Source organism: Rattus norvegicus, chromosome 18 (genome assembly GCF_036323735.1).
Source record: "Rattus norvegicus strain BN/NHsdMcwi chromosome 18, GRCr8, whole genome shotgun sequence".
In the NCBI taxonomy this organism is placed as follows: domain Eukaryota; kingdom Metazoa; phylum Chordata; class Mammalia; order Rodentia; family Muridae; genus Rattus; species Rattus norvegicus.
In genome coordinates this window covers 21,453,428-21,589,063 of record NC_086036.1, presented here as the reverse complement: position 1 = coordinate 21,589,063, position 135,636 = coordinate 21,453,428, and the positions used below count along the sequence as shown (strand labels likewise).

The window sequence follows — 135,636 nt, the reverse complement described above, 5'->3', positions numbered from 1 at the left end:
TGGGTCCTGAGAAAGGTGAGCAAGGGTTCAAAGAAGCAGGTGAGGAGAGGTGATTTCCACTGACCACATGGAGCCTACTCTCATGACAATAGAAGAACTCTCTCACATTAGTGCCCACAGCTCACAAGATAGTTTTGCTTCTTGATCATTCACTCAACTGCTATTACATGTACTCATTTGCCAAGTTCTTATGACTGTGCAGATGTAATTCATTTTAAACTGGGTTATTATTTTAAACATCTGATGGCTTAGTTTCATCTACATTCTAAACAACTTTAGGGCCCAGACTGTACTGATAGCTTCCCTTTTGGTGGCAAATACATATTAAAGAGGCAGAATAACAGGACATCTACTATGAGACATTCTTTCTTAGAGTCGCAAAACCAGAGCAGTGACAGAATTCATGGACATATTAATGTGAAAAGGGAAATTTTCATGGGGTCCCATCCCTAGGCAGAACTACAGCTTACTAATCCTGCTTATGGAAGATTAGACTCTTCCATGGATGAAAACCTTAATTCGATGTTGATACACACACACACACACACACACACACACACACACACACAAACACACACACAGGAAAAGCTGATTCAGCATGTTATTAATAGCTATATCTGTGCGTAAACATATATACATATGTGTAACAGTGATAATCAAAAAGAAAAAAGCTATTAACTTTAGAGTTGGGGGAAACATAAAGACTGGATAGAGAGAGGATAGAGAGACATATGGAGAAGAAAGTATGGGAGTGGAATAGTTCTCTTTCAATTCAAAGCATATGAAAAATCAAAGAGAAGTATTGTTATGGACTGCATCCTGGGATTGGGATAAAGGTTCATGTATTTAGCAAGGCTGTGATGTTTGAAAATAGTGTCAGAGGTGGCCAGTGCTTAGATGCCAGCCGGGATTGTGAGGGATAAGAGATCATATATACACATCACTATACACATCACAGGCAGGGTAAATTAGAGTCTTCCAATAGTCTACTTTTATACCTGGCTTTGTAAAGTAGAAACTAAAAATGTTAACGACTACCAATAGCTGTCCTTGGACCATGACCTAAGCCCTCTGAACTACTCCAGACATCTCCTTCCTCTAACGACAAGGCATAAATAGCTGGCAATCTGACGGTCAATATGACCTTAGAGAAGCAGCCATTCTTCTGCCACATTCATAGTTAAGTGTTCATTACTTTGAATTACACCAGTATTCCACTTGAACGGTGTGGCACTTCAGATGGAGTTAATGCATTTTCGAATCATTCATACTCCGTTTTTAAGCTGGGTAAAAAGGTGCTAGGAACTGTGGGAATAATTAAGGAACCCTAATGGAGCAATTCCTAGGTCATTAGAAAATCTTCTGAGGATGGGCAACTGTGTGTTCATAATGAGAATGTGTTGCCTCTCCATTGCTCCCATTTTAGTTAGGGAGTGCGTGTTCTCTCTTGCTCACTGAACTTGTGATTTCCCTAATTTCTGAGTATTTCTCTGTGAATATATTTCAATCTATGTTCCCGATTAAATAAATCTCAGTAAAGACTGTCTGGCTGGAAAATCGAGGGACCACCTCTTTTCCTCCAGAGGCTGTGAGGTATATTATCTAGATGGAAGACGAAACAAGATCTTGAGACTTTATGTCTGGAGACGTAAGATTCATTAGATCAGAGCTCATGTTCCTCTTGAGAAACTGGTAGTATTAAAAATTAGGTGAGAGAAGTTGGCATATGGGAGACTCTTAGTGGACTAAACACAATCATGTGTTTTATTAGTCCTAAGTGCCCAATGAGATCTTTGCATTAACTTAGGCCTTTTCCGTGGGTGCATAAGGCTCATGAGTGGACACTGATTCCATGAGAGTGAAAAGTACTCATTGCTGTTTTCTGTTACTCCAGGGGAGGAGCTCGACTGGTATCTCCTCACCATTTTGGCTATCAGCTTCTCTGACATAGAACCATCTATGACAACCATGACTCTCAGCAAACAATCACGGACACTATCCACTAGTGATGGAAGTTGACTTTGTTACTATATACAATGTATATTATTTGATTTATTACATAACCTTTATGTATTATTTAGTTATTAATAAGTTCATTCGGTTAGTATGCAGCCCCATACTTCTAGGAGTATTTCTAACAAATGAAATATAACAAGATGGACTAATCGGCCATACGCGGAAGGCAAGCTAAAGTTGAATATGTAATTTCTTAAGATGGACTTATGGTGATAGATAAGTAGAGATTTAAACTGGAGACATGTTGTCTAATTATCTGCTTTCCCAGCAGGCATCTCAGGTGGAGGACGTAGGTCAGTGGCAACTGAACATGCTAAGCACATGTGAAGCTCAGGATTCAATCCCCAGCACCACATTAAATCAAGGCACTCTCTTTGGAAGTCAGCATTCATGTGGTGTTCTGTTGAATAAGTCAACCAACAATTTCACATGTTCTATGCTCCATAAACCACTAAGTACTGGCTTTTAAAATTATTGTCAAGATTTCTTAATGTTGAGCACTAAAACTACACAGAAAAGTAGAACATAGAAAGTCCTCTTTGAGAATTTTAAATCTTGTGAAATATAAGACCATGTAAGACCGACTGCAGTAGAGTTAAGTTGCTCCTCTATCTTGATAGCCTTGTGACCTATTCCAAAAATAAAATCTATGGACAACTGGTGCTACTTTCCTGTCAGTTCGAAAGGACATTTAACTGACTAATTTCTTTATAATTGCTAGTTGCTAATTACAGACGACTATGTTACCCTGTAGGGTTTTCTGCCTGGAATAAAGTAATAACAAGAGGTGAGGCCACCAAGCCAATGCTCTCTTGAGTCTGGTAAGGTCAGTGTTTCCTGATAGCAGTTCAGGAAACAGTGCCTACAAGAACAAAGGTAGGATGATTCCATATTTATTTAAATGTGTGTGCTTGCATGCGTGTATATATGTTATGTATATATGTATATATGTATGTTATGTCTGAATGTGTGTTTTTATGTATGTGTTTGTGTGTCTGTGTGAGTGCAAATGTTTGTATGTTTCTTGCGAGAGAGGCTGTGTATGTATGTGCACGCATGCATGCGTGTGCCTATGCCTGCATGTCTGTCTATGTACATGGTGTAGTAGGAAGTAATATTGGACTTTCAGAGTTCGAAGGTTACCTCAGAGACTGCCATGCTGCACACCACCATGTCAGAGGAAAAGAAAATACCACTAGGATGTCGGGTTACTGAAATATTTGCTCAAAATCATGAAAGTTATTGCCACTCTTGGTACAACACAACTCAGCACCTCTGTGAAGGGCTGTGTGTAGTTCTGCTTCCAATTCCTTTTCCAGTGTCTCCATAATCTGCCATTGTGCTGTGATGCCTCAGGAAGAAGCAGAGGACTCCTAAAATCCATTCAACTCTCCAGATTCAATCGGCAGGTTAATCGAAAACAATTTTTATGGCACAATAAAGGGCTTAAGAACAGGGAACATTAATATTTGTTTCTCAAAGAGTGGACCCTGAGTGAATAAAGCTGCTTGCAGTTGAACTGTGGTACCCAGGTGTGGGGGATGCACTTTGCTTTGCGCCATCTTATTACCATTAATCAGGCAGTGACGAGCACAGGCTGCCAGACACATCTCTGCCAGGGTACCCCAAGAGGCATGTCACCCCATCCTGGGCAAAGGGAGCAGCTTGCCCAAGTACCTTATGTGACGACAATATAGTTTTCATGATGCATTCTTAATAAAACAAAAGGTGGCCCTTTGACAAAAATATCATCTGGTTTTTATAATGTAAAATGCGGCAATTTTATCAGCATTTGCCCTGATTGGCTGTCATTAGCCCCTTGCCTTCTAATAAAATTTATGATAGTGTTCAGGAGTCCAATTTGACAGAAAGCGAGGTGATTGCGCCCTGCTTAGATATCTCTCTGGCATCTATTCCAACAATAATGCGGTAATTTTATGCATGAAATAGCACAATTGGCATAAATAGTTATAATACCGAGTGCTGTCTAAGGAAGCTGGCTGCTGGAAAATTAGAAAGCGCTTCACACTTTTGAAACAGGTAATTAGGATTTTTCTTCGTGCTCATACAAGGCAGACTGGAGTTTCATTTTATGTTTCATGTTTCATTAAAATATAGGTGTTAAAAATAAATGTTGAATTTAAAGCTGCATATATTATGAAATTAAAAGCATAGTGCACAGTAGGAGTGCACATATAAAATGGGTCCTTGGGGATTTTATATGTAGTAGTGACAGGACTATTCTGTGAAATGGTTTGAACAGGGAGTGTGCCCTTATTTGAAGCACTGTACTTTGAGAAGGATTGGTTTATGACTAAGTGGCATTCAGTCATCAGGTCTTTGGCCTAAGAACCTGTACACCACTTTCACATAAACTAACTGAATACATGTCTTTATTTTAATTGGTAAGCACAGGCAGGCTGAGGGTCACGTGGGATTCACAGACTATTTGAACTTTATGTTGGGCTCAAAATTTCCATTTTGAACTTGGCTGCCTGCTCAGACCTAAGCCAACCATTGATAGAACCTTTCTGATGCTCTTGAAGCTCACTGTGGTTTGGGGGAAGTGGCAAAAAGGCTGTAATGACACTGTAGTACTAACCTCTGCTTGTGACCCAGCTGATAGCAGGCTTTTAAGTTTTTCTCAGCGGTGTCATTAAATGTGTGGCTCTGACTCACCTGACATGACACGATCAGAGGTTCAGCTGCAGACGCTGATGCTGACCACTTCGGTGAAGGAAGCTCGTGTAGAACCGAGTACACCAGCTTGGATTCAGAGTCAAGGGTGAAGGCACCAGAAAAACAGGCTCCAGCTTAAGTTTTTTGTGCCTCAGTTTTCTCATCTGTGAGAACTACATCCTCACTTTCTCGGATGTGTATTATAAAGTACAGTTTCTAGGAGATTGTTTGTGACCCTAACCAAGACACATGGGAGTGGAGGGGTGGCCGGGCAGTTAGAAGGCACAGAATTAACAACACAAACTCTGGGAGTCAGGCAAGTGGCAAAAGCAGACTTGTTTATTGCTGGAACTGGGTGAATTATTTATACCTCCTCCCAGCACCTCATTGGCTTTCACGGAGCCAGACATGGTGCTGTCTCTTTCTCATTGGTTCACTCCATTGCCTGATGTAGTGTTAGTGGACGCTAGTCATGCTAGCAGGTCCTAGGTTGGCAGGCCGAGGAAGTATCAGTGGTGCATACACTAGCATTGTGACTAGGCTACTTCCGTAAGTTCCTTCTACACTAGAGAAAGCGGAGAAGGGAAAATGAAGAGGCATGGCATTCCACACATGCAGTAAAACGTCGTGCTTCCATGAGACGATAGCTTGACCAAAGACTTGCTGGCTTTTTGCTGCAAATGTGTTCCACAATAATATAGGCTCCTGGGCATCATTCAGGACTAAACCTATATGTTGGTTTCACAGTTTTCCTTGAAGATATTCTGCCAGTCGTAAAGAAATCTTAGCATTAAGTTTTAGTTTCAGGTCCAAGATACCTCATCTCTTTTTCTTCCAGGCTGATCTCCTGTCCTGAGAGATCAGCGGTTCTGTGCTTCAAGAAAGCAGTCCTGCTAGCTTTCATATCAATGAATGAAATAAATTTCTCTCACTTATCCCTTCTATTTATGTAGAAATGATAATTGAGCTATGGTGAGGTAAAAGGAAAGCAGCAGATGAAAGAGGAGTAAACTTGACTGTTGATTATATCTCAAAATTGCTTTCTAGGTAAGAAGTAAAGGAGAAGGGTACCGAAGAAGGTAGAATGGATAAAAAATTAGAAAAAAATGTGTGTGTGTGTGTGTGTGTGTGTGTGTGTGTGTGTGTATGTATGTATGTAAAAGAACATTCATATATGACATAGACCTTGAAGTACATCAATCTTTGACATAAGAAGAATTAATGGGCACAGTAGAGATCAGCATCACATAGCACAACCATGAGACAGAAAGAACACTGCCACATGTAAGGCAGAGTACACACAGACATGTTCAATAAGTACACATAACAAGCATGAGAGAAAGAAACTTTATAAAAATTAACCTTCTCATTGGTTGGTGATTTAGTCCCTGGGAGCGCTGATGGAGTCTATCTGGTTGACATTGTTGCTCTTCCTGTGGTGTTGCAAACCCCTTCAGCTCTTTCAGTCTTTTCTCTAACTCCGCCATTAGAGTCCCCTTGCTCAGTCCAACGGTTAGCTGCAACCATTCTCATCTGGGGTGCTGGCAGAGTCTCTCAGGAGACAACTAGATCAGGCTCCTGTCAGTAAGCACTTCTTGGCATCAGCAAGAGTGACTGGATTTGGTGGCTGCATATGGGTACACATGGACTGATCCATGCCTCCAGACACATATGTAGCAGAGGATGGCATTGTCCAGCATCAATAGGAGGAAAATCCTGTGGTGCTGTGAAGGCTCATTTCCCCAATGTAGGGTAATGTCGGGACATTGAGGCTGGAGTGGGTGGGTGCATCCTCATAGAACCAGGAGAAAGGGGAGAGGGTGTGGGAGAGAGGGGAAAGGGTATAACATTCGAAATGTACATAAATAATCCAAGAAAAATAAAATGAAACAGAATAACCTTCTTTTGTTGAGCCTAAGAAAGACATGAAGTGATTGAAATTAGTGGACATATCTAGGGTATGGAGGCAGATAACACAAAAGAAACATAAATGTAATGAATCTTCCCACCACACACGCTGAGATATCTAAATCTTGGGAATAATCAAAATGGAAAAACAAACTGAAGTTATTAGATAGTGAAATGCTATTCAAAATGAAAAGAACAGTCCAATCATATCACAAAAAGCCATTGAAACTGATAAGAAAAAGATACATAGTATACAATCCAACCCGGGGATACTCAAGGAAAGGTAAAATTACAGAGACTAAAAAATTACTGGCTATTAGGGTTTGGGAGAAAATGAAGACCTACAAACAAGTAGACCAAACTCGAATATTTGGAAGGAAAAAGATTATTTATCCTATACTTTTGGAGAGTATATTCCAATATTATCATATTGAACTATGTCAGAACCCACAGAATGTGCAGTGTAAAGAGGAAGCCTATGTTAACTGCATGTTGATGTTAATACCAATATAAATGAGGCACATTGATGTGTGTTCTTAATTGGAGGAAGAAGACAAAGTAGAGACTGGCAGAACTTTTTGTTGTCTGTTCAATTTTCTTTAAAGCCTAAAGAGCTAAAAAAAATGGGTATTATTCTATAAAAAATGCAAAATAGTTGGAATGAATAGTAAGCAATAAAATGTTTCTTAGAATTTGTGCTGATGAAGACAAAGCATGGAATGAGGTAGAAAAATAATACTAATATTATGTCTCAAATTTCAAGTTGCTCTAGAAAAAGCCAATTCTCTTGTGGGTCCCCAGGTGGTGAAATGTACCCTGATTCCTGGTCGAGATAGTCGAATTCCTGGGAGACCCTAAAAGGGATGGGAGATGCATTCCCATTCTCCCAGAATATCAGGGCCTCACAGAGCTGCACCCTGCAACGACCCCTGTAGAGAGGTTTAAGATGGACCAGTAACATAGGGCAATGCCTCAAACCCCTCCTCTACAGGTGAGGATGTGACCACAAGTCACAAAGTAAAGGCTCAAGACAGTTCAGTCACAGAAACAGGACCACAGTCCTGAATATGTAGATGAGGTCTTCTAAGTTCTCAGGTCAAACCAATAGGAAGTGCCTTCTGTCAGACACTGACCCATCCAAAAAACTGTATTTAAGGGTTATGTTCAGAATTAAAGGTGTATAGGAATTATTCCATCATCTGAGAGCTTCTGTCTTAAGAGCTGTAACTTCTCAGCTTGGGGAAGAGATGTGCTTTCCCTGAAATCACGACCAGAATCTCCCCTGTACCACTCGTCAACCCATGTACCTTGCCGGCAAGAGATCTCCTTGAGCACTCTGGCGTCAGAGCCCTACATTCCCTCATTATGAATCGACACAGTGATTCTATGTTTTGATATACAAGTATAAAGCAGGAAAGTCACCATTACACTAACCACACTGGAGAGGAACACTGTCTCTAATGATATTGCCTGCCATTGGATCTCCTTCCCCTGCTTGGACTGCCTGATTGGGCCTCACTGGGAGAGGTTGTGCTTATTCCTCACTAGATGTCCCAGTGTGAGGTGGTACTCAAGCGGGAGCTTCTCTTTCTCTAAGGAAAAGGGAAGGAGGCAATGAGGTAACAGACTTTTAAAGGACGTACTGGGAGGAGGGAGGCTGCAAACAGTTGTAAAGTGAATAAAAAATAAATTATTGAAACAATGAAATAAAGGTATAGTTTGTTTAAAAAAAGTAGTTTATGAGCCAGTGCTATGGATGAGCATTGGTGCACGGGCTGACATCCTGAGCTTAATACCTTGAACTAGAAGGTGGCATCTCTGATACACATAATGATGATGATGATAATAATAATAATAATAATAATAACAATAAATATTCTAAAATAAACAGACAACAAAAAGTTTGATTTAACTGGAATATCTGGAAGCTCCTTTGCATAGTTTATAAACGCATGAAGAAAAATCATCTTCTCATAATTATAATAAATTATCACAGAAAATAGGTTTTTGAGAGAAGAAAATAATGTCCTTGAGGATTGTTTTAGGTACTTCGAATCTAGGAAGTTACTGCATACTCAGTAAGGTGTGAGTTGCAGGACAGTAATTACAGAAGGAGACTGTTTACAGTATATAGACATCGCCATCACATTGGTTCACTCTGAACATGAGGAATGTGTCTTTTCTTCTGCAGAAAGAGGAAACAGTCAGCAGGTAAAGGTATGAATCAGAAAACATCATTATACAATTTCCCAGAGCAAAAAAAACCCATACAGTTATAACTACCAATGGTTTATTTGATATCTTCTTTACTTTTTTCTTAGCACATAGTTTCTGTGTGTAATAAACTGAATAAAATAATGCCTTCAATGCAGTGGTGCAAACATGAAGTACAGTAAAATACATGGAAATTGTTTGCAAGAAACTATTCCCGCTTATATCTTCCCCTCACTCATTTATCTCCACCTTGGTATTAAGTATTGGAGAAGCAGCTGTGACCTATACATTTGATTGATGTGTGACAGTACACAGGAGAGACGGGGTAAGTCAAGTCAAGAAGCATTTGACAGCATGGCAAGAACTACCTATGTATCCTACCTATGGATTCTACAAACAAACCTTTCTTAACCTTGGGCTTCTAGCAAAGATGTTTCAGGATCAACATAGTGAGTTAAAGAACTGAATTACAGCTGAATTCAATAAAATACTAAAATTTAACTGGAAGAGTTATTCAGAGCTATGAATTATAGAACTGAATTATACTAAAATTTAACTAGTAGAATTATTCAGAACTAGGAAGAAACTGCTCATTCACCATTCACTGGAAAATCAATAAAGGTTGGAATGTCATATTATTCTATATAGTGGAACACATGGTGAGGGAGATAGATTTTTACTAATACATTTTTTAGATGAAAAGGGCTAAGAAATAAGAGAAATATATAATATTTTGTGGAGTTCTGGTGAAAATTAAGGAGGAAATTCAAGAAAGACCCTGAGGTTGTGAACTTGCTAAATCATAGGAACATTTAGGAAAACTAGGAATAACCAAGTTTAAGTTAGTATGTGGAACAGAGTTTGGCATTTAGCTTATGATTCACTAACTATTAATTCTAAAATCGAAGTAGACAGCCTGTTTTGGGAACTTAAGAGTGAATTTATTGGTTAGAAGCTTGAATGATACCATTAAGAGATTCTTTAAGACAGGAAGTGATTATAGGAAACAGAAGAGCAAGAGAGGAAGCAAATGGAGAAGGTATGAGGAAAGAAGGAGATATAACAAGGAGAGGCGGCAAGGAGGGGAGGGGACTGCCATAGTAACTGGGAAGTAGGAAGCAGCATAAAAGAACAGAGAGAAAGGTTCCCAAGAGTCAAATAAATAGAAACTGAGGGACTAGGGAGATGATAGACTCGATGCCGCAATGCGGTAGAGAAAGATCAGCACTGAGAACCAAATAACAGATTTTGAAATACAGAACTTCACCTCTGGGTCAGAAGAACAATGCAATGTCACTGGAAATATAGGTTAAAAGCTAGATTGATATAATTTCAAAAACACCATAGAGGCCTGATATTTTTTCTTTCTCGTGGTTGATTCTTTGTCCTTAGAAAGGTTTCCTATGCATTTTCTAGTACAGATATTTTTTCAGTTCCACTTTTATTTCAACTTCCGTCCTCTTTATTGTTTTTTCTTATTGAATTCTGTTCACCAGACTTGAATGATCTTTGTCATATTCATAATCCTTAAGGATGTTTTGGTTATTTTCTTGGACATTATCTAGGTATTTCTTCTCTGTAGTTGTTCCTTCTTAATGCCAATGAGCAGTTTCTTTGTGTCATCTTGAACGCCTTGAATTCTTTGAAGAAGTTTACAATTATTCCTTTAAATTATGTACTCTGGAGTTTATCTAGGTAATTTTCATTGATGTGACTTTATAAAAAAAACTGATAGGCTTTGAAGATACAATATTGTGTTGATCTTTCATTGTCTTAGTATTCTTGTCTGAGACTGGGAATGTGAACATTCTTCGTAAGTTCAGAGTTTTTGTGGAAGGAGAAGGTTGACAAATAAGAGAAGGTGTAGAGGTCTAGAGGTTCCAAATGACTTAGTTGGAATGAAAGCACCTGGACAGAGGGGACTGGGTTCATATATAGGACCTGCTTCCTATTCCAAGACTGGAGTAAAGGACAGGTAGATCTTTTTGGATGGATATGGTGGATAAGACATGAGAGATGCCTCTATTTTGGGGGACGAGGTAGAGATGATCCTTGCCTAAGCCTAGAACATTTTTGCAGTGAACTCAGGGAAGGCCAGAGTAGGCTGGTACAGTAGTTGTGGGATACAGTCCAAGTTTATGGGTTACAGAAAAAGATTTGGAAAGGAAAAGGAAATCAGAGCCACTCACCTTGTATAAAAATCATAAGAGCAAGAGGATTGGGATTGCCACAAACATGTGTCTCCTTGTAATACCTGAAGTTACAACAATAAAGTCTTGACAACGTGACAGCCCAAACTTAGCTGAACAAGGACAGTACTAGTGGTTACCTCAAACTGGAAGGGAAAAACCAACAAAGTCTCAACTCTCCCCCAAAAACTATAGGCAACTGAGAAGAGCTGGGAACAGAAATGCTGCTCTTCTCCACGAAAGATTGCATCAATGTGTTTTCTACTGACAAACATTCAGCCCTGAGAACATATATGACATTAACAGTAAATGGACCAAACATGATATTTATGAATTAGTAAACAGAGACAGCAATACTTTGAAGAACAGAGAAAGCTGTATGCTAGGGATTAGAGGGAGGAGAGTAAAGAAAGAGATATTATACTTTAATCTAAAAAATAAAGTAAAAATATACCGTTGAACAGGGAAATAGGACGAAAAGGGTATAAGAACTTTTAGTGTTTTCCTTCTGGAATGGGGTTGGGCAGGTGGTATTTGAGGGAAACTGATAAAATGAGAGACACCTGTTCACTATAGACAAATGAGGACAAGCAATACAGAGAGGCAAGCAATGTTAGGACCTCAGATTCAGACCATTCAGATCCACTTTGGAAGGGAATGTTTGGTTATAAATATACAAAAGAAACACTCACAGCAAAGTGTTTTATAATCTTGTTAAATTACAATTTTAATATTTGATTTGTGATTGAAATAATTAGAAATACCGACTGCAATATGACTGAGAAACCCATCCTTTTAACAGGATACAGGACATAAGCACATGGCAGAGAGCTCTTGGGCAGCACCCCGCGAGCAAACTTGAGCCTCAGGACCACAGGTAAGACCAAATTTTCTGCTGCAAGAGACCTGCCTGGTGAACTCTGGGCACACAGAGGCAGAATTCCTCTAGGACCGGGCACTCCCTGTGTTTACCGGGAGTCCCACACCCGCGGATCCCGGCCCGCAGCAGCTCTCTGCTCACAGACCCCGTGGGAGAGAGACCCCACCGCCTGGTCAGGTGGGCACTCCTGAGGCTGCAGAGCGGAAGAGACCACCAACACTGCCCACCCCTGCCCACATCCCTGGCCCAAGAGGAAACTGTATAACGCCTCTGGGTTCCCGTGGGGGAGGGCCCAGGAGCGGCAGGACCGCTGCATCTGAGACACCGCCGGAACCTGAAGAAAACAGACCAGATAAACAGTTCTCTACCCCCAAATACCGTGGGAGGGAGAGCTAAACCCTCAGAGAGGCAGACACACCTGGGAAACCAGAAGGGACTGCACTCTGCACACACATCTCGGACGACAGACGAAAACACCAAACTCCATCTGGAACCCTGGTACACTGAATCTCCCGGAAACAGCGGCGCAGATCTTCCTGGTTGCTGCAGTCACAGAGAGCTCGAGGGCAGCACCCCGCAAGCGAACTTGAGCCTCGGGACCACAGGTGAGACCAACTTTTCAGCTGCAAGTGACCTGTCTGGTGAACTCAAGACACAGGCCCACAGGAACAGCTGAAGACCTGTAGAGAAGAAAAACTACATGCCCGAAAGCAGAACATTCTGTCGCCATAACAGGCTGAAAGAAAACAGGAAAACAGGTCTACAGCACTTCTGACACACAGGCATATAGGGCAGTCTAGCCACTGTCAGAAATAGCAGAACAAAGTAACACTAGAGATAACCTGATGGCAAGAGGCAAGCGCAGGAACCCAAGCAACAGAAACCAAGACTACATGGCACCATCAGAGCCCAATTCTCCCACCAAAACAAACATGGAATATCCAAACACACCAGAAAAGCAAGATCTAGTTTCAAAATCATATTTGATCATGATGCTGGAGGACTTGAAGAAAGACGTGAAGAACTCCCTTAGAGAACAAGTGGAAGCCTACAGAGAAGAATCACAAAAATGCCTGAAAGAATTCCAGGAAAACATAATTAAACAAGTAGAAGCCCATAGAGAGGAGTCACAAAAATCCCTGAAATAATTCCAGGAAAACACAATCAAACAGTTGAAGGAATTAAAAATGGAAATAGAAGCAATCAAGAAAGAACACATGGAAACAACCCTGGATATAGAAAACCAAAAGAAGAGACAAGGAGCTGTAGATACAAGCTTCACCAACAGAATACAGGAGATGGAAGAGAGAATCTCAGGAGCAGAAGATTCCATAGAAATCATTGACTCAATTGTCAAAGATAATGTAAAGCAGAAAAAGCTACTGGTCCAAAACATACGGGAAATCCAGGACTCAATGAGAAGATCAAACCTAAGGATAATAGGTATAGAAGAGAGTGAAGAATCCCAGCTCAAAGGACCAGTAAATATCTTCACCAAAATCATAGAAGAAAACTTCCCTAACCAAAAAAAAGAGATACCCATAGGCATACAAGAAGCCTACAAAACTCCAAATAGATTGGACCAGAAAAGAAACACTTCCCGTCACATAATAGTCAAAACACCAAACGCACAAAATAAAGAAAGAATATTAAAAGCAGTAAAAGAAAAAGGTCAAGTAACATATAAAGGCAGACCTATCAGAATCATACCAGATTTTCGCCAGAAACTATGAAGGCCAGAAGATCCTGGACTGATGTCATACAGACCCTAAGAGAACACAAATGCCAGCCCAGGTTACTGTATCCTGCAAAACTCTCAATTAACATAGATGGAGAAACCAAGATATTCCATGACAAAACCAAATTTACACAATATCTTTCTACAAATCCAGCACTACAAAGGATAATAAATGGTAAAGCCCAACATAAGGAGGCAAGCTATACCCTAGAAGAAGCAAGAAACTAATCGTCTTGGCAACAAAACAAAGAGAAGAAAAGCACACAAACATAACCTCACATCCAAATATGAATACAACAGGAAGCAATAATCACTATTCCTTAATATCTCTCAATATCAATGGCCTCAACTCTCCAATAAAAAGACATAGATTAACAAACTGGATACGCAACGAGGACCCTGCATTCTGCTGCCTACAGGAAACACACCTCAGAGACAAAGACAGACACTACCTCAGAGTGAAAGGCTGGAAAAAAACTTTCCAAGCAAATGGTCGGAAGAAGCAAGCTGGAGTAGCCATTCAAATATCAGATAAAATCAATTTTCAACTAAAAGTCATCAAAAAAGATAAGGAAGGACACTTCATATTCATCAAAGGAAAAATCCACCAAGATGAACTCTCAATCCTAAATATCTATGCCCCAAATACAAGGGCACCTACATATGTAAAAGAAACCTTACTAAAGCTCAAAACACACATTGCACCTCACAAAATAATAGTAGGAGATTTCAACACCCCAATCTCATCAATGGACAGATCATGGAAACAGAAATTAAACAGAGACGTAGACAGACTAAGAGAAGTCATGAGCCAAATGGACTTAACGGATATTTATAAAACATTCTATCCTAAAGCAAAAGGATATACCTTCTTCTCAGCTCCTCATGGTACTTTCTCCAAAATTGACCATATAATTGGTCAAAAAACGGGCCTCAACAGGTACAGAAAGATAAAATAATCCCATGCGTGCTATCGGACCACCACGGCCTAAAACTGGTCTTCAATAACAATAAGGGAAGAATGCCCACATATACGTGGAAATTGAACAATGCTCTACTCAATGATAACCTGGTCAAGGAAGAAATAAAGAAAGAAATTAAAAACTTTTTAGAATTCAATGAAAATGAAGATACAACATACTCAAACTTATGGGACACAATGAAAGCTGTGCTAAGAGGAAAACTCATAGCGCTGAGTGCCTGCAGAAAGAAACAGGAAAGAGCATATGTCAGCAGCTTGACAGCACACCTAAAAGCTCTAGAACAAAAAGAAGCAAATACGCCCAGGAGGAGTAGAAGGCAGGAAATAATCAACTCAGAGCTGAAATTAACCAAGTAGAAACAAAAAGGACCAGAGAAAGAATCAACAGAACCAAAAGTTGGTTCTTTGAGAAAATCAACAAATAGATAAACCCTTAGCCAGACTAACGAGACGACACAGAGAGTGTGTCCAAATTAACAAAATCAGAAATGAAAAGGGAGACATAACTACAGATTCAGAGGAAATTCCAAAAATCATCAGATCTTACTATAAAAGCATATATTCAACAAAACTTGAAAATCTGCAGGAAATGGACAATTTCCTAGACAGATACCAGGTACCGAAGTTAAATCAGGATCAGATAAACCAGTTAAACAACCCCATAACTCCTAAGGAATTAGAAGCAGTCATTAAAGGTCTCCCAACCAAAAAGTGCCCAAGTCCAGACGGGTTTAGTGCAGAATTCTATCAGACCTTCATAGAAGACCTCATACCAATATTATCCAAACTATTCCACAAAATTGAAACAGATGGATCACTACCGAATTCCTTCTATGAAGCCACAATTTCTCTTATACCTAAACCACACAAAGACCCAACAAAGAAAGAGAACTTCAGACCAATTTCCCTTATGAATATCGACGCAAAATACTCAATAAAATTCTGGCAAACCGAATCCAAGAGCACATCAAAACAATCATCCACCATGATCAAGTAGGCTTCATCCCAGACATGCAGGGATGGTTTAATATACGGAAAACCATCAATGTGATCCATTATATAAACAAACTGAAAGAACAAAACCTCATGATCATTTCATTAGATGCTGAGAAAGCATTTGACAAAATTCAACAGCCCTTCATGATAATAGTCCTGGAAAGAATAGGAATTCAAGGCCCATACCTAAACATAGTAAAAGCCATATACAGCAAACCAGTTGCTAACATTAAACTAAATGGAGAGAAACTTGAAGCAATCCCACTACAATCAGGGACTAGACAAGGCTGCCCACTCTCTCCCTACTTATTCAATATAGTTCTTGAAGTTCTAGCCAGAGCAATCAGACAACAAAAGGAGGTCAAGTGGATACAGATCGGAAAAGAAGAACTCAAAATATCACTATTTGCAGATGATATGATAGTATATTTAAGTGATCCCAAAAGTTCCACCAGAGAACTACTAAAGCTGATAAACAACTTCAGCAATGTGGCTGGGTATAAAATTAACTCAAATAAATCAGTAGCCTTCCTCTACACAAAAGAGAAACAAGCCGAGAAAGAAATTAGGGAAACGACACCCTTCATAATAGACCCAAATAATATAAAGTACCTCGGTGTGACTTTAACCAAACAAGTAAAAGATCTGTACAATAAGAACTTCAAGACACTGAAGAAGGAAATTGAAGAAGACCTCAGAAGATGGAAAGATCTCCCATGCTCATGGATTGGCAGGATTAATATAGTAAAAATGGCCATTTTACCAAAAGCGATCTACAGATTCAATTCAATCCCCATCAAAATATCAATCCAATTCTTCAAAGAGTTAGACAGAACAATTTGCAAATTCATCTGGAATAACAAAAAACCCAGGATAGCTAAAGCTATCCTCAACAATAAAAGGACTTCAGGGGGAATCACTATCCCTGAACTCAAGCAGAATTACAGAGCAATAGTGATAAAAACTGCATGGTATTGGTACAGAGACAGACAGATAGACCAATGGAATAGAATTGAAGACCAAGAAATGAACCCACACACCTATGGTCACTTGATTTTTGACAAAGGAGCCAAAACCATCCAATGGAAAAAAGATAGCATTTTCAGCAAATGGTGCTGGTTCAACTGGAGGTCAATATGTAGAAGAATGCAGATCGATCCATGCTTATCACCCTGTACAAAGCTTAAGTCCAAGTGGATCAAGGACCTCCACATCAAACCAGACACACTCAAAGTAATAGAAGAAAAACTAGGGAAGCATCTGGAACACATGGGCACTGGAAAAAATTTCCTGAACAAAACACCAATGGCTTATGCTCTAAGATCAAGAATCAACAAATGGGATCTCATAAAACTGCAAAGCTTCTGTAAGGCAAAGGACACTGTGGTTAGGATAAAACGGCAACCAACAGATTGGGAAAAGATCTTTACCAATCCTACAACAGATAGAGGCCTTATATCCAAAATATACAAAGAACTCAAGAAGTTAGACCGCAGGGAGACAAATAACCCTATTAAAAAATGGGGTTCAGAGCTAAAAAAACAATTCACAGCTGAGGAATGCCGAATGGCTGAGAAACACCTAAAGAAATGGTCAACATCTTTAGTCATAAGGGAAATGCAAATCAAAACAACCCTGAGATTTCACCTCACACCAGTAAGAATGGCTAAGATCAAAAACTCAGGTGACAGCAGATGCTGGCGAGGATGCGGAGAAAGAGGAACACTCCTCCATTGTTGGTGGGGTTGCAGACTGGTACTACCATTCTGGAAATCAGTCTGGAGGTTCCTCAGAAAATTGGACATTGAACTGCCTGAGGATCCAGCTATACCTCTCTTGGGCATATACCCAAAAGATGCCCCAACATATAAAAAAGACACGTGCTCCACTATGTTCATCGCAGCCTTATTTATAGTAGCCAGAAGCTGGAAAGAACCCAGATGCCCTTCAACAGAGGAATGGATACAGCAAATGTGGTACATCTACACAATGGAATATTACTCAGCTATCAAAAACAACGACTTTATGAAATTCATAGGCAAATGGTTGGAACTGGAAAATATCATCCTGAGTGAGCTAACCCAGTCACAGAAAGACGTACATGGTATGCACTCATTGATAAGTGGCTATTAGCCCAAATGCTTGAATTACCCTAGATGCCTAGAGCAAATCAAACTCAAGACAGTTGATCAAAATGTGAATGCTTCACTCCTTCTTTAAATGAGGAAAAAGAATACCCTTGGCTGGGAAGGGAGAGGCAAAGATTAAAACAGACACAGAAGGAACACCCTTTCAGAGCCTGCCCCACATGTGGCCCATACATATACAGCCACCCAATTAGACAAGATGGATGAAGCAAAGAAGTGCAGACCGACAGGAGCCGGATGTAGATCGCTCCTGAGAGACACAGCCAGAATACAGCAAACACAGAGGCGAATGCCAGCAGCAAACCACTGAACTGAGAATAGGACCCCCGTTGAAGGAATCAGAGAAAGAACTGGAAGAGCTTGAAGGGGCTCGAGACCCCATATGTACAACAATGCCAAGCAACCAGAGCTTCCAGGGACTAAGCCACTACCTAAAGACTATACATGGACTGACCCTGGACTCTGACCTCATAGGTAGCAATGAATAGCCTAGTAAGAGCACCAGTGGAAGGGGAAGCCCTGGGTCCTGCTAAGACTGAACCCCCAGTGAACTAGACTGTTGGGGGGAGGGTGGCAATGGGGGGAGGGTTGGGAGGGGAATACCCATAAGGAAGGGGAGGGGGAGGGGGATGTTTGCCCGGAAACCGGGAAAGGGAATAACACTCGAAATGTATATAAGAAATACTCAAGTTAATAACAAACAAAAACAAAAAAAAAACAGAAAAAAAGACATAAGCACACTAACCAGAGAACAGCTTATTGGATGTAGTCAACTAGCAGACTCATCCACAGATGCTAGGTTACATATGCGAGCAGGGTATTTTTCAGAGAAGGACATATGACAGAGTAAGAACTTGTTGGTACTCACATAAGAAGAAATATGAATTTTAGAGGAGATTATTTTGTAAATCAAAATCGTGCTGACTGGATGCTTGGAATAAAGTCAAAACTCGTACCACAGTATGAATGTGGGAAGAAAGAATGCATTTAGACTTCAAGTGTAGGGATAGTTAGTAAGAATATCTACTCTGCTAGCTAGTCTTAGTCATCTTGCAACCGTAAGTTAGAAGTACGTAAAAGGGCACCTTAATTGAGAAAATGCTTCCATAAGATCCAGCTCTAAGGCATTTTCTTACTTAGTTATCAATTGGGGAGGGCTCAGCCCACTGTGAGTGGTGCCATCCCACAACTATGGTCCTCATTGCTATAAAACAGCAGGCTGAGTAAGCAGGAGTAAGTAAACCAGTAAGCAGAACCCATCCGTGGCCTCTGCATCAGCTTCTGACTTCAGGTTTCTGCTCCATGTGAGTTCCTGTCCTGACTTCCTTTGGTGATAAACAGCCATGTTGAAGTGTAAGCTGAATAGACCTTTCCTCTTCAACTTGCATCTTGGTCATAGTGTTTTATTGTAGCAATAGAAACCCTGACTAAAACGTATATCATTTTAGCTCTGTAATCAATAGCAATTAAAATTTGTTCTAGAACAGTCCTCTCAGATTGATTAAGATGGCGGGTCCACTAAAACAAATTCCTAACATGGGGATGATCTTCCACGAGGGGTTTTCATCCTGAGGTTTTGCTTTGCTACAAACAGTTCTAGGAGGGGATCAAGGACACCTACTGTAGAGTAAACTGGTTTCTGAAAATCCATCTTGGAGAAAATAGCTTTAGGTGAGCGTGGGATTATGCTCTGAAAGCGGCAGAAGCAGAGAGCTCAGAGGATGTGGCTGCCTCTGCAGCATAGCTCGTCCACTTTCTAGTTTTGTTTCTCTGAGCAAATCTATGAGCAACTTCCACATTGCTTCCCTGAATCTCTGACACCCTGATAAAAATAAGAAGGAAGAAATCTCATGGTGTCATAAAGAGGATCAAAGTGGAAAATGAAATATATCTTCTGTACTTCATGACCCATTAGTAATAAATAAATGTTTGCTTTTATCATTTTATTGCGAGTCAAAATTGAGTGGGGGAGAAAATATCAGGGATGGCATGAGTACTTAGAAATTAGGAATGTCACAAGAATATGAGAGGAAACATGCAAACAAAAATGAAGGCATCAGCACATGACCATTTTTTCCCACTGTGTTGACATGGAAAGCAATTTGGATTTCCAGCAATTTTCCAAATGGACCCTGATGGATTCATACCAAGATGACCACTGTGCAAGTTAGTAACTGTATTGGTACTTTTTTCTATTTATTCGTTAATTTTTGTTAACTCAACACAGGCTAGTTATTTGAGAAGAGGGAACCTTGACTGAGAAACTGCCCCTATCTGATTGGTCTATGTGCAAGAACAGGGAGGCATTATTCATTTATTTTTATTAATGATTAATTTGAATAGGCCCATTTCATGGTGGAGCAGTGTAACAGTTGGGTTGTCCTGAGTTATTTAAGCCGGCAGGCTTAATAAGCCATGAGAAACAATCCAGTCAACATTATTCCTCCATGGTCTCTGCTTCAGTTCCTGTCTTGGGTTTCTGCCTGACTTCCTTCAGTGATGGATTTTGACCTGTGAGTTGTAATCTAAAATAAACTGTTTCTGCCCTAATTTGATTCTGGCCATAGTATATCTCAGCAACAGAAACCATGGTAAAATAGTGAACGATAAGGTAGATCTCCATATTCTTCAGGGCCTCTTGTCCTTACTTAGCTCATGACTAGCTGAACAGGAGTTACTCAGTTGTTTCAGCCATCAGTAATTGCTTATCAGATGGCTCCAGCATTGACACAAAAACTCAAGCAGTCTCACTAGTGAATAGAGTGGATGGGAGCAAGGTTGATGGGAGCACCATTTTATTTATACAGCATTTCATGGCATCACGGTTCAGAAGCATAGTCAATGGAGCTTCTCCAGTCCAACTCCCTCCTTTGTCTTCTCAAACCATCTCTCCCTGATTTGATTTTATCTTTTATTGAAATATCAGGATAGTGGACTTGCTTCTTTTCTTTCTAGAGAATGAGGTCACTCTAATAAAGTGGAAATATTTACCTTAAAAACAATGTTATTTATGGAAATATTATCTCACCATGTTGCCATTAATTTATACTAAAATCTTACTTGAAGATTATATTATTAAGAATATCATATGTTTGGGACAAAAACAAGATTAAATTATTAAGAATTATTTGAGAATGCTGGCGAGATGGTATAATGTGTAAGAGTCATAATGTATTTTTTCAAAGAATCCCAGTTTAGTTCCCAACATCCATCTGTGATATCTAACAACTGCCTTTTATTGTAGCCCCAGAGGATTCCATGTTCTTTATGGCCCTTGCAGGGACCTGTAAAGACATGGCATAAACATATATATACAATTTAAAATAAAATAGCAAAATCCTCAAAACAAAAAAGTAATCATTTTGAGAACATAATTGGGATTGTGGGTGAATTTATTAACCTGTTGTTGGCTGAGATTTTTGTTGTTTGTTAAACTTTATTAATTCAGACAATTTTTTATTTACTTTTGAGATTACACTATAGTTATTTCATTTCCACCTTCTCTTACCTCTCTCTAATCCCTTCCATATACCCCTTATAACTCTCTGAAATTCATGGTCTTTGTTTTATATATATATATATATATATATATATATGTATGTATATATATTCTTAAGTATAACTTGATCGTTGTGAATAACATTACTTATATGTATGTTTTCATGGCTGACCATTTGGTATGATCTTCCCTGGATAAGATAATTGTTCCCACTCTCTGCTTAGTTGCTTGTATTGTGCAGTGCTGAGGCCTCATGGACTTTTCTATCCATTTTCGCATGTCTGAAGCTACTGTCCTTGTTCACCTCATATTTAGGCAGTTGTGTCAGTAAGAACTTATGGGTGCACCTTCTAATGTCAGTAGGAGACACAGTCTCACAGTAAACTCCCTGATCTTCCAATGTTTCCACACAGCATTCCCTGTGCCTTAAGTATAACAGTATTTTGTGTAGTGTCCATTGGGAATTCGCTCCACAACTGTGCATTTTGGTTAGTTGTGATTTCCTGTGTTTCCGACTGATGTAGGAAGAATTTTCCTTGTTGTGAGGTGAGGACTACACTATTCTGTAGGTAGAAGGACAAATATTGAGATTTTAGCTGGGAATTATAATGATTTAGTAAAGTGGTGGTTGTAGGTTTTCCTCCTAGATTCATTCCTTCATTACCTCTGGGTACTTGGCTAGGTTTTCAGTACCAGTCATGATTTCTCTCTTCTTGTATGCACCTTAAGTCTAATTATAGAGCTGTTAATGCCTGTCGATGTATGTGTACCACGACTGCACCCTTGGGTTATCATGCCATGCTAGTCAGTGTTGTGGTTCAGAGGCATCTTAACTGAGTATGACTGTTGGTTACTTTTCTCCCTCAGAAGTTTGCATGGTGCCATCTGTTACCATGAAAGCTAGTCCTCAGGGTCATGTCCATTCTGTCTCAGGGGTCTCTGGGTCATGTTTTTGAAGCAATAATGACTTACCTTCCATCTCTGAGGGACAATCCAATGTAATAACCATAGCCTGTAATGTTTTGGGGAATTTCTTGGACAACTCTGACCAATCACTCAAAAGAGAAGTTCTCAAGTCTGCTATTAAGGATTTTTGTTAGGATGTCTCTGGCTCATCATCAGCCAAGATTAGAAATTTTCACTTAAAGTATATATGTATGTTTATAAACAGAATTATGTACAGTATAGATTTTTTGTATATTGTTAATGTTATGAATCTTTATCATGTTTTCAAATATCCACGGTGTTATTTTACCTTTTTCTTTTTTCTGTTTCTGTATCTGTATCTTTATCTACATCTTTATCTACTTATGTATTTATATCTATCTATCTATCTATCTATCTATCTATCTATCTATCTACCTACCTACCTACCTACCTATCTATCTATCTATCTATCTATCTACCTACCTACCTATCTATCTATCTATCTATCTATCTATCTATCTATCTATCTACCTACCTACCTACCTACCTACCTACCTACCTACCTACCTACCTACCTACCTATCTACCTACCTACCTATCTATCTATCTATCTATCTATCTATCTATCTATCTATCTATCTATCTATCTATCTACCTACCTATCTATCTTTCTTTCTATTTTCTCCCCTCCCTAGTTAGAACTCTGCCCATCCTTACTTCCTCTGTCATATTACTTGTAATCTGGCATTTCCCTCTCTACTGCTCCTAATCCCTCTACCCGAACAATGATCCTGTCTTACTTTCCTGGTTTCTGCAGTGACTCCAGGATATGATGTGCTCCCATCTGAACATTTGGGAAGGGGAACAACTGAAGAAGGAGAATGTGCAACATTTATCCTTTTGGGTTCAGGTTACCTCACTCACTATCAGATCCATTTTAAACTAAATTATGCTTAGGAGGTTTTGGCTTTGCATCTTGGTTAGGAGAGATGACAAAGAGAATAATTTAGAGAGCAAAAAAATTATGATCTCGTGCCAGTTTGTGTGCTACAGAGAGGATAATTAGGCTGGGATGCAGGTGTGAGGGGTTACTCTCGATGAAGTATCCAGCTATAGCTTCACAGAGGGCACGAAATTAAATTGAGCTTTTCTAGGTGGCTTGGTATGGAGAACACAGGAGGGCAAGAACCTTAGATATGACAGAATTTCAAAGACGAAACCGTGAAAAAACAGAAAAATATTAATACTGGCACTTGCACACCATGAAGCGATGTGGTTGAGACAACGTTCAGAACCAAGGGATTGCACCAATGCTAACTCTTAATATTGTTCTTGTTTCTGAAGTGTTGGTTTTGAAAGAAAAATTCACTAAGACTAAAGCCCAATAATTGACTTAATAATTAAATCCCACCTCTGCCGCTCATTAACTGAGTAAATTGACAAAGTATATAAAGTACATCAATCCACTCCACCCATTTCTACAATGACAAAAATCTGTGTTGATTTAATGAATAGTGTAAGAGTAAGAGCATCCACGCTAGCAGGCACTTGGTGCCTGCTACACAAAAGAACCCCTGGAGTACTTGTCAGTTTAAACTTGCCATGACTGTCGGTATTGTAACACTTGTCCTAAGATTCTGACATTTAGAATATAATTAGATTGACAAGTGGCATGGGACTATTTATAAAGTCTCAAAGAGTGAGGCGCTCTTATCTCAGGTGACTACACATTCCTTCTTACTTGAGATATTTTCCCATTTACAACTGTGGTCATAACAGGAAATTTTAAAGTGCCTCCTTTTCATTCAGAAATATGTCCATCCCTGAGCTTAATTGTTTATGTCTTTTGAGTGGTGGAGAAAAGTAAAGGGTGCCCATCTTTTTGAGCAGGAGCAAGGCTGAGATGTAAGTGGGATATTTGGGGGATATCTGTGGCTATGACATGCAAGTGTCTCAGAGAAGGAAAGGTAGAAGGAACATCAGTAAAACTGATCTTTTACCATCTCCATCCCTGTTTAGGCCTCAAGACCTCCTTACCTTCCTGACCAGAATCACAATCTCTCATTGATCAGGTAAACCACACAAGAGACGTAAGGCTTCCATTGATGCCCCCTGATCTAAGCCAAATGTGACAACTCAGAACACAGTAGGACATGTTTTCATGGGCATATTATATTTGTCCCCTGTCCATGTCCAAGCACAATGTTTGAAAATTTGCCAATCCTGTTTGATTTTTCAGAGTATGTTCGCCACAAAGGGAACAAACTTTGCTGTAAAAGCAGGGAAATTCAACTCACACCAAGAAATTTACTTACGTGAAAGGAGGCAGGTGGGATATAAAGGGAGTGTTCTCTGATGTAAGGAGGCTAGTTCAGCTTCAGGACTTGATAGAGACACTAGGTAGAGTGCGCCAGGCACAGTTCCCTGCATCACTGAGGTGTGTCCCTGGAACAGACAACTTACTTGTACAACTAGATACTGAGTTATAACACACAGAAAAGGACCTGTAGTCCTAGGATAGAGAAGTTAAGAATGATACAAACAGTGTCTGGGTATTTATGTGTCTATGATGTTTGTAGTGTTAAGAACTTTCTCCAATTCCCTAATGCAATTAATACAACAGAAATTTCTCAAAGCTGTGTGAAGTTTTACTACTTGGACATTTCTTCTGGAACTGTGGAGACGAACCTGACCAGGTCTCTACACAAAAGTCTGAGCATCAGGTGCAGTTGTCCTGGTGTCTACTCTGAACAGGAAAATCTGAAGCAGAACTCCTGGTCTGGAGATGATATATTTCAGACATTTTATGCACAGATTTGCCACTTTCATATCTGAAGGAGGGTGAGTCCATTGTGATGTCTGAGCTGGCTAGTCCTCTTGGGAGGACAGGTTTCACAGAAAGCCCCAAGTCCACTAAGCCTATAAACTTTCACATACCAAAGAGGAACTCTTAATTTCAAGACTGTCTGAGGTGAGCTTTCTGGTAAGTCGAGGGTTCCTTTTGTAATGCAAATAGACCTTCCCCTATGCCATTATCCTTTCTTGAGAGTTGGGAAAATGCATGCCCACCTGTGTTTCAGTCACCAAGTACCAGGAAAGCAGAACATAATAGATGGAGAGCCCTAGGAATATTTCAGCCCGAGCAGCGTGGTTCACTGCTGTCTATGACATGTTGTTAAATTATTGATACCAAGCCAGATTTTGGGACACAGGCTTTGTTGTTCATAGCTAACAAAGCCACTAGAGAGAAGCCTTAATGAGAGAGCCGGGACTTAACAGTGATGGGGTGAGGCTTCTGGGCTACAAGGCTCTCCCAGAACGGGGAGAAGGCTACAAATTACCTGGACTGACCACTCTTGCAAAGAGAAAGAGAAAATAAGTGCATTAATGAAATTCTTAGAACAGATGGCAAACTGTCCTTGGATTCTCTAGTGGGGGAAAAGGGGAAAAAAACTTCCAAAGAATATTTTATATGAGTGTCTCACACAGAACCACTTACTCTGAGGACTCACAGAGAGCTATCTAAGAGACATTCGGTTAAATTATTTAACAGAAGATGACAGAAAAGAATTAGAGAAAGAAAATTTCCTATCTCACTTTAAAACCACAATGTGCTCTCTATCCACGGGTAAATCTCTGGGTCCAGATGGTTGCCCAACAGAATTTCAGCAAACATTTGGAGAGATAATAAGGCCTGTAACAGTAGATAATTACTCACTTATATATGGCTCAGTGCCCCCTCATCTACATAGGTTTCTATAGCAGGGTTTTTTGCCAAAAGAAAGCAGGCAGACCCCTCTCTACCTTCTCATTTGTAGCATTTTCCTGCTTTGCTCTGGATAGGCGCCAGGTACCTCCTCTGCATCCTACTGTTCGTAGGAAGAACTTGGCCCGGAATGGCAAGGTTAGGGAAAAGGAAACATCTTGAAATGTAGAAGCACCCGTGAGGAATCCCTCCAGGAAAATAGGAAAGGGTGCAATTTAATTAAGAGACAAGAAAACAGGAGGGAATCGCTAGAAAGAAGAGGTTCAAGGGCAAAGGGAAGGGAACAAGAGACAGTCCCCAGGGGGAGGGGTATGATTATTATGTCATAGATACTTGGATGCAATTGTCTAGACAACTCCATGTTGTACATGGATCTGAATCTTCAAAGCAAATTACAGAACAGAAGTGATGTAGCAACACTGCCATTGACGCACATGGGGTGTATTTTCAGGGTACAGTGAGAGGCTGTTAAACTCAGGTACTCAATAGATCATCCATGTTTGAAGCCATTCATTAAATTTTCTAAGTGGCCCTGGGGAGAAAAGAAAAGAATAATCAAATCAGAAAAAAAAATCAAATAATAGACCTGGGGAGAGGCCCTGCCCCAACTCTTCGCACTTCCGCTTCTCCCTTTCTCAGGCATAGCCATGAAAGGTGACATTTTGGAAATATGTGGGGTGTAATATCCACCCAGAGCATAAAAAGCAAAGGTCATGAACATTTTCTTCAGGAACTAATTTACAGTCATTTTATCAGGGGTTTAATGGGACCAATAAGCTCTACAACTCTGTGTGCTCCAGGGTTTGGGAGCAGGGATTAAGGCTGGCTCTGCTGCAGCTTTCACCTACCAGACTGGCTGTAAATGTCTCCACTGTTATAGGTGCTTCATGGAGACGGAAGTCGTGAACTCGTCTGGACTTTTACAAGGATGAATAGACCCACCCTCTCACCAGCATGGTAACTTGCCTATTTCATAGATGGAGAAACTGACTGTCAAGAGTCTTGCCTTTTAGCTGTCAGTGCATTGAGGAAACCAAGTACAAGTAAAGTAATTCCTAAGTCATTTTACCCATAGCCAGCTGAAGCTGTCTCCCAGCTCCTGTTAGATAAATTGTATCATCCACGTGTCAGAAGCAAGCTGAGTGATGAACACTGATTAATTTGAAGATAACAGCTACCATTTATTGACTACTTATGCCATTTGAGACTGACTTTGTTTTTTGTTTTGTTTTGTTTTTTGGTTATTGTCCTTGTTTTGTTTATTCTCAATAATTAATTTATTTAATTTGCATCCAGATTGCAGCTTCCCCTCCTTTACTCCTTCCTTCCATTCCCTCCTCTCACATTCCTTCCCCAATTTATCTCCCCTTTTCCATGGATATCAATCAGCCTTAGCATATCACGTTGCAGCAGGACTAGGTACAGCTCTATGGAGGCTAGACATGGCAGTCCAATTAGAGGAAAGTAATCCAAAAGCAGGCTACAGAGTCAGAGACGGTCCCTGTTTCTGCTGTTACCATTCCCACATACGGTGCCTAAGTCGGTCCAATGCATATTCTTTGGTTGATGGTTCAGTCTCATTGAGCCCCTATATGCCTGGATTCACTAGTTCTTTAAGTGTTCCGTGGTATCCGCCACTTCCATAGCTTCTTAAACCTTTCCTTCCCCTTTTCCACAAATTCTCCAAGCTCTGCCTAATGTTTGGCTCTGGGTCTCTGCGTTTGCTTCCAACAGCTGTTGGCAGGAGCCTCTCGGAGAGCAGTTATGCTAGACTCCTGTCTGCAAGTAAAGCAGAACATTATTAGTAGTGTTGGAGGTGGCTAAGTAACAAGGAGGGTTTGAGAGAGGAGGCTTGAATCTCACTGAGGAGAAATAAAATAGATATCAGTGGTAGATGGAAGGAGGGAAATGTGTTGGAGGAGTATGGGGAGGGTAATAGGAGCAATCAAGTGTGGGGAGGACAGAGGAAGAGAGAACTGGGAGAGAGACATGAAATAGGGGAGCTTATTTCTGGGATGAGTTAGAAACCAAGGAGAATGGGAGCTCCTTGGAATCTAAGATGGTGACCCTAGTTACAATCCATAGTAGTAGGGGATATGGGGCCGAAATAGCAACCTCTAGTAACCAGGTAGAGCATCCAATGGAGGGATTGGGACACCAACTCAGCCAATTTTTCCTGCATGGATAAAGATGAAACAGAAATTAGGGAAATGTTCAACCAATGAGAGGCTCACCTTGAGACTCATGTCATGGCATAACAGAAAGCCCATCCCTGAGACTGAATTTGAACTCCTGATCCTCCTGTCTCAAACCTCCTGATTGCTGGAATGATAGGGATGACCAGCATGCTCAATGAGGTCAAGACACTGCCCTACCCCTCTTGAGAAAAGTAGCTTTTCCATGGCTTTATTAGAATCCCTATGAGTCAACTTTTACAAAAAAACAAAAAAGCAAAAAACAAACAAACAAAAAAACCCACTTTATAAAACCGGTTGTATCTGAGGCTTTTTGAAGCTAAAAGCGATCACAAGTATATTTAAAAGTCTCTCAGGTAAATTCAACATGTATCCAAACTTAAGATTATTTTGGTTAAGAAGAGATGTTTGGAAATGGAAGAATATGCAGAATTAACAAAAGGTTCTTCTTTCTTTCTTTTTAAGTTTGTACTTAAAAGAAACTTCAGCTACATGTTTCAGGATGCATAGAAAGGGTCACCAGAGCTGGTGGGGGAAGAAACAGATGGGTCATTTACAATGAACCAGTTTCCAGAGAAAATGAAGGGACTGTGTTTTGGCCTCTCCTTTCTGTCTCTTTCATTCTTACAGTTGTCTGTCTTTCTACCAGACTATAAATTATTTGATGTGTGGGGCACTAGCTGGGCCATTTCTTATGCCCAGTACCTTGGGTTATGTGTAATAGGTCTTTAAATGTTGGGTCCATAAAGGAATACATTTCAGAAATTAAAAAAAGAGAGAGACTTTCTAATTGTCTCTCTCACAGAGCTTGGAATTCAACCATTTTTAGAATAAAATTCTGAGATTCTGACTTAAGAAATGTCCTCTGGATGGCCTTGTTGGGGACCAAAGGAAGGAGAAGCCCTTGGTCCTGCCAAGGTTAGACCCCAGTGTAAGGGAATATGGGGTTGGGAAGAGGGGTGGATGGGGAGGGGAACACCTGTATTGAAGAAGGGGAGTGGGAGGGGATGGGGAGTATGGACAAGAAGCCTGGAATAACATTTGAAATGCAAATAAAGAAATATCCAATTTAAAAAACAAAGAAATGTCTTCTGGGTAGTGCATTGTGTCTTGAAACCTCCAGCTATGTGACTGCTTAAATTGCATTGACTAATTAGTCAATCTGAAAGACCCCCAAAGCAGAGAGACCCTCACTAAAGACTTGGGATGAAGCTACCCCCCAAGAACTCATGTAAGACCGTCCTTGCTGTAAAAACATGAGGTTTATTGATAGGAACCAGTACACTGGGGTCAATACTCGTATCCCACACATGGGCAGAGGAGTTCAACCCCGAGCGGCTGGGAGAAGAGGTATTTAAAGGAAGAAACCACAAATGTCGAGAATACCAGTGAAAAATCACAAGGAGGAGCTTCCTGTTTCTCAAGATTGTTTAACTTTATGGTCAGCTAGTTCCTGGGAGGAGCTTCCTCTTTTTCAAGATTGTTCTTTAAGATTTTAATCTAACTTTATGGTCAGCTAGTTCCTGGTAGAAAGTTGCTGAACCGTCTGGTATAATTATCAGTTCTATGGTCAGTCAAGTTCCTGGAACAGAGTCACTGAACTGGCTAACCTACATTTTTGGCTCTACTCTGTTTGCTAGGGGGTCTGAATTTTTCTGGTTCTTCAAATCAATTACCATTAATACCTGTAGATAAAAGTCTCCTAGGTTGTTTCCATACAGCAAATTCAAGCAGTGAGAGGATGAAGCTTAGAGATTGGAAATCTACTCTTAAGCGTTTGGAAAGCAACAGGAAAAAGGCTGTATTGCCAAGATCGTGTGTGTGTGTGTGTGTGTGTGTGTGTGTGTGTGTGTGTGTGTGTGTGTGTGTGTATAGCTAGAAGGTCAAGAAAAGTCCACTATCAATAAAGTATCATGTTGTCACAGCTAATCCTAGTGCCAAACTTGGGGCCACCAATCACCAGATTATTTTAAGATATCATTTGTGAGTCTGGATTCTCTGAATATAGACTATCCAACATATCAATTGATGAAAGTTGAAGATGAAAGCTTGACAGTTCTCAAGTCATTCTGAGAAAGGCTCACCCATGTCTCAGTTCTGACTGTAGCCAGCAGGAATGCCCCTTGCCTAACATCTATTCCTTTATTTTATGCCCTTGGCCAATATCCATCTTGAGGTCACATTGCCTTTGAACTGAACTACCTTACCCAAAGCCATTGCACTGCCATACTTCCAACCCTAGATGAAACTTCCTTCTCTGGAATATTTATAATTTGCATATTTCTCCCTTATCTTAAATACTTCCCTGTATAATATTTTTCTAGCTCTTCACCTTAATCTTAAAAGTATCTTTACTTTCAAAGTAGCAAGTTTAACATTATCCACAGATCCCAATTTCCCATCTTTCTAGCGTTTTGCTCTAGCGGCTTTATTTCAAATGTTTGAGTGAGTTCCTTCAACCATTTCTTGTTTTTCTATCTGTGGATTATCCTGCTTTCCCTCTTCCGTCTCAGTCAAGGCTTGATGTGTCACTATAATTCAATCTGTGCAAAGACCCATCACTGTGTTCCCTGTTCTTAAATTCACAAACTTTCAGTGAAGTGATTGGTAGGAAATATGCTTTTCTGAGGAATTATCCCTAGAACAGCATGATACCGTAGCTCCACACTTGTGCTAGCAGACTGTGGGGACCCACGTCCTGCAGTGAGTGGTACTGTACTCTCTGGTAGATTCTGCTGTGTTTATCTGGCCGGCAACCCTTCAGCTTGACTGTAACTTGTATAGAACTCCAGTTGCTACCAATCTAGCCACCTTGTCTGCATTGCCAAGTTTCAGCAGGTGATCTCATCCTTCATTTTTAGTGGAAGTAAATGGCATCACACAAGACTCCAATGGCTCAACTTTCTGAGGATGCCATCCCCTTCTCTGACAATAACGTTGCTGGGGGTGATTGATGGGTCTCAGACTGGTGCTACACTCCAAGTCCAGTTGCAGCATAGTCTTCACCAGCATTCTCATTGCAGCAAGTTGCACCAGATCCCTTATGTAATCAGCCCGGTCAGAACTTCACAACTTCTACCCTCCTGTTGATGAAATTTGGTATCTAGGCATAATTACATTTTCCTGTCCCCCCAATACTCTGATGCCGAGGCAGGGAGATAACCAGCTTCAAAGGAGCCTGAGCTGCCTATGAGGCCCAGTCTCTGAAAGCTAACACAGTTTTAAACTCCTCACCCACCTTCATTGCTATACGCCACCCTGTGACTCTTGCCATCTTAAGAGTAGAATTTCAACATGTTGTTTCAGGAGCTCATGCTCTTTTATTCTGGTTAGAATACAGCATGAGATCTGTATGCCTGTTAAGTGTGGATCGCGTTGAGTACAGGGCATACCTAGCACAAGATCTTTGGAGATTATTTATCTGACTTGACAGAAACGTCACACTCATTTCTTCACTCATACATCCATGCCTTGGCAATTGCCATTTTACTTTGATTTGATGGGTTTGACTACCTGGTGTATTTCACAATTGTAGAATTGTACAGTATTTTTGCATGTGTACCTGGTTTCTTTCACAGAACGGAATGTCAAGAATCATTAGCTGGGTATCCTTTTTAAAAAAATAATAATAATAATTTAAGTGTATAAATTGACATAGATACTATTTGTAATTGATATAATTTATATTTTATATTAATATTAAACCTTTAAAAAAATACAAGTATCATTATGTAGCCAAGGGTGACTCTGAAGAAGAGAGATCTGTCTCAGCATTTGAATGCTGAAATTAAAGCTTGGTCCATTATGCCAGACTGGCACCATACCTTGTTCATATACCAACTGCTCTACAGCAATTAAATTGTTTCCAATCATCTGCTTCTGTGAATCCAGAGCATCTGGAAGTCACTTTGCTCAAGGTCATGTCTAAAATCCATCGTTCCACTCACTTTTGCACTAAAGTCCACCACATTATATTTTTTTCTTTTCCATGTTTTCTTGATTTCTAAAAAAAAAGAAAGAAAGAAAACAAACTCTTTTTACCATCTTTTTCCTGGAGACTTCCTGTAGATGACATCAACACCATTATTTTTTTTTAACTAACTTCTAGGTAATGACCATAATGAGCATTGACGATTCAGTACTCAATCCTAAGCCTTCCTTCACCTGTTAAACTTTACTGTCTGTTCTTGGCAACCATAACCAACCACAGATAGTTCTCATGTGTTCAGTAATAACTTGAAATTCCAATCCTAACATGGGCATTCTTCTGGGCTTTATCCCCATGTGGTCAGCTGTGACATTTTCAATTTGGTGCTTGATAGATAATTCCGAATTTTTATCAAGCTCATTTGATTGAGTTGGCAACATTTCTTACTGGTATTTGATCTTGAGTGCACTGCTTCTGAGACCTCAATATTGAGTCATCCAGGAGCAGAGGCAGACAGCTGTCTCTGTAGAAGTCATGATGTTCTTTTCATCTTAACAGGTTTTTTAAATGCAGGCATATGTGCACACTAAAAGGTGAATCTTGCTTTTCAAGCTCCATCATGACTAAAAGCACAACTCTGGATAATGATATGGAATCTTCAGGATTCTAGCAATGATGTTTTTACACAGCACAGATGTGCCTCTTTCCTTGTTCTTTCTCCTTCTTTTCTAAAGTGACAGGATGCCTGTGTGAGGACCATCCTTTACTGCATTCTGGGCAAAAGCGTCAGCTGTACTAAATGGTAACATCCCCAATTTCCCATAATGTCCTGTGATGGGATGTCATACAGCCCTGAACTTATCCTTAGGTATATGTTGTTTCTTTTGTTAAAATGATTCATTTTGCCAGATATGGTAGCACATACTTTTAATACTAGCTCTAGGGAGGCAACGAATTATGGACTCACATCAATTCAAGGCTGTCCTGGTTGATAAAGACTGCCAGGCCAGCCAGAAGTACACTATGAGATCATGTCTTGATTATTTGATTTTAAAAAAAAGTCGGTGTGTATGGGCAGGCATGCACATATTTGTAGGGTGCTAAGGAGAGAAGATTAGAGGATCAGATATGGTGGAGATAGACTTATGGGTGGTTGTGAATTGCGCAATATTTACACTGGGAACTGAACTTGGATCATCTATAAGAGAAGCATGTGTGTGCTCTTGATGCCTGAACCCTTTCTCCAACTCCACATATGCCATTTATAACCAAAAATTTAGCTTATAGTGTTTGAATTAACTTGCATTGCAAATATATTTTCCAACCATAGCTCTTTCCTCTTTTTTATTGTTGTTTTGAATTGTGCTTTCACATTTTATGAACATGATAGCCAAGTTCTTTTCTACTGAGCCGCATTTCTGGCCCTCAAAGAATGTTTTGGGTTTTTTTTTTTTTTTTGCTGTTTTGTTTTTTTTTTTTGTTTTTGTTTTTTGAATATACACAAACCTGAAGCTGGATTTGTATGTATGCTGTAAAGTGAGAAATTCAGGTGCAATTGCTTTATATGTAGAGCTCATTTTATTTATACCTGTTGCCACATTTTCCCCTTAGTGAGCTGAGAACTGTGTCTTATATTCATGAGTGGATTTGGGAGTACCTTGTTTCTCTTTTGAAATCTGTTTCTTTCTACTCTGGTAGACTTCATTTGTGGGTTTGAATGAGAGATGGAATACTGTTCAAAGTGTATACTGCTCTCTCTTAGGTGTATACTAACACCTAATTTAGTTATTTGAACATACAATGAGTGGCTCCCAACTGACTATAAATTTAGCTCTCGGGGATATGATCCTTCCTCTAGACATCTGGGAAGACCAGTGTTCTGTTCTCATTTATCTTTTCCACATTTATCTTTAGTGACTCATGGCTCATATTTTATATATCATATATATTATATATATGCTTAGATTGCATAGATGAATTTACAAATCATTTAAAATAAGAAGAAAAAATTAAAAAGTTCAAGAAGACAGATGATTTACAGGGTAAAAGTACTCACTGTCCAAGACTAAAGACCCAACTTCTACTCCTGGCACCCAAATGATGGAAGGAGAAAATGAACTCCTGCAAGATATATTTTGCCCTCTACATGTATGCCATGGCCTGTGAATACAAGTATACAAACACACACACACACACAAACATACACACACACACACACACACACACACACACACACACACACACAAACACACACACACAGAGTATAAAATGAAATTAAAGAACTGACAACTTGAAATGCTATCCCTTCTTTGAGCACATTGTTTTTCCATCATGGAAAAGTCTGATCTTTTCTGAAGAGGAAACAGTGTGGGAGTGGGTCTAGAGGAGAGGAGGTTGGGGAGAAGCTGGAATGACAGGAGGTAAGGGAAACTTTGACTGGGGTGTATTATATGACAGGAGAATCTGTTTTCAATAAAAGTAAAAAAGTAACTCTAAGTACAATTTCGTATTTTTCAAAGTACAGGCTTTCCTTGTCTTTCATTAGATTTATTCTCAGTTACTTAGTGGTGTTATCACTTGTAATTTCACCTATGGAGTATGACAATTCAAATTGCCTTTATTTATTTTGTCACCCATGAGTCTAAGATTATTTATAGCTGCCTAAAATTTATGTATATGCATCTTCTTATCACCCTCAGCAATGGGGTTCTGATTCTTGCTTTCTAAACTCTCACATTTTTGTTTTGATCACACTGTATTGGAGAACTTATTCAACACAAGGAGTTGAAGGCATGAGAGATGGAATACTGTTCAAAGTGTATACTGCTCTCTCAGAACACCTAATTTAGTTACTTGAACATACAATGAGTGACTCCCCACTGACTATAAATTTAGCTCTCAGGGATATGACCCTCCCTCTAGACTTTGTGGACAACTACAGACGTGTTCATACGTATACACAGAACATACACATACACACACAGCACATAAAAAACTAAGTTTTCTAAAAACAAAAGCAAATCAAAGAGTCAAATTGATGAAAGAAATCACATTTTTTATTACTAAGCTTGGCAGGAGCATAAATGCATGTGACACACACACACACACACACACACACACACACACGTGTGTGTATGTGTGTGTATGTTTACCTCAAACACTTATATGAGATTTTCTTTCTTTCAATTTGCATTCCTGGAATAATTCTTAATTGGTCAGTATATTTTCTATGGGTGGATTCTGATAGATTTGTAGATTTGCCGTATGACTTGCTGCCCTTGCTTTGAATACCTTGGTTGACTTTTTCCTTCTGCCTGGCCTTCCCTTTAGAGATGAATCAGCCTGACTTTTTCCAGTGCTTTGGGCATCATTGTGATCAAGACCTGTTTTGCATTGTAGTGGCAATATAATATTTTATGTGGACAGTAATATTTAGATTATAAAAGATTTCCTACACACAGGAGCTTATTACCATAAACTTCAAACATAAAAATAAAATAACCAAAATTATGCCATCAGTTATATCCTTAACCATCTGAAGTACAATAATTTTTAATTCCTTGACTTTTCTACATTAATTTTACATGAAAGCAGCCATTTCAGAAACTGTCTTTGTATAACATTTTGCCATCATCTCTCTCCCTCCCTCCCTGTTTTCTTATTCTTCCATTTTTTGTCCTTCATTTATGGTTTTATTTCCAGATGTAGTCAAGTTGACAACCAAGAATAGCCATAACAATAGTTCTTAACACAGACAGCATTCTTCTTGTGCATCAGACTGTAACAAATATTATCTTGTTTAATATAGCCAACACGTGCATTTGAACTCTGAAGTGTGATGGTGGATAGGAGGTACTGAATGTACTAGTTTGCATAAAATATTTCTAAATTGCCATATCTGATATGACAGTAAATGTGTATTAACAAGAACTTAGGTTTGTACATTTATCCTGAATCTCAAAGAAGCTCTACATTATCTTTTAATTAAAATTAGCATTTATTTAGTTTTCTTTATTGGACACTTTATGTATTTACATTTTAAATGCTATCCCCTTTCCCACTTAACACTCTTGAAACCCCCCATCCCACTGTCCTTCCCCCTGCTTCGAGGAGGGTGCTCCCCCTCCCATTCACCCACTCCTACCTAACTGCCCTGGCATTTCCCTACCCTGGGGAAATAATCTTTCACAGGACCAAGGGCTTCTCCTCCTATTGATGCCAGCCAATGCCACCCTCTGCTACATATGGGGCTGGAGTCACAGGTCCCTCGATAGGTAGTCTTTGGTTGGTAGTTTAGTCTTTGGGAGTCCATTTTCTTTTTATACTTTTCTCCCTTCTTCCACCTTCCCTCTTTCCTTCCCTCCCTCACTTCTCATTATTTCCCTCACCCCTGTATTTTATCTCACCTGTCATCTTTCTTCCTTCTCCCTCTCCCCACCTTCCTTTTCTGTTTTTCTTCTGATATCTCTGTCTTTTTTATTTCTTCTTTTTTTTTCTCAGTATTTATTATTTGAAATTTAGGATAATGGGCATGTATTCTGTGGGAACTTTCATTTTTCTGATTTTCTTTCTAACTTTCTATCTCTCTGCTCTTCATGACTACTTATTTTGCAATGAGATGTTCTAACCTTTAAGATCCAGTTTTTGGGCTGATATGGTTATTGGGCCATTGAAAATGTTAGAGGCCTTGAGTGTCTCACTAGAGTCAATGAAGGTTTCCAAAAACAATATGCATATCTGTTTTCCAGCATATGATTTTTGAGATTACAGTACTTGCTTAATTCTCTTTATATTTAACTTAACTTATAGTACAGTTCACTATTATTGATGTATAGCCAATACCTAAATAAGTACTTGAAATCCATCAATCTCCACTATAAGACAGAATTGTACTATTAACACTCATCTGGGTGAAAGCTTTCTTCCTAGGTTCTTTTGAATCCATTTTGCATTTGCAGATACACGAATTGCTTCTGTTTTTATTTTGGTATTTATTTTTAAAGATATCCTAAAATTCCTCAATATAAGCATATCAATTTGCATTTATGTGGATAGAAATCATTTTAATAACCAATATCTTATTTTCATAACCTATTTGTAGCAATGGGAATGGATTCTGCTTTACTTTCAAACAGAAGAACATTTAGTCTCTTTTGAGAAGCTTAGTTCTAAGCCACTACCCAAAGACTATACATGGGCTGACCCTGGGCTCCAACCTCATAGATAGCGATGAATAGCCTAGTAAGAGCACCAGTGGAAGGGGAAGCCCTTGGTCCTGCCAAGACTGAACCCCCAGTAAATGAGATTCTTGGGGGGAGGGCGGTATGGGAGGAGGATGGGGAGGGGAACACCTATATAGAAGGGGAGGGGGAGAGGTTAGGGGGATGTTGGCCTGGAAACCAGGAAAGGGAATAACATTTGAAGTGTAAATAAGAAATACCCAGTTTAATAAAGAGGGAAAATAAAAGAAAGAAACTTAGTCCTTGCCAATCCCATCTGCTTCAAAACCGTAGATGATAAGACCTGAAGTTTAGCTCTGTGTTAAGTATCTGTTTGCTTTCTGTTTCATTAATATATTGCTTTTATTTTTCACTACATTACATAATTTGGGCTTGCTCACTACATGTTTTATCCCTATTAGTATATGAGAAGGCCGAAGCGGTAGAGTACAACATACAGAAAATTATCTTGAACAAGAAAGACAGAATTTTCCAGACATGCTTTGGGCAATAGAAACTTCATCTTCCATCAGAGTACCTCAGAGAGTAAAGCTTCATCCTAGTCTTCTTTACCCTTGTCTCCTAGATTCAACCATGTGCAACAGCTTGTGGATTTTTACCAGCAATCCACCAGAAATCCTTCTCCTTTTTTCTAATGTGTTCCACTTTGACCTAAGCTCTCAGTCTTCTGCAGTAGTTTTTCCTGTACAGTTCCTCTGGGTCTGAGCCATTATTCACATGGTGATGCTGGGTTATTATTCTAAGATACAGTAAGATTATATCTTTCCATATGGTATTCAATGTTCTTATGGCAACTAAGAACCACACTGTATTATAAAATTAAACCTGACATTCTCCCTTGGGAATCTGTTGCCAAGACTCTTTTCTTCGCTATGTGTTCTATTCAAACTCATCTCCTCTCTGGCCTTTATATACCTCTTACTCTGGGTTCATGTATATTATCCTATCTTTTAAAAATACTTTTTCTTTCTTTATTTTGTTTAACCTCTTTTTATAAACAACTTCTTAAAGTCTGTTAGGAGGACTTCCTGGACAGTGCAACATCCTTCAGGTTGTGATTACATGCCGTCAACATATCTCCCTTCAGAATGTTGTTGGTGGCCTCTTCCTTGCCTTGCTTATTGAATAGAATTTCTACTTGCACAGTTAGCGCTCATCAAAGACTGTTCTAGCTATAAATAAATAGCTAGAAATCACTGAACCCACACACAAACATACATATATGCACACACACTCACACATCCAAACACCTATATACACATACTTCATTCAGGTCATGTGATTGGATAAATATCGCACAGTACCCTTTTTATAAATACTCCTTGCTCATGGGCTTGCCACATCTCTTCAATTTTGACTAATCTTCTAACTGTCTAGACTCTCCATTTCTTACAGTAACACTTATGTTTGGTGCCTTTAGTGTAACAGTATTATCAGATTGTTTAGTTTCCAAGAGGCAGCCGTGTCAGAGAACATACACAACATGAGAATTTTCCAGGTAAAGATGTCAAAGGAAACTGCACTGCCTAATTCTATTACAAATGGTGTGCACACTAAATTCCCGAAGTAGCTATCATTGTAACTGTGTCATTCATATTCTAACATGGTCAACAGTTTAGGTCAGCTGAAAGGAATAAGTATTGTAAGGTTTAAATCATAGTGAGAGGCTTGTTCAGATTGCATTAACTTCATGCTCAGGTTCTAAGGTCCAGCCTAGAGTTCTTTCCATTGACAAGGTTCTTGGGCAGATATTTATGCTATAAATTAGAGGCAAATTCCATATTGTTAGCTACAGGTCATTAAGTCACTGGTGAGTCCTTGTGCTGTACTAATACCAGATAACCAGATAATAACTCATTTTAAATTTTTAACATATTTTTTGGATATTTTTATTTACATTTCAAATGTTACCCCTTTCCCGGTTTCCCATCCATACCCCCCCCATCTTGTCCCCTCCCCCTTCTTGTATGAGGGTGTTCTCCCACCCAACCACTTACCTGTTCCTGCCTCCACACCCTGACATTCTGACATTCCCCCACAGTCTAGCCTTGGCAGGACCAAGGGCTTCTCCTTCCATTGCTGTCCAACAAGGCCATCCTCTGTTACATATGAGCTGAAGCCATGGGTTGTCCATGTGTACTCTTTGGATGGTGGTTTAGTCCCTGGGAGCTCTGGTTGGTTGGCACTGTTGCTCTTATGGGGTTGCAAACCCCTTCAGCTCCTTCAATCCTTTCTCTAATTCCTCCAATGGAGTTCAATGTTTAGCTGCTAGCACTTGTCTCTGTATTTGTCAGGCTCTGACAGAGCTTCTCAGGAGACAGGTATATCAGGCTCCTGTCAGCATGCACTTTCTTGGCCTCAGAAATATTGTCAATTAATTTGTTTGTTATAAAAAGCAGATATTTGAATAAGGAACTCTTGAAGATATTTATAATGCTCTAAAAGAGAGCAATCTAACCCTATTTATGAGAGGCAAGCAATCTTCTGACAGGGAAGAAAGGTGAATTTTGCATCATATTAGCAAGTAACATTGGGTGAGGAGTTGGATATTTAAAAGGCTGCAAGTGTTATGGGAGAACTCTTCATATCTCATTATTATATTTAATATTCAATGTTATGGGTTCAAGACTATTATTACCTCTAATTTATAAATGAATAAATTGTGACCCAGAAGATTTAAATAATTTACTCAAGGTCAAACTGCCAAACCAGCATGGAAATCTCCAGATCAATTAATCTCCTAGATGAATGGTAGAATTTCTGGGGTTGGCCTCTCACCAACCTCTGATGAGCCTAATAGGACTGGTTGCTAGTGTCAAACTTGCTAGAATACAATAGAAAACAATAGAAACTACTGACACGAATTTCAAAAATACTTGCCACAGCGAAGGATCTAAGTTATGTAAGACTGAGATGTAATGATGAAGCAAACCCAAACTAAGCAAAAACCCTAGGAGTAACCGCTTGTTACACCTCTAGGCCAACCTTTGCATAAGGTCAGCTAGCTGAGGGTCCAGCCTTGGGTACAGGGTAGAGGAAATTAAACTCTATCTTCTGCATTTTGGAAAGCTTTGCTTTCACATTATAACAAAGTTTCAAAAAAAATACCTAAAGTGATAGGAAGTAGTTTAGTTTCTGGTGGTACAACAGAACATATTTAAGAATGTGAGTTCAACCCAAGAAATAAGACCAGTCTTGGTGGTGTTATTACCGATTTGTAATAACAACTCAAATACCCAGAGTTTCATGCCTTGTGCCACCAAAGTTGTGATGGATCTATGTTCCTTTTGTTTATTTCTTCCAATCTCTGTTAAATAATGGTCTTTTATCCATAAACTTCTGGTTTAAAGCAAATGAGTCTCAGAGTTTTTAACTTCGATTATCTAAAGAATCCATCCTCTATCTTGCATTATGTTTTATGCTTGTATTGATCAAAGGTTTCCACTAGGTTTAAGTGCAAAAGATATGCAGATTTTAGGGTATAAATGGTGGGAAGTAGGCGAGGAATACATGTAGGGATTTATGGCTGATTTGCGACTGTTGAGAAGGGTCAGGGAAGAGCTTCCCAAACCATCATAGACCATCTGCCACTAAGGCTGATGTCACAGAGGTGCACAGTTTGTTTGGTAGCTTCTATTGTCTTCTAATTGTCTTTAAGCTATTTGAAATATTGCACAGAATATCTAACATGGAGACCATTATGTAAAGAAGTTGAGAGATTTAAAATCATTCCTGATTTGGAGATGGAAATTTGAGAAATCAAAGTGTCTAGCATTGACTAGCTCACCAATATGAAGCACGTGAGGAAACCTTTCTGAGTTCTTTACCGTAATGTACTACATGTGCATAAGGATATAGACACGGTAATATTTTTTTGGAAAATATATTTAGGGAGACTCCAGAGAGTATTTAGTAGATCTGTTTCTTCCTTCTTCTGTTCTGTTCCTTGTCTCATGCTTCTGTCTCCTCGTTTCGCCACTATGAGGGCGGGTGACTTTTTGAAGCATCTCACGGTGATCTATGCATCTAAAATCACATTGGCTAGGGTTTATAATTGCCTTTATTGACAGAAAGGTCCAAAGTAAAATAGAATTCACACCAACATATTGTTAATTGAAGAAAACCCCTCAGTGTTCCTTAGTAATGAATCGCAGTAATAGTAGAGTTGCCATCTGAACACGGGACCCTAATGGAGGAGTTAGGGAAGAACTGGACAATCTGAAGGGGCCTCATCTGGCATCAGTGGGAGGAGAAACTCTTGGTCGTGTGAAGGCTTGATGCCCCAGTGTTGAGCAGTGCTAGGGTGGTGAGGCAGAAGTGGGAGGGGAGCACCCTCATAGAAGCAGGGTAAGGGGGGGATGGATGGGGTTGCAGAGGGGAAACCTGGAAAGGTGATAACATTTGAAATGTAAATAAATAAAATATCCAACTTTAAGAAAAAGAAAGTGAAAACATGAAACATAGGCTGGTCAATGTAGTCTTTGGGACATTTTGTTTCTAGTATCATGATTTTGGAATGCAGAGCCAACTGTGGCTTGAGCAGTTGGATATGAAGGGAGAAATTCTATACGCTTGAGAGCTGAGGGCTGTTGCATGGTGCTGAAACTCAAGCAGGGCAAGCTAAGAGGAAAGGGGTCTCAGCAAGAAGAGGCAAGAGGGCTAGAAGAAAACCAGATTGCCTTTCTTCATAGCTGTTTCACTTCCGGCTCTCCATGTGCCATGTCGTCAGCTAAGATTTTCCCTCAGGCCTATAAAGATGCCAGGCAGTCACCGTTCTTACACCCTGTTTTCTTCCCAAGCAAACACTGTTTCCCCATTTTTCTGCAAATCATTTTCTTAATGATATTTAGACTAAGGTCAGATGTTTTCAATTTCAATATAGAGATTGCATCTATACTTTTAAAATAATGTCCCTGCTTCACATTGACCTCTTCAGCTTTCTTGAGACTAGTTTAGAATTTGAGAGACAGAGCTTAGAATTTGAGGGTGAAGACATGAAGTTTAGTTCCAGCTTTCCCACTATGGAGCCATAGAGATAGAGCAATGTGAGCATGCTCTTCTTTAGTTACTCTTGAGATTAAAATTGTTTCACATTCTGCAAGTGCAAATATAGCACAGTAGGTAGAGGGCTTGCTTGTCATGCCTGGGTTCAATCTCTAACACTGCGTAACACAGCTGTGTCGCACAGCAGACAAATGTAGCATTTAAGAGGTGGAGGACAAGAATCCAAATTCCAAGGCCATTCTCAATTATTTTGGAGATTTGAGGCCATCCTATGATATAAAAACTTTCAACTCATAAAGAAGAAAAAATAACAGAATTTTATGTTCTAGTGATAATAATTACAAAAGAAAGATATTAATCAAGTCTCCTAATATACAAACCACACTGAACTACACAGTTATTCCTTTGCAAACCCAGTAGATGGATCTGTAAGAAGCACCCAAGGTGGGAGAAATCTAGGTACCGGTGTAGGAGAAGCTACATAAGATGGAGGATGGCATTCTTCCTGGTTCTTAACAATAAAGCAAAAAAAAAAAACGGCTTTAATATTATGATGTGTGTGGGGGGTGGGTGGGTGGGTGTGTATGCCCACTTGCACAAGCATGTGTGTCTACATGTGTGGTGTATATATTTTCATGCTTTTTCTTTGCTTGTTCTATTCTTTCCTGTTCCTTTTCTTTTTATTTGCCTGTTTTCTAAAGAGAGAGACAGAGAGATACAGAGAGAGACACAGAGAGATACAGAGACAGAGAGACAAGAGAAAGGGACAGAGAAGGAGAATGAAAGAGAGGGAGAATGAGACAGAGAGAGATGGGGAGAGAGAAGAAGAGAGGGAGGAAGGGAGAGATGAAGGGAGGGGGAGGGAGAAAGGCATAGAGTTGAAAGGAAGTTGGTAGGCGTTATTTGGGAGGAGTTTTGAGGAGGGGAGACTGTGATCCAGATATACTGTATAAAAATTATGTTCGATCAAAAACTAGAATCTTATAGAAGGGAGCATAATATTTCAAGGAAGCAGGAAGTCAGATCTGACTGTAGTTATGTTTCCTGTAAATGACAACCGGTATGTTTAAAGGTATTAACTGAGAGCCTGAGTACTGAGCCTTAGCCAGTCCTGAGGCCTTTAATTTCTTAGAAGGAAAAGTCATGGGAAGTGGTTTTCCAGGCCCCGAGATGCTATTTTCTGGAGAGGAGGAAAGCCAGTTGCCTTAATAGAAAACAAACAACAAACCAAGAATATAACTAACAACTAACAAAACTCTTCTCTTACATCTTTCTCTGTCTGATGAAGTAGGGATGCAGCATTTTGTTACATGAAGGGACTGAGCTCATGTTTGCATGTCTTCTCCATTGACAGATACATAACTGAGGCCCAGGCTTTAGTGGCCTTCACAGAACCACACAGGAGGACTGTGGGATTGAAAATTTGACTTGATTCCCTGTGGTACTGCTCTCAAGATCACGGAAACTTATTTCCCTTGTTCTACTTTTTGCACTCCTGAGAGAGGCTGAGTGCTTGGAGAGATGAGATTTGAGCCTGCCTTCCTTCATTAAAAGTTTGACTAGAGAGCCTGAAGAGCAGGGAGGGGTAATACTTTTTCATCATAATGATATTAGCTTTATTGGTTCACTTGTAATAAGAACAAAGAATGTAAATAACAGGATATGAATCTCTCACGCATATCACCCCTCAAGTGACTCCTCCACTGTAATGAGAATTCAGCCTTAGCCCCTCTTGTCAGAATCCAGGTAAAGAATAGCTCTGACATTTATGTGACAGAGGAGACTGAGAAAACTGGCAGATGCGGAAAGCAGATTTAGGTCTTGAACATTTCTGTGCTGTGAGGTGGGAGGGAGAGGAGAGAAGGAGGAAGAAGACTGTGTGATGTGGAGATCAGGAAGCATCAGTGACAGGTGGGGCTAGGAGGTAGAAGCAGAAGTGTACACCACCCAGGCCTTTACCAGGACCTCTAGAGAATTAAGAAATCAGGTTCTTATCTTTTCTCTAGTTTCTTAATTTTTATTTGAGTGGCTTTGGGAAAGTTATCCTTCATTTCAGATGATAGCATCATGTTCAGACAACTCAAAAATAAATGTAAAAAATTGAGAATATTTTTTTTGCTAAATATAAAGTGAGAAGTGGGACACTAATGTTCGTAGCAAGGCTAGAAACACATGGATTATCTAATGGTGTACATCGCTATTTTTACAAAACGTTTGCTAGCAGAATGTACTGGCATGGGCAAATACAAAGGACTTAGTCAATGATCAGAACCAAGTAAGGCTCAGCCAAGGTTGGCAATTACCAGATTCCTTTTCCTGGCTTTCCTTCCTTCATGCAAAGGTGGGGCAAGGATCTAAGTACTTGTTTCAATACCTGTGCTTCCCAAAGTGTGACAAGATAGAGTCCTAGGGAATGCTGGATTTGAAAATGGGATAGAAGAACCTTGTCGGTCATCTGACTGTAGTAATTCCTGTTTACAATCCAGCCTTGGGATGCCTTGCTCTCTGTCCTGTACACTGCTTTGTGTGCTATTGGCTGCTCTTAGCAACAAATCATAGCATTTTGAAGAGGAACTGCTAAGTGCCTGCTGAGTCTGTAGCAAGGAGTTATGTCTGCCAAGCTAACAGGGAAACTAGAGTGTCTACCATTGGAGAGATTCCAATCACTGGATTATCAGAGGTCAAGAAAGGAGAAGAACATGGAGTTCTGGTGGAGAAGAAGCTGCTTAAAATCATCCAGTAAAACAGAGTTCCCAACAGGCAGCTTTGCCAAAGAGGTTCCAGGTCTGGTTGTGAGCCATTGCAGGTGCAGGACTGTCTGGAATTTGGTCCATTTCCTCCATGCAAGGGAAACCCTCCTACAGGGCCAGGCAGGACACCACAGTGCCACAGTTCAAAAGCAAGAGTTTAATTAGCCCTGACCTTAATGAGAGTGTCTGGAAGAACTGTTGAGAGAATACTAAAAAATTGATGAGATGGAGGAAGGATGGGGGAAGGTTAAGAGTATGCTCTGAAATAACTGGGGAGACAAGTGGCCCCGGCAAATTATGAGTGACTGAGCAGCCCAGCATCAACATCACTGAAGGTGCTAACATAATGTGAAGTCATGTAGAAATGACAGGGGTGGGGAGGCTTTATATCCAAAGTGTGTACACGTGAGATAGTTAAAAGATGTTGATGACATCATCAAATGATTCAGGGCTGTAGACACCAGGAAAGCTTGTCAGCCTTGGAGCATGCATGTGAAATGGGAGAAAGGCTTTGCTTCCATTGAAGAACTTGGGCGTTCAAACTTCCCAGGCAAAATAGGTATTACCTGCTTTCTCAAAGATTATTTTGATAGATTTGACATTAGGTTTAGCATTTAGTCATCGAGGGTAGATATTTGTAGAAGAAATGATTAGACAGACAACTAAAAGAGATTTGGTTTTTGTGGTTGTTTTTATTTTTGGTGTGAGTGCGGGTGTGCATGTGTGTGCATGCATGAGTGCATGTGTGTATGTATGCATATGTGTGTGCATGTGTGAATACTCGTGTATGTGTGTGTGTGTGTGTGTACATGGGCACACAGATGCAGGTGTCATGTGTATGGAGGACAAGGTTCCACTAATCGTTCATTTCTCATATGGTGTTCGTCTTACTCTCTGAAAGAGAATACATAGGTACTTTATAATCATCAAGGAAGCTAGGCTAGCTGGTCAATGAATTCCAGAGATCTGTTTGTCTCTTTGTTTAAAGTCTGCATTCTGGGAGATGAACTAGGTCCCTGTGCTTCCAAGGCAAACACTTTTTCTCACTGACTTCTCACTCTAGCCCACTAAATGAATTTGTTAAGTCAATTCTAAGGTTTCAAGGCAGTTGCTTTCAAAGTAAAAAATGCTTAAAATTTCTTGGTGATAGATTTGGAAACCTCATAAACTGTTGACAAAATTTTCTTTGATGAGTACTTTTGGAGAAGTACAGTTACCCACACACAGTTAGGAACAAGTTTAAGCTGCAAATAAGGAGTGTCCTGTCATAGACTGCAGTCCCAGAGGGAGCTGGTGGCTGAGACTCTTTCAGGTTCTTTTTTAAAGCTATAAAAAAATCTCAAGACTGAACCAAATAAAATCCAGATATTCATACAGAATTTCTAATGGCTTGAAAATTACTTGGGAAAAATTTGGGAAGGCCAAATAAGAATTTATCCAAGCTCTCGAGAGGATGCAAAGAGAAGTTACCATTGTGATGAGTGTACAGTCAAGAGGTTACTATCTCTGAGAGAATGTGGAGAGAAAGTGCACTTTTGTGAGGATGTGATGAGAAAATACCACCTTCATTTTCATAAAGAAGCTCAAAGAAAGTATCTTTTCTGTGAAAGTGCAGAGAAGATAGCAAATTGCAGAGAGAATAAGACTCACGAGAGGATATCTTCTCGTCCTTGACCTTAGACTTCTTCGGCTCCCAAACATCAGCAGCTCATTGCTGCAAGCTTGGTTTTGGTTCACAGATTTGCTAGTTTCAGTCTTTGTCAGTATTTTGTTATGGCCTCCATGGCTTAAAACCACCAGTTTGCAGATTAGAAAACTAAGCCTTGTATTGGTAAAGCAACTTGACCAAAGTTGCAGTTCTATGATGTGGCAGAGAACATTAAACTCAAAACTTATTGACTACCTGGTACTTGACACCAGTAAAAATAAGAATAAATACAATCTACAGACAACTAATGTGATTCCAAGATAAATGTGTACGATGGTGCGTGGATACTGCCATGACCTCTAATCCAGCATTCAGAATGGAAAGTACAATTAACTGTTCAGTCATTTGTCACTCTGTTTATATCTGCTAGTCTTCATATTTAGTGTTTAGTAGTGTTTTGCTGGTGCACATGATTAGTTCTCTTTCTCTCTCTCCTGCACTCTCTCTCTCTCTCTCTCTCTCTCTCTCTCTCTCTCTGTGTGTGTGTGACATATGTATGTACTGATGTGCACAAGGGTATATAGGTATGTTAACTTCTATGAACATGCAGGAATAACACATCAGAATGTCTTCTCTCAATTGTTTCTCCGTCCTATCTTTTGAGACAGAGTCACCATTTTGGCTCAACAGGCTGGCAAGGAAAGGTTCCATGATCTGAGTGTCTCTACCCCTTATCAGCACTGAGGTCACAAACATATTTTAATATGCCCAGATTTTACATAAGTACTGAGGATCTGAGCTTTGTCCTCATCAACTGAGCTATTCCCCAGTTTCTTAGGAACATATTTTGATGGTATTGTATGGAAACTTCTTGAAGGTAGTTGCTTCTGTATGAACATCAAAACAAAAATAACAATAATAACAACAACAAAACCAAAACGGTTTATACACTCAAATTCTTTGAATTCCTCACCCCAAAACACTCATTTTGCTATTGTACCAACAATTGTGTTTATACCTACTCAGAATCAAATACCAATTTTGAAACATCTGCTTGAATTCATTAACATTTGACTTTGCTTTCTCTTCTAAAGACAGTGCCAAATGTTTGTACTCCAGAGTTCTGCTTTACAATGGGAAGCGATAAATTCAGGTTTGTTTTTTATCAAAATATTGTGTTGGTTATGTTAATTGAGCTTTTGACACAAAGTTCATTTTGGAAAGTATTCAAAATTCAAAAACCACTCATTTTCTTCTCCTTACCAGAGAGGAAGTGAGGACCCAGAGCCAGAGTATCAAAGAACAGAACTTAGGCAGACTCTACAAAGCACAGACTCTAAATTCACAACAGGACAAATGGTATAAGCTTTTACCATTGTTTACCTGAGCACAGTAGTTTCTTCTGTAGAAAAAGTTGAGTATAATGCTGTCTTAAAAAAGCAAGTCAATCTCTCTTCCTATCTTATTAAATGTATTATTTTAAAAAATAAAAAAGAAGGAATTATACTATTTCACCCAGAGAAGCCAGAAAAGGGCACAAGAAAGGTGCCACACAAGACTCCCTGTGCAATAGTTGGGGAAACAGATTAAATGTGCAGTCCATGATCACATGGGTCATCCAAGAACATATGGCTGCTGTGTGGGACCAAACAGGACAGATGGAAAAGGTAAGGAAGAGGATGGCCTTTAGCTAACCCTTACACATTTATGTTCTATCCTAAACTTCTTTAAAGGGGTCAAGTTTCATATTCCTGAGTCTTGGTTTCCTTCCTCTTAGAAAGATTGAAACATAAAGTTTATGAGTTCAAGGATGACCTGGATAATATGGGGGAATGTCCTACAGAGATTTTTAACTCTACCACTCAATAAAATCCTATAACTAATCTGAAGCTCTTTCAAGTAAACTGAGTTATACAGTGTCACATCTTTTGTGTGTGAGTGCATTTTGTACTTGCTCAGGGCTAACCTAGTTCATGTGGCATACAGCTGCTTGTGAATTGGGGGTCAGGGGTCAGTCTCAGATGTTATCTTTCAGGAGCCATGAACTTGTTTTGTGAGAGAGGGTCTCTCACGGGCCTGTAGCTTAGACTAAGCTTTCTGGTTAGCAATTCCCAGGGTTCTATGTATGTGTACTTCCCAGTACAGGCACACATCAAGTGCCTGAATATTTTGCACAGAATCAGAGGACCAAACTCATGTGTTTTAGACGTAATTACTCCAATAATTGCTATACCTCCTAAAGACCTAAGTTTTACACATCATGGGCTTTTTTGAATTATTGATTTTTAATTTTTAAAATGATTTTGTTAATTTTGATACTGTCTGTGTACCTGCTCGCTAATCTGCCTAAGGGTTTATCTATCTTGTTGATTTTCTCAAAGAACCAGCTCCTGATTTTGTTGACTCTTTGTATAGTTCTTTTTGTTTCTACTTGGTTGATTTCAGCTCTGAGATTGATTATTTCCTGCCTTCTACTCCTCTTGGGAGGATTTGCTTCTTTTTGTTCTAGAGCTTTCAGGTGTGCTGTCAAGCCGATAGTGTATGCTTTCTAGTTTCATTTTGGAGGCACTCAGGGCTATGAATTTTCCTCTTAGCACTGCTTTCATTGTATCCTATAAGTTTGGGTATGTTGTGCCTTCATTTTCATTAAATTCTAAAATGTCTTTAATTGCCAAGTTATCACTGAGTAGAGTGTTGGGTGTGGTTCCATATGTATGTGAGCTTTCTGTTGTTTCTCTTGTTATTGAAGACCAGTATTAGTTCATGGTGGCTGAAATTCGATGTTATTCAGTGTTAGAATGGCTACTCCAGCTTGTTTATTGGGACCATTTGCTTGGAAATTTTTCTCCAACCTTTTACTCTGAGATAGTGTCTGTCTTTGTCACTAAGTTGTGTTTCCTGTATGCAGCACAATGCTGGGTCCAGTTTACATATCCAGTCTGTTAATCTATGTCTTTTTATGAGAGAATTGAGTCCATTAATATTAAGAGATATTGAGCAAAAGTGATTGTTGCTTCCTGCTATCTTGTTGTTAGAGGTTTGTGTGGGTATCTTTTTGGGTTTGTTCCAAGAAGGTTACTTTCTTGCTTTTTCTAGGGTGTAGTTTCCCTCCTTGTATTGGAGTTTTTCATCTATTAGCCTTTGTAGCACTGTATAAATTTGGTTTTGTCATGAAGTATCTTGGTTTTTCCATCTATGTTAACTGAGAGTTTTACTGGGTCTAGTAGCTTTGGCCGGCATTTTTGTTCTCTTAGGGTCTGTATGACATCTGCCTAGGATCTTCTGGTTTCAAGAGAGACCTGTAACTTAAAACAAATGATTTTCTAACATTTCCTAACAATCTTTCAATAGGCTAGGCTATTGGGTTTTGAATTATCATTGTATTAACAATATTGTAAATATTTTAAGATTTGCCTTTTACATAATATTCAGGATATGTATCTACCTGTGATTAGTAAACCCTAAGCCAAGCCATAATGGTATCATTTGCCAATGATATATACCTTGTATCACTAACTTGTCAAAGACCACGTTGTTTTCCCTTGGACCAACCATGTATCCACATTATCCACACGAGCTTCTTTAAAGTTCTGTGGGTTCTTTGGATGCTAGAAATTTTCTTTGTGAACTTGTGTAGGACTATGCATTTTACTTATGGCTATGACTTCATGACCAGTACAGAGATCTGTGGTTGTGCTTATCTTGTACTTCCTTATGGTATAAAGATCTCTGAGCAGCATGGACACAGGTCTACATAAGTGTAATGTCAATACATGGCCTGATTAGAGTTTCAAAAATATTCTCAGAGTTCCCATGATGAGGGCTCAGCACCTCATAGGCGATCAGCGTTTGATAAGGGCAAGGATGTGTTTCGAATCTTGGACCACAGCAAAAGAGTAGAAAAGAATTGTTAATCCTATTACTATGCACACCTGGTTCCACATAAACACTGTAATCAAGTGTGTACAGATTGCTTTGATTTTGAGGAAAAAAAAGACCTCTCTGGAGCTAGAAAAGAAACTAATTTCTCACATATAGTATATAGCCTCTTTCTTTAGTTGTAAATCGGGAATGGGATTTACTGAAAATACTAGTTTTATAGGGAGTCACTCTTACAAAGCCAACAGGTAGTTGCCATACGGTAAAGAAGAAGCCTGTCTTCATGACCTTAGTCTCCCTCCTGTATCAGGTAATGCCAGCATTGGGTCTGTTTGGCTGTAAGGTGTACAGTGTTGATCATTCTTCCCTTCTGATTGGTACTGGGGAAGCCCTGTAGATTGTCCGTGGCGCTTGGCGCTCTGATGCTTAGCCTTCTAGAGGCACAGACACAGCGTAGGCTCTGACTGGATGACCTGCTTTCATTCACAACTAAATCAGTACTAAAGAGGCCTGAATGATAGATAGCAGCTTATCAATAATTGAAAGGAGAGGCTCCAAGATATCCCATTATCTGAATAATGAATGCTCACTTGGGTTTTGTAATTCCTTAATAAAACTGACTGATTGATTTGCTTAATTAATTCCTCCTTTGACAGGCTTATTGCTTTCTTTGGAAAGAGGGATAGGCGAAAAAGAAAAAAAATGTAAGATAATTCAAGCCAATAGGAAAGATTTAAAATCTTCATAACTTTAACCCCCGTGTATCATGGAGACAAGTTTTCTATCAACCTTATCCTCAGCCTGCTTTTCTACAGAGACCCCACACCTGTTAGCAGACACCCTGTGTCACCTGTGTTTGCCACTGAAGCAGACGATATACTGCTACACTAGGAAGCCCCATAAACTCAGAACAACATTAACTACCTTTTGAGTAGATTAATCTGGATGAATGAGTAAGGGCAGCTTTCCATCTAGAGCAACCGACTCTGAGTAAGTCCATGGCTGCTCCCTTTGCATGAAGCATCAGCACAAAGATCTGCTGCCAGGAAGCATCCCTCAGACTTTAGGGAAACCCACTGTGACCAGGCAATGCCTGCCACTAGAATTTCATCCAGTCACAGTTAGCTACCACCATTTCAATGCCTGCTAGGTTCTGCCAGGGAATGATCGTGTGCCTAAAAAGCCAAGCAATGACATAATAGGTATAGAAACAGAGAATGAGAAATGAGAGCTGGCCGGACAAATAACAGTAGAGTTAATAGAGTTAAAGTACTGTTTGGTTGATGATGACAAATATAGATATTTAAACTCTAAATCATATTTACAGTTCTCTAAAACACAGGCATCATTACTAGAATGTTTATGAAATAAGTTCCATGATAACAAATCATTCAATTGGAAGGAAGGGAATATAAACCTTAGTAGTAAGCATGCCAAGAACTTGCTAACATTTTTATTTTAGTTCAAAACTAGGATGCAAGAAGTTTCAGGGTTGGGATCGATCTCAGTCATTTATTGACCCATACCAGTGGCATCTACGAGTTTCATATGGGCATAGTTAAGGGTAGTTAAGGGGTACTGGTCCTGGTGATGATCACTGGAATCCATCAGTTCTAAGGGCAATGGCAGGGAAAGCCAGAATTTCAAGGCCAGCTTTAATTCCCACATGAAATCATGTAGACTCTAATTATTTTATAGGTTCTTGACCAATATTGTACAATAGTGATGAATTCATATCCCTCCATCTTTTTAATATCCAAATTGCCACTAACTTACCTCAGACTGTTATAGGATTTTTTTGCTGAGTGGTTGAAGGATTGGATACACTCCCATCTTTAATGGTGACCTAATTAAAACAAGCCAGCAACCATGGCCTTCGCTTTGTGTGAGATCAGACTCAACACTTTTTCTAGGATCATTTCTTTCCTGAAATGTCTTACTAGGCCAAAATAAGAAAGACCTTACCCATTATGTCGGCTCCATACTTCTTTCACCTACATTAGTTCTTAGCTTATAAAGACTGAGGTCACTGAAGTTTCATGAGGCAAAGCATATGCCATGGCCCCATTGCCTGTAGGACAGGGCCCTACTTCAGCTACAGGTACCAGTTCTGAAAGGCTACCATGGCTGTACAGTTTTTCTCAATGAAGATTTACTGATATCTGAGAAGTGTGCTTCTTACTTCTAGGTCTGATTTTCATTATTCTGTGTATTGAGTACTTAAAGACAAAAATTGTTCATGATATGAGTATGCTTAGTCAATAAGCTAGTCAAAATTACTCACTTCACTTTCATATTTGCCCAGGTGTTTCCTAAAGAGCCCAGAAGAGAATTTGCACATGTATTAGAACACCATCTGTTTCTGACTCATACAGCTCACAGAATAATCAGAGGTCTGTCTTGACTAGCTGCTATACCTTGATTTGGGTTGCATAAGGCCAACAATAGAAATAGAATATTCTGTTACCTACTTCAAGCTAGTCATTTTTAAAAATAAGTCACTGTTAATAACATCAGTCAACAACTTAAAGTAAGCCATGCATTAGTATTAAAGATTTAATGTTTACCGAATCAAAAGATGGTTTTCTGCAAAGCTTCTTGTAAGTTCAAGCTGACTGTGCAAATGTTTTGTCTTGAGTCTGCAGATATGTTTCTGCCAGATAGTATCCAAGACATCCTCCCTCCCAGTACATCAAAACAAGGTCTACAAACTTTAATAGTAGTACTTTATCACACACTTCCCCAAACATGTTGGTGTCATCAGAAACAAAGATAAGAAGTTCCTTCTCTGGTGACTTTGCAGGAATAATAGAACATTCTTTTTTTTTCTTTTCCAATATTTAATCTTATTCTCACCACATAATATTCTGTATTCCACATATCTGACTCCTATGTTATCTGGGCTTGATGGGTTTGTGGACTATGTAGCAACCCCCAGAATCTGTCTCTAGAACTATCACCCTGGAAAATAGAAAGCATGCATACTAAACAATAACTCAATTCTGCTTCCTCCTCAGTGGCTAGCCAAAGCTCTTGTTTCTGTCTATATGATTTTATGTTCACCAACAGACTTAGATAAATGATATTTTTACTTAAGTTAATGGGTATAATTTTAAGAATTAATATTAAGTAATTTTAACAACTTCATTTTTTGTTATTGAAAAATATATTTTCATACAGTATATTTTGACCATGGTTTCCCCTTCTCCAGGTTCTTCCAACTCCTGCCCACTTCCCCACTAACTAATTTCAGGCATTTTCTTTTTCTCTGTCTTTGCTACAAACAATCACAAAAAAAGATGTTAAAAAAGAAATCGAAAGGGGGAGAGATCAGGACTCTAAGAAGTGCAGACAGTCCTGAGAGCACAGTGTAGACTACCACTTCTGCTGACATTCCTGGCTCAAGAGGAATCTGCCTGGAGCCCTCTGGACACAGGAACCTAGGAATGGTCAGGGACAGGATCCTGCCAGACTCTGTGCCGAGAATTGAAAGCCAGTCTCCAGGAGCTCTGACAAACCTGAGAGCAGAGGTAGGCCCACCACGTCTGCTCTGATGGACTGGCCTGGACCCCTCAGGGCACAGGAACCTAGAAGCAGACTGGGACAGGATCCTTCCAGTTTCTCCCTGTGCCCTGAGCAGACCCAATGTCACAGCTCTCTGTACCCAGATCACTCTGGGAGAAAGCTTGTCTCCAGCAGTGCTGACATATAGGCTTTCAGGAGGGTCAAGCCACTGTCAGAGAGAGCAAGGCCAGCTAACACCAGAGATAAACAGATGTCAAGAGGCAAGCACAGGAATCTAAGAAACAGAAACCAAGACTACTTGGCATCATCAGAGCCCAGTTCTCCCACTAAAGTAATTACTGGATATCCAAGCACACCAGAATTGGATTTAAAAATCACATCTCAAGATGATGATAGAGGACTTTAGAACGATATAAATAATTCCCTTAAAGAAATACAGGACAACACAGGTAAACAAGTAGAAGCCTATAAAAAGGAAACACTTAAAAAATTCCTTAAAGAATTACAGAAAATACAAACAAACAGGTGAAGGAATTGAACAAAACCATCCAGGAACTAAAAACAGAAATAGAAACAAGAAAGAAATCACAAGGCAGACAACCCTGGAGATAGCAAACCAAGAAAAGAGATTAGGAATCATAGACACAAGCACCATCAAGAGAATACAGGAGATAGAAGAGAGAATCTCAGGGCAGAAGATACCATAGAAAACATTGATATAACCATCAAAGACAATGGAAAATGCAAAAAGTTCCTAATCCAAAATATTCAGGAAATCCAAATAAAATGAGAAGATCAAACCTAAGGATAATAGGTATAGAACAGAGCAAAGATCCCAAACTTAAAGGACCAGTAAATATCTTCAACAAAATTATAGAAGAAAACTTCCCTAACCTAAGGAAAGAGATGCCCATAAACATACAAGAAGCCTATAGATCTCCAAATAGATTGTACCAGAAAAGAAATTCTTCCTGTTACATAATAGTCAAAACACCAAATACACAAAACAAAGAAAGAATATTAAAAGCCATAAGGGAAAATGTCAAGTAACAAATAAAGGCAGACCTACCAGAATTACACCAGATATCTCACCAGAGACTATGAAAGTCAGAAGATCCTAGGAAGATGTAATACGGATACTAAGAGAACACCAATGCCAGCCCAGGCTACTATATCCAGCAATACTCTCAATTAATTAGATGGAGAAACCAAGATATTCCATGACAAAACCAAATTTACACAACACCTTTCTACAAATCCAGCCCTACAAAGGATAATAGATCAAAAACTCCAATACAAGGAGGGAAACTACACCCTTACAAAAGCAAGAAAGTGATCTTCTTGCAACAAACCCAAGAGAAGAGAGACACAAAAACATAATTCCATCTCTAATAACAAAATTAATGGGAAAAACAATTACTATTCCTTAATATCTCTTAACATCAATGGACTTGATTCTCCAATAAAAAACATAGACTACCAGATTGGATATGTAAACTAGACCCAGCATTCTGCTACATACAGAAAATGCACCTCAGTGAAAAAGATAGACACGCCCTAAGAGTAAAAGGCTGGAAAATGATTTTTCAAGCAAATGGTCCCAAGAACAAAGCTGGAGTAGCCATTCTAATAGTGAACAAAAGCAACTTTCAACCAAAAGTCATCAAAAAAGATCAGGAAGGACACTTCATACTCATCAAAGAAAAAAATCCAGCAAGAAAAACTCTCACTCCGGAATATCTATGCCCCAAATGCAAGGAAACCTACATTCATAAAAAGAAACTTACTAAAGTTCAAAGCACACATTGCACCTCACACAATAATAGTAGGAGATTTCAACACTCAACTCTCATTAATGGACAGATCATGGAAAAAGAAACTATATAGAGACAGGGAAATTAACAGAAGTTATGAATCAAATGGATTTAAGAGATATCTATAAAACATTTCATCCTAAAACAAAAAATTATACTTCTTCTCAGAACTCTATGGTACCTTCTCAAAAATTGACCATATAATCAGAAATGAACAAAATCAGAACAAAACAAAGTCAGAAATGAAAAGGGAGACATAACAACAGAGTCTGAGGAAATTACAAAAATCATCAGATCCTACTACAAAAGCCTATACTCAACAAAACTTGAAAATCCGGATAAAATGGACAATTTTCTAGACAGATATCAGGTACTAAAGTTAAATCAGGATTAAATAAATCATCTAAACAATCCCATGAGTCCCGAAGAAATATAAGTAGTTATTAAAGGTCTCCAAACCAAAAAAGACAAGAATCAGATGGGTTTAGTACAGAATTCTATAAGACCTTCATAGAAGATTTAATACTCTCCAAACTATTCCACAAAATAGAAACAGAAGGAACACTACCCAATCCCTTCTATGAAGCCACAATTATGCTTATACATAAACCACACAAAGACACAACAAAGAAAGAGAACTTCAGTCCAATTTCCCTTATAACTATTGATGCAAAAATACTCAGTAAAATTCTAGTAAACCAAATCTGAGAACACATCAAACGGTCATCCATCTTGATCAAGTAGGCTTCATCCCAGGGATACAGAGATGGTTCAATATATGGAAATCCATTAATGCAATCCACTATATAAACAAAGGAAAAAAATCTCTTTCTATTTCTGGAAAAAGTTTTATTGCAATTCTGATGAGACTTTACCAGTAACTTTGAATACTACTGATTTCATAATGAAACTAAACTGTACAATCCAAGAATATAGGCTATGACCCTTGCTTATTTCTATCAGCAACATTTTTTGTATACTTTATTATGTAAGTCATTTCCCTTTAAAAATTTCTAAATATTTTGCCTTATAGGTGCTGCTATAAATTGTTTTTCTTCTTTAATCTCTTCTCAGGTTGTTTGTTTTAAGTACTCAAAAGTGTAACAATATTTTTATTGACTTTCTGTGGAGAGCTCTTGGTGTCACTTCAAGAAAATTGGCAAGATATTGGACATTGGGCTAGAACAAGGAAGTAGACTCAAGATAAACATAGCTGAGGAATATGTTCCATGTTTCTTGATCTCCTTGTTAAGTTCCTGGATACAGTGATCATGGGACTTTTATTTATGCCTTGCTTGTTCCTTGACCAAGAACCGACCCCTATGCTTTGCATGTACTTAGAACAGTATAAATGCAGCTTGGGAAAAAAATAAACTTGCTTGAGTGCTTACTAGAGTCATGCTATAGTGTTGTATAATTGCCCTTTCTTTCCGCCCTACCTCCTCCCTCAAGACTTTGTTGATTGACTGAGCAGACTTGATCACATGGTGCCCAATGTAAGGGTCAAGAATAAAGGGCTGTGTGAAAGACACCGCAGGAATTAGAAACTTGAGAAAAAGAAAATACATTTGAACCAGTAGTGAGTAAACCCTATAAACATGGGACTGTGTAATAGTAGAATGCTTTTTATACCTATGCTTACAGATATGCTAAAATCTAAAGGAGTGATAAGTCAGAAACAGCTTACCCAGTTTCTGCTTCTTATGGAACTTTGTCCCAGGTAAATACTATACAACACATGGTGCTGAAAAAATTCCCACAGATGCCTTTAGTGTTTGGACTTCAGTTAGAAAAACTTAGATATGAAAGTATAAAATGAGGTAAGATACTAAAAGACCTAGATAATGAAAGCAAGAAGAATGACAAAGCTATTCCATCTGCACCTCCTGTTTATGAGGTTTTGGACTAGGCAGGAAACAATGATGAGCCTCTTGATCCAAGGAATGAAACTGACTTGGAAAAAAAAGCTGCTATATATCATAATGAGGATTGGTCCCCTTTTGTGGACCTTCTAAATGTATATTTTCTTAAGGATCTGGCAAAGATGTCCTGGAGACAAAAGGAAGTGAAACAAAAACAATTAGCTCAGCTTATTGAAAGATTTGAAAGGGTACTTGGCAAAGAGAGTTCAGATAGTACGAATTCAAATGATGAAAATGAAGAATAAAAAAGCAAAAGAAAAGGTTACTGTCGTACCTTCTTTAGTTGTGCTCATGAGTAAAAAATCATGAGCAAAAGCCTCTTAGTCTTAGTCCTGGTGCTTCTTTATTATCCATGCAGGCAGGTTTAAAACAGGCAGTAGATAGAGGAGAAAACCTCCAGGGCCATGTGTTACAGAGCCCAGGTTTCAAAGTGCATGATCAGCAGAGTAATCCTCAATGATATCACACTCCCATTCCTTATAAGCAGCTAAGGGAATTAAAAACTGCCTGTCCTCAGAATAGACCTACTGCTCCTTTTAACATGGCTATGTTAGATGGCCTGTCCACTGAGGCTCTTCTGCCTGCAGATTGGAACAGTTCCTGCATGTTTGCTGGGAGGAGATTATTTGTTATGGAAGATGGAATTTTATAAAATATGTCAGCATACTGCTGAGCTCAATGCTAAAGCTAATAATCCTGTTACTTATGATATGTTGGCAGGAGAGGGTCAATATTCAGATGTGTAGGATCAATTATTATATAACCCTGGAGTTTATGCTCAAATTGGTGCTGCTGCTTAAAGGGCATTGAACGCTTTACCCGCTAAAGGAGATTTAATCCAAGATATTTCCAAAATTCATCAGGGTCCCGATAAGCCTTTTCAAGAATTGATTGATACTTTAACTAAGGTTGAAGGAAGAGTTTTTGGAGATGCTAACACAAGTGTGTTATTAGTTAAACAATTGACCTACAAAAATGGTAAGTCTGCCTGCAGGGTTGTAATTAGACCATATAGAAAAGCATATTCTATTATGGATTATTATAGATTATGTTCTGATATTGGCTCTCCTTATGTCCAGGGTATGGCAGTTGCCACCACACTGCTGGGAAAAACTGCACAAGTTTTGTTTTAACAGATGGGAAAAGAAAGAAGGAGGATGGGCCTCCTGGAGGATGTTTCATGTGTGGAAAGATATGGCATCAAGTGAGAAATTGTCCAAATAGAACTATGGAAAATAAATCAGGACTTTGTCCTAAATGGAGGAGAGGAACCTATTGGGAAAATGAATGCAAGTCTAAGAGGAATAACTTAGGAAATTCTCTCCCTCTGGGAAACAGGGTAGGACCCAACCCCAGGCCCTGAAACAATGTTATGGGGCAATGCAGTTCATTCCTCACCAAAACAGTCCTTTCAAATAGACACTGATCTGTCCCTTCACCTACACAGTATTGACCCCTGGGAATGCAGGCTCCTCTTACTTGAATCCATATTCTGTTGCCATCAGGAATCATGGACTGTTATTAGGAAGAAGCAGTACCTGAATGATGGGATTAATGATTGGTCCACAAGTGATAGCTGCAGATTACACTGGGAAAATTAAGATTATGACGTCTTCGCCTACCCTGGAATTCCCCTAATGTGTTTCAAATAGAGCCTCTGAGCTCACTTGGTTTACTCTTTATCTTCGTAATGGGGGATCCTAGCATGCTGAACTCCAGAATAAAACACTTTTTGTGTTCACATAGTATTTGAATCTCGGGTATCATTCTTCAGCAAATCATCAACCTTTATCTTTCAGGGCTCTTGTCTGGGATTCCTTGGAGACCCCTTGGCCCAAATAGTAGAGTGTTTTTCTGATCAGTAAGCCCAGGGTCCTGTTGTCTTTTGTTTTATCCATCTCTTTGTTTCTGTTTTGAGTTTAATCTGGAGGCCAAGAGGGGCAAACTTGACCCATAGTTTTGTCAATTGTTCAGAGGCAATGGAAGACACTCCCAATCCCATACAAAAGCAGGAGAACTTGCTAGTTCTCATCTGGATGTTGAACTGCCTGTGGTCTGAGGGCCTTCTGTACATAGGGATTAGCCATCTGAGACAGGCTTTTGGATTTGTTTTTGTTTTCCTAGGAATGTCCTTCTTGTGTCTGGTTATATTCTCTTTGTGCTTTGTCATCTCACACCTTTTTTTTTTTTATTCCAAGGATGGGACAGGTACAAAGCACCCTACTAGTCCCTGGGCCTGAATCATTTTAAGGACTATTTTTCAACTAGTCACAGAAGACTTGTGTCTGGTTATTTGTTCCCAAAAACTAACCATTTTTTTTTCCAGGAATGAGTGGCCCATCTATGGCCTGAGGAGAGAACTTTCCATTTCCCCATCATTTACAGGGTGAAGGTTTAAGTTATGAAGCCTGGGGCACCCAGACTAAGTGCCATATATCACCATGTGGGAATAACTGGTTGAGAAGTCCCCTGTTTAAATGAGACCCTTTTTTCTTTTAAATTTTTATTAGATATATTTCTTTACTTACAATTCAAATGTTATTCCCCTTCCCGGTTTCCTGTCCATAAGCTCCCCTCCCCTCCCCTCCACCTCTCCCATACAGATATTCCCCCCATATATTCCCCTTACTGCCCCCATATTTCACTGCACTGGTGGTCCACCCTTGGCAGAACCAAGGTCTTCCCTTTCCCCTGGTGCCCCAACAAGGCTATTCTCTGCTACATATGCAGTTGGAGCCATGGGTCAGTCCATGCATAGTCTTTTGGTAATGGTTTAGTCCCTGGAAGCTCTGGTTGGTTGGCATTGTTGTTCTTATGAGGTTGCAAGCTCCTTCAACTCTTTCAATATTTACTCTAATTCCCCCCAAGGGGGTCCTGTTCTCAGTTAAGTGGTTTGCTGCTAGCATTGACCTCTGTATTGGACATGCTCTGGATATATCCCTCAGGAGAGATCTATATCTGGTCCCTTCCAATGAATTTTTAGCTTCATCAATATTATCTAGTTTTTCTGGCTGTATATATATATATGGAACGCATGTGGGACAGGCTCTGAATGGCCACTCCTTGAGTCACTGCTCTAAACTTTGCTTCCATATCCATTCCTATGGATATATTTCCCCTTTTAAGAAGGAGTGGGAGCATCTGCATTTTGGCCATCCTTCTTCTTCAGCTTCCTCTGGTCTGTGGATTGCATCTTGGGTATTTCAAGCTTTTTGGCTAATATCCACTATCAATGAGTACATACCAAGTGTGTTTTTCTGTGATTGGGTTACCTCACTCAGGATGATATTTTCTAGTTCATTCCATTTGCCTATAGACTTCAAGGAGTCATTGTTTTTGATAGCTGAGTAGTACACCATTGTGTAGATGTACCACATTTTTGAATCCATTCCTCTGATGAAGGGCATCTGGGTTCTTTCCAGCTTCTGGCTATTATAAATAAGGCTGCTATGACCATAGTGGAGCATTACACTTTGTTGTATGTTGGAGCATCTTTTGGGTATATGCCCAGGAGAGGTATGACTGGGTCCTCAGGTAGTGGAATGTCCAATTTTCTGAGCAAACTCCAGACTGATTTCCAGAGTGGTTGTACCAGTTTACAATCCCACCAACAATGGAGGAGTGATCCTCTTTCTCCACATCCTCACCAGCATCTGCTGTCACCTGAGTTTTTTATCTTAACCATTCTGACTGGTGTGAGGTGGAATTTCAGGGTTCTTTTGATTTGCATTTCCATGATGACTAAGGATGTCGAACATTTCTTTAGGTGCTTTTTGGCCATTCGATAATCCTCAGATGAAAATGTTTTGTTTAGATTTGATAGCTTGTTGGTAAGGTGAGGTCCAGCTTGTCTCCACTAGGTCATCTTCATGTGAATCCGGTGGTTATACGGTTTTGTTTTAGGGATATTTCATTTTTTAATAACGGTTTTAGCTGACATTCATGGAGAGAATGAATCCTTAGAACTGTGCCACTAGTGAAAGGAAATCCTGTCTAGAGTATGTTTCTTTACAAAGCTGTGTCACACCATCCTTTGGGCCCTCTGCTGGAAAAGTAGAATCAAGTCTCAAATAATGCCTTTTAAATTGTATCCTCTAGTATTATAGATGTAGGACAGTACTGTATCATACCTCTGTGGATGTAAAATAGCTTGTACCTGCTTTATGATACATAGTAGTGACCGTGCTTTATCAGAGCTGTTTTTAATGATGTTGCTCAGAATGTTTTCTTTCCAGATGATGATTGAGAAGCTAATTTAAAAAAAAAAATGGTGCCAGGTACCACAAGAGTAAAAAAAACAAAAAAAAAAAAAGAAAATGTTTTGTTTAGCTCTATACCCCAATTTTAATAGGGTAATTTGGCCCTCTGGAGTCTAACTCCTTGAGTTCTTTGTGTTTTTTCGATATTAGGTTCCTTGAGAAAATCAACAAGATAGATAAGCCCTTAGCCAAACTAACCAGAGGTCAGAGAGAGTGTATCCAAACTAACAAAATCAGAAATGAAAAGGGAGACATAAAAAATCATCAGATCCTACTACAAAAGCCTATGTTCAACAAAACTGGAAAATCTGGAGGAAATGGACAATTTTCAAGACAGATACCAGGTACCAAATTTAAATCAGGAACAAATAAACCATCTAAACAACCCCATAACTCCTAAAGAAATAGAAGCAGTTATTAAAAGTCTCCCAACCAAAAAGAGCCCAGTACTAGATGGGTTTGGTGCAGAATTCTATCAGACTTTCATAGAAGACCTCATATCAATACTATCCAAACTATTCCACAAAACAGAAACAGACGGAGATCTTCCAAATTCCCTCTATGAAGCCACAATTACTCTTATAACAAAACCACACAAAGACCTAACAAAGAAGGAGAACTGCAGACCAATTTCCCTCATGAATATTGACGCAAAAATACTCTACAAAATTCTTGCAAACCAAATCCAAGAGCACATCAAAACGATCATCCATCATGATCAAGTGGGCTTCATCCCAGGGATGCAGGGATGGTTTAATATATGAAAATCCATCAATGTAATCCACTATACAAACATACTCACAGATAAGAACCACAAGATCATTTCATTAGATGCTGAGAAAGCATTTCACAAAAATCAAAACCCCTTCATGATAAAAATCCTGGAAAGAACAGGAATTCAAGTTCCATACCTAAACATAGTAAAAGCCATATACAGCAAACTAGTTGCTAACATTAAACTAAATGGAGAGAAACTTGAAGCAATCCTACTAAAATCAGGAACTAGACAAGGCTCTCCACTCTCTCCCTACTTATTCAATATAGTACTGGAAGTCCTAGCCAGAGCAATCAGACAGCGAAAGGAGGTCAAAGGGATACAAATTGGAAAGGAAGAAATCAAAATATCACTATTTGCAGATGATATGAGAGTGTACTTAAGTTCCACCAGAGAACTACTTAACCTGATAAACAACTTCAGCAAAGTGTTGGGGTATAAAATTAACTCAAACAAATGAGACCCTTTTTATGGGCCTCGTCACTCCCCACCCTTCTTCCTCTAAAGGAGGGTCAGCTTCAGTTTCCTGCCTTTCTCCCACTTTCTGCTCCCAAAGAGAACCTTCTTACCTTTCCTTGTGTTTCTGCTCCTGCCACTGCTGTCCCTGCCTAGCCAGCATAGGTGTATGGTGGAGTATTTCCCTTACTCCTGACTCTACTTGGAGTCTACCTCACCCTTGAGCCTGTATTGCCCAGAGGTCTGACTCTACTCTGACTTTATCCCTCTGGACTATGGGTCCCCCAGATGCTCAGGGGAGACAGTTTATGAAATATGTTACATTTGCCGGCAATGATCTTTACAATTGGAAGTTACAGAACTCCGCATTTTTCAGAAAGACCATTAGCTCTCACAGGTCTTCTAGACTCAATCATTCTGACTCAGCTGATCACCTGGGATGATTGTCATCAATTGCTCCATATCTTCTTCATGACAGAGGAGAGGATCATGGGAACCCCCTGCAAATTGGTTTCCAGAGTAAATGGGCATGCTTATGAGAGATCTGCCCCTGATGCTCATGAGATATGACCTTGCAGACTGATCCTACATAGAAGGTGGAACTGGCATTTAGGAAAACTTTACGATGGACAGAATGTTATAATAAACCCCCAATGTGGTTTACTGTTTCCAGCAATATGCAAGTTATTGATTGGACTGGGAATCAATCAAACATTGGATAAAAGAGATGTGCAGAGGTCTTAGGCAATCTGATTCAGGTCATTTCCAATGGCATATTTGCAACTTAGTTTCAGCTCTCTGTGAAGGTATGTTTGCAGTAGATAAAATTTGGGACCGGATCTAGATTTTGAATAAAGATCAGTGCATGTGTTAAGACTCATAATCTTTTATTAATTGGTCATCTTAAAATTACTTCGGGTTCTTCTACAGAATTTAATGTAAGTTGTGTTGACTGTACACTTTCTAATTTTGTTACCGTATTGAAATCTGGAACTTCTGTTATGGTGGTTTATCAAACAGCTTTTGCTTTATTGCTTGTGAATATGACAGTAACTTGGTATTCTAAAAATGGCTTACAAATATTGGGAGAATTGAGTCAGACTTCAAGTAGAAGCAAGAGGGTAGTGGATTTACTACCCAAAGACTATACATGGACTGACCCTGGGCTCCAACTGCATAGGTAGCAATAATAGTCTAGTAAGGGCACCAGTGGAAGGGGAAGCCCTTGGTCCTGCCAGTGAACCCCCAGTGAACGTGATTGTTGGGGGGAGAGTGGTAATGGGGGAAGGATGGAGAGGGGAACCCCCATATACAAGGGGAGGGGTTAGGGGGATGTTTGCCTGGAAACCGGGAAAGGTAATAACAATTGAAATGTAAATAAGAAATACCCAAGCTCACAAAGGTGGAGAAAAAAAAAGAGGGTAGTAGGTTTGATTATTGCTGGTATTGCAGCTTTGATTACATTAAAGCTTTGATTACATAGCACCACTGCTTCTGTAATTTCTTTGATGCAAGAAGTTAAGACAGCCACCTTTGTTAATCATTTAGCAGAAAATATTACTAATTTTCTTAGTATTCAAGAAGATTTAGATAGGCATTTGGAACAATGAATTGATGATTTTTATGATACTGTTCAAATTATTGGAGAAGAGGCTCACAGTTTAAGAGTAAAAAGCCATTTCGAATGTGATGTTAAATACCAATGGAATTGTGTATTTAACCTCTCAAATTTACAGTGCCAGTTACTATAATTGGAAGACACGTGCAGAGTATTTGACATAATTCTAACACCTCTCTGGATATTTTAACTTTATATACCAAGATTATGAATTTAAAGAACACTGCTCAACTGAGTTTTGATGCTGTGGATATTGCTGATAAAATTATTTATGGCTTAAGATCAGTATTTCCATCTTGCTCAAGTTTCTAGAATGGATTATATTGTTTGATCATATTGGCCATTCTTGTCATGGGAATAATTTTATGCCTGCCCATTTTAATAAAATGTACCTTTAACAATATCAATATTTCATCAGCCAAAATACATGGCTTAAAACTTAAAATGAATCCCCAGACAGAGCCACTGATAGGCTAGCAGTCAATGATTTGAAGAATTTACATAGGTCCTTACCAACCTAAGACAGATGTGCATTACCTTGAATAATCAATTTTTTCAATGACAGGTAAGTAAGGCATTCTTGTCACAACAACCTAAGCAGTCTTGTTTATGAAATTAAAATGGGAATATGCGGAGAGCTCTTGGTGCCACTTCAAAGAAATTGGCAAGAATATTTGACTTTGAGCTAGGACAAGGAAGTAGGCTCAAGATAAACACAATTGAGGAATGTGTTCCTCATCTATGTATCGTCTGGATACAGTGATCATGGAACTTTTGTTTGTTCCTTGACCAAAAATTGACCCCATTCTATGCATGTACTTACAACAGTATATAAGCAGCTTGGGAAAACAAGAACTTTGCTGGAGTCATGCTATAATGTCTAATTGTCCTTTTCCTTTCATCCTTTCTCCCTCCCTCAAGCCCTTATTAACTGACTGAGTAGGCTTGGTCAACTTTCTACTTATTTTGCTGCATTTATTTAATAAGACTAATGGATTTTTGTGCATGAACTCACTAGAGTTTCCTACGTATAACAAAAGGTTTACATTTTTTTCTTATACATACATCTTTTATTTTCATACTTCTTCAACGTATCCGGTATGGCCTTTCAGTACTCTGCTGCATAGGAATTGTAAAAGCTACTATTTGCATTCCATTTATGGTCTTAAGAGAATAACCCCCAAACTTTAACCCTTGAACTGTTTTGTGAGTCTGAGTTGACATGTTTGTCAGTTGTTGAAATATTGTACTATAAAAGATGGTGACTTGCATGGATACTCTTTTTATTACCAATTGTTATGAATGTTTGATCTTTAATTCTATTAAAGACCTATGATCAGTTTGTTGGTTTTTGTATGTTGAGTCAACCTTAAATTCCAAATAGAGATCACACTTGGTCACAGAGCGGAATCATTTAAATATGCTATTTAATTTGGCTTACTAATATTTTGTTATTTGTCATCAATATTCAAACACTATATCCTCAATTTTCTTTTCTATAATTTTATTCTTAATTAAGCTCAGGACAATTTTTTGCCTAATATTATTTCTTTGTTGACAGGGAGGAAAGAAGTTTATGTGTTAGCTTTTCTTTAAATGCTCAGTATAATTCTCCAAATGAATTCATCAGGCTCAGGGCTTTTCTTTATCAAGGAATCTTTGATTATTTTCTCAATCACTGTTCTAATTATAGATCTGCTTATTTTCATTTCTGTTGCTAAGAAAAATGTAAACAAAACCAAACAGTAAAAAAACAAAACAAAACAAAATAAAACAAAAAACTCTGACCAAAGGCAAGATATGGGAGAATGGTATATTTTACTTTACAATTCCAGGTTAGAGTTAATCACACAAGATAGCATGGGTAACTGTAACGGCTATTCTGTATTTTCAGCTTGACTATATCTAGTTTGAACTACAATCCAGAAATAAAGGGAATACCTGTGATCCAGATCTTGAGGCTGTAAGTCATTGGTTTTTAATCCTGATCTTGACATGGGTGCTACAGGTTTTTGATCCATATCTTGAGCATAGTGGCCATGAAAAGTGTTGGCCCCGGCAATGTGGTACATGCCTTTAATCCCAAAAGACAGAGGCACACAGATCTCTGAGTTCAAGTCTAGCCTGGGACAAAGAAAGTTCCAAGTAAAGCAAAGTTTAGGTACAGGCATGAGGCTACACATCTTTAATCTGGAGGACTACATAAGATCAATGCAAGAAGGAAGGTGTTATGGTTTGTATATCTTGCCATCACATCTATTGGAGCCTACTTCTTCAGGATTCTAGCTTATATAGAAGACCAGCTAAAACACCTAGACTTGTGGGATGATGAAACGACTAGATTCTTGGACTTCCCATTCACAGCAGGCCTTTGTTAGGTTCATTGAACTGCAGACTGTACGTCATTCCAATAAATTCTATTAATATATAAAGACATTGCATAAGTTCTGTGATTATAGAGAACAGTGACCAATATAGTAAACAATATCACCTCAGGAAGCAGATATTAAACAACTTCCTGCCAAGAATTCTCTTGTTCTATGAGACACTATGTCATAGAAAGTTCCTACTAGTTCATACTTTCACTTTTTAATAAATGTGAAAGGAGTAAATTGCATGTGATAAAACTTTTCCCTGGATTAAAAATTAACTTTCATGTCAAAATAAAACCATAGAATTTAATTTATCATAAAAGCTATATTCTCACATAGAATCTAATGGACCAAAACAGATAAAGCAATTAAATGCAAAATGGTATGAATTAATCTTATTTAAAGAGGCAGTCAAGATAGAATTCATATTTTCAGAGGTACAATAAGTAGTGAGTAGGGGCAGCTTTCCCCACTCAGCTAGTAATTCAGCAATTTAAAATAATAAAAACACTGTAAGTCCTAATTGACTCACTTTCTGCTAATGCTCTTTGTTAATTTTGACATGCCACTCAATCTTTATTCCTTGTAGCATTTATTTCTCAAAATATTTTCCTCTTTTTTCTGTTATTTGCTGAATTTTGTTGGTAATTGTGTTCTTGGTAACTAAACTAGAAACATGTTAAACTCTGAAATAAAGTTCACATTTAAGCATTGTACTTCTAGAGTATTCTATCTAACAATCTTCCTCTGCCAAAATTTTCTTGTGGGTCAACTAGGGAAAACCCCAACATGAACCTAACAATGAAAATAGTGTTGAAAAACCTTTGCAATTCTAGTGACCACTGGGCCTGGATATGGTTCTTAGAGTTATGATACTTGGCATTGATTTTCTGGCTTTATTGACTTTGTGGCTAGATTGTGTTGTTGGTAATATCATGGGCCAAAGTCAGAACTCCCAAGCTCTCATTCTAGTCCCAGCTTTATCTGAAAAGTGAAGATTATAACTTCATGTCAATTTTGGTCCTAGTTAGGTCAGAGTCAACATCAAATATTAATACATAATAGCTATTTTAACAGTTTTCTGTGTGTACGCATATTTTAATTGCTTCCTCTATTTTTGAAATTATAAATCTATTAGTTCCCCTTCCCATTCTCCCATTCTTTCTCCAGATAATCCTTGCTCTTTTCCTCCAAAGCATGACTTTGCTCTTTTTCAAATTCATGGTTTCTTTTTTATTATATATATATATATATATATATATATATATATATACACATATATATAAAATCTCTTCCATTTGTATGATGTAACTTATAGATATGATTTTAGAGTTGACCTCTTGATAATGGATAAGCAATTGCTATATAATTTTCTGTGGCTTAACTCTAAAACTGTTTTAAATTCACAGGATTAGTTGTAGATTTTAGAGCCCTCTTCATTATTATACATTGAAACTAACAAACAGAAGTAAAAAGAAATAAAAAGAAAAAGAAAACGTACTAGTGGGAATTTTCTATGACACAGTTGTGTCATTGAAGAAGAGGGTTCTTGACAGGAAGTTGTTTAACGTCTGCTTGCTAGGGTGGTATTGCTTTCTGTATTATTCAGTGTCCTCTAGAGTCACAGCACTTGTGCAATGTCTCTATATAGTAAGGGGATTAATTGGAATGGCTTTGAGTCTGCCATTCAACTAATCCAAGGGCCAGCTGTCAATGGAAAGTCCAAGAATCTAGTAGTTGCTCAGTCCCACAAGCCTAGGCCTGAGACTTACAACGTTCCCCACCGGAAAATACAATTAATTAAAATGTTAGTGTCATTAAATGCAATCTCTCTCTCCCACTTAAGTGGGAAGCTCAGGCCACAAGAGAAAGCATATCTATTCTTCTTAGCCATATCGTCCTCTCACTATTCCTTCTTCTCCACAGTGTTTGTCTTCCCCTATTGTAGCAGACCTTTTGTCCCTAGTTGACAGTCATGCAGAAGGTGCAAGTCCCCTGTAGTCAGAGCTATCCATGGGAATATGGCATCTGGCAATTACCTTCCTGTCTCTCTGCTACTCTCTTTACTAGGGGCTCACTTTCTCCCTCAGCTCGGTGACCTAATTACGTTCAGCCACATTGGCATGGATGTAACAGTGGTGAGTTTGCGGGCCCTTGGGATACATCGCACTCCTCAATCTTGTGTAATACCACCCACCGTTCAAGATGCCATGCAAATATGAACTAAGCAAAGCTTTCTCTCCACCTCGCCTCCCTTGAGGTTTCTTTTGTTAAAAGCTGCAGAGTGATTAGAAAGGGTCAACTTTCCAGGCCGTGCTGTTTTGTCTCCCCTCGTATATTTTAAGAGGCTTTGGGGATAGATTCCATTTATGCCTAATAACATAAGCTTGCCGCCCTGTGTCACGATGTTATTGTTTAATTTGTTAGCACTGTTATTTTTCCTTAATTGAAATCTTTGCCTTTCTTCCTCCTTTGTACTCCCTCTCCCATTGTATATCTGTGGCTGATGATAATGTCTCCTTTCACACACACACACAAAAATTATTTATTGAAATGAGCTCTTGTAAGTTTTTACTATCCACATATATTGTCTTCATAGTTACTCCTTGGAGTCATATTAAGTTAATGGAATTTCAAAATTAACACTATGGATAAATAGCTAGTTATCTAAAGTCAAATTAGTGTATATAGTGAATTCCACTTTATAATCAGTTGTGTTTCTGCTGTGAGATTTAGCATAGTGTTTAACGGTGGTGAATAAAAGAAGTTCCATGATTATAAGAGGACAATTGACTTCATTTTCCCGAAAATGGGTGGAAATCTAGAAGATTACACTGAAGAGTTATTTTCAAAATACCTAAGCCAAAAACACCATAAATTTAGGTCCTACATATGACAGAAAAATGATTAAACTAATGAGGAACATAAATTATCTCTGATAATAAATGCTTAATGTTTATCTGTACAGTGAAATATAACAAAAACTTATTCAGGTTGTCAGGCAATGTCATTACAATAGACTTGTTTGATTGAGTAACAGAAGACCTAACATACCTTTGTCATGCAAATATTTAACAGTTAATTATCACTTATTTGGAATAAAAATTATTGACTTAAACATAAACTCTCATACTGAATATAAGTTTATCAACAGCAGACTAAGATTAAAATTAGTAAGGGAGTTAACTCTATGAGACGTTGATCATAATAGATATGTTTATAATTTATGAGGTAACTGTATAACAATCTCATTAAGCCTGAAGTCCCATCATTTTTATTTGTAAAATTTAATAGTTTCTTCAGTTATTCTTTGAGGATATTATGCAATATATTTTGATTGTTTTTCCCCTTTCTAAACTCTTTGAAGAGCTTCTTTCAACTTTGTGTTCTTTCTCATTCTTTAAAAAGGAAAAAGAACAATGAACCTTGGAGTCCAATTTGTGATGGCTGCATACTCCTGGGTGTGGGACCATCTCTGGATTGTGGTTAAAATGTCTAGTGTAATCTCATTGACCAAAACTGATTATCTGTCACCTAGCAGCAATCAAATGCTGAAAGCTTCTTATCTAGGTGTAGAACTTTGTGCCAGGCCTTCAGGCTTGGAATTTTTATTAGTTGAGCTTACCCGGGTCCTATCATGGTCTCAGTCTCTCTGAATTTATATATGCATTCATCCTTTTGTATCTGGACCTCAAAGTCTTATCCTATGCATAATATCATCATTCCCACAAATCCAATGCAATTACTTTGATTTGTATATTTTTATTTGAACCATCATTCTTACCTAGGCATCAGAAGAAGGGTGAGGAGGAAGGCATGTGGAAGCTTTGAGCAGTGGTTAAATTGACATTTCATGAGGTCACATGTCATAGAGCTGCTTGGACATAGAACAAAGGAGTACATATTTCCCATCTGGGAGACAATGAGACCTATAAGAATTCCATGGGATGACTTGAATTCATTTAAAGAAAATGAAAAAAAATGTAGAAATATCCAAATGGAACTTTAGAATGCATAAAGCACCTTTTAGATAAACATTTTTGTCATATTAACCATTTATAGAGTTGTACAATCACCAATACTACCCATTTATATCTAATATATGCTCATGCCTCTGCTCTTGTAATTTTAGAAACACTTTAAACTTCTTTATGTCCAAATGAATTTGCCTATTTTAGGGTAATTTAGGTAGCTCGAGTTAGTGGGACCAGACAACATGTGCCATTTAGAGTATAGCTCATTATACTTGCAAAATTAGTCTGTTTGTTACCACCTAACAACATTTAGTTGATATTTAGGAGGAAATAATAGGTGGAGGGCTTTTCGATGGCTGGACAGAGGCTGGCGGTGGGCTTCCTGCAGGTGCTCGCGGTGACATGAGCCTACACCGTGGCCTGTGTCCTCACCACAGCCTCAGTTGTGAGCAGGCCTGGCATGGTGGCACTATGGTTACAATCTGTAGCCGACCAGAGGGGATTAGGGATGTGGCCCGCTTCCGGGGTCTCACATGCTTCCCATCCCATAGCAGCGGGAGGTCCTCAGCCCTTCCAGCTCTACTTCAACCAGCACCTGGTGTTCCAGAAGTTCCACCGATCGTTGTGGGTCACATCTACTACTTCCTAGAGAATATCTTTCCCAACCAGCCTGGAGACAAGAGACTGTTGCTGACCCCCAGCTTCTTGAAGCTGCTAGTAGATGACCATCAGGAGGACCCCCATAACCTGCCGCTTCCAGAAGAGCATCCAGATCCCTAACTGCAGCTCCTAACAGTAAGCCTACTATGGTTAGCCCCAGGCTTCTGACAGTACTCTAGACCTCCACCTCAGTTGGACAGCTGAGCAGCCCACCCGGAAGGCTGGACCTACCAGTAGCCTTGGTGCCTCAGCCAGCAACACCCTACATTTCTCTCTACCATCTCTCTGGCCTACCATAGTGACAGGACCAGAGAGTCCCAATCCTGCCTAGAGATGCCTAGCAGAGTCCTGAACTACAGGACCGTAGGTCTCATCTTCATGCTGTCTGTCAGGGTCTTGATGGAGACCTCAGACCCAGTCAATGGGCGTTCTGCCTGTGGTGCCTATGGGATGGTGCCATCCGCCTAGCCTCTCTCTCTTCGTCTAAAGCAAGCAAGTCCTCCTCTTCTCCAGCTGGTGACCCAAATGTCCCATGAGCAAGATTGACCCTCTGCTATGCTAGTGAGCCCAGGGCCTCGAGCTCTATTTAAGCCGCAGGCAATGTACAGCAGAGGTAGTTCTGGAACATTCCATCTGTCTTGCCGCTGAAGCTATGTGGGCAGGTGTTCCTATCTGGTTTTCCTAGTTGCTCTACATCTGCCCCACGGGGCTTACTCCTGGATGCCTACTCAACAGTACGGGAATTTCCCATAACATTGCCTGTCGTGTCTATGCAACAGAAATGTTTTCTACTGAAAAAAGAGAAATAAGATGGACTAATAGTCTACCATATGGAGATACCATACTTTCTTTATCCGTGCTTCAGCTAGGAGTCCTTTGGTTGATTTATTTTACCTATTATTAGCAATGCTGCTTAGAAGTTATATAAGGGTTTGACCAAATCTCTCCTTTCCAAATATTTTAAGTGTATATCAGGAAGTAGGGTGTCTGGATAACAAAGTAATCTGTTTTATCCTTTAGTATGCAAGAGTTCCAAATTCTGTATCTTTTGGAAAAAACTCACTGAACACCTCTTTGTTAACACATTGTAATTACTTTGGAATAAAATGGCATAGCTTTTAAATTTGAGCATGGAAAAAACTCGATGGATATTTAATTTAGTTAAAGAGACTACATTAAAAGGTAATTTAATGAATGAAGAAAAGAAGAAATAAAAATGGAAGGATATAACTGCTCTGAGGTGTGGTGGAGAAAAGTGTTTACTGTAGATAAAAGGGAGAGTAGCCAGAGGCAGGGAGATCTGGGTGAGTCCAGGATGAACATGACCCTGAGATATCAGAGAAAAAGAGGATAAGAAAAATCCAAACAAAGAAGCCAGTGGGTAAAAAAAAAATATAGCCAAAATGATTGGATTATGTAGGGAAGGACAGCCCAACCCCTGGGCTAGAAAATTTAGCGTAGAGGGTGGAAGGATGTCAGCCAGAAAGGGTCCTCTAACAGGTAAGGCCTGAAGGATGCTGGGAGAATCTGACTGCCAGAGCTGCTGTGATATGTTAAATAGAGACTTTGGCCATTTATCCTTGGTATAGCAGAAAAGTTATAGCAGAATATTTTAAAAGCATATATATATATATGTATATATATACATATATATACATATATATATATACATATATATACATATATATATATATATATATCAAAATCTGGTTGTTACATGTTATACAACATAGTACCATAGTACATTCCAAGTTGTGACCTTAGCTCACTGTGATGATGACTGCTGTAGAGATGGTATTTCTCCTCAGGTGACCTAGTGCAGTTAAGGAAGAGGAATGACTGAATCCAGAGGTTATGTGACACTCAAATAAAGCAAGGCATCACTACTAGACTATGACTTCAGTATACTAGCTAATCAAGCAAAGTCTCCATGCTGGTGCTGGCTCATTTTCCTACACTAGAGTTCTTGCTAAATCCAATTTTCAGGACTTGTTATCCTTGTAAGCAATAATGTGATCACTGCCTTCCTTGTTTATTCTTAAATCTATGTCATGTGTGTGTAAAGGAAGTATAAAGACATATGCTGTTTGTATACTGATGGAACCCATGTTTTTAAAAATAAACAATTCAGTGAACTAGTCTATGGGGGGAGGGCGGCAATGGGGGGAGGGTGGGGAGGGGAACACCCATAAGGAAGGGGAGGGGGGAGGGAGATGTTTGCCCGGAAACCGGGAAAGGGAATAACACTCGAAATGTATATAAGAAATACTCAAGTTAATAAAAAAAAATAAACAATTCAATCGAACAAGACAATACAATAATGCATATAGAAGCTAGAATAATACACCGAAAAGGATCTGTGCCACAGGACTTTGGATGAAGATCCGTTAAAATACGAGGAGTGCCTCAAAGCAGAGATAAGAACCCAGAGGAGCTTGCAGGATGGAAAGGATTTAACCAACTGCAAGAAGTTAGGATGAGCGTTCTGCTAATGACAACATTTATGAACAAAGACACATGAATGATCTTGGAGAACTCTTATGAAATTGAACAAAGGTGAAACAGGGTTGCCAGAAAGTTAGAAAGACTAGAGTAGGAAATCAATGTATGGTCATCTGTGGTTATTGGCAATTTTGTAGCTGTGAACACGTTCCTTGAGCAGGGCAGTACAGAAGTTTAACACCTCTTATTTGCTAGTGGTAGTGTTGTTCCAGAGGGAAGGTGGGCATCTATTTTTTTCTCTACTGGTTGAATCAATGAAATCAAATACTATTTACATGGAAATGATATTCTCCTGCTGTAAATAATGGTTGTGATGATTATCACATAGCACGTTGTTTTGTTTGAGTAAAGTGAAATAGCCCAGGAATGGGAATGAGAGGTGTCCCTTCTGAGGTCTGATGGTCCATGAGGAGCCTTCTCACTCTGATGAGAAGGTGGTAGTCCATGGTTATAAATGTCCTTCCTGAGGGGCTGAGGATCCATGACAATGAGAGGTGTTCTGTCTGAAGATGATAGACCCATATTCTGAATATGACACTCTGCTAATGGCAAATCAATGAACTCATTCTAGGACCCTAATTCAAATGTATGAAATAGTATTGTAGTTCTCCTCTTCACAAAGAGTTCTACTTTGAAACAATGACTTAAACATTTATATTTTATAAAGATATTTATTCAGTTAGGCAGGGAATGGACAAACTCAATCCCAGAGTAGAGGGCCATAGTAGCAATCATAAAATTAGGAGCACTATTGTGCTTGTTTCTGAAGTCTTAATATTTGACAGTAGTACAACAATTTTCTCATGGTTTTAGTTGAATTCAGTTCTAAAATTATGGTTATTAGAAGAAATGTATAAGTGAAACTGTTTCCAAGCAAAGATGTGCCTTTCTTCCCACGTGTGGTAGACTGTTGGAAGTTGAGGCAACTGCAAAAAGTCATAGTGTGCCATCTGCTTTAGCCCCCAACTTACAGAACGTGGGTGAAAGCAATCCTAATCCAGGGATCCATGACCTAATTCCTTCTAAATATGAGAAAATGCCTGATCCAATGTATAGAGGAGTCTGAGAAACCTCTACAATATGGAATAAAAATAATATCTGACATATGAGCCAAAAAAGTAAGTATAATTATTATGGTATACATTGATTTATAAGGTTTCTTCATTTCGGTTGAAATGTATACAGCAATACATATTCATTTACACGCTAGATAAACTGAATTTTATTTCTAATAGTTGATTCCCCCTTTGCTGTCTCTTAAATATTCCCTATTTAAAACATGTAACTGATTTCCTATGAAAAATTTTACTCTGTAAAGAAATTTATCTTAAGTAACACCTTAAGGCTGATCTTAATATCTGTACTATAGCTGCCTTTAATGACATTGTATGATTAGTGCCACATGGTGTGCATCTACTTTTAGTGATACAGCATAGTTTTATCTGTCTGAGTTTCTGGTCAGATAAATGTTCAGAAAAGGGACTATTTAGAAAATATAATATGAATTTTCACATCTTGATGAATACATCAAATAATTCTTCAAACAGACTTTACCAATTTGTAAGCAGAAATAAGGAATTTATAGGAGCTATGGTTTCCTGTTTATTTCTCAAACTGTTCATTAGCTAGTTGTGTATTTTATCAATGTGGTCTTAAAATGATGTTCTCTGTTTTGGTTTTAATTTTTGTCTCTTTAATTTTTGTCTGAGCTTCATTAACAATCGAATTTGCGTAAGTCTACTATGCACACATCTACCCAGGGCCTTCAATATGTGAGCCCTTGGACTAGAACGGGCTTTTCCAAATTCACAACTGCGAGTCTGCTGAGCATCGGATACTCAGTATTTCTCAATATCAAAAACACATTTGAAAATATGGTTTTGCCACCCACCTATAGGCAGCACTTGAGGGACTCAAAATGAGGCTTAGAAATCTAAGGATAGCTTGGGCTACATGTCAAGAATTCAGAGAGGGGGAGGAGGAGGTTGGAGGGGGGAGAGAGAGAGACAGATATAGAAGGAAGAAAGGGGGAAGGAAGGAGGAGAAGAAGGGAAAGAAGAGGCAGAAGAGGAGGAGGAGAAGGCAAGAAAAAAGAGAAAAGAAAAAGAAATAAGCTTTTGTGACACATGTCATTGGAATCTCTGCCTACTTCAACCTAGGTCTTCACTATCTTACTTTCTCTGCATTGCCTGGAATTACCTTATTTATCAATCTGTGTTTTCTATTAGGATACAAGATGCTCAGTTAGGGCACAAATTGCACTTCATTTTTTTCTAAATGTATAATTATCTTCCTCAATATCATTTATTGAATAATCAATCATTTCTCCTTATAGTAGTAATGCTATATTTTCATTTGCTGAATTTCCTTGAATTCCTGAGGCAATTTCTTAATTTATGCCTCTTTCCGGGCAGTTAGATACATATTCTGAGATGTAAGTCCATTTTTCAAGTTACTGCAATTTTACTCTCATTCACTACCTGATGGAGTATGGCTTCCCTCATAATTCCTTAAGAGCATTTATGACAAATGATTTGTACCATTAAATAAATTTTTAATGATCAATATGCATTATACAAAGCAATAATAGAGGAAATCAGAGTCCAAAGTGAAAAAAACTGTACTTTAAAAATTAAAAAAAATAGATGTTATCGTTATGTGAAGTTAAACCTCCACTCGCCCAATTATAAACAGAAAATGTTGAGTAATATATAAAGTAATGTTTATTTACCAAAAGAGAAAAATCACAAGTATCATAAGAATGCCAAGCAAAACAATCATTAAACATAAAGATAATGCGTATAGACTGAAAATATTCATTTAGCCAATATAGTTAGCAAGAAATTTATACAGCTTACTAGATAATAATGGTTGAGAAAGCCCCCTTTCCTCACAATGCTGAATTTTGAATGATTTCTGTCTAGAAAAAAGGAAATGAAAAGATTTTCCTGCTCATCTCACCCTGCACAGCTTCCTGATGGTGTCATTTTTCATCATTTGAAACATAACTCCTAGACAGTTCTCTTATTTACCTAAGACAAAGTCGGAAACGGAACCTCCAAGTCTCTACTCTACTTCATTGCTATAAAATGAACTGTTTTGTCCTCCAATTCAATAGAAAGAAAGAAAGAAAGAAAGAAAGAAAGAAAGAAAGAAAGAAAGAAAGAAAGAAAGAAAGGAAGGAAGGAAGGAAGGAAGGAAGGAAGGAAGAAAGGAAGAAAGGAAGGAAGAAAGAAAGAAAATAAAGCCTGTTAACCAAACTTATGCTAGCTTCCATTCAATGTTGTTTCAAAACTTCAGTACATTTCCAACCTCCCTGTTCAGCTCTAACCACCCCTGGAATATAGACTGGCCTCGGAGTATAGCATCCATCTGTCTTCTCTTCCATCACTCCACCATATTTATATTCTGAAATTTCCACCTGTTTTCCATCTCTTACAGTAATTCAGAGTGCATGGCCAAGAACTTCACAACTGTTCCAAGCTTCCTTGTTCCCACGGCCATCTCCTTTCCTACTTTGTGGTTCTGAGAAATCCTAACAGGCAATTTCTTTGCCGTCCTACGATGCTCACATCTGCTCTGTTCCTCTTTGCGTCCCGTTTTCCTTTTTATTCCTTCACAATGGGTTGCAGGATTATTATTTTTTTTGCAAGCCAGATTCCGAATGATTAGTGGTCTATACAGTAAGATATATTTCTACAATCCCTGAGATATAAAAGAAAGCATGTTAGCTCTACCCTTGTAAACATGAGTAATAATGAAGGAGAAAAGAATTATCTTTCTTTGTAAATGGGAATCTGTATACTTACTTCAACCGGAATGTATCAAAGCTTTAAAGGATAAATACATTTTATTCTAGTAATCTCAGTTATGGAAATTGTTCTAAGGAAATTGCATGATTTAATAAAAATTTCTTTAAAGTTTTTATATGTTTGTAATGGTATTTACAATAACAAAAACACTGACGGGTAAATAACTGAAACAATCAAAAGCAAAATTATTATTGCATTCACATAAGAAGAAACCTGTAATAACTGACTTTCTGAGTGAAAAATGCCCACAATATTCAAATAAAGTATAATTACACTATGTATGTAAAGTGTAGAATTTTAATTTTAGAAAAATATTTGCATATGTGTTTAATTTGTATTTATTATTTTTGTATTGTGTACATTTTCTCTCTCAGAAATAAGTATGAATTTTTCTGTATTTAAAAATAGTCATTTTCTTTTAAAAAGATCTGACAAACATTTAAGATTTTGGCTGTTCGTGTCTTCCACATCCTCTCCTTATGTGCACCATGCAAATTTTCTCTTACCTGCATGTCTTTGATAGGTCTCTCTCTCTCTCTCTCTCTCTCTCTCTCTCTCTCTCTCTCTCTCTCTCTCTCTCTCTGCTCCTACCTGAGATACTGTAATGTTCCTGCAAGAGCAAAAGCACAGATAAGAAATGTTAGTAACAGCAGTTAGGCCCTTAAAATGATTTGAGACAGCCCCAAGATTGCCTACAGCACAGACAGAAAATACAGAGTCAGCAAAAAGCAGATTGGTGATATTTGGCTTTGTAAAGATCTCACCTTTATTTGTTTGATCCTGGAGCTCTTAAATATTTTCTCCAAAACAGAAGGTGACCTTGGGAAACGTTACTATTTCAGGAAAAGACACCTGAACTTGTCCATATTGGCTTCTTAGTAGTCCTAGGTAAGGTGAACGCTATTCCTACAGGTTATGAGTTTATGTAGACTTTAGACTGTTATTGTTGGCCACCAAACCTGGGTCCACTGCAAGAACAATACGTGCTTATAAGGACTGAGTCATCTCTCCAGTCTCTATATCTAAATGCTTGTGTATTCACCCCTAAAACAAATACCAAGGGGCAAATATCAAATACTTCAAACATCTGGATTGATTCGGTGAGACAAACAGCAGTCAGAATGCAGATTTCCCTTCTTTTCTTTCTATACAAACTTCTTCCTCCTCCTAATGCACTTTTTCCTTCCCTCATGTGCTTTCATCCTTTCTCCCTGACCACTTCTTTTCTCCATCTCTCCTCCTTTATTTCACACTCTCTAGTCCCTTCATTTCTCTCCCTCTCTCCTTCACTGTCTTGATATTATCCCTGTTTCTTTCTCACAATCTACTTCCCACCTTCCTTCCCCTCCCCTTCATTTCTACTGTCTTCCCTTTCTCCTCTTTATTAACTTTGGTCTCTTCGCTTGCTTTTTTTCCAATCCTTGCTCCTTAAACAAAAAAAATCCATCTTTCCCGAAAGAGACTCATTCTATTTAGAATTTTGTGCAGCTGTGTGTGTGTGAGACTTGGGCACTGATTTCCCACTGCAGGTTTAGTACAGGTCTGGCCGGCCATCTCTCAGGGAAGTTCCTGTTTGTTCTGGTGTCTGAAGAACTGGGAGCAGGTGCCCAGGGTCTCCACGTCTGTCTCAGCATGGGTAATTTATGAGTCCTCAGCCAGACAGGACTGGAACAAGATGCTGCATAGGGGACTCTGCTAATTGGCCCTTTCAGTTACTGGCAGGTGCCTCCAGTGGGAAACTCCCTAGGCTCCGACTTTTCGACTTTTTATGTCCTTTTCAAGGAGCAGTGAGACAGTGTAGGTCGACAAATTAAAAAAGAAAACAAGTGGGAATCACTCCTGGCTCTAGCAACAGGCTGCCATTGCTTGCTTAGTCCAGCTGTGGTGACTGCTGGTGAAACGGACCCTTAGCTTGGCTTTGTCAGAGAAGCTGGAAGGGTTTTGTGGATTGTTGTCTATATGCAAGATGGAGGCAGAGAAGGACGACCCAAGTCTGTGTGGCCTTAAAGGGCCACAGGGAGTTATGAATATATCATAAGGGATGGATTTTTATAGGACAATTGTGTTATCTAGGTGGGCAGTTCATATCAATATTAATTGGTTCAGGGTTTATTGTGTGGATGTTTTGTGGGGTGGGAATTTACTGATATAAATCTGATTGATACATTACAAGCTTCTTGAGTTTTGATTTTTTTTTTTTGGTTCTTTTTTTTTGGAGCTGGGGACCTAACCCAGGGGAGTTTTGATTTTAATGAGTTACTGTGGGTTGTGACTATAACCACAGGGGGCAGATGCTAGGAATGTAAGCAGAGTCTGCAAGAGAGCCATGAGATAGGCAGTCTCTGTCTGGCCTGTGTGGAACTGGCGTGGCAGCAACCCGCCTTGAGATGGCGAGATCACAGCAGAACCTAGAGAGTAGCCGATGACAATGTGAGATGGAAATTAGGAACTTAATGATTTGGGTGAAGACGTTTTGCTGATTGAGGTGAAAATAACCGGCAGATGGCATGTGGCCGGCCAGAGCTGGCAACCAGCTTGGGATGGTGAATACTTTGTTTTAATATTTACTGCAACAGTGTTTCCTTCCACAGATAGATGAGAGGGCTAAGTCACTAGGCCAGACTCCAGTGTATCTGGTCCCTGAGTACTGAAACACCTGGTAACCCAGAAAGAGGTATGGCATGGCTACAGTATACACCTTGATTGTCAATCTGGGAGTCCACAAAAGTAGTCAGAGATCAGGATATTCAGGTTAATAAGGATTTTGTGGGGGAGGTGACAGGAAATTTAAAAGGGCTATCAGAACTGTCTCTCTGCCCTGGGGGACACCCCAGTGTCTTATACTAATATAGGCATCCCACTGTGGATCAGATTGCCTGAGTAATTCCTATTATCCTGTCCCTCTCCCACGTATCCTAATATCTTCCAGTGCTTTTTATTTGATGCAGTTTAATCTAAACAACAACAACAACAAAAATGAAGCCAGTTGAAGTGAAAGTCTTTATGGAATGACACCTTCTGTTTCCCCTTTGGGCCTTTGGACTATAGATTGACTTAGTGAGGATGTGGTGAGTTTGGATGGGATCCAAAGGCTTCCTCAATCGGGTCTTTGCTTCCAGATTTAATGAATTACAAGGGGGCTGGACAATAGTTACAAGAACACAGGTAAAGATATTTCAAATACCCTCAAACCACATCGCCTAGCTAATAAAGAAATACTAGATGCCTGCTATGGAGTTATTGACTTTGTTAATACTAGGAACTAAGCTGCCTTAGAGGGAAGGTCCCTGCACAGAAATGTGTTATTTCCTTCTTGATGGCATTGCGGCATAACGATCAGCTTCATGTAGGAGGTACACCAAGAGCCATTAAATGTAACTGTAATAACAAGAGAGTTCTAACTTTACCTTGCGTTATCACAGTACATGCTTCTTTTGGGGGCATGGAAAAAACACTTTTTATTCCTTATCTATTTTCTTCTGCAGGGCAATACACACGACATGATATTCACAATGATAACATCTATTCTAATTTGATTAATTTTGCTGTTTCAGGTGTAGTGCCCAGTTATTAAGAGTAACTATTTTTTTTTTTTCGGAGCTGGGGACCGAACCCAGGGCCTTGCGCATGCTAGGCAAGCGCTCTACCACTGAGCTAAATCCCCAACCCTAAGAGTAACTATTAATCAACTCATTTCACCTTGACTTTTCCAGAGGGCAAGTTTGTAAGTCTTAGTCAAAAGACTTTGTACCTCATCTTTAACTATGACCAGGCTAGTAGCTATGTGACAATCAATGTTCCGGAGCCTCCTTAAAAGACAGTATCTGATAGTCACATTACCCAGGAAAGCCCATTACAAACTTTCATATTTACTGCAAAACTTTGTCACTTTGAACAGATGAGACATGTATACAAGCTATGGTAAGAAACCCGCAGCTTAGAAGGTCACTTGGACAAACTCACAGAGCCAGTAAACACGTACATCTGGATTTGGTGTCTCCTATTATGTACACTGTCCTTTTCATCTCCTCCTCTCCTCAGAAGCATCTCACAGGCTGACATTTTAGTTTTGTGGCTCTACGATGTCTGATGACTTGAGAAATATTGTGTTATCTATGCAGGGTCACAAAGAAAGAGAAGATTTGCTTTTACGGAAATGAACTGTGGAGTCCTTTACTTGCAAACTCACCTGTTGCATTTCTGCTGGCGTCTAAAAGCTTTACCTATTTGCCCCGCTTTTGTTGTTGTTGTCGTTGTTGTTGTTTTGGTTTTGTTTGTTCGCTTGTTTGTATTTTATCTCTTTTGGGGGTAATTATAGCAGGGTACCCTGTAAAGGGGCATGGGAAGATTCAGCTGGATTGCCTAGCTCATTGCCTGCCAATGTTAAATAGTTGACTGACAATTTTCAGTCTCCGAATATGGAAAGGACTCTGACTGCCGGGCTTCATAACAACTGCCATTTTGGGAGATGAAACTCAACTTTTACCTCTAACTATGGGGAAATGCTTCCAGAGGAAGAAAAAGTGATTCTTCTTGTCTGGATTCTTGAACCCATGGCCATGTTCTGTTGAGCTACAACAGTACCAGAGGATGCCAAACAATACCCATCTCTCTTCACATCAGTGGAGAAGCTGTCAAGACCTTTGCATTATATGCTGGCTGGGGCTAATACAATGTCTATGTATTGATTGTTGTATACTAAATTATTGGCTAGTTATCTTCAGCACAATGTAAAGAATATGCTGATGGGCAGAGATACAGTGGGATCATAACTCCTGGACATGTTTGCCTATCTTTGAGTAACTAGAACAGCCATCTTAATAACAGCATAGAAACAGAAGAAAAAAGAAAAACAGGGTAAATTTGCACCAGACATGGTCCAGGATTGAGAGTCTCTTCTCTCACAATCTCCTTTGGAATTTCTCAAAGTCCAAAATGCAATTAATCACTCCACTGAGGAAATTTGGAACCAATCAATACATTTCATCAGAGCTTTAATTGTCCTTAAAGCTGTGTGAGGACCGATGTTTCCTGCGTTTTGAAAATAAATGAATAAATGGATTCTTCATTAAGACTCTACTCGCTTTTGCTGTCACTCAAAGTAGAACTGCGGGCCCGATAGTGCACATAGCAGTTTGCTGGTCTCTTTATTGTCCTCCGTAACCTTTGCTTTTCTTTCGATTTTTCTATCCTTTCCCCCTGCTCTTATTTATGCTGTTCACCCTCTTTCCCCCATGTCACTGTCATTCTCTCCCTCCTTCTTCCACTCCATCTATAGCCCCTCATGCTTCCTCCACTCTCTTCCCTTCTTCCCTCCTGAGGGAACGAGAATCTAAAGCTTTACTATGAGGCAAATAACAGGTGCATTTTTAAACTTTGTGGACAAACAGACCTCAAAGAAGAAAATGGAGCAGGTGACCTTTTGAGAAAGTAAAATAAAATGTCAGAATTCACCAGACTTCAACTCAGCCTGTTCCTAAGATATCAACAGACACATAAGTAGTGCACACTATCATGTGTGACTTGTGCATTCAAACTTTGAAATGAAGACCTTCAGCAAAGCCAAGTCTCTCACAGTGTCCGTTAATCATTAAATTTTTAAATAAACATAGTCTATTTGTATGTAAAACAGTGCCCCTCACACACTCAAGCAGAATTATGTAGTTATGTATTTTAAAGAATGTATTCGTCACTGACCATGCAAATTAAAAAAATGAAAATTTGCCAACCTGCCCCACATCCTATCCTCCTATCCTCTGAGGTCACTCAGAATCAGCCAGGTGACAAACTGAAAAATGTTTGTTATCTATTCTGGCAAAGTAGTTCTTCTGAAGTTTCTCCTTCTGGATCAGAATTCTGAGCAGGGCTAGATGTAGGTCTTAGGGGGAAAAGGCAGATGTTTTAGCTCAAGAAAAGTGAACCCAACAATTAAGTAGTTGTGACAGTATTGAGTTTCTATTCAGTAAAATTACATCAAAATGACTGAAGTTCAAGAAAGTTTACTCCTGACATCGTGTTGTGACAGGAGATTTACAACTTACTAGAATGTATTTTTTTCTGATTGTGAGGGTTTTGTTTTCCAAATGTTTCCATGACAACAACATCCCCTCATAATCAAAACAACCCAAAGCAAGGATCAATATTAAAAATTATACAACTGAGCCATAGTAACTATAAGCAGCATACTGGAATAAAACCAAACATGTCAACTAATAGAACTGAATCGAAGACCTAGTAATAAGCCCATATAGATAACCATCTGATTCTTGTCACCCGTACTAACACCACATACTGGATAGAGGAAGGGGCATGTATGCTAAAACAGAGTTTCCAGATGATTAAATGTCTAAATGGAAAAGATTGAAGTTTGATTTCTTTAAGTGCTACAAAACTAAACTTTGAAAAAAATCCTTAATTTATGGCACTAAATTATAAAACTGGGGGAAAATATTTTAAGCTATAGTATGACTTTCTGAATGGGACAACAAAAAACCTTCCACAAAAAAGAAAAAATTAAGTGTGAAGAGAGAACATTCAGTAAGAGAGAGAGTATTTGCCATTTACTCATCTGACAGATGATTTAATACCCAAAATATATATGTAATAAAAATTATATCCCAAATAATGTACCCCTTCAGAGTTTTCCACTGAGAGTTCCTCCCCATTACCCATCATCTTCTTCTCTGAGAGGGTGTGGACCCCCTGGGTATCCCCACATGCTGGCACAGGAAGTCTTTGCCAGATTAGGCACATCCTCCCCTACTGAGGCCAAAAGACACAGCATCTAACTGGCCAGTTACCACAGTCAGGCTACAGATTTAGGGAGATCCTCTACTCTAGTTGTTAGAGGACACATGAAGAGTTAGCTGCATATCTGTTACATATGCGCTAGGGACTTCCTTCCAGCCCCATGCATGCTCTTTGGTTGGTGGCTCAATCTCTAAGAGCTCCCATGGATCCAGGATAGTTGACTCTGTTGGTAATCCTGTGGGGTTCCCATCCCCATCCAGGGCCCTCAATTCTTCATCCAATTTTTCCTCCAGTTCTTTCTTAAGGTTCCCCAACCTCTATCCAATGTTTAGCTGTGGTTATCTGCTTCTGATTCAGTCAGCAGCTGGGCAGAGTCAATCAGACAGCAGTTATGCTAGGCTCCTGTTTATAAGCGTAACACAGTGTCACTAATAATGTTAGGGATTGGTACTTGCCATGGGATGGGTTTCAAATTGGGCTGGTTGTTGGTTGGCCATCCCTTCAGTCTCTGCTCCATCTTTTAAACAGGACAAATTTTTGGTCAAAAGTTTTGTAGGTTGAGTTGCTGTCCTTATCCTTCCACTGTAGGTCCTGCCTGGCTATAGTAGCAACCTCTTTAGGTCCCATGTCCCCACTGTTAGGCATCTTGGTTAAAATCACCCACATTGACTCCTGGGATCCTCCTCCATCTCAGGTCTCTGGGACTTCCTAGGAATTCCCCCACATCCCCAAATGCCCCATCCCTCAATCCCCTACCCCCTGATAGCTGCAGTTTTCCATTCATTCTCCTGGCTCTCTGGGTCAATCTCCTCTCTATCCCCACCTTTGCCTCCTTCTTTCCTCTACCACTCAATTCCCTTCCTATGATTATTTTGTTCCCCCTTCTAAGTGTGATTCAAGCATCCTCAATTGGGGGATCCTACATGTTTTACTTTGGGTCTATGGGGTATGTCATGGGAATTCTGTACTTTTTGGCTAATATCCACATATCAGTAAGTACATACCATGAATGCCCTCTGAGTCTGGATTACTTCACTGAGAGTGATATTCTCTAAGTCTATCATTTTTCTGCAGCATTCACGATGTTCTTGTTTGTAACAGCTAAAGAGTATTCCATTGTGTAAATAAACCACATTTTCTGTATCTATTGTTCAGTTGACGGACATCTGGGTTATTTCCAGTTTCTGGATATTATGAATAAAGCTACTATGAACATAGTGGAACACATGTCCTTTTGGTATGTTGGAGCATTTTGGGGGGGTATATTTCCAGAGCAGTATAGCTGTGTCTTCAGACACAACCATTTCTAATTTTCTAAGAAACCACCAGATTAATTTCCAGAGTGGTTGTTCAAGTTTGCAATCCCACCAGCAATGTTTTCGCCTTTCTCTGCATCCTTGCCAGCATGTCCTGTGTCTTGAGGGTTTGATCTTAGTCATTCTGATTGATATAAGGTAGGATCTCAGAGTTGTTTTGGTTTGCATTTCTCTAATGACTAAGGATGTTGAGCACTTCAGTCTCCTCCTCATTTATATATACTATCCTATCATCCATGAATAGTGATACCTTGACTTCTACCTTTTCTATTTGTATCCTCACGATCTCCTTTCTTTGTCCTATTGCTCTATCTAGAACTTCAAGTAGTATATTGACTAGATCAGGAAAAGGTGGGCAACCTTGTCTTGTCCCTGATTTTAGTGGGATGGCTTCATGTTTCTCTCCATTTAATTTGGTCTTAGCTATTGGCTTGCTATACATTGCTTTTATTATGTTTAGGTATGTGCCTTATCCCTGGTATCTCCAAGACTTATAACATGAAGGGGTGTTGGATTTTGTGGAAGCCTTTTAAAGCATCTAGTGAGATGATTATGTGATTTTTTTCTTTCAGTTTTTTTATATTATGACATTACATTGTTAGATTTTTTTTTCTTATATTGAACCATTCACCTGGAATGAATTTTACTTGATCAGGGTGAATGACATTTTGATGTGTTCTTGGAATTGATTTGTGAGAATTCTATAAAGTATTTTGTGTCAGTGTTCATAATCAAAGCTGGTCTGTATGTTGTCTTTCTTTATTCAGTCTTTCTGTGGTTTAGATATCAGGGTAACTTTGGCTGAATAGAATGAATTAGCTTATTTTCCTTCTGTTTCTATTTCATGGAATAGTTTGAGGAGTACGAGTAGTATCTCTTCTTTGAAAGTCTGGTAGAATTCTCCATTAAAACCATCTGTGCTTTTTTTTGTTAGAGGTTTTTAATGACTGCTTCCATTTCCATAGGAGTATGGTACTGTTAAGTTTACCTGATCTTCATTTAAGTTTGGTCAGTACTATCTCTCTCAAAATTCATCCATTTGTTTAGAGTTTCTACTTTAGTGGAGTACAGGCTTTTGAAATAAGACTTGATGGTTTTTGAAGTTCCTTAGTTTCTGTTGTTATGTCATTATTTTCATTTCTTATTTTGTTAATTTGGATACTGTCTCTGTGCCTTTTTGTTAGTTTGACTAAGGATTTGTCTATCTTGTTGATTTTCTCAAAGCACCAGCACTTAGTTTTGTTGATTTTTGTATTCTTCTCCTTGTTTCTAATTAATTTATTTCAGCTCTGAGTTTGACTATTTCCTGCCATCTACTCCTCTTGGGTGTGTTTGCTTCTTTATGCTCTAGAGCATTCAAGTGTGCTGTTAAGTTGGTAGTAGAAGATCTTTCCAATATCTTAATGAAATCTCTTAGTGTTATGAATTTTCCTCTTAGTACTGTTTTCATTGTTTTCCATAAGTATGGGCATGCTGTGCCTTCATTTGCACTGAATTCTAGAAAGTCTTTAATTTCTTTTTTATTTCTTCCCTGACCAAGTTATCATCGAGTAGAGAGTTGTTCAGTTTCCATGAGTATGTGGGCTTTCCATTCTTTCTGCTTTTGAAGTATGACCTTAATTCATGGTGATCTGATAGAATACAAGGGGTTATTTCCATTTTCTTGCATCTGTTGAGGCTTGCCTTGTGATCAATTATATGGTTAGTTTTGGAGAAGATTTCATGAGGTGCTGAGAAGAATGTATGTATATTCTTTTGTTTTGGGATGAAAGGATCTGTAGACAATTGTTAAATCCAGTTGTTTCATAATATTTGTTAGTTTCATTGATTCTTTGTTTAGTTTCTGTTTTGGGGACCAGTCCATTAGTAAGAGTGAGATGTTAAAGTCCCTCACTATTATTGTGTGCGGTTCAATGTGTGATGTGAAATTCAGCAAAGTTTCTTTTATGAATGTGGATGCACTTGCATTTGGGCCCTAGGTGTTCTGAATTGAGAAGTCACCTTGTTGGATTTCTCATTTGATGAGTATGAAATCTTTCTGTCCCATCTTTTTTTATTACATTTGTTTGAAATATACTTTATTAGATATTAGAATGAAGATTCCAGCTAGCTTCTTGGGTCTCTTTGCATGGAAAAACCTTCCAGTTTTACACTGAGGTACTGTCTGTCCTTGATGCTAAGGTGTGTTTCTTATATGCAGCAGAATGATAGATCTTTTTATGTAGTTTATGTATCTAGTCTATTAGCTTGTGTCGTGTGTGTGTGTGTGTGTGTGTGTGTGTATTGAGTCCATTGATATTAAGAGATATTAATGACCAACATGAGAAATACAAGAAACTAGTTAATTTTGGTTATTGTTTTCTTGGGTATAGTTCTCCTCTTTGGGCTGGAGTTTTACTCTGTATTAGACAAATATTGTTTAAATTTTGGTTTTGTCATGGAATATCTTGGTTTCTCCATCTATGGTGTAGGAGAGTTTTGCTGGACATAGTAATCTGGACTGGCATTTGTGGTCTCTTAGCTTCTGCAAGACATCTATTTAGTATTTTCTAGCTTTTAGAGTCTGTGTTTAGAAGTCAAGTGTTGGTGGGATTGCAAGCTGGTACAACCACTTTGCAAATCAGCCTGGAAGTTCCTCAGAAAGTTGGACATAGTACTACCTGAGGAACTAGCTATACCACTCCTGGGCATATACCCAAATGATGCTCCAACATATAACAAAGACACATGCTCCACTATGTTCATAGTAGCCTTATTTACAATAGCCAGAGGCTGGAAAGAACCCAGATGCCCTTTAATAGAGGAATGGATACAGAAAATGTGGTACATCTACACAATGGAGTGTTACTCAGCTATCAAAAACAATGACTATGAATCCTAAAATTCATAGGCAAATGGAGGGAACTAGAAAATATCATCCTGGATGAGGTAACCCAATTACAAAAAAAAAAAAAACCCTCCACAAATTGTATGCACTCACTGATAAGTAATAAGAGCCCAAAAGCTTGAATTACCCAAGATACAATCCACAGACCACATGAAGCTCAAGAAGAAGGATGACCAAAGTGTGGATGCCTCAGTCCTTCTTAGAAGGGGTAACAAAAATACTGATATGAGGAGATATGGAGACAAAGATTGGTGCAGAGACTGAAGGAATGGCCATTCAGAGCCTGCCCCATGGGGATCCAGGCATTTGCATACAGCCACCAATCCCAGACAATATTGCTGATGCCAAGAAGTATATGATGACAGGAGGCTTGTATAGCTGTCTCCTGAGAGGCTCTGTGAAAACATGACAAATATAGATGAGACTGCTAGCAGCAAACTATTGAACTGAGAATGGGGTCCCCATTGGAGGAGTTAGAGAAATGATTAATGGAGCTGAAGGGGATTGCAACCCCATAAGAAAAGCAATACCAACCAACTAGAGCTCTCAGGAACAAAACCACCACTCAAAGAGTACACATGGTCAGATTTATTCCTCCAGCTCCATATTTAGCAGAGGATGGCCTTGTTGAGCAGTAGTGGGAGGAGAAGCCTTTGGTCCTGCCAAGGCTGGAACCCCCAGCCCCAGTATAAGGGGAATGTCAAGGCAGGGAGGCAGGAAGGGGTGGGGAGGGGGAAAAACCTCATAGAAGGGGGGGAAGGAATGGAATAGGGGGTTTATAGACAGGGAAATAGGAAAGGGGTAACATTTGAAATTTAAATAGAGATTATTTAATAAAAAAAGAAAAATAGGAGAATGATGGGGACTTTAGAATATTTTAAGACAATATGATAAATGTCTATCTAAAGTAAGTGAAATATTATGTAGATATGTCAGCATTGGAGAACATAGTTAAATAATTTTTAATTTTATACTGACAAAGAACAAATAAGTGCATGATGATTAAATGCAGAAATTTAAACTGCCTGTGAACTGGTTAAGAACTGTCACTAACCAATTAAAGTGGCTATGGAGCATAAAAAAATAAGTCAGGTGTAATCCTAATAGTTTTGCCTTTATATGTTACTTGACGTTTTCCCCTTGCAGTTTTTAAATTTTTTCTTTGTTCTATATATTTACTGTTGTGATTATTATGTGGGAGGAGGAGCGTGTTTTATAGTCCACTCTATTTGGTGTTCTGTAATTGCCTTGCATGTTTATAGCCATCTCTTTCTTTAGTTGGCGAAGTTTTCTTTTATGATTTTGTTGATTTTCTTCTGGCCCTTTGAACTAGAAGTCTTTGCCCTCTTCTATTCCTATTTCTTCATCTTGGTCTTTTCATAGTGTCTCAAATTTCCTTGATGTTTCATGTTAGGAACTTTCTATGCGGCATTTTCTTTGACTAATGTATCATTTTTTTCAATGATATCTTCTATGCCTGAGATTCTTTATTCCATTTCTTGAATTCTGTTGATGATACTTGGGTGTCTGAGTCTTGTTTTCTTTCCTAGTTTTTCCATTTCCAAAGGTTTTTCCATTCGTCTTTTCTTTATTGCTTCTATTTCCATTTTTAGGTCTTGGACCATCTATTCATTTTTCTGACCTGTTTCATTTTATTTTCCTATATTTCTTTAAGGGAATTATTTATATCCTTTTTTTCAGAGAAAGAGAGGCACCATACAAGTTTATTGGGGTAAAATGAGACTGTGGAATTCATGGGTGTATTACAATCAGGGAAACCAGGTTTAAGAATATCAGACATGCCAGATGAAAGAAAAGATATAATCCCCTCACCTGGATGCTACAATATCCATTACAGATGGAACAATAGTAATTGCATGATTGCACACTAACCTATAACCTGACGCTGGTAAATGCTTCAACCGTTGTGATCCACTGATTGCTTTTTTTCTTTTTTTCCATCTTTATTAACTTGGGTGTTTCTTATTTACATTTCGATTGTTATTCCCTTTCCCGGTTTCTCGGCCAACATCCCCCTAACCCCTCCCTCTCTCCTTCTATATGGGTGTTCCCCTCCCCATCCTCCCCCGATTACCGCCCTCCCCTCAACAATCACTGAGGGTTCAGTCTTGACAGGACCAAAGGCTTCCCCTTCCACTGGTGCTCTTACTAGGCTATTCATTGCTACCTATGAGGTTGGAGTCCAGGGTCAGTCCATGTATAGTCTTTAGGTAGTGGCTTAGTCCCTGGAAGCTCTGGTTGCTTGGCATTGTTGTTCATATGGAGTTTCAAGCCCCTTCAAGCTCTTTCAGTCCTTTCTCTGATTCCTTCAACGGGGGTCCCGTTCTCAGTTCAGTGGTTTGGTGCTGGCATTCGGCTATGTATTTGCCTTATTATGTCTGTGTCTCTCAGGAGAGATCTACATCCGGCTCCTGTCGGTCTGCACTTCTTTGCTTCATCCATCTTATCTAGTTTGGTGGCTGTATATGTATGGGTCACATGTGGGGCAGGCTGTGAATGGGTGTTCCTTCTGCCTCTGTTCTAAACTTTGCCTCCCTATACCCTCCCAAGGGTATTCTTGTTCCCCTTTTAAAGAAGGAGTGAAGCATTCGCATTTTGGTCATCCTTCTTGCGTTTCATGTGTTCTGTGCATCTAGGGTAATTCAAGCATTTGGGCTAATAGCCACTTATCAATGAGTGCATGCCATGTGTGTTTTTCTGTGATTGGGTTACCTCACTCAGGATGATATTTTCCACTTTCATCCATTTGCCTATGAATTTCATACAGTCATTGTTTTTGATAGCTGAGTAGTAATTCATTGTGTAGATGTACCACATTTTCTGTATCCATTCCTCTGTTGAAGGGCATCTGGGTTCTTTCCAGCTTCTGGCTATTATAAATAAGGCTGCGATGAACATAGTGGAGCACGTGTCTTTGTTATATTTGGGGCATCTTTTGGGTATATGCCCAAGAGAGTTATAGCTGGGTCCTCAGGTAGATCAATGTCCAATTTTCTGAGGAACCTCCAGACTGATTTCCAGAATGGTTGTACCAGTCTGCAATCCCACCAACAATGGAGGAGTGTTCCTCTTTCTCAACATTCTCATCAGCATCTGCTGTCCCCTGAGTTTTTGATCTTAGCCATTCTCACTGGTGTGAGGTGAAATCTCAGGATTGTTTTGATTTGCATTTCCCTTATGACTAAAGATGTTGAACATTTCTTTAGGTGTTTCCCAGCCATTTGGCATTCCTCAGCTGTAATTCTTTGTTTACCTCAGAATCCCATTTTTTAATAGGTTATTTGTCTCCCTGAAGTCTAACTTCTTGAGTTCTTTGTATATTTTCGATATATGCCCTCTATCATTTGTAGGATCGGTAAAGATCTTTTCCCAATCTGTTGGTTGCTGTTTTATCCTAACAGCAGTGTCCTTTGCCTTATAGAAGCTTTGTAATTTTATGAGATCCCATTTGTTGATTCTTGATCTTACCACATAAGCCAGTGGTATTTTGTTCAGGAAAGTTTCTCCAGTGCTCATGTGTTCGAGATTCTTCCCCACTTTTTCTTCTACTAGTTTGAGTGTATCTGGTTTATGTGGAGGTCCTTGATCCACTTGTTTATATTCTTTTTAAAGGTCTCTATCCTATCATTTTAATGAGATGGGATTTAAGGTCATAGACTTGTTTTTCAGGCCTATTAGTATATCCATGGCTTGCTGTAGAAGGAGAGCTGGGTTCGGAAGGTGCCACGTTGAATTGTCTTTTGTCAATTATGTTCTTGCATTTTGCCTTCTATTTCTCCTGGTTGTTGGTTGGCCTATGTGTCCCTTGTTGGAGCAGGTCTCCAAGGAGACAGGAGGAACTGTATGATGTGGATTTGTGCAGGCCTCCTGGGAGGCAGGCAGAGCTGTGGGTTGAGGGGTGGTACACCAATCTGAAACCGTAGATATAGGTGCTGATTGGAAGGCAGATGAAACTCCAACAGTGCAGGTAAGAGCCTGTGGCTACTGGGCCTGCTCTGGTGGCTGGGAATGGGGCAGCAGGGGTCTCCACTATGTGTCTGGGGTAAAACACATGTTCAGTGAGGAAGGCTTAGGGGTGTGGCTCTGTGGGCCAGTCTATGACGCCTAAAGGTCATAGATTTAAAGGTTTCTAGTATTTAGTCACAAGGGCAATGCAAATTAAAGTTACATGGAGACTCTAGCTACCTTATTCTAGTCAAACTGGCTCTCATCAAGAAGGGAAAGATATTTGATGTGGCATGGCATGCAGCAGTTACAAAACTGTATATACTTTTTGTGATCATATAAATTAGTTTTAGCCACTGTTGAAATTAGTCTGGAAATTTCTCAAAAAAATAGAGCTTTTGGCAAAACAGTGTATCATGGATATAACTGGACCCCTACCTTCATGAATTCATAGCAATTGTGGTTGCCTGAACAAAACCATATCAAGCTAGTCAAAATTCCAGTGTGGTGAATTGAAGGGGCTTATAAGCCCCACTCCTAGTTGAGAAGATATTGATGATTGCTAAGGGTAAGAATGTCAGATTGTAGCTGATTTTGCTACTTTGTATATTCTTCTTTGTCTCACCCTTTATCACCCCAGTTTTACCCCCTGAACCCCAGTTTCATCATCATTAGATAGATGAGAATAGAGGGAGAGAGGGGTCTCTGAATCTAATCTAATCTATTTCCTTTTGTTTCTTCTTTGAGTAAGACTACTAAAAAACTGCACCTAATCCTATCTTGCCTCTAATATTTAATATACCCACTGAAAAGTTCCCAGAATTCCAAACATCACACAATTGCAGAAACTATCTACAGCTGGCAAAATCATGCTTCTGCTAGAGCACAAGGCAGATCATATTCACATGCTGTGGAGAGTCCAAAGCATTCCCATACTCCACATCTGGGATTAAAATGAAAACATATTCTAATAATATTTCTTTTTTTATTTTTTAAAGAAACCAAAATTCCAGAATTGTTCCTATATCAGATCTCTTCAGAAGTATGGTATACACTCCAGTTGATTGCATTTCAGTGGACAGTGCCACGATCATGAATATATGGAAAGCAAAAATTTGTGTCTACTGATTATTAAACAAATAAATACAAGCACATGAAGTTGGAGGTGGGAGGATAGAGGGTAGAGGTGGTAGGTGTTAGGAGTTGTTGTATATACATGGAATTCTCAAATAATATATGAAATAGTCTTATAACCTACAAATTTAAAATAATCAAAGTCAGAGTTTTACAAAGACACCAACACCCTCATGTTTATACAGTGGTATTCATAGTATCCATGTTGTGCAATAAGCCTAGGTATCCATTGACAGGTGACTGCATTTAAGAAGTAGTAGTATATATAATCAATGTATTTTTATTCAGCCAAAAGGGAGAATAAAATTATGTTGCTTACAGTAAGATACATGGAACAGGATGCTGTTTTCTTAAGGAAAACAAACCACATGCAAAAAAGATAAATATTGTGTATTTTCTCTACAATTTTGGACTTGGGTGAGGAAAGAGGAGAGGGGAGACAAGGCAGTGTTTGAATATAATTAAAGTGCATTATGGGAAATACCATAATGAAACACATTACTTTTACAATTATTATAAGCTGGGAGGGGGGGACTCAGTAAGGCTGAAAGGCAGAAAGGCAGGAAGGCAGGAAGGCGAGAGGGAAGGAAGGAAGGAGAGAAGGAAGGAAAGAAGGGTGAGCACTGAACTGAGTTTTGAAAAGGAATAGATTTTCTGATGATAATAAGTGGAGGAATTCTAAGTAGAGAACATTCTGAGAAGGGCCCGTGGCTCCCTCAGCTGAAGTCTCAGGTTGGTATGATGGATTTAAAAGGCAAGCTACAATTAGACTTGGAGTAAGCTTGCCCTGGGGGGGGATAAAAATTTTAAGATATTAAACATTGGAGCAATCAAATGATTTCAAGATGTTGGAGATAAAATAAAGAGTATTCAAATCACAATATCTATAGCAGTATTCATACTAATGCTCCTAACCAGTGGTGAAGGGACAATGGCCCTAATCACAATAGAAGACCTTAAAATATAAGAAGACAAGCTAAGAAAATACCTTAAACAGAAACTTTGGAAAAGTTGAACAGAGGTAGTAGTGAAAATTTCCATGCAGCTTACACCAGCTAACATGTCAGGGTGCAATCAGACACATAACCAGCATATGTATCCATTCTGAGCATGGTTATCAAGACTGTCTTTTATTGTAGAATTCCAGTGTTTTGTTTATCAGTAGTATAATCCATGTTATTATGTGATTTAAGAAATTATTGAGACTGTGGGATATTATCTTATAATGCCATCATCTGACAATCTTAAAAATGTATCTGTCCTGAGTACTTTTCTTATATGTGCTCCCCATTCCCACCCCAGCCAACAGACCAAGCAAACAAAAAATATAAAATGGGCCTGGAACTGATTTCTCATTGAAGTCTTACAATGCAAGTCACCCATCCAGGGCACATCATTTTCATTAAAAAAAAAATTAGCCCAGTGATTACAGTGGCTTCTGGAATGGGATTGCCTAATTGTCATTTCTGCCCAGGTCAGTACCCATGCTCTTATACTGAATGTATTCACCTGGAAGCTTACTCATTCTGTGAAATAAATATATATATTTTATCATATCATTGGTCTGTGTTTAGAGTATGATAAGGTTCATATTTGAAAGCACTTAGACCTGAGACTGAAAGAACAAAGACTTGGTTACCATCAGCTGCTGTTATATGTAAGAATCACTTTCTCGATTGAAGAAGCTGAAGAGGTTTGTAACCCCATAAGGACAATACCAACCAAGCAGGGCTCCCAGGGACTAAAGCACCATTCAAAGAGTACACAGGGACAAACCTATGGCTTCAGCTGCATATGTAGCAAAGGATGGCCTTGTTGGGCACCAATGGGAGAAGAAGCCCTTGTTCCTGCCAAGGCTGGACCTCCCCCTTCTCTCACAACCCCCCCTCCCAAGTGTAGGGGAATGATAGGGTGGGGAGGTGGGAAGGGGTTGGGTAGGGGAACACCCTCATAGAAGGGGCAGGGGGTTGGTATAGTGGGTTTATGAATGGGAAATTAGGAAAGGAGATAACATTTGAAATGTAAGTAAAAATATCCAATTTAAAAAAGAAAAAGAAAGTAAAGATGTGTGGACAAAATGATATACTGGGATATATTATGACATACTGTGGCTTGTACAATGAGATGTTTACTGTGCTTTATTTTATTTAGTTAATTATTTTTGTTATTTATTTCATTTTGGGGGAGAGCTTGTGACAGAGTGTACATATAAAAAGCAGGGTAGATGAGAGGGATTAGGGTACATTATGTGAAATTCAAAAAATCAATAAAGGATTTAAAAAAGAAAAAACAAAACAACACCATAAGAGTCACTTTCTCCCTCAGCATATATGAAAGATATGCTAAGCTTCTGGTCAGTAGTAGAATAGGGTAAAATAGAGAAATAGTGGGAGTGGGAGACCTGGCCTCTGACATTATAGAGCACACCAGTTGGTTTTCCAGTGTCAAACGGTCTACCCTAACAAAGTAGACACAATTAACAATACACAGAGCGCGAACAGATTATATTTAAAAATGTATGCAATCACGATTAGTGGGGAAAAAGAGGCCATAAGCATGCAAAAGAGTAGGGAATGGGAACTATGGTAGGCCTCCCTCTCCTGTAGTGTAACCCATATCTTGCTCACTTCCAAGAAGGACCTTCTTAGTCTTTCATCATAAAATATCTTGTTACCTTATACCCAGAGCCATTCACTTGAACTGGACAGAGGGGTATAGTCTTCACTTGCCAGAAAACCATAAAAAGAAAAAGGTTTCCCAATGTTATCTTGACAAATCTCATATATTTTAAGCAAACTGACACTGATTTCTTGAATTTTCTGACATGAGATCTCAAGAACTGCCAAAAGCAGGTTTGACATTTAGGGAAGGAACCAAGCTTAGGATGTGGTGATCAGAAAGATGGGCAATAGTATTGAATAAAACAGACATATTATGTCATGAATATGTATTTATTTGCTATTTGATGTTGAGGATTTATAGACATGCTACATATACTAGCCTGATCTCAATTTGGTTAGAGTACTACATGTAAAAGAACCAGGCACTACAAGGTTCATTGAGTATCCCAGAATTCAGCAGGGTTGATGCTGATGTTAATCATAGTTTCCCTATCTGTAACTGATGACTCCTGCATCATCACAACACTGAGAACCGGGTGTAGGCCTGCGAGATTTAGGAAGAAACACACACTCGGTCTTCCGTGTTAGGAGAATGCACCCCCGGGGGGGGGGTGTGCTTTACTCAGATCTCCTTATATACCAGAGGCAAAAGCCATGGAAAAACAATAAAGCAGGTAAAAATCCCCAACCAGGAAAACAGGAAAAATCTGCACCATGGAAAGTACCTGCCCCAAAACAGGGGCATAAACAACTTCTTAACAACAAGCTGAAGGGCTGGGCGAGGGGGAAGGGTGTCATGGAAAGCGCAGTCCCAAATCAGGGGGTGAGAGCAGCTGCCAAGAGTGTAAACAACTTCTTGCCATAGAAGGCTGAAAGGCTCAGCCAAGGGGAAGGGAAACACCCCAAGGTAGGGCCCAATATGTAACACCATCTTTCCAATGCAAACAGCTCAAGAAGTGACAATTTAATCCATATGCTTCTTACAGAATAGAATGCTTTTCCCAAAACTTGTTCAAAGGAGAGATATTTGGAGCTAAACTCTTCCCTGCCCAATGAATTAGCCAATACAAAGGCTTCTTGTTCCTTAATCTGATACTGTCTCAAGAATGGATATATGCATTGTAACCCTTATCTGTACGCAAAGGAAAGAAAACTAAGTAATTCCTTACCCAGCCAGACTTCAGTTTATGTACCAAAAGGCTAAGTACATGTGATCTTTCTTTTGTTGATGAAAAACATATTTCTTACTCTGTTGTCTCCAATATTTTCACAAAGAGGATGTCCTGGGAAGTGTGCATCAAAAATTGATTCTGACTCACACTATTCGTGTTCCACAAGAGCCAGAACTTGCCCTAGTAGCAGAGAAGGTGACTCCCCAACTGGGAACTCAGAAGTCTGTCCGTCATTCTATTTTATTTACTTTGTATCTAAATACTGATTTTTTAGAAATAAAGTCTCATTCTAAGTTCAGATTACTCTGGGAAATGTAAATTGGCATAACATTTTTCCCTCCTATTATTTTATTGACAGGTTAGAATAGAGTTTAATGAGAAAATACATTTTCTGAGAGATATTCATGTGTTAAGTACTAACTGTAGGAATACACAAGGTGGACAGGAGTGCAGGTAGCAGCCTGGGTGGTAGAAGAAAAGGGCTCTTAGTCATAATCAACTTGGCCTGTAGGCATATTTAAGAAAAGCCTGTGACCACACCCCCACCCCCTCAAGTGTCCCAATAAGGGTAAAAACAGATCCAGGTTCCTGCTGTGTTTCCTGTATACCTATGACTGTCTGCCACCAGCCAGAGTGCCTGCAGGTGCCTAAAGAGAGAAGCTGGATTTTAAGCATTTTGCTTTAAAATGTGCATTTCCTTCTGTTTACATCTGCATATATCTTCCCCCTGATGTGGCAGCTTAAATGCTTTATTTACTTTTTAGAGCTGAGCAATTGGCTTTTAAGGTGTGGTTACAGCTCCTGTCCTTTTCCAGATGCGAACCAATTGTACACAAACACATAAACAATTAAAATGGTGGGATGGGGTGGGAAAAGGGGCAGTAAAGATGGTCAGAGTCAATTAAGCCAGTGAAATAAAAAAAAAAAATAAAGGGTGGAATGGCATACACAGTAACCCATATTTTATTATTTTCCCTTACAACATTGTAAAATATACATAAGACCTTGATGTATGGATGTTTCCTTGAGAAAGGTGTGCTATGGCTCAGAGGCGGATTGGCGGCATGTGATGTGGGCAGCTGTAAGGTAACAACATGTTTTCCCATAAAAAGCAAAGGAAATAGGCACATAAATTCCATATAAACTGTCAGTGTGTCAGCTATGCTAACACCAGGGGAGCCGGCGCCCGGGAGCAACACTAACTTATGCACCTTCATTTTTCAAATACACACTTTGTGAAATTTCAAAACTGGCTGAAACCAGACTGCTTATTCTTCCTTCTCCTTCTCTCCCTCCTCTCTGTCTTCTTATTCTTCCCATTCATCTCCCTCTTTCTCTTAGCCCTTTGCCACTGGTTTCTTCTTCTCTTTCTTCTTTTCTCTTCTTTCTTTAATAGTTTCTCCTTCTCTATTCTCAGTGCCTTTAGAAGACCCTGGCTGTAGGTAAAAAAGAAAGACTGGAGTAGGAGTAAAAGGGATGTCAATTGGTGACCTTTACATAGGATGGTCTTATTCGCTTGGTGCAAAATAGCTCTTTCTGTGTACTTGGTAGTAAGTGCTGAACTCCGGTGACCTGAATCTGAACAATAACACATTTAATATGTTGTTTAAATATTTAAGAAAACTGCAGATTTGGGAAGTTCCTCCTTCCTCTTCCTTTTCTCTTTCTTTCTTTTCCCTTCCTCCTTCCTCTTTCTCTTTTTCTTTTTTTTTATTCCAAATAGTTTCTAGGGTATGTAGTTGATATAACATATGTAATATATAATACATATATATACATATATATTATGCAGAATGCAAAAATAAAAAGTCTTTCCTTAGTGGTAATATATATGCAGTGAGCCACTATCACAGAAACACCTTTAGGGTCATGTACAAGAATGAAACTAATCCAAATCATCATATGAATCCCCCTAGGGATGGTTATGATTTTCTAGGATCTGTGTGGTCTAAGTAACCGCAGTTTTAAACTTGTCTTGAGATCTCCTTACTTTAAGTATCTGTATAGCTATTTCCTGACATTCTAATCTAGAGTTCTAATTCTGACTTAAATTTCCACTCATATTATGACAAGAGAATGTAGTTAATTCAAGTATAAAGGATATTCAGTGTTTAATATTTTGACCTTGTATATGACCAAAGATTCTACTAGTACCTGGGCTTAAACTTCTTTAGGCTATGTGTATCAGACACCTTGATCATGGGGCATCATAAAGCTCTTGTGCGCAACATGTGAGATGTTGAACAAGAATATCATAACGGAAATTTTCTCAGAAGTGAGGGGTTAGTTCAATCTTCAATGAATTCTTAAGTTCGGGATTTGAATTAATATGTAGAAAAGCTCTAATCAAAAGGAAATTGCTACTTTCTTTAAGTGTGGGGCTCAACCCTCATGTGAATCTGAAATGTGTGTCACAGGGTCTCTCATCTAGGATTTTGTCAACACTAAACTGTTATAGATATAAAATAATTGTATGAGCTGTCAAAGAATAAACTAAAGAGATGATCTCACTCACAGCCCGAGATTTTACACATCAGTACATGACCTCATAATATCAACATTCATAATTACACGTTGAGAAAGGATCTGTCTAGATTTACTGCTGCATGCTCTAGCTATTAGTAACAATCCTATGATTCTGGGCTGTGTTGGAACCAGAATCAGACATTGATATACCAAAAGAAAAACATATCTATGATGTCCACCAAAATCACTTAGGTTAAAAAAAACCCAAAACCCCCCCCCAAAAAAAACAAACAAACAAAAAACAAAAAAACAAAAAACCCAAAACCTAAAATATCTACTGTTTACATCTCCAGATCCTAATTAGCATTTGCTTTATTAGCAAAGTTACTAAGAGACTGAGATGTAGAAGGGGATTGTCTATTCACAAATGTATTGAAGAAAGAGCCTCACATATATAGTTAATGTTGACATGGGCTTCCAAGCATTTTTTCACATTAAGTTGTTTACAATTTTGGGGTTATGTCAAGTCAAGAGAGAAGTATTATTTTTACCTACGTAATTTAAAGTTAGAACAATAATAAGAGCTTTTGGAGTTAAGAGGCAATAAAGATGGATTAAGATGATTAATGCATTCTTCTCTGTGATCTGACTATCTCTCTAAATGATGACCAAAATTATGCCTCAGTCTACTGGTAGAATTTCCATTGTGGGTTCTTTTTCTTTGAATAAGCTTTACCTACAGCGTCTCTTAAGTTTATAGCACAGCAACTTACGATGCTCTAGGACCAAGACGGCCTGACTTTAATTGTCTAGACGCATTGCTTTCTCCAGCAACCTTGCTACTGTTCCACCATTACCTACAGTATTATTAATGGCGGTTTTTCCTATTAGCTTTAAACTGTTCTTTTACGCTGAACATTTTGCCACAAAATTGTTACCAATAAAAATCCCCAAAGCTTAAAGGTTATTTTAAACACAGGGTTAGCAATGTGGGTTTCATTTCACCATTTATTTTGGTGAGTCATTATCTGTACACATTGTGTGAACTCTGTGCACATTTTTATACTGCTGTAATGTTTTTAATGACCCCATTTTAATACAAATGTCCTTAACAAAGCCATTAAAGGAAGGGTTTACAAGAACCAAGCAGGCTTTCCCTAACTACTCTCTGTATCAAATACTGTTGAATGATGACTTTTGAAGTCTGTGTTTTGAATTCCATGCTTTTATTTCATTTTAAAGTTATAATATATAATAAAGGATGCTGTAACACTTTTCTTGAAGTAAGCATTCTCTGAATCACATTCTCTAAGAGTCAGACAACCAAAAAGCAGAAGTATAGAATTACCTTCTTTCTAAATGCCAAAAACAATGAAGGCTATAGAACACATTTTAAGAATGCTTTCAGTCACTAAAAATCTCATTCAAAACCAAAATTAAACAGAAAAGGTCTTGCTCCTATTAACACTGTGCTCCGGGGTTACACTTCAGTGATTGGCATATACATCTAGCCTATATTACATAGGATTTTATAAAGGAGGCAACATTAAGTGAACCACCATGAATATATGTTAATAATAATAGATGGATGGAGGAACAAGAAATAAAAACAAATAACAACACACACGTTATTTGCCGGAGTTTTAAACTTTAAACACACACACACACACAAACACACACACACACACACACACACACAGAGAGAGAGAGAGAGAGAGAGAGAGAGAGAGAGAGAGAGAGAAAGTCTTATACCAATGCCAATAATTTACATCAGGTTATTAGTTTCTTTTTTTGTTCTTTCTCTGTGACAGAAAACCACCTGACAGAAGCATCTTACATAATCTTCATTTGTGGCTTGCAATTCAAGAGGATACAATAAGTTGTGCCAAGGATGGCATGGTGGCAGGAACCTGAATTAGCTGGTCACACAATATGTAAAGTCAATAAGGACAAAGCAGATGGAAATCAGGACCTTTCCAAATCTCATAGCCTACCTTCACTGATACTTCTATCAAAGATTCAGCACATAAAGGCTCTACAATCTTCCAAACCAGCAGCATCTTTTGGGGTCAATGTGTTCAAATACATGGGACTATGGGGATCATTTCTCACTCAAACCCCAATTGGGAGAAGACACCAAATAACAGGATGATAGGAAATCATAGTACTTCACCTACATGTAGAAAACATTCCTAGTCCACAGTACTGCTGTCTGTGTGATCTGTCTTAGTGTTCATAGAAAAGCAAAGGTGTGCAACAATCCATAGGATTCAAGAAGGCATTTCATTTTAACTGGACTAAATAGCCAGTGTCAGCTCAACCACAGGATTCTGACTCAGAGTCATTTATTTGGGGCATATTTAAGCACAGCACAATTTAATGAGAACTTTCCAGGTGATAATTAAGTCAATTCTGTGCATACAATAAAGCATCCATAAATATCCTTGAGGAAGGAAAGCAAAGTAAGGATCAGACATGAAGTATGTTAAAAATCTTTGTAAAGTACCTTTTTCATCATCCATAAAAAAATGTGTTTATAGATTGATTGCGTGTGTGACACTTTCCATAAAGAGTGACTGAGAAATGTAAGCTCATGATAAGCATCTGGAGGAGGATCTGGTATGGTCACAACCATAAAGATAGCGCAAAGGTCACCAGGCTATTAAACCACACTCCCAGCCTGCTTGGCAGATAACAGGTTATGCATTCCTCCCTTTGAAGGAACAACCCTGTTTATCTAACCTTCCAGGTTTCTCTAGTGCTTATCTGTGAGCACAAATAACTCTATGCCTTCTACAATCTGAAGTGGTATAGTAGCGAACCCTGAGAAGTTGATTAGGGTTTTTATTAACATGATCCACATAGTATATGTGGTGGAGAAGGAAGGAGTGGAATGTTCAGCCAAAGGTCTGCCATTCATCCTTACTTTTATTGACTCCGTCTTCCAGCTATTGGACTAAATGATATTAAGCAAATATCCTTTGAGTACTTGCCATAGGCTGTGCTTTTCACATTGTTTCAGTCTTGGTCTCTATCTATAGGAAACTTAAATGTTTGCAAAGTGAATTTTTCCACCCAATGGGTAATATGATCAGACATAAACATGTTGGGGATACAAGATATTTTTTTCCTTTTAGGCTTGGCATGGTCACACATTGCAGCTGGAAATGTGAATATTGGAATCTCTTAGGATTTGGATCTCACATTTTCTTATGGTACAGGAAATAGCAATGGAACTTGTCCATTAGAACAGAAGGATAAGGGGTAGTACAGAAGGAAGAAATATTTTTCTTGGTGGTCATGATATTCTCTCTGAGGAGCTCTGCTCTATTAGGTGGGCTAATGGGAAATAAGGAGACACAGTAAGAAAGCTCTCTGGCATGAATTCGTGAGAGTGGAGGGGGAGAGACTTGAAGGTAATAAAGTGGAAATCAACATGGCCAATGTACAGATATTAACATTGGAGTTGAACCTTGGGTAGAGGGATGGTAAATGACAGCGTAGAGTAGGGAGGTACAGATATTTTTGTTGCTGTGAAATTTTCCCAAAAGGAACAGTTAAAAGGAGAAAACGTTTGGCCTTGTTCCATCAGAGGTTACAGTCCATGGTCAGCTGGGCTCGTTGTTTCTGTGTCTATGGGGGGACAGAGTATTGTTTTGGGGCAGAGCTCCATACATCGTGGTGGAAAGGAAGGGGAGGAGCAAGTGTAGCTTTAGCAGGCTTCCTCTTCACTTTCCCTTTCACTAAATCTCAGCATGTACGATAGTCTGTTTGTCTTAGTTAATTACGCCAGAAAACTGCTTATAGCTTCACACCAAGGTCTTTTTTTCTAGTCTCCTAGGTACCTCCTAATTGAATCCACTTGATCATCAAGATCACTCATCCTAAAGGGTTCAGCTGTAAGTTCTCTCGCAATCTAGATGCTGTTGTTTACGTGCAGCAAGAGGTTATTGAATTCAGTGTGAGACCCATTTCCCTTTTCTGACAATGGGTTTATAAACCAAGGCCATTTGCGCTGAAATTGAATTTTTTTTTCATCTGAAAAGAGCTTGAAGGATGAAACATCTACTCAGGGCTTATCGCTCTAACTCTTCAGCACGTCAGAGCTGACTCCCCTGTCTGCCTAGAGAGGACATGTGCATCATGAAGTGCCAAGAACATCATTTAAAGAGCTACATAGTGATGTCAAAACAAAACAATAGCTTCAGAGTCACCAGCTTTAACACTAGGTATCCAAGTGGCTTCAGTAAAAGTTAATCCTACTAAGTTTCAGTTTTTCATTGTAAAAGAATATCAATGAAAACTAGGATAATGTCAATTTTATAATGTTTAGAGAGTCTTAAAAGAATTTCTGCACTTCATAGAAAATGTCAGTGGTAACTTTCATTAACCCCCTCTCCTCTATCATCAATAAAACTAATATCTCATAGGTCAGTTTTATACACAACTTAGTTCAATACATTAGAGTTGATTTGAAGGATGACATTAAGTTCCCCATTCACAAGTGTCTTCCCCAGAATCTGCTAACACACATTCTTGATGGCTGCTAGGATCTAGGGACCTGTGATTAAATTACCTTGAAAATGAATGTATTTTCTTGACAGCTAGGGAAAGAGGTCCTCCCACTAAATTATCGAAGAATGGAAGAGGATAAAATATGGGCTATTCATGGCATTATCATATAGATTACTACATAAAGAAAAGGTTGATGTGTATCTACAACCATGTTTCTGGATATACATACTAAATTAATGTGAAAAAGCTGATTTAGCTTTGGATCCTGCAACCAACATCACTCTTAACAGGGTGATGGTCCTCTGAGTATCGCTTGCATTGTGGGGAAATTAGTGTGCCTTGTAAATAGTGTTAATTGGGAGAATATTTGAAATCTAAAAATTGCTGAACATTTTTATGCTTAGATGGTACTTAAGATGACAGAATGGCTCAGTTTCTAAACCATGTCTAGCTTTGAATATCATAGACAAATTTTAAAGGCTAACTTGTAAATTAAAAATCTTTGCAACAAATAATTACTTCTGTTGAAAATATACCCCCTCTCTTCTGAACCATAAATGTCTTTTGTGCAGAACCGGATTCCTTCTTTGGTCTACACAATAAAATCTTCCTTTCCTAGTAATACTATTGGTGATACTCATCCTGGTTTTCTAGCCATAGCAAAAATCATTAAATCATAAATTTATCCAACTGAGGGCTAATATTAATCAACAACTGATGCTTTTGCTATGAATAAGCAGATCTGGAGAGAAATGTGTGCCTTGTGCAGTGGTGACTAAAGCAAGAGCTCCTCTTACACAAAGGACACTTTTTCACATTGTTTGGGTTTGGTGGTAGGCGCAGTAAGAATGTTCCTTATAATACACAGGTGCCTCTCATTCAACATGTAGAATTTGATGAAGATTTGATCCCAGCATTAGTTGAATACCATGCTTTTTTTTCTAATATGTCGGCGGAGATGCGGTAAGTATGGCTGACTTTTAAAAGATACTTCTTTGCTAATTTTATGACCTCCTCTGTAGATCAAGAATTTTGGGGACTTCTTTCAAACAGATCTTAACTTACAAGCATTGAAAACAAACAAAGAAATTTATGGAGTTATTGGTTAAAGAAGATAATCAGAGGCCTTCTGAGATAAAGACTGTGACATTGGCTTGATTGAAAATGCTTACATTGATTTCTGGCATGATTACCATAGCACAGGGATAGAGATAATGTGTTCTATTATGAATCATTTCATTTGTGATATGGTGCTTACATTCATCACTTAATAAAAATTTAACACTCTCTTTGCTTGGGACTCACCAAGCATATTTATAGTTTTCCACATTTGGTTTTGAATAATCATTTTAGGCTAGCAAGATGCACTGAATATGAAACTTATTCACACAACTTAAACATATAGCATTTGATATTCCTGTCAGGTATACAGAATCCGGGAGAGCAAGAAGGAATACACACACACACACATACACACACACACACACACACACACACACACACACACACACACACACACATCACATCACATTCCAAAAAAACAAAAGGGGGAAAGGCATAATTATTATATTATCTAAAAAATAAAGTGCAGAATAATTTACAAATGGGAAGTAATTATTGAAGGGAAATTATTATGCGTGTTGAATCATTTAATGTGATCTGATCTTATTATGTACTTGTGGATTTTCTTAATTTTTATTAGTACCTTTATTTCTTTTATTTCTAGTTCTTTTGATTGGTACATGTAATGTGTGCAGAACAATTTTAAGGATTATAAAGAGAAATTTTAAACAAATTCCTTACTACCCTCAAAAACCCAAAACTGAGTCATTTAATAGGGTGCATTTAATATTTATTTGCTGCAATCTGATAGTTCTTTAAGTAATACCTGCAGAATGTACCACTTAACATATAATTGTAGCACAGGTATCTAGAATTAAAGAATTAAAATAAACTTGCTTTTAAAACCTGCTAGCAGCATCCAAATTCATCAGTGAAGTATAGTCTATGAATATAATAAATTGTAAAATTTATTTTAAATTTTTAACTATCCTATCCTGTCAATCTATAACTGAATTTAACTTGTTATTTCACAAAACCTCTGTTGACATACCAATGATATGCTTAGTCCAATGTGTAATTAAAGAATATATGTATTCCTCTTGGTTTCAGTCTTAATGTGCTCTATGGAATAGTTTTATTCCTTCAGAATTCAATATGATCCTCTTATTTTCATAGTGAAGGCTCTCTTAGTTACTTTTAAGGTATCTATTAAAATTTTATCTTTCTATTCACCACTATAAACCAAACCCAGCTTCTTCATTGCCTTTACTGGTCAACAAACACTCATGTTTAGTTATCTGTCTGTGTATTGGTCATGTAGAAGCAATGGATAAGTACTGTTCCACCAATAAGGATAGAAATAATCTATATCCAGGTGACCTGTGTATGTCCAATTGAGAGAAAGGACTACATAACTGCCCTCTTCCATGTTGTCTTAAAAACATTGTTTCAAGTCAGATCAAATCCAAATTCTGAACCCAACATCTTACCCCATAAAAGTTTATTTCATAGATTGGTATTTCTTTGACATCTGATATTAAAAAGAGGTTTAAAATCTTAATAGCCCCATCTCACACCTATCTCATTTTAATTAAACAAAAGGGTCATGTGATCAATACAATGTAACTGTAATAAAATTTTCCTGTATGTGATAGCAAACATGGAGTCCCTTAAATTATATAGCTTGGGAAGACAGAAGAGAAGATAAACGATAAACGGCTTGTTTTGAAGTCTTGATAACCTTAATTCTATTTATCCAGCATCTGTCACTTGTTAACTCATCTATTCAATTGTGCTGCCTGGTTTCAGACCTTCAGTTACCAGGATAATGCAAGAAGACTGTGGAAGGATCGATAGCAGGGAAGCAGAATGGGACCTTAAGGTAATTTTCAGGTAAGTTGAAGCAAGACATAAAACACAGAACTCTCTAAATTAAAGTATAAAAGTCTTTAAATAAAGCACTTTTAGATACTAAAGTCTCCTGGCAGTAGCCCCAATTCCCAACTTGACTTCATGAGAGACCTGCACTGTGCTCGGGAATTCTAGAGGAGAAAAGCAAGACTATATTTCCTGACCTTTGCTGCATACTCTTGCCTTATAAAAATGGGTCTGAGTCTCCTCAAATAGAATCCAGTCCAGATGGGAAAGAGCAATCAATGTCCAAGCTACAAGAGGTTTCCCTGGGGTTAATCTTACTAGTTATTGAAAGGCACATGGGACAACTGCTGTTCATTCTTTTATAAGGGACAGAACTCCACAACTTTTGCTATTGTCTTAGGGGAAAAAAAAAGAACATGTGGTGTTTCTCAGATGCATTTCATTGCCTTGTAACTTGAGGGTGGTTGTCACAAGTGGAATCAAGCAAGCAAAAAAGATCTATTGGAGCAATTGGTGGCAAACAGGGACACAGTACAATGCTTAGAGTTTCTGCACTCCATCTCTCCTCTTTCTGCCTCTGTTTTACTTTGCTTCTCATTAAATTAATACAGAATTAAAACTTTGTAAATGTATAAAATGTTTATACTGTCGATCTGAAATCCAAGTTTGATTATAGTTAGAATAATTTAGCAATGAAGGCAATGCCAATTTAAATGCCAATGTAGTCCCATGTACAAATTCTGATTTCATTAACTCTGTAATTTCTTGCAGGGATGTTATAAGATGATAGTAAACCCAGGCAGATATGTATATCTGTGATCAGAGGCCTCTGGAACAACATCTCCAGCCCTGCCCTTTGAAGTGGAAAGTATTGTCCCCTCATCAGCCAGAGCATCTGTCTATGAAATCAAAGGCAAGAATATTTAATTAGTATGAGTACCAAGAAGCCTATCCAAGGGAATCTGTGTCACTTAGAAGCCATTGAGACTAAGTCTTTCTGAGACTGAGTCTTTCTGACAGGACAGATTCCATTTTTCTCCTTTTCTCTAGAATTTCGTGAAGACAGATGACAGTCTTCACTTGTCTAAGAAAAGAAATCACTGATGTCCCAATGAAGGCCAAATTCCTGCAGAAGATGCTGCTTCAGAGTTTCTTCATGCGACAGCCAGCAGGCTCTGCTTTACATGGACTTCATCCTCCATCAACAGCAAAATCTGCCTCTGAAGACACCATATACTGCTTCTAGGATGTAGTATTCTCTTAACCCCTCTATCCTCTCCAAACCTAACACGTAAGCCCACTCTTCCAAGGCGTCATTTCCATTTCTTGGGGGGAGCTCGTTGCTTTCCTTTCTGAGTCATCAAATCACCTTTTGAACTTAATACTTCCTCGAGACATTCTGACTTGTACCATTACTGGGCTCCATTTTTTTTCTTTCTTGCATATATGCCAGTATGCCTTGGAAACTAGGTTTTTGCTTCCCATGAATGAGCAAACACTTTTCCTAAGTGAAATCTGGACATATCACAAGGGGAAACTCTGCAGGCAGTAGAAGCATTTACTTCAGACTCTCAGAAGACAGTGAGGCCTTTCTTGTGGAGTCCATGAAGCGGGTCAGAAGGAATCCTGCTTCTGATATCTAACCCTTTAGGGTGCATATTTCCCAGTGTACCTTCACATTCGTGAAAGCAGAACCCCAGGAACCTTTAATCAAAACCACCAAAGCTGCAACAAAGGTCAGCAAGCAAGAAGTGGATCTTAACATTTTGGTTGCGTTTTAATAAATGCTAACTATTTTTAGCCAAAATTTATGTATTCTTAAGGTTTTATTTTATTGTTTTGGAAGAGCTGCTGAAATTAGCCTGACTCTAAGAAAACCCTACATGGCTACATTACCTTTGGCCCAAAAGGGTCGCTACCCACTGGTTGAGAACCATCGTGACATCTAACTCTGACTAGTCTCTTAGGAATGATGCTAAGTTGAGACTGCTTTTCACTCTCTCCCTCAACTGAAAACTTTGGAGCCTTAAAATGTTTACCAAAGTAAACACTGTGGTGTTGCATAAGCATTATCTCACTCATGGCTTTGCTTAGGCAGCTACTGAATAGATAAATGCTCTGACAGCTGAGGACTAAAACATCCTCAGGAATCACACCATTTGCTCAGCATCACCTTCACAGATTCTGCCAATGCCAGTAAACCAACCACTTAAATGCAGCTTCCTTCTAACTTGGACAGGATTTACTCTACTATATGATACTTTTGCCTCTAGCTCAAGAAGCCATTTCACAAGAGTTTTTGTTGTTGCTGTTGGTTTTGCTTGTTTGTCTGAGACATGGTCTCATGAAGCTCAAGCTTATCCCTATCTAGCTAAGGCTGGCCTTGGCATCCTGATTCCCTCTGCCTCCATCAGTAAGTGGTGAGTTGTGAAATAATAAAGTAAATACTTTTGCCACACTCAACACAGAGAAGAGGCCCATGGCTACCTTGCAGGGGAAAGAGGAAAGAGGCAGCTGGACAAAAGCTGCAGATAGTATTTTGTAATTAGCAAAAAATGATTATATTGTTACACAAAAGTTATAGAACCTTTAATAGAAGAGCAACCAGAGGGCAACTTCAGTTTCTCCGGGAAGCTGGAATTCAATGAATATGCTAATATAGCCTTGTGGTGAAAGACAGTTTAGGCTTGAAGGGAGATGATAGCTAGTGACTTTGGGTTTTAAGACATTAATTCAACAAAGCTGGAGCTTCTGTTTCAGAGAGGAAGTCAGAGTCAGCTGGCCAGGTTCCTCCCCATGTGCTGCTGATGTTAGAAAAAGAGTTGAGGTTTTAGTTTTCTCTGAGACCTTTCTAACTCATTTTCAGATTTTTAAAATAAAAGGAGGAAAACCTGTATGTCGGCTAAAAGATCCAGTAAAAGGAGACACACTTGAGAAGCCATGTTAAAGAGCACATAGCAAAGGTTACCATTTTTCATTCTCTCTTTCTCCTTTCATTGTCCCCTTTTCCCCAGACAAAAACAGGTGAACTGAGTGAGACATGGGGAGCAGTGTAAGAGCCTTCGCTCCTGGTTCTGCCTCCTACAGCTTCTACAGTGGAATTGAACTCAGGGTTTTCTGTTCACCAATGGCTTCACACCACTAGCAAAATGTAGTGGGTTTTTTTTTTTTTTTTTTTTGCACAGATGAGCTCAATTTCATGTCATATACTAAGGAAAGGGCTGTATTCTAATTCAAATTAAAATCACTCAACTCTATGAGAGGGAGGAAAAGCCTAAAGGAACTGATGAAAACTAAGAAATGGGAAAGACAAAGAAAGAGTTCATGTTTCTCCTTACAATCAGAATATAGAAATGTGTGTGTATGAATGCATGTGTGTGTGTGTGTGTGTGTGTGTGTGTGTGTGTGCCCATTCTGATAAGAAGCAGACTGATTACTATCCAATGAGAGGAAGGAGCAAACATGGGAAGAAGATGGCCAGGTAAAGGAATTATAACAGGCAAGTAAGAGAAAGATATAATTATACTTGAATATAAAAATATCACAATGAAATACATTCCATATGCTAATACTTAGTATGTTGGTTTAAGTGAGAATGGCCACCATCAGGTGCCTATATGTGAATACTTGGTTCTTAGTTAGTGGAACTATTTGGGAAGGATTAGAAGGTTTAGGCATGTTGAAGGTTTGAATAAGAAGAATTTGTCTGGATTCTAGGAAAAGTCTTGATGTCTCCCTGGTAAACTCTTGTTTTGGCAATTCAATTTGAGTGAAGCAGTGAGAAACAGGGGCTGGTTAAAACTGCTCTATCCATAGTGAGCACCCTCACACACAGTCTGTTCTTTTCTCGTGACCTGGGTTCTTCTGACTGAAGATACAGAATCTGACCTCAAAAAACTTCTCCCGAGGCCCTAATTCCAATCCACATTTTATATTGCCTTGGGGGAAGGCTTGATTTCACTGTCTCAATTTCTTCAGTTGTAGAAAGGGAGTGACAGTGGAATCCTTCTGATTGTTATGAGGATTAGCGGAGTTGACCAAGAATCTAGGAACGGTTGATAGACCAGGTGTTACTATACCTCGGCTCCTCCCACATAGTATCTCCACTTCCACTTAATACAGGCACATTCTTCAATTTGCTGACATGTTTCTAGGACCCTTCCTTCACTGGATTCTTTTAGAATTTCCTCGTCATTTCTCTCTGTGCTCTTATTCTACAGCAAGGTCTCTGTCTAAATCAAACGATGCTGCTAAAACAGAATTGGCCAATGAATTGGCTATTATAAAAAATCAGCATGTAAAAATTATAAATTGTGCTTTCTCTCTCTTTCTCTTATCATCTATGTTAACTGTCCTTTTTTTTTTGCTTATTCATGCATTTACTTGGCAAATACACAAACAGAAAACCATAGAATGATTGATATGTGTGGAAACATAAAATAAAGCAGCTTTCTTCTCTAGAACAATCTATAATCCAATAGTGGATAAAGCAGGCACCCGAATTGCTGTAATGTTAAGTGGACGGTGATGGCTTTATTATAGAAGCAGCAGGAAACTGTTGTAAGATCTGGACATTATAGAGATAATTGCAGACTGCAAAGCTGGAAACAGGCTTCAAGGAGGAAGTGCATGTAAGGTTGTTCTTCGAGAAATGAACATGCTTTCTGCAGACTGAGAAGATATTACCCCAAAGGGGGAAGGTCCACAGGTTAATGAATTTCGGGTAAGTATCACTGTTGTGGATGGATCCTGTCAAATGGACATTGAGAAATAGCCACAGGCCCTGGCTGGGTAGAGGAAGAGGGCACCCTGGGAGATGTGTTCACTTGCATTTTCCCTCTCCCAGTGAGTTCCTTCAACACTATCTAAATCTCTCTGAAAATTGGACAAATCAGACTGTTTTAGTTTCACTCAGAATAGAAATCAATACTGAAACAATAGTTTTCCCATCTATTATGAACAAAAAAAATATATGTTACTGCTGACATTCCTGTGAAGTTGTTTCCTCAATATTGGCTGTAGTTCTTTGCAAGGACAAAACCATTATGTATGATTCTTCCTAGAAATAATATCACTCAGTACATATATTTAGGGAGCTCCTAGCATGTTCTGCGCATCGTGTTCTCTATTGATTATTTTTAGGATCACAATATTTGACTGAAGCATGCCTTATGCAGACAAAAGTACTCGGGTTTGTAGGAAGTACCTTCCTAAATGCGACATTGCCTACCCTGGTTCATTGCATGCATATATAAAAGACAGAATCGGCATATTCCATAAAGTTTGCTTCACCCTCACTCTCTATCAAATATGACTAAATATTCTGGGGTTTGGTCATGTGTTTATTTTAAATACTCCAATTTTTCCGGTAATGTGAATGGAACTGCATACTTTAGTTTCTTATTTTCATGCAAAATATTGTTTTAAAGCCTGCAGTGAAGTTCTATGTATCAGTAATTCCTTTTACCTGCTATCTAATTTTCTCTTGAGGTAATAGCATATTGCGTATTCTAACCCCCTTCTAACCTCATATTTAGATAGATTTTTCTTTCCCTATAACTTTTACTATTTGATGTATACTTTACTGAATGTTTTTTTGTGTGTGATACACTTGTGTGAATGTACAAAGGTGTATAGGGGTGTGTGTGTGTGTGTGTGTGTGTGTGTGTGTGTGTGTGTGTGTGTAGGTCACAGGTTGATATTGAGTATTCTCAGTCTTTACCAACTTTTGAAATAGAATCTCTCAATGTCGTAGAACTTACTTATTAGCTAGCCTTAGCTAGACTGGATAGGTCTTGAGCCTCTGGGATCCTCTCTAGTTCTGGGATTCCAAATGTAGAGTGCTACACCTGGTTTTTGTAAATAGATTCTGAGTGTTGGAACTCAAATCTCCATGCCTGGGTGAGAAACCCTTTACTAACTGAGCAATCTCATGCCACCATCTTTCTAGCCCATGGGCAACTTCCTCATACACTTTCCTTAATGCTTCTTTTGGATCAGTATCTTGAGCTCAATAAAGGAAATATTTTTACCTTTGTATGTACTGCTAGGCCAATCCAAATGAAATGAGTATATTACACAGTACTGTTCTGAGAATTGGTGTGTGAGCTCTGAACTACAGTTGAGACACAGATATGTTTACTAAAGTTGTGCATTTTACTTTGTTATTGTTCTGCATTACTGATATTTGAGTATATCATATTACTACATTTATATTTTCCATTTTCTCCCTTCAAATTCTTTCATATATATCGCTCTGCACTCTCCTTCAAATTCATTGCCTCTCTTCCAGTAATTGTTATTTCATAAGTATTTGTATTTTTATATACATAGATATTCCTAAATATAGTGTGTTGGATTCATACAATGTTTCTTGCAGTATGGTTTGGGGACTGACCATTTGGCATTGGATTACCATTTGCATGAGTTGAGAGTTCACATCTTGACCCATAAAGCAAAGACCTAACAAGAAATGGTGTGGACTTTTGAAACTTCAAAGTCCATCCTCCAGTGACATTCCTTTTCCAATAAGGCCACACCTCTTAATCCTTCCCTCACAGTTCCAAGAACCAAACCAAGTATTGAAACATAGGAATTCATTGAGCCATTCTCATTCAAGCCACTGCACTTTTAAATCAACATACATTTGAAAAGAGTTATTTAAAGTTGTAATAAGATGATTCTAATATTATCTTATATGAAAGACCAAATAAATAATCTTGTACCCAAACTCTTCTTTTGCCGGAGTCTCTAATGACTGTTTCATCTGCATGCTAATTTCCATGTACTCTGGTGACAATATAGAAATATTTTTAGTCCTGTGTGAGTGTGTGAGAACCAGACATTGCTTTGGCCACAGCTCTTCCATAGGACGTTAACCCAAGTCAATTTTATTAGTTCTATAGGCATGGACATGATGTGACTATCATTTATCAAAAACTTGAAGTAGGGCTGGTAATATTCACAGTGTTCATTTTGTTCTTATCAGTGAACTACAAATTCCAGTCACTTGTTGAATCTTAAATTCTGATTTGCTGTTTTCTTCACAGGCTCATCTTGCTGAGCTTTGCCGTTCCCCATGCTACGTTCTGGAGAGGGGCAAGGTAAAGCTGTTGAGTTGTTATGGAGTTAGTGTTGTCTGCTTACCTTTTCATGATATTGTATTCATGTATTGCCTCTTGTCTTACATTTGAAAACAATACGCTTCAAAAATGTTACTCAATTATATACTTGGGAAGATGTTATTACTATGAGCCAACATCTCCATTGGTTTTCATAATATATCTTATCAATAATAGAGAGGTGATCTATGATAGATAACCATTACAAATAAATTAAATAGCCACAAATAATCTTAGGACAGGCAGATAAGTACAATTATATTTGACATAATTACACAAGAAACACATTCTGTTGTAGATTTTTCCCTTTGGTTCTTCAATGGAAGATTGGAATGAGAGTCCAATGACAACAAAACTCATATTGTTTAGTGTACGACATTCTTTCCAAAGAATAAAAATCCCACCAAGTCTGCAACATAGATGTCTGCAGCCACATAATAATTAATAAAATAATAATAATAATAATAATAATAACAGTAAACAAAAAAAACCCTCTTTTCTTTTTCTGACTGGAGCCATGGACACTGTACTAGAGAAGAAAAAGAAACTTCCTACCATGCAAGAAACCCTTAAGAAAAAGAAAAGGAATTTCGCAGAATTGAAGGTGACGCATGCGTGTAAGAAGTTTGCACTGAAGTTTGCAAAAGGCAAGGAGGAAGCTCATCTCTGACGAGGCTAAGCACTATCACAGGAGAATGGACTAAGATTCAGAGGGCTAGGATGGCAAGGAAAATGGGAGTTCTATGTGCCTGTAGAACCAAAATTGGTGTTTGTCACCAGAATCTGAGGTACCATTGGAGTAAGGCAGAAAGGCCACATAGTATTGCAACTTCTTTGTCTTAGACAGATCTTCAGTGGCACCTTTGTTAAGCTCAACAAAGCTTCAAATAACATGCTGAGGGATTGGTGAACCGTGTGCGGGGCTACCCCAACCTTAAGTCAGTAAATGAACTCATTTACAAGTGAGGCTATGGCAAAATCAATAAGAAGCAAATTGCCTCGACAGATAATTCCTTGACTGCTCGATCTCTTGGTAAATTTGGCACCATCTGCATGGAGGATCTAATTCATGATATCTGTACAGTTGGAAAACGCTTCAAGAAGCGAATAACTTCCTGTGGTTCTTCAAATTATCTTCCCCACAAGGTGGAATGAAGACAAAGACAGCTCACTGTGGAAGGTGGGGGGTGCTGCAACAGGGATGACCAAACAGACAAGCTTATTAGACAGAGGAACGAAGGTGCTACCCAGGGCATTTTGGAAATTTGATTAGTTAATAAATAGTTACAATAGGGGCTGGGGATTTAGCTCAGTGGTAGAGCGCTTACCTAGGAAGCGCAAGGCCCTGGGTTCGGTCCCCAACTCCGAAAAAAAGAACCAAAAAAAAAAAATAGTTACAATGTGACAAATTGAAAAAAAAACCTTAAAAACTGCATCATAAAATGCCTTCAAACTTTTAAATTTCAGCATATGCATCTGTGTATGACTATGTGAATACCCCTGTGGCTCCTGAAACCAGAAGAGGAAATAGGAATCCCTGGATCAGAAATTACAGATGTCTGTGAGCTCATTGACATGGGGACTGGGAATTGAACTCTAGTCCTCTGGAAGAAGTTCTCCTGACTATAGTGCCATCTCTTCAGTCCCATAGAATAGATTTTTAGGGATTATTTCCACAGAAGCTATAGTTAGAATTCCTTTAGGAAAATGAAAGTTGAACTCTGGATTAAAGAATACTTTTTTGTTTTTTGTATCAGAAAAAAGCAGATATGAGTTTACCCAATTCACTCTCTTCACAGATGTTGTCTTATTATTTTTTTCTTTACTTTTTCCCAGGTAAGATTTGCTTTTACTAAATGATTTTTTTGTTTGAAAATAACATTATTGCAGAATGGGCTTTCCTCAGAATAGGACTATTACATTCAAATGTTCAGATCCCGTTTACAATGTAGGATTTGGGTGTCATGACTTACTAGTATGTTATGTGAAATTGAATACAGAATGCAAAATTTTGGTATCAAATAGATTTTTAAGTTTTTAAACTATTTTAGAATTAAAACACAATTATATCATTTTACTTATTCCATTTCCTCCTTCCAATCTCTTCCACGTCCTCTTTTGTTCTCTCTGAAGTGTGTGGTTTCTTTTTCTTTGTTCTCTCTCTCTCTCTCTCTCTCTCTCTCTCTCTCTCTCTCTCTCTCTCTGTCTCTCTCTCTGTCTCTCTCTCTCTCTCTCTCTCTCTCTCTCTCACACACACACACACACACACACACACACACACATTATATGATTTCAGAACTAATTGCAGTATATAACCCATTTAGAAGCTCTTCTCTAAAAAAACCTATTTCTCCTGCTGTCTAAATTTCTTAGTGGCCTGTAGTTCTTTATCTAGGGTTGAAACCTATGAGCTTTCTCCCTTCCTGGCTATCATGTCTATTTGGGTTGTCCTTGTTCAGGTCTTATTTAGTCTGTTGATCTGATTGCATGGGTGCAGCTCCTCTGTAATCTCTAGGAGACAAAATCTAATGCAATTTCCTTTTCAGTGGTTCTGATGGTCTTTCTGTCCCTTCATCTAGGATCTCTGGGCCTTAAGTGCAGGAGTCATGTTGTAGATGCACCACTTGGTGATGGGCAACATATAGTCACTTTTCTCTGCATTTTGGTAAGCTGTGGTTTCTGTATTCTAATTTTTAACACTTATTTATTTTTATGTGTGAATGTGTGTGTTTACGTGTGGGTGTCATTGTGCAGATGCAGAGGTTAGAAGATATTTTGTGGGAGTTATTTTCCTATTTTAAGCATGTGAGCTCCAAGAATTGAACTCAGGTTATCAGCCTTGACAGCAAGCACCTTTATATGTTGAAACATCTCAGAATCATCCTAATATCAGCTAGGGAATTTTTAAGTTTTATGACTTTGGATTTGATTAGTTCCTATAAATTAGAGGTTAGTAATTGATACCTTGAATGATTGTCTTGAAAAAAAGAGGTGTAATATGTAAACAAAATGAAAGGTGTTTCCTAATACTACATGCATGCTAAGAGCTCTTCATTGTCTTGGGACAAATAAATACAGAGACATGAGTAGTTAAATTGATAAATTACATATATAAATCTCTATTGAATATTCAGAAGCTTGTCATGGTAATAAGCCATTCCTGCTGCAATAATTAATTTTACCTGATAACTTGGGAAACGGATTATCAAAACAACTGACCAGACATGTTGGGTCTATCTGCGAGAATTCTTCCAGATGAGATTTCATTGAAGGCTGTAGGAAGAATAAGCTGGTTTCATATCCCAAGACTGGTGGGCTGGAACTAATCTGTTGAAGACTTGAGAGAGTAACAAGATTGGGACTGAAGATGATCACTTTATCCCTGATGACTTGAGGTGGGGCGCAATTATTCACCTTTAGAATTTAAGTTAAAGAGTCAGCTTGAATCGAGTTCAACCAGTCATTTTACAGAACAGGGTTAATGTGTTGCCTCTTGTTGGTCTTCAGCCTGTCATTGTAGGCTATAGGGCTTTGCAGCTTAGTCATATCAGTCATTACTTTAAGATAAATTTGTGCCTCTGTGTGTGTGTGTGTGTGTGTGTGTGTGTGTGTGTGTGTGTGTGTATGTGTGTGTGTGTGTGTTCTCTTTAATAGTGAATACTGGTGAATATTTCAAGTTTCTATTACTTTGAACTTTCAGGCAAATCATCACAACTCGCAACAAAGAAAGTCTGTTTGTTTGTTTGTTTCTACATACCAAAGACTCACAATGAACAGATATGTATCCCAATGTTCCCTTCAGTTTCCATTTTACATGCTGTTACTCTGAAATTTAATGATAACATATTTATTTACATATGCTAAAAAGTCAGAAAGCCTTAGGGAGGAGGTAAAACTAAACTAAGGAACAATTGTTTTCCTATCCCTGAGGCCCATGGGATGAATTTATAATGTGAACAGTAGGGTTCCAGCTCATCTCTGACTTGAAAAGTGTTTGTCTTGGATACTAACTCAGCATCCTGTGATATCGCACCGTCTGAGTCACCTTCAAAGGCAAGAGAGAATTTTTAAAGGCAGGATGCCATTATTTCTCAGACACATATACACTGCCCCTCCACAAGCAAAGAAGCACATGCTAACAGAAAGATGGTGCTGCACCAAATCTGATGCTTAGAAAAAGAACAGAAAATAAGAATATAAAAGTAACACAAGGACCTGGCTTTGCACATAATTCTCTGTTCAGTAGCTAAGGAGGGAACATTTGCTTAGAACATGAAGAGAACTAGTGTACTTCTAAGTGGATGATATATCAAATGACGATTTTAGAAGTATCCATTATTCTTCAATTAAATTCAAAAAATAATAAAATGTGGTTTCATATAATAGAGAGAGGGGGGTTACATTGTTGGCCTAAGTGATACTTACAAATTACAACAGTTCTCGGAGCTCAGTGTGTTTCCAGTGAAGTAGGATACATGAGAAAATTCACAAAATAACCAGACTTTCTCTTCCGTTTTCAGCTTATGTAAGATTTACCAGTACTTAAAACAAGTAGAAAAACATGGAAATATGTCTTAGAGGCATAAGACAAAAAAGAAAGAGAACGAAAGTATAATGAACCACTGGTTTCTGCATTAGGACTCAGTAAATACCAAATATAAGAAATATACAAAAGAAGCAAGTGCCTGTTATTTATTTGTGTGTGTGTGTGTGTGTGTGTGTGTGTGTGTGTGTGTGTGTGTGTGTGTATGTGTATTAAGAAAGAAAAAGACAGAGACAAACAGAGATGAGACGGAGACAGAGAAGGTGTCAGGACAACTTATAAAAGTCAGTTCTCTCCAACCATTAAGGACCCTGGAGTTTGAACTTCAGTACTCAGGCTTGGCAGCGTCTTTATTTGTCCAACTATCTGTTAGTGACTGCTTTACCACATCTTAAATATATCCAATCATTAGCCACCCAAACTACCAAAAAAGCCCATTACTCAAAGGTACTTATTCCTTCTTTAAATGCACAAAACAAGTGACCTACTTTACTGTCAATTCAATCAATATACTATTCAATCAATTCACTTTTTATTCAACACTTTATATAAACAACACATAATCCTAAATTTACACTAAAATGAAAACAAACATGTGTTGTCCCCACAAAGCTTATAACCCAGCTGCGGAGTTAAGAATATCAGATATGTGTACACATAAGGAGGGAGAATTATAACAGAAAGTGAATGTTTATGAATGGGTTTGTCCCATTCATAAAATACTCACAGGAATGGGCTATACATTCTTCAAGACAAAAGGCTGAAGGTGTCACTGGAGATAAAGAGTCTGTGGAGAAAGCTCCAAGCAGCCTTGAGGAGAAGGGGCTAATAGCTCTCCTTGATGAAATAAGCACGTCCTGTGTCGGCTGTCAATAGAGGAGGGGTTTCAGAAGCAGACATGCAGGGTCAAAAACTGTGAATTTTATTCCATGAACGGTAAGGAACACTTAGAGGATTTTGAGTGGAGTGTTCCTTTACTGAAATGACCTTTTAGATATGAGATCTACATGACGTATGCAATTCTGTTTTCCGGGAAGCAATAGCAGTAAGTCTAGATGATGACAAAGAGGTAGATGTGAAACTCTGAAGGTAAGAAGTAATGGTGTCGAGGTCAAGAGCCCCGAACTGTGCAGGACCTGGGTCACCTGGGCCTCTGCTTGTGATCTCTTCCCACTTGAAGCAGTTTCTGTGGTCTTTTAACTTTAATTTTTAAAATTATTTTCACTTAATTTAAGTACTTCGATTTTTATAGCTTGTGTAATGAAAGTCTCCCTTCCTGTGGGGCAAGCTGACCCTCACCACTTACCTAGACAAAAACTTGCTCAGTCTTCAACTTTGTCACCTGGGCCAAGGAGTGGAGGCAGGTTTGTAGAATATTCTCCGGATTCCCTATTCATCTGAATATTGGAATACAGTGGAAGTGAGTTTTATCCTTTTGCTCTCCTGGTTAATCAAGGTCGTGCTTGACGGAAGTGGAGCTGCCATCCTTCTGGAAGCCATGCAAATCTCCTGAATATTAGAGACACACATTGAGAACTTCACTCAAAGGCAGGATGGATGTCAAAGAACATAACGGACAGAATTCTCACACACTCTTTTATTAGCATGATGCTTTCGTTTTTACACAGAAAGGGACAAAGAAGATGGGCTTAGCATCTTACAGGCTCAGGTAGAGCCCTGCAGCCTAGAAGGAAGCTACTGTGGCTCTGTGCACCTTCCTCATCTTAGAAAAGAAAGCTTTTCTTGTCCTTGCTCACATTCCCTTCCTCTTTTCCTTTTCCTCCCGACTCTGATCCCCTCTGTTATCTTTCTTGTTTCCACCCAGGTTTCTAGTTGTTCCGGGTCTCTCTCCTAAGGATAATAATTTTATTTTTCCGTTTCCCTGAACAAAAGATTGAGCACGGAGTACTGATTTCTGATTATCACAGCTCTTCCTCTCTGTTAGCAAAAATAGCATGTTCCTTTCAGAAGCCCAAAGGTGGAGCTGTTGTAAAAGGAGAAAGCCAGGCACACTGAAGGGGCCACCAGCACGCACACACATACACCATCACCAACACATACGTACTGAAACTGCATGGAGGGGATGCGGATCCCAGAGGCTTTGCTTCCAAAATATAAACATTGCCCCCGCTTTTGTCCCAATGAGAAATAAAAATCCTGATTACAGCAGATGCATTACTGCCAAATTGTGCAAAATAGAACAAGTATTAAGTGTCTGCTTAACCCCCTTTAATTGTTAATTCCATGCACTTTAGTTGATTCCAGTATTATCAAAATAACTGCAGGGAGAACGGATTGAAATTCATTTCAGTTCATTAATACCACCATTTATCAGCATAATGTCCTATAGATAATGATCGGAGGGTCATTCTATTTTCTCCATTTCTGAACTGCTGTAGAGTACACTGAAAAGCCCCAAGAGTGCTTGCATTTCCCTACAAAAGCTTTCACCAAATGTCTCTCACAACACAGAGCCTCTGCCTCTGCCTATAGTGACTTCTTGGTATTTTGCATAGAAGCAGCATTTGTTCCTTTAAGATCTTGACATTGTGTTTTTCTTTCTGCTTCCTGAGATGTGCCAAGCTTTAAAAGCCCATTTTGTGGAAAGAAAAATATTCAGAACCTCCAGAGCTATCTAAAGACAGTAGGGGAGTTGGCAAGAGGGCAGCATAGCTCAGAGCTAACATTCAGATAATATGCAGAGGGTCCTCAGCCCAATGCTGGGGGTAGGGAGAGAAAGAGACAGAGAGAAGGGAGAGAGTCCTCCTTCTAGAATCATTTGCTTGTTTCTTTGTCTGTATCCCTGAAGCCAAGGACTTCTGACTGATGTCTCAAACCAAGTAAACAATCGAGCTAATTTCAGCAAACCTCTTTTACTCTCAAAATATGACTTCACCCTTGTCACAGTAGTGTTTGCTTCTGACTGTGGCTTGCTGGACCGATCAGGGACAAAGTAACCTGCAATGCTTTATGCCCCAGAGACAAAAAGGTATTGATCGTTTTTGCCTCTGGAAAAACAAGTTTCTAATAATTTTCAGATATGTTGTAGATTGCACTGCTGTCTTTAATTAAAGCATGTAGTGAGACAGAAACCATGGGCTCGCCTGTTTTAATGGATCTTGACACCTGATTTACAAAGTGGCATGGATAATCTCAGTCTGGTGAGTGTGTGTGTGTGTGTGTGTGTGTGTGTGTGTACATGCTCAGGGTTGGTATGTGTTTGTATGTATGTTCTCTGTGCTGTATGTGTGCATATGTTCTTAGTGTTGGTATATAAACATGTAATGTGTATGTGTGTGTGTGTGTGTGTGTGTGTGTGTGTGTGTGTGTGTGTGCTGGTGCTGCTTCTGCAACTCTCTCTCTCTGTGTGTGTGTGCTGATGCTGCTTCTGCTACTCTCTCTCTCTCTGTCTCTCTTTCTCTCTTTCTCTTTGTGTGTGTGTGTGTGTGTGTGTGTGTGTGTGTTTCGTGATTCTTGTCAACTAAGATGCTTGTGCTCAGGGTTAGGAGTTTATTCTTGGCTTTGCTGCAGGTGACATTTAAACATAGGTTTATACCAATGTAGTTAAAAATGTATAGAAGACTGAGTCTGGCCAGTCATGCCCTTCCCTATCACATAGGTCACCAAGACTTCTGATACAGGCTGGAGTCATTAGAGTGGTTTTATTTGTAAAGTTTGGTTCTGTATGATATAGGGCCTAGGGAAACTGAAGAGATGGCCCATTGTTTAGGAACACACATTGCTCTTTCAGAGGATTGGAGTTCAGTTCCAGGCATGTACATCAGGTGGTTTGCAACCATCTGTAACTCCAACTCAGGGGATCCCACTCATCTATGTCTACATGTAAAGCACATGTTCACACACATATACATACCCACCCCCACATGCACATACTTAACATCAATATTTTCTTAAAGAGATAGGCTTTGAGAAGGAGGAATTAAGGCAATATAGGTTAAATAAAACACCTTGTCAAGTAACGAGTACCAGATGCAGAAATAAAGCAAACTCTTCCTCTCATTCAGACCCTTGAACCAGAGAAGTCTCTATCCTTTCAGTGAAGCGTTTCCTAGTCTCAGTGTCAGTGTCCATCCCTGGGGCCTGTCATCTGACCAGCGCTGGCCCTGGATTCTGCTCTTCCCTTTCAGATGCTTCAGGTATTCAGACATTTCCTCTGTAGCTCTCACCATCTGAAGCTGTCTGGCTTCATTACTGCTGTGTGGGCCCGGGCTCTTTGGTACTGTCATCTGCAAACATATTCATTAGTTCCTCTAGCAGAGATTCGCTGTGCCTCCTTCCGTTCTTTGATCATCCAGGACAGAAGCTGCTAGTTTTACCTCCACATTAGTGCTAAGAAGATCTGTTACTACGAGGTCTAGTAAGAAGTGGTAGGCATCGCATGGGAAACCTCCTTGGGAAGGGAGGTGTAGGCTACAGGTTGTGCAGATATCTCAAAAGCACTGCAGTTGTCAGGCTGAGACACCGTCTCCTGTTTTAGTGCTCTACTGCCATATAGACAATCTAATAAACCTTCTTCCTCTTTCCAGTCTTAGCATACCGGACACCACAGCTATTATCACTTCTTCGGTCATTGCCTGTTACTCCCTTCTGTGGATTAGGGACCCAGTCACGTGCTATTTTAATGAACAGAGGACAGATGTTGTGCGAAACCCTTTCTCAATAAAATGGTAGACCTGTGAAAAACATCTTCCTGTGAAGACGGGCAATAATCCACCATGGACAGACAAATGCATTTGCACATTAATATGTGCAAAACCATCCTTGGGATATACACTTTGAAGCCTGGCCTCAGATAATCCCATGGTTCTATGTGCTCTTTCAGTAACTTCAGTTGTAAATTCACAAAATGAGGGGTACATAGCAAAGAAAACTGCCTGCAGAATAGAAGTTAGGACCATACTTCAGTGTGTGGTGTCAGATCTTACAGACACTGAGCAAAAAAAGAAAGATTTTTGCCTACTTTTTCTTTAGACTGCTCCCAATACCTTCACCCCAGAGTTGCTTCTTTGATTTTGGCTGCCCTTTAATGGGTAGTATTAATGAGTGAGGGAAGGCAAAATCCCTGATCGCTCTGACAAAAAATCCACTCTCAGCTTCTGCCATAATGGCCACGTAGAGAAGGAGTAACAAAAGAGTTGTAGAGATGCAGACCTGGTTCAAAAGGCATCATTGGTCACATGTGAGAAAGCGCCATGTTTTCCCATTGATTCCAAAGGATTGCTCTGCACCAGTGGATCCACATGTCATACTGAGAATGTGGGGAGGATTGGGGAAGGAGAAGGAATTAGCACCACGAGAGTCTGCTGAGGGCATCTTTGTTAATGTGTCCTTAAGCTCTATGGCCATGTTTTCTTGATACTTTCTAGATAGAACATGGCAGTTCCTTTATTTATTTATTTATTTATTTATTTATTTATTTATTTATTTATGTTTAATATTTTACACATAAAGAAAGTGAAGCTTAGATGGTTAAAGCACTGGACTCGGGATCCAGAAGTACAAACAGGAGACTGCAGGTCTCTCTGGTGGGCGGGCAATGCAGGTTGCATAAGGATGCTTGGGGTCTCAGTGTGTACGCACAGTTGCACGGCTATGCCCTTTCAAGTATCTTGAAGATTGAGTAGTTAAAATCTCCATCTATCAGATAGAAGGCAGGAATGTTGAGTCATAATAAGGCTCCTAAAGCTTGGAGAATGTTGTGAGACCCTGGGGATTCAGGAATGGAGAAGGGTACAGTGCCCCATGGATCTGGCATGGATCTGCTAAGGCCTGCTATGTAAAGGCAGAGTGGAGGCCAGCTCTCCCATATCCCTCTCCAAGTGCCGTTTTGAAGTACAATAAAATGGTTTTGCCCTAGACTTAGCTAATCCTCTCTTAGAAAAAAGAATTTGTAGTGGATGGGGAAATAAAAGGGTAAGTTACCAACACCTTTCCGGATAGAAGGGATCCAGTCAGGTTTAAAAATGTCATTAAATTTTCACTGAAGATGGAGAGGAAGTGAAGCACCTAATGTTGAGTTATTATTATTTTTTAATCTCTATTCTCATTCTTTATGCTCTTAAGAAAGAGATGGGTCAGTGCCCTCAAAAGTAAAGGGAATAGAAGAAAAGTGCAATGAAGCACTCAGGCAGATAAATAAAACATGTGAGAGTATAAATGGTGCTTTCTGAGCAATGGGATCCCAAATGCCCATCTTGGCATTGAGATTTATATGTCTGAATATCACAGATGCTAGCTTCCTTTATTCATACCTTGAAGAGGGAGAGGCAGGTGCCTGACCACCAGTATATCATTAAATCCCTACAGAAGGGCCATTGTTATGAAGACAGGGCTTACACATGTGCGTGTACACACTCCTCCCATGCACACAAATGTTCACATTTACGTCTTTAAATCATTACAGAAGAATCACTGTTAAAGAGTTAGCACATACATTAACCAACATAGCACACACACACACACACACACACACACACACACATACATACACACCCCACCACCACCACCACCACCACCACTGCCACCACCACCACAACAACAACATGCATACACTCTAGTGAGAGAAAGCTGCAGGTGCCAAACCATCAGTATCTATTATTAAATCATTACAGAAGCACCATTGTTAGAAAGACAGGATTTAAACATATGCATGCATGTGTAAATATAGATACACATACATGCACATACCACATATGTATATATATCATATAAAAGTATTATTGTTAGAGAGAGTTGGGACTGTCAAATATACACACATACAGTGATGCAATACATGCATAACATACACATCATTAAACGATTATAAACACACTATTGTTATAGAGACAGCATTTCTACACATGCGCAGATACTCACACAGACACATAGAAGCATGTATAAGATGTATATGCACATCAATCACATACATATACACAGCACCACAGCACAGATATGTACATACACCCCTATAACCACCCACACACCCACAAACACACACACATACCCACACACACACGTTCATGCACACACACACACACACACACACACACACACACACACACACACTAGCATATATATTCACCAGTCCCAAATCATTAGGTAAAAACCAAAAGACATAGAAGCCACACTAAACGAACTCAGCAAGTTGTATTTATATGTGTGTCCAATAATATTAGTTAAAGAAAATGAGATATACATTTCAAAGGAAAGGAAAGGAACACCTGGAGAGTTGGAAGGTGAGAAAATGTTATGGAAAATAATGTAGATACAGCATTCATGTGTGAAATTCTAAAAAGAAAAAAATGCAAAAATGTTGCCTATGTGCACCTCCCACACACATATATACACATAGCTTTAGAGATGTGAACACCATCCTCAACCCTGTGAAAGGTACCCAGTGGTTTCCCAAGGGAAGAAGGACTGGCATTCCTTCTGAATCTCTGAGTCTAGCTCAAGGCTATCCGGACACCACCACCAGGCCCATTTTGAGGTCTCATGTAGAAATATATTTTTGTAACGAGGCTCTGATTTTTCTAATGGCTGACATAGAAAGAAAGAATTATCCGAAGTAAAATGCATTTACCTATCCTTATGTGAGAATATCAGGTTTCCTTTTGAAAAATGTTATTGTTTACCCACATATTCATTGCTTGTTGATCCTTTGGTTTCCACAAACTTGATGTGAAATCCCAACCCCATCCCTTTTGGCAGTTAGAATGTCAAGGTGCCCAAGAGGACTGAGAGTTTGGCACGATGCTGCCAGGGAGCACAGGGTACCGGTGACTAGAAGCCAGTGATGCAACTTGTTTTGAAAACATTCATTTGGGATAAAATGATAAATCTGTGTTTATCTTCTTAAAATGCTCTGAAATGTGGGGGGAGTGGGCGTGGGCTTGGTTCAGAAATCATAGAGACTGGAGAGAAGAAGGAGGCAAGATCTGCTTTTCCCAATAATTTATCTTCTTTGATACCTCCCAGTGGGCATTGGGCACACTCACAGTCTGTGTTTTGAAAGATAAGATGAATATTTCATTTAACCAGCTGTATCCCAGAGTATGTAACCATCCAAAGCCGAGTTTGGAAGAGCCAGGGAGTGCACAGTCCCTGTCACATTTGAGACTGCAAAGAAACTGGTCGTCAAATGAGACATAGTGGACTCCGCCACTGAATGCTGTGACAGCCTCCACTTTTGATGGCTCTGCTGGTTTTACCCACTACATTTTGGCATTCACATTATTTTAATTACTGTAATCACCACCAAGGAAGCCCTACCACCACTTTATATTTAAGTGGTTTTTTTTTTCAAAAATGTAATACTCTAATGCATTAGGAAAAAGTAGAACACATGAAGAATTGTTGGACGTTAACGAATTTTTTTTCCAAAGGAGTATAACACAGTGTTGACAATGAGCTCCTACTGTAATCCTAATGTAATAATACTCCTATGGATTTACAAATCATTGCTTCTCAATATAATCTTACCAAAAACAATGCTATCAGTTTTTAGTTTTGTTATTATTTTGAAGCTGTTCACTCCATCTTGTATTCTGATTAACTTTGCATACAGAGATATTAAAATCACTCACCTAGAAGTGGGAACTGTGCTGACTCTGGTGACCCGAGCTAAATACTCAGCAACACCCTCCACTTAGCCCAGCATTCTTTGACCATAATAAAGTCAAAAAGAAACCAAGTTCCCCTCTATTCAATAATCTGCCTTTTGTTCCAACCTAGCTTTTATTCTGGACACGGTCTATAACCTAAATCATCATGGCCATCTAGTATTTTAGCCCCTACCTTGCCAACATGTACTCAACTTGAAATCTGTATCTATTATCTACTCATCATCTATCAACTATCTTATATATTATCTCCTTTCTACCACCTATTTATGTATCATCTATCTCTATCTATCTCTCTATCTCTCTATCTCTCTATCTATCTACTTACCTATCTATCATCTATTTGTCTGATACTTTCACTACAGGGAAGATAAAATGTTAGCATGGTGGGGGAAGGACCTCATTGAATACTCGATATTACCATGTTTTCTAACAAATTAAGAAAAGAGTCAAAAGAGCCAAAAAGTCAAGTTCAGAAGTAATTGAATTTCAAAGGTAAGGTGAATATCACGGTAAAATATGCTTGAATTTTTTGGCTCAATTCACAGCAAAACAGCCCCCCCACACAGAGAGAGAGAGAGAGAAAGAGAGAGAGAGAGAGACAGAGACAGAGACAGAGAGACAGACAGAGACAGACAGAGACAGACAGAGACAGAGACAGAGTGACAGAGACACAGAGACACTGAGACACTGAGAGAGGCAGAGAGACAGAGACATGAGAGACATGAGAGAGGGGCAAGAGAAAGAAAAGAGATTAGAGAGATACACACAGTTAGATGAGGCACAGATTTGGGACTTAAAGCTTCCTTGTCTTGCATTATGCATCCTTGGTTACTTTTGCTACCAAAAGATTCAGTATCTTTCTATAAGTAAGCAGGACTCTGACCTCATGTCTACTCTCCTTATTTTCCCATTCAAGTAACACCAGTTTAAGTTATCTATTCAGTATCAAGCTCAAAACTCCTGTTAAGGATGCTAAGGGCAAGTTTTTCTTATCCTCCTCAGGATGATGGTTATTATGCAGATGTAAAGTCTGAGACCAAGGACATGTTTATCCTCACTGTGGAAGCCAGCCAAATGGCTGCTAACACTCCTGAAAACAAGAAAGGTCTGAATTGGTCTAGCCAGGAGACTGATTCACTCTAAGACTTTTTCTTTCTAAACACAGCCACCAGTTGAATCCTGCTTTCAGAATTGCAGCTCTACGTTCTGTCCATTATTTTATGCTGACATTTTCCTGAAGTATCTTGCACCTTACAATCCTCAGGAAGGAAAATGTTATCTTCACGCATAAATACTTTCTTACATGTCTAAATATCCAAGCCAACTGTTTCATTACAGGAACCTAGTTACCTAGAAACTGTCCCTGTGGGACATAGCCAGTCCACTACTGTATTCAGTTTCTCATTAAACTGCCTATTAGTTGACCAGGAAAGACAGAACTTATGCCAAATACCAACTTAACTTGGTTTCCCTTGAATCCTGTTTGAGAAGAGGCAGTCCCTCTCACTGTTGGTGTATGCCTGCTATCACTGTGTTCATGGTCTAGTTCATTATCCAAATCTGAGCCAAAACCAACAGAAAACCATCCCAGTGCCCATAAGACTCAGATACCCTTACTGGGAGAATTGGACCTGAAAATGGCTTCTGAGGTTTCATGAGACCAACAAGTCCTCCTGATAGGACATCCCAGCATTATTATTATTTTTTTTTTGGTTCTTTTTTTCAGGGCTGGGGACCGAACCCAGGGCCTTGTGCTTCCTAGGCAAGCACTCTACCACTGAGCTAAGTCCCCAACCCCACATCCCAGCATTATTAAAAGAGTGACTATGCATACTCATACTATAAAGCAGACACTTCTACAAAGAAAGAACAATTGTCAAATGGGAGTGGGGGGGGGGGACTCAGGCAATGCTCAGGGCAGGGTTACACAAAATATACACTGATGACACAGACACTGCAGCTTGTGACCAAACTGGGGAAACAGAATATGAAGGCCTGGAGGTGTTCGTGTGCTGTGGGAAAGAGTTTATCAGTGAATGCTCTTTGGTGCTTTCCATGATGTAGAACAAACACAGTATGCCTGCCATTTTTTCTTTTCTTCTTCCTGCCATCCTTCTTAATCTACTCTCCTATGTGTCTAATACACTTTGTGAATTGTAGCATCCAGATGCTAAGAAGGAGCCTCCTCTCCCGGACTGTTATTTCCTATACCCTTACATAATATATGTTTGTGTTGTGGGAGGTTAGATGGAAGGTGCCTGGAGTGTTTCGCTTGGATTTCTCTAGGTGGGAAGCCATGAGAACACAGACTAGAGTCTACAAAGTGTGACCAATCCTAAGGGGCAGGATGAGCATTTATCCATACCAAGCAAGGGGGACATTTTAAACCTTTGCAAGACTCAAAACATAATACCAGTATCCCAGAAACTGGGGAGATGAATGTAGAATTAATCACTGCACTAAGTTTTAGATTTGAGATTGACAAAGGGAATATGAGGAGGACAGATGAGTTTGTAACTATTACTGGTAGATTTTCCTTTGTTCCTCATACATGATAGGCACTTATGCAGTAGACAGGTAGTATGCTGTGGATTCCAGGTGAGATTTACGTTCTGTAAACATCTCTGAGAAAAGAGCTCTGTTCTTTCATGGGGTGTCCAGTAGGTCCGGAAAGGGCAATGGATACCACATAGTGAGATTGCTTGGCTCAAATTACCTGTAGGAATTCATGAAAATGTGTTGGGGCAAATACATTATTCAGAATAGATGATGTTTCTCTTGAATTTGGGAAAAATATTTTTACCAGGTATTCATGTTAGTACCTATTTGGCTGAGCATGTAAGTCTGACTTCTGATATAGCCCTCAACTTATTTGAGGCCCAGCTTTTGTATAAGTGAAATGAGACTGGAAAGAAAATACCTCCAAATGTTCTTGACCAGCTCTGACATCCTGAGAGTCGATCTCTATCATGCTATGGCCACTTCAAAGACAGAGACTCTTGTACAATTACAAGCGAAAAACCCTTTCAACCCTTGCCTGTGAGACCCGTAGGGTATTGCATTTAAGGAGTAACAACAGTCTCCTGAAAGTAGACCCCAAAGTGATCAAAAGGGGTGAAAAACAGTAAGATTTTCCTTGTCAATAGTACAAGTCTGTGTCAAGGGTTCTTGTGTTACTAAGGACAGTCTAAAAATTTTAAGTGACTTGCACTTAAAAGCCCACATTGCTTTCATCCCACTGAGCGAAATGGATCCGAAGATGAAAGTCCCATTTTTTAATACTGTCACAGATCCAAATTAAGGAGAGGTGCCTGCAGAAGCCTTTGATTATAGATCATAAAATCTCCAGCTTATATCAGACACTGTAAAATTGCTCGGTGACAAATGAAATACCTGCGCACTAAATATATCTTTTAAGCACATCGCAGTTTGGTGCGTTTATCTCTGGGATACAATGGGACTTTTGCAGGTCGCAGGGACAAGGTCAGGAGCGCTGATTCTACTGGTTCGAAGGGTAGCACTTAATGGCTGATTATTTGAGGACATAGAGCAGAGGCTTTGAGCAAATATACAGATGATATTTCATGTGGAAACTTCAGAAGCCAATAGACCAGCCACATTTAGAAGTAATGACAGACCAGACCCAGCATGTGCACACATGGTTCACAAACCACAGAGGCCCACCAGGATTAAGCATCATGACCATATTTTGCTGCTGGGTAGAGCTTTGTGGTTAAAGAGCCTTCACACGCAGGCTTTCACTTGATCTTTTTGGCCACATGGTGAAGTGGGCAAGGCAGGTATTGTGGCCTCCATTTTTATAGCACAGGAAACTGGAGTCAGAGAGGTTAAGTGACTAAGCCAAGGTCACCCAGATGGCTTACAACACAACCATAGGATTTGAATAAATACCTGATGACTTCAAGCTTAGAAACTGATGCTTTGCAGTGAGCACAGAAGACAGCGATGTCTGTTCAGCCCCAAGCCAGCCATTTTAAGCTCTACAGTCTGCACTGTAGAGTGAGGAAAGTCAATGGGGTAGCATTTGAAAGAGTTGTTTTGTCCTTTCCTTATCTTTTCCAAAATCCTAGGAGTGGTGTAGTTTTATGTCAAAAATAACAGAGTAAAACATCCCAGTTCAGTGACCAATAAAAGTGACTTCTCCAAAAGCTTCAGTAAATGAGGAGACAGGGCAAGATATATGCTATCTTAAAATGTGTGAAAGACAGGCAGAGAAAAGGGAAACCTGGACTTACCTTGTATACCAGAAGCATCCTTCCCAAGGCTATTTCCTAATCACATCTAATTGAACCTTCCTACGGCTGGTCCACAGCCATCTGTCTGTCTCTTAGTGATGCTGCCCTACCTCTTGCTATTTCTTAGCTGCTGAAGAGCAAAAAAAGCTGCTTCTCTCTCTTTGGAAAAATGAATTGGAATATCTCAAACTTCCATTCCACACATGATTCTTATTTTGTACTGTACAGAAAAATTTAGTAACTCTGGTCTACTTGAGGCATAGAAACAGAATTTTCAAGGCCAGGACTATCTTGGCTTGCAAACAAAGAAAGAGGTACAATGTACCAACTATGGATACAAACCTATTTATGGAATTTACCACCAATATAACAAAGAAGCCCATTCCAGCCATAGAACTCAGTCAAGGCACCAGAGCTTGGCATCACTCAGGTTCCACAGTTAGCAAGGATGAAGCCCAAGAGGCCAGAGAAATGAGCTCTAGTCACCCTCCCCACCAGGAAACTGGCTTTTCCTTCTATCCTAACTGAAGGTCATGTTTCACTCAGGAGGTTGTATCTTTTGCAGATTTGTCTTACTCTCATGGTCTGTCTTAGGTCTGTGCATTTTTCAGTACCTAAACAGTAGCGTGCAGCTTAAGACTGACTCACTGGGACCAGTCTGAAATCTCTAACAGTGTATGCTCAAATTATCCTTTGTTCTTTAATGCTTCTCTCTGTTCACGGACTCCTACCCCTTTGATATTAATGAAAATGCCAATCATGTGGGTGGCAAGAGAAATAATGAGCTGTGTCAGTCAGAGACTTACACTTCAAGTATCTACCGTTGCCCGTGGAGCGTCAGAGAACATGAAACAATTCTTACTTCAAGTTTTGCTTTTCCAAACTAAAAAGAGGCCGGAGTATGTAGAAATGTTTTGATTTCTAGGCATAACTGAAGCCACTACAGCCTCTCGGTCTTCCCTAGGCCAACTTCAGGCTGCTGTTTGTTTTGAACAGGGAGACTCTGAGGACTCAGACACCGAGGACATTCCGTTCAGTGTCTGATTGTTAAAGGATTCCAAAGTTCAGCAGGTAGCCAGGAGGGAGGCGTTAACACATATGAGCAGAGGGCTGAATGTGGAGTTAGTCCTGCTTTCAGGAAAGGGATAGCAATTCCCATGTCAGAATGGTGTGTGTTCCAGAGGTCCTGCTGCTGGGAGTGAATTTTGCTCCTTCGTGCTCCTGAGAGGCTGTTTCCTACGGAAGCAAATGCAGACAAAGCTTCGGAGGAGGAGGAGGAAGAGGACAGAAACAACACGAAGAAATACATTGTCTCAAAAGCAAAGCAGACTTGGAAAGGAGCCACAGAAGAATTCTGCTGTCTGCCTTAGGTGAAGCCTTGTGAGATTCAGCGAGGTGCCTTGTTCTTAAGGTTATAACCAGAAACCAAGTTTGAACCGAAGCTGCGAATCAGCGAGAGAGGGCAGTATTGGTACATATAAGGCAGGAGCAGGGTGCATTCAGGCAGAGATGAAAAAAAATTTTTTTCTGTTCAAAATTTATGAATTCTTATTGTTGTTTTTCTCTTCCCCAAACTGTTCTCCCCCACATCTACATTTCTCTTAGAAGTTTGGTCTGACCCCCTTCAAAAAAGAAAAACTAAAGTAACATCCATGGGGTCCAAGGAAAGATTTAACCCAGATCGTGAAGAAGGGAAAACAAACTAAATCTGGTAAGGAAAAGAAAAAATCATGATAGATTACTTGTTACCAAATGAAATCATTTCAATCAAAAGCATTTTTTTAATGAATGAACTTGCTTCTTTACTTGATTCGAGCTTTAGCAAAAAGGTGAAAGAGATTTATGACCTGTGTCTCTTCAAGCTTGATGCCACAAACGTCCATGTTCTCATTAATAGTCATTACCTCATCAAAAGTAGTCTTTTAGGCAGACAAAGTGCACTGCTCTCACAGCTTTCTTGGTGGCAATATTATTTTTTTAGAAGTTGGATATGGCTTGTGTAAGGCATGGTATGTTGTACGTGAGAGTTTGGGGGTCTAGGACCTGGAGGGCATTTGTTCGTTTATGTATTTCAAATACCACAAACTTACCTGGACCCTACATTTCAACTTTCACGGGTTTGCCTTTTCTGTTAAGGTGGGGAATCACAGCAAGGGTAAAGGGAAATCTCAAACCCTTTGAATATGGCGACACCGTTGCTGGGTGTGGGGTGAGTTTTTCTTGGGATTTCAGACTTAACACCTGTGAGGATGACTAACATCAGGTCACACAGAAACTCAGTGGAGGTGATAGCTATGGGAACTGAAGGGAATTAAATTCTGAGCTTGAACAGTGAACCCTAAGTGAACAATGGAAAAAAAGATACATAACTATAATTGCTCTTCTCCGAGTCGAAAGACGATGTTTGTTTCCTCTTCATGGAGTGATTTCTGTTCGGGTGTTTGCTGGGTACTTTGGCCTCAGCCTGTATTGAAGGATATATTTAGACAAATAAGAAAACCATCTAGTAAGAACGAATGAAAACTTCAAATAAAAAAATAAATGTTTTTGTCACAAAATTATCCAACATACTTAAAGTGTGGATATTACAGAGCTAAAGATAAGTAACAACATATGCTTGAGAAATGTTTTCTGTGCGACATTAACACTTAGATAATGCTAAAGTATATTAACCCGTTGAGACTCCTGTTGCTGTAGGCTCACGGTCCTCCTTCCATCCCATGAGACTTGGGTGACTGTAGGAAGAATACTCCTGGCCGCTGCAATTTTGTGATTTTATGTCACTAGACAGAGACAATGCCATGTTGACTGATTTGATTCTCAAGATGTCGTCTTTGGGGTATTTATGTATTTGACATTTAACTCTGCCATCTGACTACTTCTCAGTTCACGCGTGCCCTACTTTGTCTGCCTCCAGCATGACCACTGAAGAATTCATCACACTTGGACATGGGTGGTTCTGCTGTGCAGTTTCCGATTAAAGTTTCCTAGCACTGAGCTCCCAAATGGCATCTACGTAACAAACATCTCCCACGTGTGCCCACCTCCGGC

General features: G+C 39.0%; 1 long non-coding RNA gene across 2 annotated transcripts; it reads left to right on the top strand.

The window, feature by feature from the left end:
* Positions 1–24,909: 24,909 nt before the first annotated feature.
* On the top strand, positions 24,910–123,713 carry LOC102546931 (uncharacterized). 2 transcript variants are annotated; one of them, XR_005496169.2, is made up of 6 exons: positions 24,910–25,158; positions 26,822–26,898; positions 107,973–108,056; positions 108,813–109,332; positions 115,091–115,144; positions 117,742–123,713. It is a non-coding gene; the product is annotated as an uncharacterized LOC102546931 (long non-coding RNA). The 2 variants fall into 2 exon arrangements; XR_361280.5 differs by having other exon boundaries at positions 24,910–26,419.
* The last annotated feature ends 11,923 nt before the right edge of the window (positions 123,714–135,636 follow it).